Source organism: Chenopodium album, chromosome 15, assembly GCF_948465745.1.
Source record: "Chenopodium album chromosome 15, dcCheAlbu1.1, whole genome shotgun sequence".
In the NCBI taxonomy this organism is placed as follows: Eukaryota; Viridiplantae; Streptophyta; class Magnoliopsida; order Caryophyllales; family Amaranthaceae; genus Chenopodium; species Chenopodium album.
This window is the reverse complement of record NC_137848.1, coordinates 46,839,610-46,983,788: the sequence shown is the minus strand read 5'-3', so window position 1 is coordinate 46,983,788 and position 144,179 is coordinate 46,839,610. Positions and strand designations below refer to the sequence as shown.

The following is a 144,179-nucleotide window of genomic DNA, read 5'->3' as shown; positions in this document are numbered from 1 at the left end:
TTCAGATTAAAGGTGCTAACATTGTTTGAGTGGGTAGTTTTGGAAGAAGAAGGGTTGTCGTTCTTCTTTTCTTTCTAGCCACTGTTGGAAGTGTTAGTAGCTTTTTGCCTTGCAAGGTCATCTTCAATGTTGATTCCTATGTCATAGACCGCCTTGAAAGTACTCAAATTGCTTTGGTATTTGAGATGCTTAGAGTACTTTTCTTGGAGGTTCTTCATGAACATCCTTACAGATTCTTTTTCAGTGGGAACCTCAACCATTTTGGCAAAAGTTTCCCTTCACTTGTTAAAGAAGGAAGTGAATCTTTAATTCTCTTTTTGCTTTAACATATCAAGTTCCCTATGGTCGGTATCAACTTGAATGTTGCAATTGTATCGATCTATGAAAGCGTTTGTTATTGAATCCCAATAAGAGATCTTCTCTTTAACAAGGGAAAAGAACCATTGTTGACAAACGCTTTCTAAGGATAGTGAAAACAATGAATGGAAAGCCTTCCTATCAATCTCTTTAATGTTCATTATTGTTTCAAAAGCTCTTAAGAGAAAGTATGGATTGTCAGTTGGCTTGAATCTTGGGATATCATTGGCATTGAATTTCTGTGGAAGAAATCCCTAGTCCACCGAGACCCCTTGTGAGCTAATCCCCTGGAACCTATAGTCATTGAAAAACTTGCTCAAGCTTTCATCCATTTGCTCCATCGGTTGTTGTTACGAAGGTTCATTGACTTGAAAAGCAATGGTCTTCATCATCTCAGTTAAACTAGCAAGGTTTTGCCTAAGCTCATTGACTTCTTCCTGAGTTGCCATTTTCTTCTTAGCTTTTCTCTTTTGTCGAATTAGTTTATCAAAAAGTAAAACTTGGACGAAAGCGTTGTCTTTGATTAGTCGCCCTTCCTTTCTTGACTAAGAGCTGTAAATTAAACCATATTTGACTAAATGACTTGACTCAAATCGACTTTGACTTTTTGGATTTAAAGGTAAAAAAGCAAAAATAGGGTGTATATTTTTAGGGTTTAAGCAACATGGTTTTAATTTGGAGGATTAATATCCGTCTCACCCCCCTAAAAAAATGGCGGAAAACACACGCACACAAGACTCTCTAGACATGGTCATGGTGTACATAGTTATAAAGTGTGTGCTTAAGAAAGTGAGTGAAAGTGGCATGCTTTGACACTTGTGTAAGACCATGGGACTATGTGCTTAGACTCAAACAAGGACTAAATACAGCTTCTGCCATTAATAAATTGGTTAATTAGACTCAGCGTAAAGACTCAAGCAGAAAACTAGATCGTCGCCGAAGCAAAGGAACTGTCGCAAAAGGGTCCATCGCGGCGCGATGATAGTATTGCGTTGCGATGGACACCGTCGTGTCGCGCCACAGGTCCAACCTTCGCGTCATTACTGATGCGTCGGTCTGGGCCTGTTTCCAGTGTTCTACTTTAAAAGGACAAGCCTAAAGTCGTACTAAGTTAGTTTAGTCAATTTATTAAACTTTAATTGATAATTAATTAATTAATTAAGCAAAGTCCTGTATGGTCATTAATTGGTTTATTTAAACTTTTAAACAAGTATAACAAACGGTTAGTGTAAATATGCACAAGCAAAGATGCACAAGTAGTCAAGTAAGCACGATATGATGCAATGAGTTTGCAACCTAACCATGGCTCTAGTTCTCTAAAGTTCAAGGATAAGGGTAAGTCAAAGAGGGTCCTTTGTTATGAGTCCAGATGCATGGCGCAGAAGCCTTACCTTTGGGAGGGTTGGCGCGTATGGATGGGACCCCACAAGTTAAACTTGTTTCCATGGTTTGGTGAATTCACAAACTGGGGTGTACCCTTTGTTGCAATGAGTGTTCGATTGGGTAGATGGAGCGTGAATTCCCAGAGGGTTATAGCCATATGTTGAACACATATGGGTTTAAAAAAGTGAGAAAAACTCAATCAGGAAGTAAAACCAAGCAAACAGTACTAGAACCGGTCATGTAAGAACGCAGATTTCCGGCTCGATATTGAAAGAACTTGGCGAGAGGAAACAGGGACCATCGCGCGACGATAGCCCTGCGCACCGCGATGTTTCAATCGCGTCGCGACAGAGCCATCGCACTGCGATGGGCACTATTTTCTCAGCGCCAGTTCCTCCATGCCTCAGCAGCTCTCTTTGTTCTTAGAATTTTCCTGTTTTCGCAGCGTTTTTTCGATTCTAATTGTGAAAGATATTCCCCAAATTTACTACGTGTAAAAATACTATGTTTTTTACGCATTACGGATGGTCTATCCAATGCGGATATTTTTTATGCTTATGTCAATAATGTCAATCAAAATTACACACATAAATACTTAGAACGTTTCGAGTCTCATCCACTCATTCTAAATTATTGCCAAAATAAATTTTAGGAATTAAAATAGATATCCTCCCTAGTGGAGTCGCCAAAAACTATAGGGAATATTTCAAATATCCCACACTTGGGCCCCACTGTGATCATACACTTAAGAATGGTGGCGTCCATAGGGAAGGTAGCTAAGGCAAAAGAGTCGCCAACAAGTTTTAGGAACTTGTAAACCGTTCACAGGGTGAAGGTTACACCCCTTCACGATCCATGAGATCGCTAACTCCCTTGTGGTCCTGAACCATGACTGGATATTCGGGAATGAAGGTACAAATCCAACCTAAAAGAGATTGAACCTGCCCTAAAAATAGACATCTACTTTATTCTTCTCATATTCATTTTCACTTTCTGACTAACATACAATCAATATATTAATCTTAAACCTGTTTAATCTATGTTGGTTGAATATTAATGCACAAACAAATCTATTATCGGCGATCACTTGAATTAAAATCATATTAGCCTAAATAAAATTATTAATTATCTTATTAAGCGTGATTACAAGTACAAATTCCTTTTAAACCTGCAAGAGAGGGTGTGATCAAGCAATAACAATAATATATAATATCAAGCAACATAATAATAATTAACAACAATCATCATCATAATAATTTTCTCATCAAAGCATAATAATATTAGCAAGATCCTAGGCGTGATATTAACATGATTAATAACAAATCCTAGCATGTCACTAAACCTAAGAGATCAAAGCTTTAACCCTAACATGATACTAGCATGATAGAAGAAAATAGGAAACAACCTAAACATGATACTAGAAAGCAACAAATAACATCCTAACATGATACTAGCAATTAATATAACATAAACATGCTTTCTACAAAATATAGCAATAAAACTACTTACTTTTTTACCTTGTATCTCTTTCTATCAAAACAATACACACGTTAGTAACTTCAATGAAAATATTACATCAAAACAATTAATTTAAATAATTGAAATAAGGATTTGGGACCAAACCCTCAGAAATTATTAACCTTTCACGTTTAGGGCAAAGGCAACTTCGAGCTTGGCTAGGTGTGTCTAAGCTCGTGAATGCGGTATTGTATTTTGAAAAGGGAAGGCTTAGAAAGAGGGAGAAACAACAAGCTATTACTTAAGAGAGAGAAAAGAATTAGATGATTGTTGATGATTGAAAACGGGGAAAAAGACCCTATTTATAGAGAAAAAAGTCCCGAAACGATCAGAAAAAGATCGAATTCGATTTGGAGTAAAACTACTCCCATCGCGGCGCGACAGGGTCCATCGCGGCGCGATGGAGCTGTCGTTTCGCGATGGTGAATGCGTTGATTAAAGATTGTACGGAGCCTTAATCTAATTAAATTAGACTAATTAACGTCCGTACTTATCTTTTTAAAATCAGATTTAATCTTTTAAAACACTTGTTTTATTCCAAATAAAATTCTCTATTTTTCTAAAAGACATAATTATTAATCCTAATCCCAATAGAACTCAAAATACCTTTCTAGATTAATCTAGAAGATTAAAATCAATCCTAATGATTTTAGGAATATTAATTAATGAGCCCTCCACTTGATCATTGGGCCGTATATAAAACTCATTTTGAGCCCAATTTAGTATTTTGGCCATAACTTCCTCATTATTCATCGGAATTGGGCTTATAATGTATCGTTGGAAAACCCTTTCCGAGCCCAATCCAACTACAATATTATTGGACCCTTATCATGGACCAAACTAAACTGGACTTGAAATTTTCCATAAATAGAGTACGAAAAGAAATATTTTCAAAAACAAAAAGAAGTTTTTTTATTAAAATGACCGCATCACAAGACTTTTCACATTTCACCTTGTTCGATAATCAAATGACATGAAAGGTATTCATCACTGGGTTTGGTTTTTGGGGAGACATAATCAGGTTTCTACAGGTCTCAAATCCCTATTTCAATTATTTAAATTATTTGTTTGATTTAATATTTTGGTTCAAGTTACTAATGTGTGTATTGTTTTGATAGAAAGAGATACGAGGCAACAAAGTGAGTAATTCAATTGCTTTATTTCTTTAGAAAGCATGCTTAGATTATATTAATTCCTAGTATCATGTTAGGATGTTTTTTTATTGCTTTCTAGTATCATGATTAGGTTGCTTCCTATTTCTTCTATCATGTTAATATCATGTTTAGGGCTAAAGCTTTAATCTTTAATGCTTAGTGACATGCTAGGATTTGTTATTAATCTTGTTAGTATCATGCCTAGGATCTTGCTAATATTATTATGCTTTGATGAGATTGAGATTGTTGTTATGATGATTTGTTGTATCAATATTATTATTATGAGTTGTAGCATTAATATTCAACCAACATAGATTAAAGAGGTTTAGAGTTAACTTATTGATTATATGTTAGTCAGAAAGCGCACATAAATATGAGAAGAATAAAGTAGAGGCCTGTTTTTAGGGTATGTTCAATCTCTTTTAAGTTGGATTTGTACCTTCATCCAACATAGATTAAACAGGTTTAAGATTAATATATTGATTGTATGTTAGTCAGAAAGCGACAATGAATATGAGAAGAATAAAGTAGATGTCTATTTTTAGGGCAGGTTCAATCTCTTTTAGGTTGGATTTGTACCTTCATTCCCGAATATCCAGTCATGGTTCAGGACCACTAGGGAGTTAGCGTTCTCATGGATCGTGAAGGGGTGTAACCTTCACCCTGTGAACGGTTTACAAGTTCCTAAAACTTGTTGGCGACTCTTTTGCTCTAGCTTCCTTCCCTTTGGACACCATCATGCTTAAGTGTATGATCATAGTGGGGCTCAAGTATGGGATGCTTGATTTATATACATATATATATATATAGGGTTGGGATCCGGTGAGAACAGGTGCTTATGTGAGAACACTACTAATATATGAGAACAAATCTAGGCCTTAGGATCAAAAATCATCAATGACTCACATCAAACGCGCCTCTATAATGTCAAAATAGTAATAAAACCAAACTTTTCCCCTTATATTAAAAACTACTTACTGCTCATCAGAAGAAATTATGAGCTTCAATCCCAATTTCAATGAGATTGAAGGATTTTGAGCACAAATCCGTTCAATTTATGTCAGATTTCAGCAACAACAAGAATCAACAAGCTTCATTGAACAATAAATAATTAAGTGATGTTCTTAATTTTGGCTAGTAATTTTCAAATTTCATGCTCTTTATTTTCAGATTTTCGATAAAATTTTCAAATAGAATGATCTTAATTTAGTAAAGTTTTGAATTTGATGTTCTAACATTCAATTTTAGTGTTCTGAAATTTCGGATATGAATGCTCTTAATTTTGGTTATTCGAGTTGATATTCTAATTTTTCCTTGATTTTTGACTTTGAGTGTTCTCAATTTAGGGTTTTCGTTAACATTTTCATAGTGCATGTTAAACTTTGTTATGATTGAAGATTTGTCGTATGCTTTGTAATGAATGTGCATTCATTGAGGTTAGCATAATGGATTTTATATTGGTTATTGAATTGTTGGTGGAATATATGTATGTATACTATATAGATTGTAGAACACCCTATGAGGATTTGGGATCTAAATGACCCTTTTGCGATGTATGACTGCTACATATTAGCTCATTGTGTGATGTGTGTCTTTTATGTAGACGACCTCAAGACGTGTTGCTGACAGGAAGAACGAAAGTTTCAGAAGAATGTCACAAAGAGAGGCTTTGTTCCTGACTACTGTCAAGAAGGGTTCTAATTATCTCGTTGGACCTATTTTGTTGGATTTCTTTGTGTTTGTTGTCATTGGCTCATGTAAGCTTCTGTTTTGCTTTATTTCCTTTGTTCTAATTGTTGGTTGTTTATTCTTCAAAGCTATCCTTGCTTTGTAGGAAGAAGTTTACCTTTAATATTTTACACTTTTTATTGTTTGGTATGACAATAGACTTCTTGAAGCCATATATACAATACTTCAATACCACTGTCCTAGTGTTGTGACTATAGGTTAATCGCAGAGATTTGGGAATAGTTGAGGGCCTTGAGGATATTTGGGTTGTGATATGCAATTAAGCTAAGAAAGATGGTTTTGATTTCTGAAATTGTGTATATGAGAGTTTCTTATAAACTAGCTTCATTAATAGTTGCTCAACATATTTGGGGTGTGATTTGCATTTAAGCAAAGAAAGATGGTTTTGATTTCTGCAATTGCGAATATGAGAGTTTCCTATAAATTGGTCTCACTAACATGCTAATTGATAGCTAGGATATATTCCATTTTCAGGTGTACATTAAGGTTTTCCTTAATAATTAGTTAGAGTTTTGTTATTTAATTTACATGCTAATTGAGTGTAGTTTTCAGGTGTAAGCTCTTCAAGAACCAATTCCTAGGTCATATATCAAATGAGCCAAACAATTCTTTGCTCATTTATCAAATGAGCAAACAATTCATTGCTCATTTATCATATGCACAAACAATTCTTTGTTCATTTACCAAATGAGCAAACAATTCTTTGTTCATTCATCAAATGAGAAACAATTCTTTGTTCATTTTGTCAAAATGAGCAAAAAAATTTTTGTTCATTTATCAAACGAGCAAACAATTCTTTGTTCATTTATCAAACGAGCTAACAATTCTTTACTCATTTGATAAATGAGCAACAATTCTTTGTTCATTTTGTCAAATGAGTAAAATTTCATTGTCCATATACAAAAAGAGCAAACAATTCTTTGCTCATTTATCAGACGAGCAAACAACTCTTTGCTCTTTATCAAATGAGAAACAATCTTTGTTCATTTTATCAAATGAGCAAAAATTCTTTGTTGATTCATCAAATGAGCTGATTAAAAATTTATAACATAGAAATGATTTAAAACATATGATAAAACCTATTAGCTCGATTGGTAGAGCACATTGCAAATGCATAGGGGATGTAGGTTCAAATCCTACATAGGTTATCTCCATAAATAAAATTAATTAAAAAAAAAAATCAAATTTGTACTAAATTATATGAGCAAAAAAATGGTTTGAAATGATTTATAACTATATAAACTTTGTTACAATTAAACTCTCATACAAACTTGTGTCTCCATATTACATAAATGAACCTACGTGGGATTCGAACCCACATCTTTTGTGCATTTGCACAATGCTCTACCCTTAAGCTAATAGGCTAATATATTTAAAACATTCAAACACACTCAAAAATGAGCATTAATTTTTTACAAAATGAGCAAGAATCATTTGCTCATTTGACAATTGAGCATTAAATAATTTGCTCATTTGACAAAGGAGCATTGAATTTTTTTGCTCATTTGACAAAGGAGCAAATAGTTAGTTGCTCATTTGTCACTGAGCAAATACTTAGTTGCTAATTTAACAAATGAGCAAAAACTTAGTTGCTCATTTGTCAAATGAGCAAACATTTCTTTAATCATTCATTAAATCAACAAGCATTGCTTTGCTTATTTGTGAAATGAGCAACCATTAGTTTACTCATTTGTCAAATAAGCAAATAATTAGTTACTTATTTGTAAAATAAGCTAATATTTCTTTGATCATTTGGGAAATGAGCAATCAATTTTTTTACTCATTTAGCAAATAAACAAATAGTTAGTTGCTCATCATTTGTCAAATGAGCAAATACTTAGTTGCTCATTAGTCAAATGAGCAAATATTTAATTGCTCATTTTTCAAATGAGAAAACATTTCTTTAATTATTAATTAAATCAACAAGTATTTCTTTGCTCATTTGTGAAGTGAGTAATCAATTAATTGCTCACTTGACAAATGAGCAAATATTTCTTTACTCATTTGTCAAATGAGCAAATAATTCGTTGCTCATTTGCAAATGAGCAAATATTTCAAAAAAACGCAAGGTATAAAAGTCACCATAATAAAAAAAAAATCACCATAATATAACCACCACAAAAGTCACCACAAAAGATCCAATTTTGATTCAAATATAACCACCATTTATACATCATTTAAAGACTAACAAAGATCTAATTTCGTTTCAAACTACGTGTCTAATTTTGATTCAAATAAACACTACTAAACTACTTACAGGTTGATAAAATCATTCTTTCTCTACTTCCCTGAACCAAGAAAGCCAAATCAACACCACCAAGATTCAAATCAACACTATCAATTTTTTGCTCATTTAGCAAATGAGAAAATAGTTAGTTGCTCATTTGTCAAATGAGTAAATACTTAGTTACTAATTTAACAAATGAGCAAAAACTTAGATGTTCATTTATCAAATGAGCAAATAGTTAGTTGCTCATTGGTAAAATGAGCAAACATTTCTTTAATCATTCATTAAATCAACAAACATTTCTATGCATTGACGGTAATCTCTTATTGAAGATATAGCCGAAAATGATTCTTGATACAGAGGTCTCCTTATAAGGAAAACTATGCAATCTGAAGTTGCTATTTGACAAACTTAAAATTTGAATAAAAGTTACTGTTTGCCAAAATTCTAAAGAACAAAATAGTGCTTCGATTCTAAGTGTCATTTGACCACATAATCATATAACCTTTCAACCCATCATTACTTAGCTTCTTCTTTTCAATTAGAATAAGTTTACTACTCTATACACATGAGTTTGGGGCAATTACAAGCATAAACCAATATGACACAAAATTCATGGTAAACTCAACTAAGACAATACTAGGAATAAATGGATGAGAATTCAGATTAATAGCAACTAGCTTATTTATATTTGGCCATCACTATGAAGATGTTACATGTTCTGTGTCTGCAGCACTCATACAAATGAAAAATCAATTTCCCTTTTTCTTCTCTTAAATACTGATCATTTTGTTTTATAGGAATGGAATAAACCAACTATTTTTATGCATTATTATTATGCCTATTAACAGTCTCATCCTCTGAATATCGAAATCAATTTCACCTTCTTTCCTATTCACTATTAACCATTTTAACAACTCTACTTTTACGAATTCATACGCACTACATCTATTTAATTGCCAATGAATCTGTTTTAGCTAAATATTTATCAATAATGGTCTGCCAAAATACAAAAAGAGACTACTTTTAGTAATAAGAATCTCTTATGCATTGCAACACATTTAACATTCAGAGATAGAAAATTGATTCTTGGTGAATCTAACTCTATATCTCTCTTATTCTAAGATAAGAAGAATCTCATTAGCTTTCTACACTTTTCATGCCAAACTACTTACATGTTTTTTAAGTTCAAATTAAAACAAGGAAAAATTTAAAATTACTACCCAAAAATATATCCATTTTCAAAATAACCACCTGTTAAATTTTTTATTTTATTTTACCACCCCTTAAATTAAAAAAACTACTCAGATTACCACCCTTTTTAAAATTCTGGTGGATTTTTCTTATGGGGACCCCACCCAACAACTCTTAGTTGTGGCTGGAAGAAGATGATCAGTAGTAGTGATAATTCAGATAGCAAGTTCTTGGTTTTTTTAGTTGTTTTCTTTTTGTTTTAGATTGTCTTGTACTCAATAAACGGGTTTAGGTGGGAGGTGGAGTGAAGAAGAGCTGATTGTAATGCTTAGACATAACTGTTACTAGCCATTGGGTGGGTCCACATAACAGAAATCCACCAGAATTTTAAAATGGGTGGTAATCTGAGTAGTTTTTTAATTTAAGGGGTGGTAAAATAAAATAAAAAATTAAACGGGTGCTTATTTTAAAAATGGGTACATTATAAGCCAAATTCCAATGAATAATGAGGAAGTTATGGCAAAAATACTAAATTGGGCCCGACATGAGTTTTATATACGGCTCAATGATCAAGTGGAGGGCCCATTAGTTATTATTCCTGAAATCATTAGGATTAACTTTAATATACAAGAATATTCTAGAAGGTTCTTTTAAATGCTAGTGAAATTAGGATTAATAATTATTTTTTTTAGAAAATAAAGAATTTTATTTGGATTAAAACAAGTGTTTTAAAAGATTAAATTTGGTTTTAATTATGATAAATACGGAGTCTAATTACTTAATTATATGAGGAAAAGGATTCCGTACAGTGTTTTTATCTTTTCATCACCATCGCCAAACGACAGCTTCATCGCGCTGCGATGGACACTGTCGCACCGCGATGGAAGTAGTTTTACTCTGGATCGAATTCGATCATTTCGGGACTATTTTCTCTATAAATAAGGTCTTTATTCCCCATTTTTAAGATCATCAACAATCATCTTTCTCTTCTCTCTCTTAAGCAATAGCTTATTCTTTCTCCCTCATGTTTTTCTAGCCTAGCCTTTTTACAACACAATGCCGCATTAACAAGTTCTAGATACACCTAGCCAAGCTCGAAGTTGCCTTCGCCCTAGACGTGAAAGGTTGATAATTTATGAGGGTTTGGTCCCAAATCCCTATTTCAATTATTTAAATTAATTGTTTGATTTAATATTTTTTATTGAAGTTACTAACGTGTATATTGTTTTGATAGAAAGAGATACGAGGCAACAAAGTAAGTTGTTTTATTGCTACTTATCTTTAGAAAGCATGCTTAGATCTTATTTTAATTCCTAGTATCATGTTAGGATGTTATTTATTGCTTTCTAGTATCATGCTTTGGTTGCTTCCTATTTTCTTCTATCATGTTAGTATCATGTTAGGGCTAAAGCTTTGATTTTTATTGATTAGTGACATGCTAGGATTTGTCATTAATCATGTTAGTATCATGCTTAGGATCTTGCTATTATTATGCTTTGATGAGAATATTATTATAATGATGATGATTTGTTGTGTCAATATATTATTATGTTGCTTGTTATTATTGTTATTGCTTGATCACGCCCTCTCTTGCAGGTTTAAAGGGAATTCTTACTTGAAATCACGCTTAATAAGATAATTAATAATTTTATTTAGGCTAATGTGATTTTAATTCAAGTGGTCGCCAATAATAGATTTGTTTGTGCATTAATATTCAACCAACATAGATTAAACAGGTTTAGGGTTAATATATTGATTGTATGTTAGTCAGAAGCGCACATGAATATGAGAAGAATAAAGTAGAGGCCTATTGAGGGCAGGTTCAATCTCTTTTAGGATAGATTTGTACCTTCATCCCCGAATATCCAGTCATGGTTCCAGACCACTATGGAGTTAGCAATCTCATGGATCGTGAAGGGGTGTAACCTTCACCCTGTGAACGGTTTACAAGTTCCTAAAACTTGTTGGCGACTCTTTTTCTCTAGCTTCCTTCCCTTTGGATGCCACCATGCTTAAGTGTATGATTATAGTGGGGCTCAAGTGTGGGATGCTTGAAATAATTTCCTATAGTTTTTTGGCGACTCCGCTGGGGAGGATTTCTATTTTAATTCCTAAAATTTATTTTGGCAATAATTTAGAATGAGTGGATGAGACTCGAAATGTTCTAAGTATTCATGTGCGTAATTTTGATTGACATTATTGGCATAAGCATAAAAAGGTCCGCATTGGATAGACCATCCGTAATGCGTCAAAAACATAGACTTTTTACACGTAGGAAATTTGGGAAATATCTTTCACAACTAGAATGGAAAAAACGCTGCGAAAACTGGAAAATTCTAAGAACACAAGGAGCTGCTGAGGCATGTAGGAACTGGCGCTGAGAAAACAGTGCCCATCGCAGTGTGATGGCTCTATCGTGGTGCGATAGCAATATCGCGGCGCGACAGGGCTATCGTTTAGCGATGGTCCCTGTTGTCTCGCGCCAAGTTCTTCCAATACCGAGCCAGAACTCTGCCTTCTTTCACTAGTAGAAAAAATAAATTGGCAAGCGGTTCAAACCCCCCAATGGCAAGCGGTTTTGAACCGCTCCCTGTTGGGGGGCTTGCCAATAGCCATTGAAATGGCAAGCGGTTCAGAACCGCTTGCCAATTGTAAAGAAAGGGCAGCGGTTTTGGCGCCAAACCGCTGCCCATTAGGGGTATTAATTTTTTTTTTTTTTTTTTTTTTTTTTGGTTTTTTTCGATTAAATTGAGACATAATCAAACCATATGTAAAAATATTAATATTTTTATTAATTAATTGTTATAATATTACAATTTCTGATTTTCAATCACAAAAAAATAAATTAACAAAAAAATTAATAACAATTAAAATTTATGCTTTTCAACAACCAAAGACCATCAGCCACCACCCACACCACCAGTCACCACCACACACCACCAGATGACAGCCACCAGCCACCACCCCACACCACGACCCCCCACCCAAAATCAGATCCCCACCCACCGAAAAACCCCTCACCGAAACCACGACCCCACCCACCAAACCAGATCCCCACCTAAACCACGACCTCCACCCACGACCCTACCCAAACCACGACCCCCACCCACCACGACCACCACCAAAAATCAAATTAAAAAAAAAAAAAAACTAAAATCGAAATAAATGATAAAAACCACCGATCTAACCCACCATGACCATCTAAACCACCGATTTTGGCTTCAAATTATGGTTTTAAAGGTCAAATTCGACCATGAAAACTCTAGATCTAGAGTTTTCGTGGTCGAATTTGACCTAAAAAACTTGAACACCCACACGCATGCACGAACTTGCTCGAAATTTGCTCAAAATTTGCTCAAAATTATCCTCGAAATCTGCTCGAAATTATCCTCAAAATTACTGGTTATGCTCGAATTTGATGAGATCAGAAAGAACAAAAAAAGGAGAAAATGAAAGAAGAAAGGGGCGAATTAGAGGGAAGAGAAGAGGTGAGAGAGGGAAAACGTGAGTAGAAAGAGGAGAGAGAAAGAGAGCAGCCAAAATGAAAGAGGAGAGAGAGAGAGCAGAATAAAGAAAGAGGAGAGAGAGAAATAAAAGAAGGGGGGCGCGGATTTAGGGTTTTTTTAAATGGCAAGCGGTTTGGGGTTGAACCGCTTGCCAATATATCTAATGGCAAGCGGTTCAATCCCAAACCGCTTGTCATTATATATATTGGCAAGCGGTTCGCGCCAAAACCGCTTGCCATTTAATATTACAGGTTTTTTTAAAAAAATGGGTGAATGGCAAGCGAATTTTTTAAACCGCTTGCCATTTGGGGCTTCCCATCACTTATTTTCTACTAGTGTTTCTTTGACCGGTTCTAGTACTGTTTGCTCGATTTTACTTCCTGATTGAGTTTTTTCCCTCTTTTTAAAACCCAAATGTGTTTTACATATGGCTATGTCCCTTTGGAAATTCATGCTCCATCTACCCAATCGAACGCTCATTGCAACGACGGGTACATCCGAGTTTGTGAATTCACCAAACCATGGAAGCAAGTTTAACTTGCGGGGTCCCATCCATACACGCCAACCCTTCCAAAGGCAAGGCTTCCGCGCGATGCATCCGAACTCATAACCATTGACCCTCTTTGACTAACCTTTATCCTTGAATTTTAGAGAACTAAAGCCATGGTTAGGTTGCAAACTCATTGCATCATGTTGTGCTTACTTGACTACTTGTGCATCCTTTGTTTGAGCATATTTACACTAACCGTTTGTTTGACTTGTGCATAAGTCTAGATAAACTAATTAATGACTAAAGGACTTTGCTTAATTAATTAATAAACTAATTAATATGAATAATTAAGGCCTAATAAATTGACTAAACTGACTTAGTACGACTATAGGCTTGTCCTTTTAAAGTAGAACGTTGGAAATAGGCTCAGACCAACACTTCAGTAATGACGCGAAGGTTTGATATGTGGCGCGACACGCAAGTTTCCATCGCAACGCGATAGCAATATCACATCGCGATGATGCTGGCGCATCGCGGCAGTCCTATTGCTTGCACGATGGTCCGGTTTTCTGCTTGAGTCTTCACGCTGAGTCTAATTAACCAATTTATTAACAGCAGAAGCTGTATTTAGTCCTTGTTTGAGTCTAAACACATAGTCTAGTCCCATGGTCATGACACGAGTCTCGAACATATCACTTTCACTCACTTTTTAAGCACACACTTTGTACATACTCTTTTCACACCATAACCATGTCTCAGGTTAATGCATGAGTCGTTCTTTCCGTCATTTGAGATGGGGGTCCATTCTATTCCTAATTTTTCCACGTCTCTCCATCTACATCATCTTTCCACTCTCCCCATAATTTCACCATACATGCCACACCTCTCATATGCTATAATCTCTTCCCATATATTGCATGTTGAATTGAGTTCGAGTCAAATAATTAACAATAAATATCCATGACTTCCCTTTTTAAAGCACTTGGTCAAGGAGAGAAGGGCTCTTAATCAAAGACAACACCTTCGTTCAAGTACTACTCTTCGACAAACCCATCAGACACCAGAAAAAGTTCGTACTAATGGCTTCCCAACAAGAAGTTGATGAGTTGAAACAAAACATGAATAACCTAACTAAGATGATAAAAGCCCTCGTTCTTCAAGTTAACGATCCTAGCAAGCAACAACAGCTTGAGCGCATGGAACAAAGCCTTAAGAAAGTTTCCAACGATTATAAGTATCAAAGAATTAGCTCACAAGGGGTCTCGGTGGACAAGGAACTTCTTCCGCAGAAGTTCAATGCCAATGACATCCCTAAGTTCAAGCCAACAAATAACCCTTAATTCCATTTGAGAGCTTTCAAAACTATAATGAATATTAAGGGAATTGATAGGAAATCTTTCCACTCGTTGTTTTCTTTATCTCTAGAAACCGTTTGTCAACAATGGTTCTTTTCCCTAGACAAAGAGAAGATCTCCTCTTGGGACTCTATAACAAACGCTTTTATTGATAGATACAAGTGTAACATCCAAGTTGAAACTGACCATATGGAGCTTGAGATGTTAAAACATAAAGAAAAAAAAAAGGATTTACTTCCTTCTTCAACAAGTAGAGGAAAACTTCTGCTAGGATGGTAAAAATTCCTACTGAAAAGGAATATGTGAGGATGTTCATCAAGAACCTCCAGGACAAGTACCAAAGGCACCTGAAATATCAATGCAATTTAAACACTTTCAAAGCTGTCTATGACATAAGTATTGATATTGAAGACGATCTTGCAAAACAGAAAGCTACTAACCATAGTAACAACAGTGGCTGAAAAGGAAAGAAGAACGATAATCCTCCTTTTTCCGAAAACACCTACTCTAGTAACAATGTTAGTACCTTTGACCTTAACGAAGTCTTAGCCATGGATAACCAAAGACCTAAAAAGCATCTAAGGAAAGAGTTCACCCCTATTGAGATGAACTACGATACCGCTTTCAATCGACTCCATGCCAAAGGACTCATCACTCCTATTGGACCTCTTCAAGATCCAGCACCCGAAAACAGGTCACCCAACTGGGATTCTAACGCTCATTGCAAGTACCATCAAGGTAGAGGGCATACTACCGGGAGTTGTTGGAAGCTAAAGGTGGCCATCCAATATTTAATCGATAATAACAAGCTTCCCATACCTCCAGCTGGCAAGAAGGTCGAATGATGATAGAGCAAAAGACACATGACGAGCTTCAACGACAAGATTTTGTGACTTCTTTTCTTCTCTTTAATTTCCCCTTCCCCAATAAGTCTAGCATAGGCTCCTTTTGTCTTCCTTAGATTTATTCCATAGGTTTTTCTTTTTCTTTTAAAGCATTTCTTTTCTTGCATATGATCATTGCATTGCATCATAAAAAAAAATAAAAAATAAAATCCATGCCGAATTAAGCACAAGGTATACTTATAATTCGAGGCACCCTTGTAGCCATATCGTATCACCTTTACCCCTTTCGAATATACATTATTTTCTTGATAAAACACTTTGAGCCTCGTCTAACGATAGACCTTTCTTCTTTCAACCCACATCTACCTAACCTTGGGATGGGATAGTGTGCAACTTATGCAAGTTCTAAATACAAAAGCTTGAGTGATTTTACCTAGATTTCAAAAATTCAAAAAAAAAGCAAAATAACAATAAAAGTGTGCAAAAGGGCAAGTGTTCCAATGTCATTGATATAAACATGTCTTTGATATGAACACGTCTCAGATTGCGTCTTTTATCGAGTGCTCGGTACAGTGCCTGAGAAACATGAATGCCAAGTGAGTGATAGACCACATGACCGGGATTGCCCATGCTTATCAAAATAAGAAAAAAAAATGATTAGCAAAAAAGAGAGAGCAAAAATATAAACAAAAGAGAGTGCAAAAGTGAGAAACCTCAAGCATACAAATACAAAGATTCAAAATCAAGGTTGCACACCTTGGGAGCTTATCTAGGGTTTTGAGCCTTTATCCCCTTCTTCTTCGACCTTTATCCTAACCACGTTATAACCCTTATAAGACCTCTTTGAGGTATACACACACTTGTGCGAGGTTCGGCTAGAGCTATGTTCAGCCTGATTCCTAACAAATACGTAGGCAACCTCACATTGGGGTGCGACCGTAATAAAAATGCATTTACATTCATATTCATACATGATCATATCAAGGGATTTCCAATGCTCATCCCTATCCACTTAGAGCTAGACTTGGGGGCTTGATCCCTACATCATTAGCTTACCTAGCCTAAGAGACACCACTATTTGACACTTTTTAAAAATATGTTTTTCATACACTTAGCCTTTGCAGCCTAACTTTAGTGCCACTTTCACACACATCACAGATACGTGACCAAATAATCCTTCCTTTAGGAACCCTTTGTCATGAAATCTTAACACAACGTTGAAGCACACCTTGTCTTATCAAGATCACTCATTATCATAATCATCATTGCATCAAAAAGTATGAAGTACTTCGCCTCCGTGCCTAATTTACCCAAATACTTTCATCATCGAGTCATCAACTAGGATAGTCTAGGATGTTATAATCCTTGCACCATGAGATACAACATCAATTCATACATTTGACTAAGCTCATTCAACATGCACTCAAACACTCACTTTAATTTTATTTCGCGTCTTTCTTTTTCGAGAGAAAGTCGGTACCCTCCACAAAAATGACGGAAAATTTTTACTTTTCAGCATTTTGAGTCAAGCACATCACAATACAATGCACACACGAGTCATGCACATTGAGTCATGTCGTTTCATATCACATTGAGTTGAGTCTAACACATGTGTCAAAACACATTAAGTCACATGAGAGTCAAACACACTAAACCTTGAGTCAACCTCAAGTCAAATAAATCAGAATGTCAAACACAACAAACCTTAGGTCAACCCTAAGAAAAACATAAGCAAAGTCCTGTAGTCCAAAACATAGATGCAGGTACACTAAGTCCTTGACGGACAAGTGATCTTTACAAAGTTCTAAGGCAAAAGACCAAAACATAGATGCAGGTACACTAAGTCCTTGACGGACAAATGATCTTTCCAAAGTTCTAAGGCAAAAGACGCAAGTTTTTTCAAGACATGAGAAGCTATCACTTCCAAGGTGTGAAAATGAGAGAATTTGACAAGACGGATCAAGGCGTAGTGGTCTTCAACAATATCCCCTAAAGATATGGAAGATTTCACCTTAATTTGAGAAGACAGCTCAAGGCGTAGTGATCTTCGACAAGATTCCCTAGGATGAGAAAGTTGTCACCCGATTTGAGAAGATAGCTCAAGGCGAAGCAATCTTGGACGGCGTTCCCTAAGATGTGGAGGTTGTCGAACAAAATAACTTTGATTCAACAAAAATTGAGTATGTCCTGAGGCATGGACGACTCATACAGCAAGTTTCTCGAGGCGAAGAGACCCATAATTATCGGACAAGTTTTCCTAAGGCAAAGAAAAATTGTCGATAATGCACACTTCCCAAGGCATAAAAGTTGGCGATTGCATCCCAAGGCGTGGGTATTGAGTGGAATTTCACTTACGAGCTACTCAAGGCATAAGAGCTCACGACAGGACTCTCAAGGCGTAGAAACTGTTAAGCTATTAAGCTTTCCAAGGTGTGGCAAATCATCATTCAGAAGACTGCTCAAGACAAAAGAGTCTACGACATGTTGACCGAGGCGAGGAAATTTGTCATCATTCATTTGTGAGTTGCTCAAGGAGTAGAAGCTCATGATAAGAATTCCCAAGGCGTGGAAGACCGTCATTCGATGAATCTCTCAAGACGAGGTGGTTCGCGATAGAATTCCCAAGGCGTGGAAGATTGTCATCCAGTGGATCGCTCGAGGGGTAGTGGTTCACGATAGAATTCCCGAGACATGGAAGGACGTCACAGCAAAACTAAAGATGGCTACAAACATCGGTCTTCGCAATGTCCTGAAGTATAGAGGAGATTGTCTGTAGCGGCGAGGTATTGTCGTGGCAAGGTACTGCCAGACCACTGGAGATGACGAGGTACAGTCACCTTCGACGATGTTCCCGAGGTATTGTGGAAGATTGTCATAAACAGATGAAGATAGCGAGACACTGTTATCTTCAGATGGCGTTCACGAAGCACTGTGGAGGTCGTCACAACATCATGCAACAACAAAATTCGGTTACTCTAGAAACGTGTGCTCGACGGTGCAAGATACGCGTTTCTAAGTCTTTTATATGTTAAACTAACGCTATTTTGCAGGTATTGGCGTTACAAGAATGATTTAGGATCGCAGAACGTTCTGAATTACTCTCCATCCCTATCGCTACTTTGACTTTTATTTTCGAAACTTACGTTTCTCCAAACTCAGTCAAAGTGGAGGCTTCTGTAGACACCTGATTGTGTCTCCCCAAAAACCAAACCCAATGATGAATATCTTTCACGTCATTGATTATCGAACAAGATGAAAAGTGAAAAGTCTTGTGATGCGATCGTTTTAATAAAAATACTTCTTTTTGTGTTCAAAAATATTTCTTTTCATGGAAGATGTCCAGTCTAGTTTAGTTTGGTCCATAATCAAGGTTCAATAATTATGTAGTTGGATGGGACTTGAAAAAGCTTTCCAACGATACATTATAAGCCCAATTCCGATGAATAATGAGGAAGTTATGGTCAAAATACTAAATTAGGCCCGAAATGAGTTTTATATACGGTCCAATGATCAAGTGGAGGGCCCATTAGTTATTATTCCTGAAATCATTAGGATTAACTTTAATCCACTAGAATAGTCTAGAAGGTTCTTTTAAATTCTAGTGGAATTAGGATTAATAATTATTGTTTTTAGAAAATAAAGAATTTTATTTGGATTAAAACAAGTGTTTTAAAAGATTAAATCTGGTTTTAATTATGATAAATACGGAGTCTAATTACTTAATTAAATGAGGAAAAGGATTTCGTATAGCATTTTTTTATCTTTTCAGCACCATCGCCAAACGACGGCTTCATCGCATCGCGCCGCGATGGAAGTAGTTTTACTCCGGATCAAATTCGATCTTTTCTGATCGTTTCGGGACTATTTTCTCTATAAATAGTGTAATACCCCTCATGATTGCTTTAAAAGGAGTTCAATATACTACTCATACCAATAAGATGCATATTTCTTTTAGGGAGCTCATATGCTAAGATACTCCACAGTTAAGCGTGCTTGGCTGGGAGTAATCTTGGGATGGGTGACCTCCTGGGAAGTTTTTCCGGGGTGCGCATGAGTGAGGACAAAATGTGCCGAGCTCCAGCCAAGCATGCTTAACTGTGGAGTATCTTGGAAAATGAGCTCCCTAAAAGGAAGATGCACCTTATTGATATGAGTAGTATATCAAATCCCTTTAAAGCAATCATGAGGGGTATTACAAATAAGGTTTTATTCCCCATTTTTAAGATCACCAACAATCATCTTTCTCTTCTCTCTCTTAAGCAATAGCTTATTCTTTCTCCCTCATGCTTTTCTAGCCTAGCCTTTTTACAACACAATACCGCATTCACAAGTTCTAGACACACCTAGCCAAGCTCGAAGTTGCCTTCGCCCTAGACGTGAAAGGTTGATAATTTCTGAGGGCTTGGTCCCAAATCCCTATTTCAATTATTTAAATTAATTGTTTGATTTAATATTGTTTTGATAGAAAGAGATACGAGGCAACAAAGTAAGTTGTTTTATTGCTATTTATCTTTAGAAAGCATGCTTAGACCTTATTTTAATTCCTAATATCATGTTAGGATGTTATTTGTTGCTTTCTAGTATCATGCTTTGGTTGCTTCCTATTTTCTTCTATCATGTTAGTATCATGTTAAGGCTAAAACTTAGATTTTTATTGCTTAGTGACATGCTAGGATTTGTTATTAATCATGTTAGTATCATGCCTAGGATCTTGCTATTATTATGCTTTGATGAGAATATTATTATGATGATGATGATTTGTTGTGTCAATATATTATTATGTTGCTTGTTATTATTGTTATTGCTTGATCACGCCCTCTCTTGCAGGTTTAAAGGGAATTTGTACTTGAAATCACACTTAATAAGATAACTAATAATTTTATTTAGGCTAATGTGATTTTAATTCAAGTGATCGCCAATACTAGATTTGTTTGTGCATTAATATTCAACCAACATAGATTACAGGTTTAGGGTTAGTATATTGATTGTATGTTAGTCAGAAAACGCACATGAATATGAGAAGAATAAAGTAGAAGCCTATTTAGGGCAGGTTCAATCTCTTTTAGGTTGGATTTGTACCTTCATCCCCGAACATCCAGTCATGGTTCCAGACCACTATGGAGTTAGCGACCTCATGGATCGTGAAGGGGTGTAACCTTCACCCTGTGAACGGTTTACAAGTTCCTAAAACTTGTTGGCGACTCTTTTGCTCTAGCTTCCTTCCCTTTGGACGCCACCATGCTTAAGTGTATGATCACAGTAGGGCTCAAGTGTGGGATGTTTGAAATAATTCCCTACACCACCCCTCCATGCTGCTCTTGCAATTCTGCACTCCCTAAACAAATGTTTAAAATCCTCAGTCGATGCACCGCAAAGGTCACAGGACACATCTTGAATTGGGACCCCTCGACAGGGAAGTTTCGACTTCAATGCTAAACCGTTATGAAGTAACTTCCATAAGAATAGTTTCCATTTTGGTTGTAAGGGAAAGGACCAAAGAGTTTTCCAAAAAGGGTCAACTGGTTGAGGGGAGTGTTGTTGTATGAGCATTGTGTAACCCATCTTGACCGAATATTTGCCCGGGACAATGGGCGCCCACTTCCGCTTCATGTACATTAGGAGCTTCCATAGAAAGAATTGCAAAAGCGTCCGAGGATTGAAAATATTACTGTACTTTAGTAGGTTTACGGATACTGCCTTTCCTTGCCTAACTTTACCACCAAACATACCAAAACCATAAAACTAATAATAACAAGAATAAAATCATAAGTTTATTATATTATTTGCAACGATTTGACATAAAGTAGAGAGGAAAAATGTCTAATCGTTGCAAATAATATGTAACGGATGTAGTATATTATTACAAGGATTGCTTCTTATTGCATGTGACTATTTGAGTTAATTATTCAACGTCCATATGATGATGACCATGTATAACGACATATTGTTAGTATTTTATAGATCATGTACATATAATCATATATCAATATCTTATTGAATTTATTGTAAGACCCTGTTCACTTCACCTTATTTTTGCTGAACTGAAATTATTTTTACTGAAACAAAATTATATTCACTGAACTTAAATTATTTTTACTTAACTTAAATTAATTTTACTGAACTAAAATTATTTTTGCAATTCATAAAAAAAATACTTTCTCTCTCATATACATAAATGAAACAAATAATTTCCAACATTCTCCTCTTAACAATGAATCAAAAAACAATATTGTTCATATTACTATTCACCTACCCCACCTTCAATTTATCTTTTCTTAAAAATTAAAATACAATATATATCATTAAAATAATCAATAAAAGTAAAGTTTTGTCAAATAAATAATTTTCACAAATAATTTTCACAAATGGTTTGGTTTTCTAAATCATTCACATTTGTTCATGCCACTATTCATCATTCCATAATTTTTTTTATATTATTTTATTTCAATAGTAACACAAATAATTTTATTTATTCATTGTTAAAGATGCTCTTAGCTTAGTGGGAAGGGCTAACCTCAAATAAAACTTGAGATGTGTTTTCTTGATCTCTTTCCACTACTCGTAAATTTTTTTGCAACACCGAAGTAAGAAAAGTGTAAAATATATCAATATATAGTTAATTAATATAGTGAAGCCTATACTAAGACATTTATGTAGTGAGATTTCAATTTAAATCGTGATACAAGGAAATTAATTAGTGAAACACTTGTTACGAAAGTATTAAAATATCATCCATTAATGTGTTTTATACTCATGAACGTACAATCGTAGCAAAGGTAAGTACCACTGGCGGACCTAGGATGTGCTACCCCTGGGAGAGGGAAAAAAAAATATAGTGTTGATCAAAGAAACCTGTTATTATGCATAGGCGGTCTCTTTGATCAGCCAATAGGCCCATAGCATATTCACTGTACCCCGTAAGGCCCATACCACCAATTTTCTTTGCTTTCAATTTTATAGTAAAAGAGACCAGTTGTATCTAACAACCGGTCTCTTAGGTTGTCTTGTTTTTTTTTTTTTTTTCCTTCCAAACTTTTGCTTATGAACTTTCTACTTCTAATTTATGTGAGCAGAATTAATTATGCGTTCAAAAAAAAAAAAACAAATTCTTTTTTTTTTGAAATCTTTCATTTAATTTATGAAAAATCAAGTAATAAAATTTATGATTTTAAAATTATAAATAAACTAGTTTTGTGCCCCGTGTGATGCCCGGGGTTTTTATTTATTGAATTTTAAGATAAATTTTTAATCTTTATGTCAAATTATGACTAATAATAATATTGGTGGAAATGTTCGATTTAATACATTAGAAAAAATATAAAAAAAAACTAACAAAAAATAAATTAAATAAAATAAATGTTCAAAGCCTGTTGGGTTGACCCGAACCCAAAACTTTGGGTAAGGGTTGAACATTTCTTGACTCGTAACCTGAAGTGAACCAATCCGAGATGACTCATGACTCATGACCCGACCCTAATTGTCAGGTTTACACATTAACAAAACTCTATTAGATTGTGAAGTATATTATTTTAACCGATTAAAATATATAATAAATGGATGTTTTACGCTTTCAATTACTTCCTTCACTACAAAAAAATATTATGATATAAAAAATAAATTTATACGATAATTTTTTAGAATTATAATCTAATAATTTTTTGAATAAAATTATAATTCAACTTGTACATCTAAAATATTAGTATTTTATCGAAAATGAAACTCTAAACTAACAATTTTATCCTTGAATTTTAAACTAACTTTTTTTTATCTTATGAAGTCTATTTAAATCTATCTAACGTGGCACGACACTTGGCGAAAAATTAGAACGCCAAGTGTCGCTGTCTCGTGGCATGCCTAAAAGTTTTGCTTTATATATTACTTATATGATATACTCATACTTTAATTATTTTTTAATCACCATAGTAGATGATACCAATCATACTTTTTTTTTTTTCTTTTGAGTTCATTTGATGAAATTCATCCCAGTTTGTTGCTCTTTTATTTATTTATAATTTAGTTTTAAATGAGTAAAGCAATTAAGAAAAGTTATTAAGTTATTGTATATACTAGTATAAATTATCATATATAAAGTAGCTTTTAAACTTGTGAATGATGGATACCAAATACATAGAAAGGTAATTTATTGAGCATATAGAATACTTTTATTTTAATCATTGTATTATATTGATAACTAAAATATAAATTATTCCATATTTGCAAAATAAAAATTTAACTACTAAAATAAATGTTTAAAATTTAAAGGCTAATTAACGATAATATACCGTACGTGTTTTTCTCCCTTATTATTCAATTGCTCAATGCTACCCCTAATTAAAAATCCTGGATCCGCCACTGAAGGTAACAACCATACTTCTTGATCAACATTCAACAACCAAAACATACAATACTGAAACCTTATGCATCAATGCATGATATGTGATGATGTGATAATGTAAAGAGTAATGTTTTTACTGTTTATGGCAATCAAAAAAAAAAAAAAAAAGATACATATCTTTTTTTGGGTGAATGGGGAATGGGATTGTATAAGGAAAGTTACCATAAGAAAGTAGAAAATAAAAGCTCTGAAAGCAAATTATGGGTAGTTCCTCTTGGTTAATTAATATATACACAAAAGCCTTTGTTTTCCCCTCGAAAGATCGAAAATATAAGAAATACAAGCTCACTCGATCGGTAGCTAGAAGTGTTGTTGCATGTCCCAAAGATGAGCTAGCTAGGAGGATTGATTGCTGGAATTGGAAGACGTGGGGCCATCGGATTGCTTTGTGTTAAGGAAACGACCACCACTGCCTCTTTGTCTTCTCAACGCGTGTAGATGCCGCGATTCATGAAGATATGGCTGCATATTCACATTTTCCCTGGCCTTATTATTATTATGCCTATATGTTATGCTTGGACATGCTCAGATGATGGATAGAATGTATGGTAGCGCAGCTTATACCAAATCTAGCTAGTGAGTTATTTTGCATATTACTATTTACCAATGCATGCTAGGCCAATTGATTTTACTTTTATTATGTATTTAAAACTCATTTTGTGGTAAACTAAATTAGACCCTGTTCTATAACACTATTTCAGTTTTTTATATGTAGGAGGACTAAACAATGTATGTATTTCCCCTCATGATAAGGGTTTTTTAATGTTATCTCTTCTTCTTATCTTTACCTAGAAATAATAAGATGTTTATGCATGGCCACTCTTAAAACTTTCATGAAATACTTGTATGTAATATTATTGTCTATACCAAGGGTATCCTACATGAAATATTACTGCCTATACCTATGGATCAAATTAATGACTGAATAAAAAAAAATGGGAAATTCCCTGTTTCTCATGGTGAGAAACAAAATTTGTTTCTCATGGGGGCATTTTCGTGAATAAATCAACAACTTTTTCATTATTGTGGGCTTCACAGTTGAATAAAGTTGTTGGTTTATTTACGAAAATGTCATGTGAGAAACAGAATTTGTTTCTTACCATGAGAAACTGGGGCATCCTCTAAACAAATTAAACCAGGAGTCCCATCCTATCCATAACCTAATATTACTATCTAAATTCTAAATGAGTAAATGTGCAAAAAGAGTAATCACATTTTCGAAAAGAGCAATGATCCATGCTTGGATTTCTATGATTTCTATACTACTCGATTAACATTATTGACAATAAGAGGATATTAGTTTAGTCTTATTTAAAAATTTTAAATTATTTGAGGTTAAAACAATGTGACAACTAATTCATGACAAAACAGGTATATGCAATTGTCCTCGTTTTTATTCTTTTAATTTTCGATATTTCATGTGAAATTTAGTAGATGTCATTGAATTACGGAGTACAAATAAAGATGGGCGAAAGGGTTACGTACCTTCCTGGTTTTGACAGCCCTATTTTCTAGCTCGGCTTTAGCTCTGGATTGCCTTCGCCTCATAATGCCATGGTATTGCTTTGCATTTACATAAATGGGCTCATAATTTGCTGCTTCCCCGGGAAGAGGTACTCCGTTGGAATGCATTCCCTCATAGTAACCCTGCATTGTGATTATTGCTCAATAATGCTAATTATTGCTAGGCTTGGATAGGAGTTGTACACCAAGCGCAAACTAACTAGACTACCAAATAGATTCAGACATTTTATATCATCCTAATTAATGGTTAATTTGTATTATTAAGCTCAAGTTCTATGTTAAATTGTACTCGTAATACTTTAAGATCTTGACATTGTGCTTGGATGAAAAGATCAGAAAAAAAGAAATACACTGATGAAGTAAGAGAAAGTAATGTATGGACTGATCAATTCCTTTCCAATTCCCATATAAAACAAAATCTTTAACATTTTGTTTGGATAGAAGGAAATGGAAAGAAAAGAAAGGAAGGGGGGACAAACTCTCTTGTTTGGGTAAAGGAGTGGGGGTAGGAAGGGAAAGGAGAGGGAGGAATCCATTTTCCCTCTCTCTTTAATAAGCATAATCCCTCTTAATTTGGAGAGATTTGGAGGGAAAATGGAGCTCACCTCCCCCTCCCTTCTTCTCTCTTCCCTTCCTCTTCTATCCCTCCCCATCCTTTCCTTCCTTGTTTCCTATCCAAACAAAGCGTAAGGGAATATTGTTGAGCGTGAAATGGATGAATTACCTAAGAAGAAAGAATATAATTTGGAGTGACTCCTCAAGATTATTATGATATGTGTCATGACTCTCCTCGTGCTAATAGCCTAATAGAACAATTCAACTCACATATGTATAATATGAGGAGGTTTCATTATTTCTTACACATGTTATTACTCTTTATTATATTGTATTGATCAATGATAAACCTAATGCTAAATTCTTAACTATAAATTTGATTAAAGACTTGATTTTTAGGGGGAAAAAAAAAAACCCATAAAATGCTCTAATACCATGTAAAATTTACTAAAATCGGTTTGGGATACTTGAGGAGGAGGGCTTGAATTGCATCACAAATAAACTATTAGTCTATTACAAAACCAATTCACCAATGACATACGGAGTACTATATATCATAAAACCAAATGATCACTTATAAGATATAGAGTGATGTACTTTCACAGGTTAATTAGTTTATCAAGATCAGATTTTCAAATTATTATAACTTACATGTGCATATCAATGTTCCCTCCCCTAGTCCCCTCCTTTCCCTGTCTTTACTATTCAAATACACTACTCCGTACCATGGTTCCATGATCCATGTATTACATTGTTTCTAACTGACTATTCTTCTACTTGTCGTGAATATCACATAAATTTTGTGAATTTATAAGTAGAATCGATTATTTGTACATTCAACCTTGCTTTTGATTTATTTGCTCACTTTGAACATTCTTAATGAGCCAAAAAAATTGAGGTTGTAACGTACATGGTTATAATACTACTGGCTACACCATAAAATGTTTTGGAAGAGTACAAAAGGTTTTAATTTAACAATGTTAAAATCTTACTGCTTAATTATATATAATGTATAATTTTGTGAGAAACTATCTAATAAAGCCTAAATTTTGTGAGAAACTACCTATTAAAAAAATATTGTAAGAAACTATCTAATAAAAGATAAAATGTTGTAATATACTACCTTTGACCGAAATTCCACCGTTGACTTAATTTTAGGATGTTGATCCACCTTAGAACACTCCTAAAACCACCATGAGGGTTGGCTTTCAAGGTGTTAAGGTTATTTTCGGGTGGTTGGAGGATAATCTGAGTTGGTGATGGTAGATTAGTGCTTCAGGATAGTGGTTTTTAGGGTTAGAGGTGGTGGTTTTGGGGTTGAAAGGGGGTTTAGATGTGGTGGAGACGATATCAAGCAAGTTGTGTTAGTTTTGGGAATGAAAGCGGTGGTTTTGGGAGTGTTTTGAGGTCGATCAACGGTGAAAATTCGGTGTAAGTAGTATTTTACAACATTTTACCTTTTTCTTAGGTAGTTTTTAATAACATTTTACCTTTATTAGGTAGTTTATTACAATATTTTTTTTGTTAGGTAGTTTCTCGCAAAATATGGATTTTATTAGGTAGTTTTTGACAGAAAGCCCTATATAAAATGATGATGATATAGGCCTTGTTTGGCAATTGGCTGCTGGCTGTTGGCTGTCGGCTGATTTGATTGGCTGGTTTGACTGACTGTTTGTATTGGCTTTTTTGTTGGTTGTTTGACTTTTTATTAGTCTAAAAACATGTTTGGTAAAATTGGTTGTTGGATGTTATTAGTAACTTAGGTAGCCAAAAGGCCAAAAGCTACTCCAAGTAGCTTTTTCATTTTGGCTTAAAAGCCAGTTTTTCAGCTGGTTGAAAAAGCCATTTACCAAACACAAATTTTGGATGTTTGACCAAATGAAAAAGCCAAAAACCAATCAAAAAACTAATGAAAAACCATTTACCAAACAAGTCCATGGGTAAAGAAGTTATAACATAATTTTGTAACTGACGGAGAATTGCTAAATGTTTATAGTAATGCTTGTCCGTCTTCAAACACTTCTAGAGACGGTTTTGACTATTGATTGGCATTGAAAAAAAATTATAATGTTACCTACAAGTTGAATATATCAATGCAAGATAATTAAGATGTACATAGAGTGATAGAATACACATAAAGCATCCATACTTCAAGGACGACTCGAGCATTCGGCTTGGAATTGTGGTGTCCTGAATTTTGATGGGATTTGTGATAGGTTTTTTTTGGTGCTCCTTTTACTTTATTCTTGTCGAAAAAAAAAAAAGGTTGTGGGCCTTCATATATTTTAGGGGGTAAAAATATAACCTTTGGTTGGGCCTCTCTAACAACAAATTATGTATGAATTAGTTATAACTTTTGAGTTTTTTGTACAACTAGTTAGTTCTTTCACAATCAAAGGTTAAAAAAAAAGTTTTAATTAGGATATAAAGTTAATTGTTCATCCTACCCAGATAGTCTAACATTCTCCTCTCCATATGCTATACACATGAATATAGGAGGAAGTAAGTGAGTGGGTGTTGAATCGCGTTCACGTGTAGGATGAAAATTATAAGAAAGTGCGTGTAAGAGGGTACTATAAATATTGTACCTAACAATAAGATAATAGTGAATCATAACTATCATATTGTCTAAATTCGAATATATGAAAAATTTATTGAGGAAACTTGTGGCCTCTATTAGATTGGATTTTTGTTATTTCTATATATAATATGTTATATAAAAATTAAAAATTAAAAATTAAAAATAAAAATCAAAGGATAACCATGCACACCCTACATGTTTCATCCAATTATCTTTCACTAGTCAAAAAAATTTTAAATTGTAATTTGTTACAAACAAAAAATTTGTACACAATAAAAACAATTACTTACAGTATTATGTTGAGGAAGTCCTGTTTGATGAGAGATTGGCTTGTTGTAATCATGTATTATTTGATGATGATCCATTGGAAAAACACCATGCTGTTCTTGCTTCTGTTGCTCACCATATTTACCTACCAATGACATAATTAATCGAGCCATTTTTGTATTATTGTGCAACTCCGTTTTTAAACTAAACAAGTGTCTTTTACACTACATATTTTAATGATTGAACTAATTAATCATAAATTACTTCTCAAAACATATTCTTAAAATTGATAATTTTAACAAATAAAATTATGCAAGCAATTTTCGACAATATACATACATAATAGAAGAGCAATCTATCATCAAAATAAATAAATAAAACTAATAAAAATGAAAACGACACATTAATTAAAATGAAGGGATTATTATCAATCATTGAGATTACAATATGATTCAAATATGTATGATTGATTATGTGACACATTTTATATTTTTTTGGAGAGAAAGGATGTGACACACTGATTTGGATAAATATACGTACTTATAACAATACACATAAAAATAATTAATTAATTAAATAATATAAGAAAAATAACAAATATAAGCAATAAACTTACATAATCTTTGAATAATATACCTAAGGGCGACATGAGAAATTGTTGTTCTTCTTTGAGGTTGTTGTTGGAATCTTCAAGATAATTATAGTGATGATGATTTGAATTGCATTCTATTGAAAGATCAGAGGATGATGAAGGATCTTGCCAGAAATTATCTGACGACCAACAAATCACTTGAGGATGATGAGATTTTGTTGATGATTTGTTGCCAAAGTATTGTTGTTGAGACTTTTGATTCATTTCTTGCTAGTTCTAGTTGAGAAATAAAGTACCTGAAAATACAATAATATATGATAAACTACTTATTAGCTTGTTTGGCCTAGCTCGTAATGAAACTAATTAATTTATGTTCAATAATAAAGATAAGTCATGTTGCTTGTATAGTAATTAAAGGTAACGAGAAACAAAAATATAATTAGTAAGAAGAGTAATAATCATATAGAAATTAAGACGAATGGAATAATAGTTATAACAAACTTTTGATGTATCAACACCATTTGGAGTCCGAAGTAAAAAAATATACTTATAAGAAGCAAGTAGTAAATCTTGTAAAGTGGAAAGGAAAAACGAACCAAAGGGCAAAGTAATGTAAAAATATATACATCAAATTATGTAAAAGTTAAGATCGATATTAAAGTTTTTATTTGAATAAGAATTAGTTTTAATCGATATTTACTACTCCGCATCCTATATGGATGGAAGCCATTCTTCCTATTAGTACAAATAAAATAAAATAAAAAAGACAAATAACATGTACTATTGGGTAAAATCTAGACCCAAAAAATGGATACATAAAAGAAAATGAAAATCAAATCTTATGCTACAAAAAATAAATTAAATTCATGTAGCATGAAGATAAATTAAGATGCTTAATAGAGTATATAGAAAACCTACTATGAGCGGCGGCTTAAGAAGAACGATGAAACCTTAAGATTGTGTGTTGATGTTCCAAAGACCACATTGAAACCTTTACCTTAATTTAGGGAATAAACTTGATTTATTTTCACTATTTAAAACCTTTTGTTTTATATATTATTATTTATTGTATTTTTGGGGTGTTTGATTTCTAATTTAAGGTGGGGTGGGTTTAGTAAAGTATGGTCCCGGCTGTTTTGGGTATTGGTGTTGTGGCTAGGATGAGGAAATGACGTTCATCTTACGTTGGAGGAGTGAGACAATAATTAGTTGAATTTGTGGACTACAAATTATTTTAGGTTGCTTTTGTTTGTTGTATTAGATGCTAACAAAAACCTATTCATTCAAATTTTTGATAATTTATTTTCTATTTAGCTTTAACTTTTTTTTGGCATAATATTTCAAAAGAAAAAAGCAAGGTATGCATATATGTGAATTGTGTTGTAAGACCCCGTTCATTTCATCTTAATTTTACTGAACTGAATAACTCAAATTAATTTTACTGAGCTGAAATTATTTTTGTTGAACTGAAACTATTTTTAATTATATTTCTTTTTTTAAAGTTACTGTTTTTACTGAACTGAAATTAATTTTACTGGACTGAACTTATTTTTACTGAACTGAAATTATTTTACTAAACATTTTTTTTAAAAGGTGAAGTGAACAGGGCCTAAGTGAAAATCACATGAATTACGACAAGTAAAAATTAGTCCCAAATTGAAAAATTAGGGTATGTCTGGTAATTGAATAAAAAAGACCATACTCACTTCGTTTCTAAACATTTGTCTCATTTTGACTGACGCAATTATCAATATAAAACTTTGACCAATAATATCTATAACTACTAATAAGTATAAATTATTTTTGAAAAATTGATATATAGAGGATACAAAGTGAGACAATTTTTATAATTCTTATGTATAAAGCAACAATAATGGTATATGTATATATAAATAGTGCAAAAGTCTAATTAAAACATTTATTTTAAGTACTTAAAAACCAAATGGTATGTGCAATTAAATATGAAAGAATTGAAGGAAATACATTATTAATCTTTTAATACATACAATATATTAAAGTAAAAGAAAAGTAGCCCGTTTTCTGTGTGGTCGGCTGACACAAACTAAAACACTAAACGGGTAACCTCTGACCGATTGAGTAACCTCTAAACGACCGATTAACCTGTGAATAAATAACACCGGTCACACGGAGTGGTCAACCACATATGAAACTTTGTAAAAGAAAAGTTGATTCTATATTTGTAGTTGTATTTAGTTTTAACCGAGCTTGTTTGATGGATCGGATGTGGTTGGGAACTCACCTTGTGATTTTGAAATCACAAGTTTGAGCCTCCAGCAACGAGATGCTGATTTAGTAGGGCCCTTTATTTTATTTATGGTACAAATAGTACTAAGTTTATTATAATTATTATTTTGACCTACTGTGTTATTTGTTTGAGGTAACAACTTATTAGATTAAATATAATTATGGTACGGTGTTTATTTTTGGATCGTTATATGTGATTAATTGAAGGCCGAACCACCGAAAGAAATGTCCGTACATAGTCTTTATAAGCTCAAGTTTTCTTCACTGTTTTTGTGTTTTAGTTGTTTCACATGTCACACATTATTACATCAAATTAAACTTCATTAGTCATTACTAATCCCAAACGATAGTTATTAGCCACGAATTTTTTTAATGTTAATCACTGCTGTCATTTTATAATAAGACGTCTTGGATTGATATTTATATTGATTATGGGTTGAATCATAAATAAAAAATTTAAGAAGAATGTATGAACTTTTTTTTTATTTTTTTTTTAATACTAAATTGTGTTAATACGGTGCCTAAGCTACACTTGTAGGATGCATGATTTGTGAAGATTTTTATACGAACCAGATGTGCATTCAAGGTTATGTTTTGCTAATTAATAATGATTATTAATTATTAATATTAATTAAATAAGAAATAATTATTAAAGTGAACAAAAACTACCTTTAAATGCACCATATACTACATGATCAATTGACCATGCACTCGGGTGTATATAAGAATCTCTTGATGATTTATTTTTGTTAATGTGATTTTATGTAATCGTTTTGAAAACTCATATACTAGTAGTCATAGTATAATGAGTTGGTAACAATCACTCTTAGGTTTAATTGCTCCAATGCTGAAGTCCATTCTTTGATTAATTGATCAAATTACTACAACATTTTTAAACCGTCAATGAAAGTTTACTCCGTATTTAGAACTCTCTAATTATAACTATACATCGAGACGTAATTTTCTCCCAATCTTTAAGTAGTAGTTCCTATTCTTATTCGGGTTTCATGTCTCCTCCTTTTGTATAGGCTATATGACTTAATATTAGACCCATAGGCTCTGAGCTACATTTGAATTGGGCTCGTACCCTCAAAGTCAATGAATTTTATATGTCTTACATATTCTAAGAAATAATTTAAACTCTTAGTACAAACATATGCTTTATTTAATTGCTTCATATTTAGTAAACAACTTTTATATGTTTAGTATTGGAGATAGGTTTGAAGTACTGTTTATTATTGGTGAACAAAATACAACCTATCAAAAACATTCATGGAATTGAACTAGGTGTCTTTTTATCCTGTACTTAATTAATACGGAGTATTTCATAAATGTAGTAATATCTACTACCAACTACAATAGTAAATTGCAAGCATAAGAGTTTTAATTCTGAAAATTAGACACGATAATTCAACAATTTGGCCGACTAATTTTGTTCGTCGACCCAAATAAGATCGAGCTCCTCCATGGTACAATAGATGAGCCATTAAGAAAATATATTTTTGATTGGTATAATTAAATGTACACTCATGAGTATGTCCAAGTGTCAAAGTTATTCATCTAAAATAAACGAAAACGGATATTATATTGAAAATCTTGGTTGTAGTATAATTTTTAAAATTGTGTGTCATTTCATGATAGAGAGTAAATAGAAACATAATTACATAGCTTTCCATCAAGATAATTATTCTGAATATTGTTCTTTATTCAACTTATTTTGTAAACACCCATGAATCCAATTTAGAACTACAACAAGTTCAAATAAATAAACAAGTTATCATTTTGTACAAGTTTAAATAGGTCAATTTTTAACACAATAGAGTACCTTTAATTTCAATTCATTAAAAATTAGAAGTCCAAGTGTTAGTTTGATCAATATGACATTACTTTTTACTGTGAATGGTATATGATTCAATAATGGACTTCGCTCATTCTTTTCTAGAGCCAATTATTCTCTCAACACAGTGCAGTTGTAATAGATAATGGAGATATACTATCACGAATTCACGACTATCTATATCAGGGTCATGTTATGAGCACTTTTAAAAAAAACATTTGAGTATCTGTTAAAGTTTATGTAGTAGCCGAGGAAGAGAATGAGTGAAAAGAAATTAAAAGCCTACCAAATAAAATAGAGCCGGTATTAGAGAAAAGCATGTATCGATGTTAATTTGAGCTACATATTAATCTAAAATTATAATAAATTATACTCAAGTTTTGGTCAAATTGAGCTCAAGTAACTAACAACCACCCAAGGATTGGAGATTAGGGTTATTATCAACCCTAATGGCACTTTAGGGCAACCTCAAAAAATGTAAGTAGAATAAAGTAAATAGAAAATCAGCAAATCAAACTAGCAACGTGTCCATGCAAAAAATTAAAGTTTTAAATTAAAAATAAAAAAATAAAAACAAATTAGTACCTGCCATTGAGGGGCCCCCACGTGTAAGTCTCATGATGTGGCTGTTAATGGCAATGTCGTTGCAAAATTAGATCAACCAATAAAAAAGAATACACGTGTCCAAAAGTTCTGGAAAATTGGTGATACTTTAAAAAGTGACAAATAAAAATGAACCCCTAGAATTAACACACGTAGTTGTCGCACTTATGCTAATTTAGGGAACAGTGAGAAAAAGTGTACAAAAATAAAATAAAAAAAAGGGACACCTCATACTAACTTACAAAAGGGCTTTGGGAGATGGGGCACTTTGGTTTAATGATATCAATGAATCACCCACCCTTTCACATTCTTTTGCTTTTCTTATCCGAAAATGATGCTTCCATATTTAGACTTCATAATTCATTCATTTTGGTTTGTCATTATAATGTTCAATATATATTTGGATCAATTGGATGTACTTTGAGCATCATATGAAATAAAAATACACATTAATAATACATATTGAATATTTTTACTCTAAAGGATCGACTCAACCACTTTAAAAGAAGGATTTAAGTTGAATGAGATTTGAACTTGTGGTTTAATATCACGTTGGCTCTTAAGACTATGCCAAAAAACCAAGCCAATCAAATCTTTATTTGAAGGAAATAAAGCCCAAGATCGTTAGTATATATATTTGTACATTAATTTATTAATATATATATATATATATATATATATATATATATATATATATATATATATATATATATATATATATATGTGAACTCGATATGTTTTAATTTACTTCATTCACTTCAAATTTAAGCTATAGATTATTGTTTAAGGAATACATTAAAATGAGGACAATCAATTTAAACAACAAAATTATGAAGAAAAAAAAAGGATGAATTATTAATTTATATGAAGATTTAAGCAGTTTTTGGTACTCCTTCTATTTCTAATTAATCACAACATTTTCCTTTTAGGCCCGTTGACTTCACCTTACTTTTTACAGAATTGAAATTATTTTTGTTACTGATATTATTTTTAGTTTTTTACTGAACTGAAATAATATTTTTTAAGGTGAAGTGAACAAGGCATTACTACCATTTCTGATTAATTGCAACACTTCTTTATAAGACCCATAATTGTTTATTAAACTATCACTATGATTATGTCTCCCTCCCACTAACAATTATAGATACCCTACAGGCCAACTCTAGTTTTTTAATTATATTACTACCTCCGTTACATATTATTTGCAATGATTAAACATTTTTCCTCTTTACTTTATGTCAAATCATTACAAATAATATGTAAGGGAGGTAGTATATAACCGTCACTTTTTTTTTTTTTTTTGACAAAATATAACCCTCACTTTGTTTCTTACCCTATATTTTATTTTTTAAAAAATATGTGTCAAGTCTAAAGCTATAAGTGGAAAAAAAAAATGGTATAAAATAATCTCAATTTTAAACTATTCGCATTGAATAAATCCAGCTTTGAATTATTTTTAAATAATTTGAATTTTTAGGATCATTTGCTTCGTAAACAATCATTATAGACAATAATGATGGCGAGCAGAGTAATAAGGTTGTGGGTGGCGGTAGGGTGGTCGAAATTCTTGGTGGTTATAGTTAGGGGTGTGTTGGTATTGGCATATGTATAGTAAGCCTAGGAAAAGAAAATGAAAATCCCTGCAAGGTGAATACGTGTAGGATTTTAGGTGTAAGAGGAGTGGGAAAAACAATAAAACTAATCTAACAAACAACATTAGATTTCGTTTAGTCTGACGTAAAACAATTTTAATAAAATGGAAAAAGATTTTTTAGGGGAAACATGTTTTCGAGGAAAACCACAATTGCAAAAATGAGGATGGAAGACAGGATAAGAGGAAAGGAAATCGGAGGTAAAGAGGAGGGAGGGAAATGTAGTTTTCTAACTTTTGTGAAGGAAAAAATTTTAAGAGTGTTATTTTTGTGGGAAAATTATTTTCCAGCCCTTACAAACCAAACAAATTAAAGAAAAATGTGAAAATATAAGGAAAAATAGAAAAAAAATCATTTTCATTGAAATCATATTACATCGATCTTCTTCACTGACCTTGATGCAGTTTTAGATGAAATTTTATCTTCTTGTTTTTCTTTCCCTTCTGTTGTTTGGTGTTATATTAAACGGGGCGGTAATGTTGTGCCTCATAATTTAGCCCGTTTAACACCCTTTGGTGTAGAACAAGTTTGGGATAACCACGTCCCTTGTGAAATCTCTCCCTATATTTTGATGGACAAATTATCAATATAAGGCACCTACTACAATTTCTCAAAAAAAAAAAAATTACATCAAACTAAACAAAGTTAACAAACCTTTAAGGTTGAGACTTGAGAATCCTTTTGATTTTATTACCCTATTCCGAAACTCCAAACCAAACGCATCCTGTTTTGTGGATCAAATTCTATATTATGGGACACAAATCACAGTGGCCAGCCCATTACGTAAAATAAGGTCCACTAAGAGCAACTTCAATGGCAAGCTAATTTGACAATTAGCTTATCATGCCACATAAGCTTTTAAGCTAATTATCATTTTAGCTACTTTTTTCTCCAATGGCTAGCTATTAGCTTAGGCACTAGTTGTTGGATAGAAAATACATATAAAGAGCTTAATTGGTGCAATGAGCATTTTTATTTTGGCAAGTTTAATTCCCAAGCAAATTAGCTTTGCAAAGCTAATTTGCTTAGCCAAGCTAATTAAGTTTTCTAGCTCCAATGGTCAAGCTAATAGCTAGGGAATTATTGTAATTGCAAGCAAGTCCCTAGCTACAACCATTAGAGTTGCTCTAAGACAGTGAGATTTATAATCCCAATTTAAGTACTCATATAAATTAAGGTTCATAAAATGTGTAGGGCCTATTTTTATCAAACTGCCAACAATTGAATTAGTAATTGGGACTTAAACTCAAATAAATACGTACATTGTCCGGACCTACTTCCACATAATTTCCTTTGATTTCGTGGCCAACATAACAAAATCAACCCAATCTTCTATAATCTATCTATTAACTAATACTAAACAGAACATACTTACATCATTTTTGACACATGTCAAGCTATCATTAAAAATTTTCCCGCCAAAACAATATATAATGTCATCGTTAATTTTTTTTTTTTTTGAGTTTTTGTTATTTTACTTAGCGTATTTTTTAAAAGTACATTGTATAGTTATTTTTGGAAAAAACATGCATCATTAATGCAATATAATGTATACTACTTTTAAATATTTTCAACACAACTAATCAACAATAATTTTTTTCTCAATTGCATTTGTATATTTCATATGAATTGCCTCATTTTTTATATTATATCACAAATTAATTATGGGAAAAAATTGTTACTGTCGTGCGATGCACGGACACTAATCTAGTTAATACTAAAACAACAATTGCTGACATCATCCCTTTTTTCAAATTGTACACGTGTCAGCTTCTCCTTCAATTTTTTCCCGCCTAATTTTTTTTTTCTCTTCCAATTTTCATTACTTTTTCAGTTTTTATTTATTTATTTTTTAATTTTGAAAAGTTAATATTAACTACAACATACTTTTATACAATACATTATCTTAAGTTATATTATCTCCAAAAAAAAAAATTGTTACACATAGATAATCTTAAAGAGAGCAAATATTAACCATGTATTTATGAAATTACTCCTAATTACAAAGTCCACTAAATTTTGTTGTACACATAAATTTTCTTTTGATTATATTATTTTAATTTTTGCAGTTTTGTTTATGTTATACAAAAATTTTACATATTTTGAGTGATAATTTGACTTCAAAATGTACGCAATTATAAATTATTTTTATTATAATATCCGTGCATCGCACGAAAGCTAAGAGCATCTCCAATGGTAAGCCACAAGAGCTTGTTGCTTACCTTGATACATCAAAATTTTGAGCTAGTATGTTATTAAGCTACAAAGTGCTCCAATGGTGATAAATAGAATGTTGTAGCTTGAATAAATAAATAAATAAATAAATAAAATACTTTTAATTATACACATGTCATAATACAAGTGGATGAAATGTTCTTTGAAAAATCAAGCAACGTAGCTTGTTTGAGCAACGTTGCTTGATGTAGCTACATCAATATTGTCACTCCAATGGTAAGCTACATGCTTACAATTATATTTAATTTGCAAGCAGGTCCTTTTTGTAAACCATTGGAGATGCTCTAATCTAGTTTATTGAATGTAAATGGTACCACCATCTACCCAAGTCCTGAGAGAGTGAGGGATAGATCATGTGGTTAGAGCTTTCTTCTCGATTTCAGTCGATTCTGGGATCGATTCTCATCACCCATCCTTGTAGCTATCTAAAACATCAAAAATAAATAAAATTCTACCCAAGTCTTAACTTGACGAGTTATTTAGCTATTAGCTTTCAAGAAACCTTTAAGAAATTATAATAATTAGATTTATCATTGAAGTATAAATCAAGATGAATTTAATAAGGTTCCTTAAGACTACGAGTATATTTTTTCTCTTGATTATAAATTATCAAAATTAGTTGAAATGAAGTATATGAATAGCTATAAATTAAAATGTTGCAAGTAAAAAAAATAACGAATTATAAATCAATTGACATAATTAATGCTAAATTATTCTAAATATTTTCCTTTTTAGCTTCTTATTTAACATTCGCTTAATATATTACAATTTTAATTTAATTTTTTTCTGTAACCAATAATTGGAGTAAGATGAAGTTGATTCAATATACTCCATGTGCGTCATTACAAAAACCCCTTTAATAACAATGTGTTCTCAGTTTAGTCATGTCAAAAATAAATTAAATATTAATCATGAGATTCAATTTTGAAATTAATAAGCACCCATTATGATCCAAAACTAATCTATCTAAGCATTAGCAATGATTTAAAATTTACCCAACCCAATCAAAACCAATCTGAAAGTAAGGTCATCTTTACTTTGCCTTATTTTTACTAGAGTGAAACTATTTTGTTGAATTTAATTTATTTTTACTGAATTGAAATTAATTTTATTGAACTGAAGTTGTTTTTGGTGATTTTCTGTCAAATTTTTTCTTTGAAGTTAGTGATTATTATTGTGGAGTACTTTGTAAGGTTAATATTGTTTGTAATGAAATTTTTTTTTTAAGGTGAAGTGAAGATGGCATTGTGGATTACTATGTAAGGTTAGTATTGTTTGTAATGAAATTTGAACCTAATATGAACAACCTATTAATCCTCCATACCTTCTCTATTGTTACCACATATTTTCCTTAATGTTTTTTTTTTATAAAAAAAATTTTCTTCCCTATAAATCAGACCTTAGGGTTTGTTCTAAACTGAACTGAACTGAGCTAAAATGAACTGAATTGAACTAAATATTTTATGAGAGAAGGAAATTAAGAACTGAACTTAACTGATTGGAGTTGAATTAAAATGAATTAAAATTAAGCTGAAGAGAACAGGCCCTTGGTGTTGCTCAACGGCTGTCAAAGTAGAAAGCAGTTTGTGGCCATGATTTGAATACCTCAGCTCTCAATAAAACTTAACTAAATAACTACCCAATAGAGTAATAAAAATGGGAGTCAAAGGTACAATAACTAGAATCATCGAAGCCATGACATTACTGGTACAAGTACAATAATTTGCATCAACCGAATTTGTACTGTAACTCTCAATAAGTACAACAACAGTACAGAACTACTCTTCACGGGTCTCCAACCAACAGCGTGCCTATAATCTATAGATTATGCATATGGTAAATGAGTTTTGTCGCATAATGATGTTTCTAGTTCTATTAAATTATACTCCCTCCGTTTTTTTTTTTTTTTATTTTTTACATCACTTTGGATTGCACAAAGTTTTAGGGGAGTAATATAATATTATAAGTGGGTGAATAAATTATTATAATAAAAATAAGATGGGGACCATGAAAGAGAAAGTATGTGAGAGAGGATATATATTTTTATTATTTTAGTGGGGATCATAGAAGAGGGAGAAATGATAAAATAAGTTGAGTGGGGTTTAAAGTAAGAGAGAGAAATGATAAAATATAGTATAAAGTTGCCAAAAAAAAGAAGTAATGCAGTAAAAAAAAACACTCCAAAAAGGAAAGTGATGCAAATAAAAAAAAACGGAGGGAGTATTTATTAAACTAGCATTGTACTACATTTAACATAAATATTTGTTTTTGTTTTTAGTGTTCCACCGGTTCACCCTTTGTGCTAATTCGGATTCAAGGCTCAGTTTTGAATAATAAGGTTCCAGTCCCCACTAAATTCTTATTACAGGGGATTGAACACGATTATCCCTACCAATTGCAACTCCAATTACCATAACACCAACAGACAATTGGTATACAACAGTTGTATATGAATTGTTTTGATCCCATACTAGTCGCTTTCATGGAATTCACGCTAGCAAATAAGGAGGAATCAGGCACAAACATAACATTATTTATCAAATGTGACCTTTTAAAATGTTGGAATTTCACCCTGCTTAACTGAGTTAGGCAAGATTGTTGGATTTGGAGTGGCTTTATTGTTAGGCAACAGATGGAACTTGAGGGATGCCATCAAATGAGGGACATGCTTGGTTAGAAGTTGAAAAAGAAGTGCATAATTTTAAGTGAGAAGCAAACTACAGTTTGGTGAGAAGGGTAACAATTCCTCCACCCAACCTCCTCCCTCAACCACCTGTCTACGACCACTCCAACCATCTTCATTCTCGGTATGATAGACAACAGATCGTTAGCCCTAAATGATAGAAACTATGTGTGTGCGCGCGCGCGCGTGATACAAAAACACAAAGGAAAGATTCAAAGGGAAAGGAAAACAAACAAAAACATAAAGCAAAAGAATAGGAATCAAAAACTACTGCGGAGGAATTAGGCAATGGGAACGAAAGAATTAGATTTCAAAAAAAAAAAATCATTATTGAAAATGAGAAACGTACCAAGGCTATCAATTGTCAGTCTTTCACTGACCAAATACTAAACAAATTTTGTTAGCTCTAAATGTGATCAAAGATTTATCCTAATCAATGTAATCCTTCAAATTTTACAGTTTCCTTGCCACAAAGTTAGTGCTGCTATACATGGAATTGGCAGGAGAATAATCTTTAAACCACCTCTGAATCTGTTGATCTGTCTTCCAGTAAAGCTCTAGAGTCAGAAAATGGGGGCGGTGGAGGATCAACTGTCAATGTGCCCTCCAAAACATTCACAACCTCACTCATTGATGGCCTCATTCTTTCATCGACTTGCAAACACCAAAATGCAATTCTAAGAGCACGTTCTAGCTCGTCAAAGTCAACATCACCTTCAATTCTCTTATCCACAACTCTCCATCCATACCCGCTAACCCATTTGTTGTAAGACCACTCACAAATGTCTTCATGGACTTCTTGGCGCCCACATATGAGATACAGTACCATATTTCCAAAGTCTTCCACATCTTTCTCAGCAAAAGTGTCAATTCCATCTAGTCTCTGTAGGCCAAATTCTGTGACCTTAGCTTCCAAGTTTTCATCCAGAATCACGTTCTTACAAGTCAAATTCCCATGGCTTACAAAATCCCTACACTGAGTGTGCAAATACAATAAGGCTTTTGCCACACCGAGACAAATCAACATTCTATTTTTCCAAGTAAGCTTTTTGAATGATGCAGGACGATGCATGAAGTCTTCTAGTGAGCCGTTCTTTAGAAACTCGTACACCAAAAATCGGTGCCCTGGATCACAACAAAAACCCTCCACCTTCACCAAATGCTTATGATGAATGCTTCCAATTAATGAAACCATTGCTCTAAATTTCCTCTCTTCCATTTGTAATTCTAGCCGCCTGACTAGTGCAAGTTGGTTGTTTTGAAGCACGGCTTTATATGAGTGTGGCCCTAATTGATCCTTGAAGTTCCCAGTTAGCTCCTTGATTTCACCATATGTCCATCTGACCAAGCCAGCAGACAATAAAACATGAGAAGGCAAACTATTTTGCTTCCTGACATTTGCCACTCTTCTTTTGCAGACCCAAAATCCAACAGCTATCTGAAGCATACAAAACAGACAGAAGCTAACCAAAGCGGCATCAATTACAGAACGAATATGGCTTCTACTTGACTGGTTATTAGAGGGCAAGAAAGAGGGCGGCGGCAGAGAAGCAGCAGCAGGATAGTTAGGCTTGGCGGGTAAGGGATCCTGACATGTCTTGACAAAGGATATGGAACTCAGGGATGGATCTGAATAACCAGTAATATACCGTGTTTTCTTAATCCAACATTGTGCACTTCCGTCTTCCAAGTATGTCACAGCAGTGCAAAGTGGGTCTTTCTGACAAGAATTCCGGCAAAGGTCTAAACTGGTTACACTGACTGTATCGTTTGTCGGATAAATTCCATAAACTGAAGTGTGCATATGTTCCACCATACTAACGTTAGTGTCACATATCTGCTGATAGGGAGCCGAACACTTTGAGTTTGACTGCATTGTTGACCCAAATGAGCACTTGCATGTAGGGAGGCTATTATTGGCAAAGGAACAAATTCCATGATCACCACATGTTGCAAAAACATCACACTGATTCTCAACAGCTTGCCACACTGATCTCCATGATACTGAATCTTCATCCCACGAATACATTCGAAGATTTCCATCAACATCTAACCTAAGAAACCGGAATGTCACATTGTCATTGTGATCTACCGCGAATACAGACCAAAAAGCTTCAGATCTTTCATCAAGAAGTTGGAACGAACCATTTGAGCTAAGGGAAGCCCTAAGTGACCCATTTGAAGGGCTTCCACCTACCCAGTATACATTATCGGTTTCCCACCTCAACTGCAGCTGCCTCGAGTCATTCAAATATAAACTATAGTGACTGGAAAGCGAATTTCCACTCAGAGCACGAAGAGTTTTGTGGACAGACAAAAACTGGCCAGGCAAGAGTGTATCAGACGGTGTATCGAAACTTTGCCACACCAAATCCTTGTTTCCATCCAAAACAACCAAATTTCCATCATCCTGCAGGGAGGCAGAAGCAACAGGCTTCCCAACCGTGTTACTCTTCCATACAACTCCACCATTCGAAGGATCAAATAAAACTAATCCTTCCCTTTGAGTGAGTTGTAAATAGGATTGATTACTAACAGTGAGTTCTGCACCCGCAACCCAAACTACAGCCTTCTTATCAATAGGTATAGTGTCCGAATCGAACCGAATTCCTAAACTATACTGATTTACATGATCTGAATTATTGAAAAAACCCAAAGCAAAATCCCCATTTGGAGAAACCCACAATCTATTATCAGAAACAGACAGCTTTGAACCCAGAGAAATTTCTGACACAGCAACTGAAAACAGCAATGGCACAAGAAATAGGCAAAGCAATAATGCTGAACTACCCACAAAAATGCAACTATTGAGCATTTTACTATCTTAGATGGCACAAATTACTCTGAGATTTACAATGGATGTTGTACACTTAATTTGTACTTGGAGTAAAAGCTTTTCATTAACATAATGTTGAGCAAATTAAGATTGACAATATCCCAATCAAATCATATAACCTATGGTTTCAATGGCCATATTTTTCCAAAATAAATTAGGCAATAAGATGTACAATCAATAAGAAAAAACATACCAGCTAAAGAGGAAAAAGTTTGTACTGGTGAAGAATTTGTGTGCCTGAAAATGACATCTAAACCCAGAAATTTTCAACGGAGTAATTAATTACACAATGCCCACCAACTGTTTGTATAAATTCCTCAATGAGAAATGAAGCAAATTTAGAGCAAAAATTGATATACTGAAGCAAAAATCTAGGGTTTTTTCTCAGAATTTTTTCTGGGTTTTTGAAAATTTCATTTGTTGATGGGGTTTGGTATCTGGGGTTTTGGAAATTAATAATGTGGACCCAATAAAAATCAATTGAAAATACGAAAATCTGGGCAATTGGATTTATTTTCAAACCATACAAACTTGACCCAGATAAGAAATTACGATGAACTATTCAAAAATCCAAGAAAAAATGGCAAAGATTTTGTGGAGTGAATTTGAGAGGAGAGAGAAAAGGATGAAGGACGTCGACTTGCATTATTACTCAAGTGTAGTAAAGCAGAGTCTAGTAGAGTAGTAGTCTAGTACAGTTCTACTTTTTGATTTTTATTTTTGATTTTTTTCAAGTTTTAATTTAAAAAAGTAGGCGAGTTATCTTTTGAGGAGTCAGCTGTCAGCTTTGTAAAGTTGGACCCAGGAAGAAGACGAAGACCCACGAGGGATTTATGACTTTTGTTTTTTTGAAGAATGTTGCCTGTCTTTGAACTAGGCATGACCGAATAATTCATAATATGGCCGATATTATGTGGTAAAGATGGCACCGGGTCGGACTGTCTTAATTGTCTAAGAGGGCAAAAAATATGATCACGTCGATCAGGTTGAACTGATTTGTGGGTTGGTTGATCTGATTCAAAATTTGGAATTTCGAATTAGATTTATGTTTTGGATATTTCAAATTGGATATTTAGAAATTTTTACTTTGAATTTCGATTATTTTTTTGGATATTTGAAACATTAGATTATTTCATTTTAAAAATAAATTTATTGAGGTTAGAGTAGGGATGGCAATCAAGTCCGAATCTGACCCTACTCCGCGCCGATCCGAGGTAAAAAAATCCGCTCTAAGTACGAGAAAAAAATAATCCGAGTTCGACTCCATTAAAATAACCCGACTCCAAGTCGGAGGAGGGTCGGAGTCGAATTCGAGAAAAAAATCCGACTCCGACAAATGTCCGACTATGACGGATTATCCGACTCCGATAGATCGTGATTTTTGGTGTGGGTCATGGTGGCATTGGGTGTGGGTTGTAAAGGCCCAAATAGCCTAATTTCTCAAAGTATATTGAATAACGAAAAAAAACTCGGAGTCGAGTCGGATCGGAGTCGGAGGTCGGATATCGAAGTCGGAGTGGAGATCTTGGAGTCGGATGTCGGATTCGGAGTCGGATTTAGCCTCCAACTTCCTGTAGGATCGAAGGCGGGGATTTAGCATAATCCGCTCCGATTCCGACCCGTTGCCATCCCTAGGTTAGAGTATTAAGCAACTCCTTCATAAATTGTCGAATATGGATCTCAAACTAGTAGGATCCGAGAAAAGAGGTTTTGCACGACATTTACAAGAGCACAAGTCTTTGTTGTTTGTGACTTGAAATCAAGAAGAAGTGGAAAAGGGATGATTTTAATGCCCATATCTCTCTATATATAAATATAACTTATCTTGAGGCAATTCAAGCTAGAGAAGATAACTTGTTTTGATAGCTTTTAAACAGCTAGTTATATGCCCATTTATGATAAGAAATGAAAAGGCAATGATTGTTTTAAAGTTGACAAAATGTTTGCTCGAACTTTTTTTATTTCAGTTTCTAACTTTTTCTCCTGATTTGATTCCTATTTTTTGGGTATGCTCATGATGTCTACTAATGTTTCTCTCCGGCAATAATTTAGAATTTCTATAGGTTTTTTGTAGAAACCATTAGGTATACAGCAAATTGAGCGCATGAGAGGACATCATGCTTATTCATACCAAAAGATGTCACTCTATATTTGAAAAAAAAATTGTTAGAAGAAAAGATTGTTGTATTAATTTAAACTTACTCAGTCACACGGAGCGGTTGGGGTAGTCACTAGGGACCACATGGGTGACCATTTAGCTAGTCAAATTAACTCATGACCATAGATCTTGCTCAACCTTTCTTGTCGAGCTTATTGCTCTTTGACATTGCCTTTTTTTTTTTTTTTAGCCCAAAAATCTTTAACGTTTCTCATAACTTTATTGAGGGTGATAATTGTATGAAATGATTATCACTTAGTTTTAATCTACATAAATTCCACATAACTTATATAACCTTATCTTATTAGTCCTAAATTATTGACTCTTATCAAATCTAAACTTATCAATCTTTATTTTATAGAAAGTATTTATCTTATCATATCAACCCATATTATACCTTATATAAGGACAATAAAATGAAATAAACATAGACTAAAAATAATAAGTGAGACAAGTAGAGTTGGACATAGATCAAGTTAGTAGCATGCAGATCACTTAGCCCAACAAGAAATTAGCTTGACTTAGCATGAACTCATTGTAAGTCTAGCAAAAACCGTGCGGCGGCGATGGATTATGGATTGTGCATGACTAGTTTTTTCGAAGTTTGACACAAACACACTAGTTTAAACCACGAACATGACATGGAGTCCTTGACCTGTTTAGGAATAACACATAGATCTGCGTGACCCACCCTGGCCTTGCTCAGCTTTAGAGGCAAGTAGTACAATAAGATGGGCATACATATAAATAAGTTCCATTGTTGATCGTGTTCACACCCTTATGAACAATAATATAGTAGGTGTACTTAAAGGAGGCTATCTATAACCTTTTTCTTTCTTGAGTAGTTTCTTCCTAGAGACTTCTTTGTGAATGGCTTGCATGTTCATTTGAGAATATACCCCATATAATCGGTTGAGAAAAGTAGACAATATGAATAAAGTTCTCATTGAGTCATTGTGTGTACTTGTAATCTCGTATGCTAAATTTTTATTATGGATTTTAATATAAAGTAAAAGCCACTTTTTTTTATATCATCAAAACAAGAAAAATATATGCTTTAATTTCCTCTCTTTTTTAAAAAAAAAAAACTACTAATTGCATGTAAGTTGTACTTGTACCTTAATGAGATCGATTCTTAATGTTTAAGATCTACTTGTGCTTCATCATAAGTGATTTGTCCTCCACTGTCTGAGATTTTAAGAATATATCTACCATTAACGTATTATGGTGGTGGTGCTAATTAAGTGGAAAGGTTAATAGTAAATTAAGCTATTCTTATTAGATGATTTCAACAATATTTTATACTTTTACTTTCTCTTTTCTTTGTTTGTCCCATTATCTTTGTTTGAGGGAAGACCATGTATAACTCCGTTAGTGAATTATCCATTGCTATTCTCAAGCCCGAATAAAGGAGGAGGGTTACTATAGGCTAGTATAGTTAGTGTAAATCTTTGTCACATCTCTTGACATGAACCACAATAATTGAGAGTAGTACTAGGATGGATGACCTCCTGGAAAGTCCTCGTGTTGGTTTATGTAGTCAATCCCACTTATGGAATTTAGACGTTCAAGCAAGCAAGCAAGCGAAAGACCATGTATTGAATGTAATAACATAATCATGTTTGGTCTTCTACATTTCCTTTCAAAATGTTAATTTTGTTTTTGTATACAGTAATTCATACTTAAAGATATTTGTGTTCAAAGGTATTAAAAAAGGCAAAAGCTAACGAACGCCCAAGGGGCGTTGGATAAACTAGCTAAAAGTAGAAAAATTAAATTAAAATTAAATTAAAATTAACATTAATTACACTGATCGACGCGTGATTTTGTCATGCTTTCCCAAATTAATACCATTTTAATTAATATTTTAAATGCTTGATTGTGTATTGAATGCAACTTTTATGGACATGCCATCCATGACCAGAAAATTGTAAATCCCCAGCACTGATTTTGTTAGGTCAGCAAGAATTACGTGTATGACCAACATTAATTGTTTATATACATAAACTTAAGAGAAAACATCTAAGAATGATAGATAAATTAGGTTACGGAGTATATTACAAACTCTATGGCAATTACAAGGACCAGCTAAGTATTTTCTGACTTGAATTTCTGGCTTCTACCTCGGCTAGTTGGTTTGAACTCTGTCACTCTGTGTAATTGCACTGACCTTGGTTAGGTCGTATCTCTCCCAACTGCATCCCAAATTTTAGATGCTTATTCAAGGTCTTCTTTTGGAGCGCATGAGGGTTGCACAAAACCAAGAACTTGGTATGTAACATGCCCTATTATCAAGAAAAAACTGCCCATTTCAGACGTAAACAATTCAGGCCAGGGCCATAGCATAACTGACTACCACCTTACACTCCACAAGTAAATAAGGCTCTTGTAACATCCATGTTATCTACGTCAGTCACCTCTATACACTCCACCACCCACCCCCACCCCTGCGGCGATAACATTGGCATAATAACCAATATCTAACATTCAAATCAGTCATTGCATATGTTCACCTCTATGCACTCCACCCCACTCCCACCTCTGTGTTGACAAAATTGTCCTCAATAACCAATATCCAACATTCAAACCACATTTGTCACATGTGTTGATGTTGTTCTCATTCTTCTGAAACACATTTCGTGCCTCTGTCAGAATCAGACCTACTCATCTGCAAGCCGTATCCAGAACTTAAGTTTTTAACAGGTTTCCTTCCTTTCCTGGATTTGTTCATAAGGTAAATATACCGGTGCCGCATACCCACCAAAGGATGGTTTTCTAGCAGACGATCTTTCCTGAAAGCTTCTCTGAGAACCACTGTCTGTGTCTTGATCTTATTCGAAACATAAAATATCCCCGGATGATGAACAATTGCCTTCTTAAACCTCAGCCCAAAACCTAAATAGTCCCCTAATCTTAAGATATTTCTCATTTCAGTCTTTTTCGAAACCAATAGACTCAGAATCTCATGGAGCACAGCCACAGTCCATTTCTCAGCTTGATCGCTTTGAGGCGCTAAATGAAATGCATCCTCATAAGGTGAAATGTAAGGCAAACATTGCCACTCATCAACCCAATCCTTCACCTTCTTCTGCAAATCGAAACCTGGTGGAAAATTTAATGGAAATTTTACAATCCTCCCCTTTTTACGCCCCAAATCATCCTCACACTCCTTCCTCAAAATCATCGGCACCCCCAATTCCTTCCTCCATTTAATCAACTCCAATCCAACTTCAAAACCCCCCAAATTCTCACAATTATCACTACCCACATCACCAATTTCCCTACATTTTAACTTACACAACCTAAAATACTCGGGAAAATACGAAACAAAATCGAGAACATAATTATCAGGCAAACCCAGATCAAATTTCAAATCATCAATAACACTAACAGGAATTCTATTACTTCGAGCAATCATTAACAATCTCACTAACCTCTGAACAGCGGATTCTTTTTGCAACATTGAATCATGAATCTCCTGCTCTTCCTTGTGAAGGGTAAGAAATTGAGGGGTGAGTTTGACATTGGGAGGAGAAAGAGTGAAAAGAGAAGGGTATCTATGGAAGAAGTAGAGTGCAGTGGTGTGTGAAGGGAGATTTAAGCGAGACTTATGGAGGGAGGCAAGGGAGATAGGGAGAGAGTAAGAAGGGGAAGAAAGGAGAAGGTTTTTGAGGGAGCAACAATGGCGGAGGTTTTTCTCTCGCTCGACTGCAAAATCGAGGAATGGATCTCGAACCCATTTGATTCTGGCATCAATGAATGTCCTGTGAAGTGTGAATTGTGGGAGTAGATGATGGAGGAACGAGGAATTTGATTGTTTGATAATTTTGGAAAAGAGAGAATTGGAAAACATTTTTTTTGTACCAAGGGTTTTGTGAGGCATTTACGAGTACAGGATCAAAACCAGTGCATTACAATCTGGGCTAAAAGGACATGTTAACCCGAAACTAAATCTGAAGCAAGTGATAGAACCCACAAACATATTTTACTCAAAAACATTGTTGGCCTAATTTCTCCTAGCATATTCCTGTAAAAAAATTCTGCCATCTCCTGCCAAAACAAATGAAATAAATTGAAGTAACCATAAAGGTCCAAATTAGTTTGACACCAAATTAAGATCATCTTAGTAAGGAAAGAAATGAAATAAAAGTCATGGAAAGAGATTTGTAAATGACAGGATTTCACAACGAATTTGAAATCCTCTAAATTTGTAGCAATTTTCAATGTCAGTAAATTGAAGCAAATATAAATCCAAATTCTTGAATTTTCCAAACAAATGAATTAATCCAAATCCAGAATTTGAAATGAAATTCCTACTCCCAAACTGACCACAAGGTTTACTTCGAAGATGTTTGATTTAAACATTTATGTCATTATGTATTTATGTGTATAGTGTATTGCGAATAAATTTATTCAAATAATAAGAAAATCAAGAACAAATTATCAAATAAGCATTATACAATGTCTAAACTCAAATCAGTAAACGCAATTAAAAATTAACAAAACCAAAACATTGATATTAAAGGGCTGTATCAACAAAAGCTTACAGCACATTAGCAACAAAATATGAATTTCTAATTATCAAAGTAAACTCCAAAAATCATGTTAAATTGGTCGGGTAATTATTCAACAATCCGAACCCTAAGTTAACTATACTAACAATTAATCAAACTAACGAAAGTGTGGAACTGATTGTGAAATTGATATTCGATAATTTAGATGTATCAACTATCATACTCCGTACCTCAGAAGCAGCTTCAATGGAGGAGAGAAATGAAGAATTCAGAGTACGCTTCAATGGAGGAAAGAGAGGGGGGGGGGGGGGGGGGAACAGCTCGAGTCTGGAGGTGCCCATTCGGGTCTTATTTTGTCGGGTCTAGTTCATACTCGAATCATGCTACTCCCTCAATTTTATTTTATTTTTTTATTTTATTTTATTTTATTTTATTTTTGTCTTAAGGATTTATTTATAATTTGAGAGTAATGGTCTGTTCACATTTACTGAGCTGAATTGAATAGAGCTAAAATCTAATATATATATACATATATATATATATATATATATATATATACATATATATAAAGGGGAGTTTTTAGAGAGCCAAATAGTATTTAATTTTTTCAGCGCGCCACGTAGGATAATAAATTTTAGTGATAGCCAATTAATACGAGATTATTAATTTTTTTTAGAATTAAATAATTTAAATGACACGTAAGCAAAATTGGCGAATGAGATTTCTTAATTTAAATTAATTAAATATAAAATATTATCTTTTGATATTAGGAATTTTATCAAAATATATAACAAGTTTTAGCACAAATATATATATATATATATATATATATATATATATATATATATATATATATATATATATATATATATATATATATAATTATTTTAAAAAATTCAAATTACCTGTGCATCGCACGGGTTTCATCTAGTGAATATTTTATAAGGAAAATAGGAGGTGAAGTGAACTGAAATTAAGCTGAAGTGAACAGACCCTAAATTAAGATAAGAGAATTCCCTTAAAAAAAAAAAAAAAAAAAAAAAAGATAGAGAATTAGAGATTTTAATTTTTACATTAAGTAGTTTCACTTTGAAAAAAAAAAGGAAAAATGATAGTATAAACCTAACCCTTAGGGCTATGTATAAGAAGCTAAAGAAATATTGAGGATAAAGTAATACACCCTCCGTTTTTTTTATTTGCATCACTTTCCTTTTATAGATGTTTTTTTTATTTATTTGCATCATTTCTATATATAGTAACTTTACACCATTTTTTATTATTTCTCTCTCTTATGCCCCGTTCACTTCACCTTAATTTTGCAAAACTGAAATTATTTTTGCTGAACGGAAATTATTTTTACTGATTTTCTATTATAATTCTTTTTCAAGAAAACTGAATTTTACTGAATTGAACTTATTTTTACTGAACTGAAATTATTTTTACTGAACTAAAATTAATTTTATTGAATTGAACTTATTTTTACTGGACTGAAATTATTTTTACTTAATATTATTTTTTTTAAGGTGAAGTGAACGGGGCCTTACTTCAAACCCCACTCAAATAATTTATCATTTCTCTCTCTCATGGTTCCCACTACTCTCTCACACATACTTTCACTTTCATGGTCCTCACGTTACTTTTAACAAATTCACTCTCCTAAAACTCCGTGCAAACACAAGTGATGCAAATAAAAAAAATGGAGGGAGTATTAATTACACCGATATGCGCGTAATTTTGTCGTTAATTCCTAACTTAATTCCAATTTAGGAAGTATATTTAATGTTTATATATAACCCTAAGGGCTACATATATCATTACCCTTTTAAAAAAACACTTCCTCTGTTCTCGAAAGAAAATTATGTTTGTGATTTACACGGTTGGTAAAGAAAATAAGGTTATGAAAAGCAATGATTAGATGTCACATATATCAAGTATTAAGACATTAAATTTAACTTTGAAAATGAGAATAATTGCATTGAGAATAGGTAAAATAAGGTTATGTTTGGTCATTAGATTATGCAAATATTTTGATAAATGGCTATAGTTGCATCGGAAGTTACATGTATGAGAAAAATGTGCAAATAAAATATGATTTTAATCTAAGATATAATTGAAACGTAATCATTAAAGGAGAATGCCTAAAATGGAAAATGCCAACACCTTTCATACATGGGTACACACAGAGGTAGGTGCAACCAAGAGTAGTTTTTGTTTTGCTCATTTAATTTATTTTTATTTTTTATTTTATTTGCTCATTTTAATATTTTAAATTAAGCAAAAAAATATCAAATGAGCAGAAAATACCTTTGGGTGCACCTTGAACCCAGGGGCATATAAATTTTTCTCAAATTATTGGGTTTTCGTGCAGGAGGAGATGACGATCGACGATTGAAACCCTAGATTTGAAGCAGTGGTTGGTACAGCGGAGTTCCCTGCTGGTTTTGCGTGGTTGGGCACTCCGCCTGGCTGCGCGTCTGGCCGTGGCTGAGCAGGGTGCTCGTAGCAGGGCAGCAGCAGAGGATGGGTAGTGGCTCGTAGCAGAGCAGCAGTAGGGGAGGGGTGGTGACCTACGAGCAACAGCAAGGGAGGGGTGGTGGCTCATATCACTGCAGCTGCATGTTAGGTGGTGGCTGGTTAAGGGTGTCGTGAGGTTAGGGTGGTGGCTAGTTGGGTGTGGCGTAAGGTTAGGGTGGTGGGTTAGGGTGATAGAGGTTAGGGTTGTGATTTGTTGGGTAAATTAGGTGGTGGCGTGAGAAACAAAGAGATTGAACGGAAGAAAGAGGAGAGAGGGAAAGGGAGAAATAGGAGAGTTAAAGGAATAAATATAGTAGTATCATATTAGCCAATAACTCATATCATCCAGTTGATGTTTGATATTAGTCAACATTAGGGACATATTAGACATTAATAAAAATGTATTTGCCAACAAAAGAAATATATCATCAAACAAAAGCAACGAACATATCATCCCACAAAAGATACATATCAGCCAATAAAAGGATGAAATCAGCAAAGATACATATCAGCCAATAAAAGGATGAAATCAGCAAACAAAAGCAACAGGTAATATATATAGATATTAGCCAATAAAAAAAAATATATCAGCCAACTAAAGAAACATATAAGCCAAATGATGTCTGATATCAGTCAACAAAAGGAAAACAAAAAAACATATCAGCCGACAAAAGGAATATATTAGCTAACAAAAAAACCATATCAGCCAACAAATGAAACATATCAGCCAACACATAAAACATATCAGCCAACAAATAAAATATATCAGCCAAGCCAGTCACACGAAAATTTGCTTGTGGACCGCACGCAATAACTTCTCTAAATTTTTTAGGTAAACGTAACTCTCTTTCTTTCAGGAGTAAATGAAGTAGTCTAGAAAAAAGGAAAAATATAATTAATGCGACAATTGAAAGGAGAAAATAATGATTAAAAATTAGAATTATCATGCATGGAGAATTTGAATTAGTTGAAAATTGTTAAAAAAAAAATTGTATGGAAAAGTAACAAAGTATTTGTAATAAATATTAACACACTCCCCAAATAAAATAGAGGAACGTTGATGGAAACTCGAGTTTTCATACGAGGAAAACTTTTTAATCTTCTTAGGCCCCGTTCTTTAGAGCTGCTCTGCTGAAATCTACCCCGCTCTACTCTACTTTGCTTCAATCTGCTCTGCTTAAAAATAATAATTAATATTAAATTATTTTAATAATAATTAATATCTAATAATAGTATAATAATAATAATAATTAATATTTAATAATAGTAACAATAATAGTAATTATAATAATGATAATAATAATAATAATTGATTTTATAATAAAAATTAATATTTAAAGATAATAACTAATATTTAAAGATAATAATAATTATTAATTAATAAATAATAATAGTAATAATAATAAATAATATTTAATAATAATAATTAATATTTAATGATTATGATAATAATGCGATAATAATAATAATAGTGATAATATTAATAGTAATAATGATAACAATGATGATGATGATGATGATGATGATAATAATAATAATAATAATAATAATAATAATAATAATAATGAAATCTTTTCGGTTCGGCTTTACTCTGCTCTGCTGCAATCTGCTTTGCTCTGCCCAAAAGCTCAAAGAACGTGGCCTTAGTAAAAAAACAACAAGAACAAATAAGAACATATGAATAAGCTAATAATCGTGTCCAATGTCCATGTAATTCAAAATTTGGATCGAGTCAATTTTGATTCAATTTTTGAGTATTTTGACACTACTAAATTTATAATTTGTAATGATTAATACATGGATTGAATCTACAATCGCAAGTTCAATAACTAGAAAATTATGCAATAAGCTATGTTGTATATTAGAGCAAGTGCACGATTTTATTTCACAACAAGCTCTAACAAATGATATTTGAAAACGGAAAATGAAGAGCATGTAATCAATCAATCAATAACTATATACTAAAAGATACACCAGCAATGACACGTATCATCTCCTGGTGTGTCTTTAATTTTTTTTTTTTTAAAAAAAAAAAGAAATTAGATAATCTAAAAATATAGTAACTATTCCTTAAAAATCGATATGACATATCTTATTTTGTCAAGTTTTCTAAGAAAAAATTCTACATATATACACACAATATTATATTACTTTTTACAGACATATATATTCTTTTATATTATTCACATCATTTATATTAGATAGTATGATGTATATTTGGAAGCAATGTATTGTACAAATTATGAATTTAGACATATCTTTTCACACAATTTATTTGGGTGAAGACTTCTTAGAAAATACTTTGTATTTAACAAGTTGTGCTACTTTGCAACCATATTTCTTCTATAACAACTCAACAATATATTTTCATATTTATCGTATTTGTATGTGGTACGAAATATTTGCGAAAAATAACTAATTTTTTATTTTAGATAATCTAATTGAAATTGAACCGCTATATATCAGAATATTTTTAGTATTGCTAATATTTTCTCATTTTATGTATGAGGTGGCATGATACAATCAATTATTAACATTCTTTGTTATTACTATGAAATAATAATAGATTATAAATAATCAAAATTGAACCGCTATAAGTATATAATTTTCTCATTTTATGTATTTGGGTGGCATGATACAATCAATTGTTAACATTCTTTGCTATTCAAGTTTTAGTCGTATTTGCTTATGAAGACAGTTTTATGAGAATGACAAATGGATCGGAAACAAACATATACTACCTCCGTTTTTTTTTTTAAGTTGACACCTTTCTATTATCACACTTGCGAACACATGTTTTTAACTCTTAATATCTCTAATTATCAATATTGGAAAATTATAAAAAGTGAATAGTAATAAATATACATTGAGACGATTCAAACAAGATTCCACACGACTATATTTTACTATAGCTATAAATCACAAAAACAAGTCAAAGTGTAGTGTGTGAATAGTGTAAAAGTCAAACGGTGTCAACCTAAAAAAAATGGAGGTAGTATATCTTATGCATACAAATTTTAAAGATCTTATTTCTATATTGAAATAATAAAATCATTGAAAAGTAAAAAATTTCAATAGTCTTTTTTTCCATTTTTAACAAATTAAATTCAATGATCTATTTTGATTTATAAGTTACTTATCTATTTTCTTGAAAAATTAAATAGACAAAATTAGGTTAAATGAGACATGAAATAAAACTTATTTTATTTTCATATATTTTATTAATAATTGGCACCTAAACTAGTAATATGACTATATGAGGCATTTTTTGGAGCCGAAAACTAGCTAGTAGCCACTGAATTAATCTATCTCAATCATGCATGCATGCGACAAGTGATTGGTACAAACTCAGAATGTAGACATAATCACATTAGATTTTCACCAGAAAATAAAATAAAAATTAAAATATAGGGAGTAAAGCACATTAGATTTAAAATTAAAGCGACGACGACAAACTGCATACGTGCTTAAACAAATTTTTATTTATTTATTTATATAAAATTATATACAGTATAAACTATCATGTCTTCTAATTCTATTGGACAGACATAGTCACTTATTCAACAAAATTAAACAAAAGAACTTTTGGCTCTTAAAAAACTGTTGTTTGTACTAACCAAATTTTATTTTTATATATACATTCAATCAAACGGCTAGACCAATCTATTTAATTAACAGCTTGTTTGGATAGAAATTTTGGAAGGAGAGGGAGGGGAAGGAAGGGGAGGGGTGAAGAAAACAAAACCTCTCATTTAGATAACGAGAAAATGAAGGAAGAGAGAGTAAGGGAATCTACTTGTTCTTCAGATAATATGAATTGAAATTCTCAATTTTCCAAAATCAATAATTCACCTATCAAAATTTCAATAATAAAATTCTGGAAATATAAATTCTTACATATAAATTGTCCCTATCGATTTTCCAAAATGAAATTTTCAAAAAATTGATTTTTGAAAATAAAAACCAAAATTTCTGAAAATTGATTTTCGAAAATCAAAACAAAATTTTTCTGGTTTTAGAAAAAGAAGAACACATTTACGAAAAATTGATTTCTGTATATTAAAACCTTTTTTTTTTTTCTTCAGAAAATCGATTTTTGAAAAACCATAACTCAATTTTCTGAAACTTGATTGATGAAAATAAAAACCAAATTTCAAGAAAAAATCGATTTGTAAATCAGAACCAGAAATTTTGTATCTCAACATTTGAAATTTTTATTCTTAAAATTCAATTTCAAAAAACAAAATTTCTTAAAATTGAATATGGCGGTGGACATGGCGGCGGAAGATGACGAGCCTTGTGATGTAAACTTTGATGATTAATATTGATCACTAATAATATGTTGCTAGAAACTACAAAAAGTTACGGAGTAATACAGAGTATGGTAAGTAAACATTATGACATTATTTGTATATACTACCTTAATTTGTTTCTTTTTATTTGTCTAATTTGTTTATTTTTTCTGCATAATTTTCAATGCACTACTGAAACTTGAATAACTCAATATACTTATTACAAAAGAAATATAAAAATAATAAATTGACATGTATCCAACAAAATCCTACTATATTGACAATGTTTTGAAATAATGCACCCAACATATTTATATACTTTTTATCAACGTAAAGATGTTATAACCTAATAAATAATATTGTCTAAACCATTTTAAAATTTGTGTTTGAATAAAATCGATTATAAGAATTCCATATTTTGATTACTTCAAAACTTGGCTATCGGATTTCCACACCTAATTCATTCTCTTGTTAACAAACATATAAATTAGGAAATTTTCACTTTTGCTACCACTCAAACACCCCTATTTCACTTTTGCTACCCATCTAAACTTTTATTTTATTTTGCTACCTCCTAAAATCACATATCTTAAATTTTACTACCACTGAACACTTTCAGTTATTATTTTCGTTAGTAAGATCCAGCCACCCTCACTATCACCTTCCGGCCACCCCTCCCTCCTTAGCCACCCTAACTACCTCCCCGTCAGCCATCGGAAAAAAATTACATATTAAAAAACCTAACCACCAAAAAATTAAAAAAAAATTAAAACTTTTTTTAAAAAAAAAAAAAAAAAAAACCCAACACCCTCAATTGCCCAACCCTTCCCCGTCAGCCACCCTCCCCCCTGCCGACGGTCGGCTCTTAAAGTTTTAGTCGACGCCGGTGACCTCACCCCACTCTCTTTTCCCCCAAAAATCGGCACTTCGAACCCTAAACCACCAGCCTGAAACCACCCTAAACGGGTTTTAGGGTTTCGCTTATGGTGGTTTCGGTATGGTGGTTTAGGGTTAGGTGTGACTGAAAAGGGTAGGGGAAGGGGAGGGGGTCGAGTTCGGTGATGGGAATGGGGAGGGGGTCGAGTTCGGTGATGGGAATAGGGAGGATGACCGATTTCGGTGGGGCAAATGGGAGGGAGGTGGTTTTCCGGTTTGGAAGTGAAGGATTGTCGGGGTAGCAAGAGGGGGAAAAGGGAGGGGGAGTAGGCTGCGTAGGTGGGGAAAAGGGCATAGCAGGGTGAGGTCGCCGACACCGGTCGAAGCTTTTGGCACTGGCAGGGAGGAGGGGGGAGGGTGGCTAACGGGAAGGGCTGGGTAATTGAGGGTGGCTATTTTTTTTATAAATTTTTTGAATAAACTTAACGAAACTCTAACAGATTCCGTTAAGTGGTAGTGGAATTTAAGATATGTGATTTTAGGTGGTAGGAAAATAAGATAAAATTTTAGATAGATAGCAAAAGTGAAATAAGGGTGTTTAAGTTGTAGCAAAAGTGAAAATTTCCTATAAATTAATTAATCAAAAGATACCTACCAAATAATATGTAAACCTTAATATATAAATTTAAGTTTATGATTACTACCTTAAGAATGAAGAAAATGATATAATTAAACACTCAACGCATTTTTTATAAGGCTAACCACATTGTGTGGCTATCAGTAAACAAAATGGAGTAATTCCTATAACACTAATAAATTTAATAGGGTAACCCATATTACATTGATGTATTAGAGTAACCCCTATTATACCAACTGAGTAACCCATATGACACTAACAGAGTAACGACATGGTGGATAGGATGTGACCAGCCACATATTTATTTTCAAAAATTATTATCTTTATCATTTTCTCTTTCCTAATTTTCAAGATATTACAATAGTATATGGAGTATTATAGTGTTTCCTAAATTGGTTTTCAAAGCTAATCAATCAATTGTCAATAAGGTAAAATTTCTATAATTTGGTCGACACTCATACATTATTAATTATTTTAGAAAAAATTGTAAATAATCACCCCTTAAAACAACAAAACTTGATTTTACCACTTGGTTGAGGTAGCAGTTATTGTTTTGACTATTCAAAACATTATTAGAAAAAAGGGAGAGTGTTTGGCAAGGTGGCAGTTCAAGTAGCAATTAGCGATAGAGGTAGCGTTTATGTAGCTTTTTCTCAAACGTTAAAATAGTAGCGTAAGTAGTGGGTAGCGTTTGTCAAATTTTGGTTAATATTTAAACAATACATGTAAACTCATACTATCAACCGTTACTTTGACGGCTAACCTCTACTCACTATTAATTGTCAGCTACTCGTTATCATGACAGCTACCCCGACCCGCTACTCGATCGCTAAAAGCTACTCGTTACCTTTAGATTTCACCACCTCTTAACTAACAATTATTGATTTTAGGTGCTGAAATTTTGGATCTTTGGCTCCAATTAGAGGTCAAAATAACAAAAAAAAAGTACGGAAATACCTTATTTTGAGAGTTTCACGCAAATTGAGGTAATTATCAACACGCAAAACAAGACATTTTTCATTTTTTTTTTCCAATTTTGACCTTAAATTGATTAAAATGGACCAAAGTGACCCCAAACCTTAACAAATTAAGTTTTAGCACCATGCTTTTATTTTAAAAAATGGAACAAAATATTTAGAGGTGGTGAAATATAACTTTATTTAATTTTAAGGGTGATTATTTAAAATAATACTCCGTAAAACAAAAAAAGATGGTAAAATCAATTTGATGTTTTAAGTGGTTATTTACAATTTGTTTTTTATTTATTAATTGATTAAATCAAATTAAGTTTTTTTTTTTCTTTTTCTTTTTTAAATAAAATAAAGTGAAAGGGGGACGTTTTGAATAGTCTATAATTTGGACATCTATTGACTATATTCCTCCCTCCCTTCTTCACTTACATTCCATATAATTGTAATAATTTTACTAGTATTAAAATAAACTTTTCGTAATACTGCATCTGTCCTTTAATTAGATGTCTAGTTTCCCTTTAAAGGGTTCAAAATTAGAAGCCTATTTTCATTTTTAGTAAGTTATTTTTTTTACCAAATTATCCTTATTCTCCAAATTTATTTCCCAAAATGTCCCCAAATTGTTATCATTTCACTTTTGCTTTTGGCATTTAATGGTTGCACATAATATCTTGGTCCTTTTACTTTCATTTTTCTCCTTAAATTTTCATTCCCCTATTTGAACAATTACAATTCATGTGCAACATATTAAATGAATTTGATTAGTTCTTTTATTTTTTATAAACAAATGTAATTGATCCTTTTTATTCTTAAAGGATTGCTGACATGTACAAGCATTTAATGTCATTCTGTTTTGTTTTATACAAAGACAACAATAAATGTATTTTATTCATTTTGTACTTCCCAATCATGAGTTTTAAGGATACTCCAAGTTTTTTAATTCCCGTGTAAATATAGAAGTAGACATTTAATTAGAGGATGGAGGGAGTAGAAATTTACAAAATATGGAGTAAATAAAAGGATCACAATTAATAAAAAAAAAAGCGGAGAATGTAATACTAAAAAAATACTTGTAAAAAATAATTTTAAAATAATTTTAAATAAGCCCTTTTTTTTTTTTGAGAAAATTAAATAAGCCCTTATTCATAGGAAATGGTGAAACGAAGAGAAGAGAAAAAGAAAAGACGCGCTCTTCTCACTTTCCCCGTTTTTTTTTTTTTTTTTTTTTTTTTTTTTTTCACTCACAACTTTTTCATTTTCCTTCTTCTTCTACTGCTTCCCTCTTCTCTTTCTCTCTCTTCTTTCTTCTACTACTACTAGATCTCTCAACTCTTAACTCCTCTTCTTTCTCCCTCTACTTTCTCTCTCTACTTCTACTAGATCTCTCAACTCCCTTCTTCCTCTCTCTCTCTACTCATATGCGATCTCTCTCCTTGCTGCAGTAGCTTCCCAAAAACCATATTAATAAATAAAGGTAACTTTTTTGTCTTCCTTTGATTTTTCCCCCATTTTTTAAAAATCAAATTTATCATCCTTTGATCATTGGTTTTTCTACTTGGATAGTTTATTTCAGTTGTTTTCTTGTCTAATTTTTATTATACTTGACCAATTTTTTCTGGGTTTTATTTGAATTAATGGGTTTGATTTGTTCTTTGCTCTACTTGCATGTATTTGATTTTTTATTGTTTATTCTTGCTTTTTGTAATTTCTCCAATTAATTAATTTCTGTTAATTTAATTTTTTCTGTTTTTTTGGGTTGGATTAATTTATTAAAATATGATGTGGGGTTTTATGGTTTTCCTGTTTTTTCTCTAATCTTTTGACTTTGGTCCTGTTTTTGTGAAAATCAGAAGTTTCTGTTGCTTTTTGTGATGTTTGCTGAGTGTTTCAACTTTTTTTAGGGAAAATTAATTAGAACCCCATTTCATTTTTGGGCCAATAAGCTTTGTTTTATTGCATGTTCATCCGAATTTGAGTATTGAAGTATGCTTGTGTTTGTGACAAAAACCCTTAAATTTTATTTTTCCTGTTTTTGGTTGATAAACAGAATTAGGTATAGTGTTTTGGATTTGGTTTTGGTTTTAATTTTTAGGGCTTATGAATTTTTCTGATTATAGAATTTGGTCACATGCCCACGAATTCATCAATTTGAATGGTTGATGAATAGTAAAGTTTCAGTAGGATTTATTGCATGTGACCCACTGTCTGAAATGAGTGTAATTGATAAGAAGATGAGGTGAAACCCTAAACTAGAAAAGCTATTTGTTTTGCTGCAAAGTTTGCCTTTTGCTTTTTCTTTGAATGTTTTATGTTCATGATTGTGGATCAATTTGTTGATGCCTGCATACTTGGAGGGGGAAGAAGGGGGGCAGGGTTGCTTTTGATTGTTTATTAATATTTCGGGTTTTTGCGAAGTACTAATTATCCATCTGCTCTTGTTCTTACATGTATGTACATGACTTGTGAGACATTCTTTTGGGATAAAGTGCTCCTGAAATAATTCTTGGAATTCATTGTTTTGGTGATGTTTCATAATCTCCATATGGGGATAAAAATAGGCTCACTTGCTTGAAGCACTCGTCTTATACTTTTCCTCTTGTTTCCCTCCGTGCTTCCGAGTACAAGGGTGAAGGGTTTGATGTTTAATTATGGTTGTGGTTTATATTGTTGCAGATGGAGGTCTAGATAGTCATATCATGCGCTGTAAAGTTGGGTGATTGGAACCTGTTGAATTCTGGCCTGCATTTCCTTCTCTTTGTTAGTTGCCTTCTGTCAAAGACATGAATAACTTGACTGTTGAGACCGTAGATACATTTTCAAGCCTGCTTGAAGTTTCTGCAAATAATGATGTGGAAGCATTTAAACAGTTGATTGAAGATGATCCGTCTGGAATTGATGAGCCTGGGTTGTGGTATGTCCGTAAAAAAGGCTCGAAACAGATGGTCTATGAGCATAGAACTCCTTTGATGGTTGCTTCAATTTACGGCAGTATGGATGTTCTGAAATTGATTATTTCTCTCTCCATTACTGATGTTAACCGGTCATGTGGTGAGGATAAAAGCACTGCACTACACTGTGCTGCATCTGGTGGTTCTGTGAATGCTGTTGATGTTGTGAGGTTGCTTCTGGAGGCAGGTGCTGATCATAATGCACTAGATGCCAATGGACATCGACCTTTTGATGTTATTATGGTCTCACCGAGGCAAAATGATGTCAAAAGTGCTCTTGAAGAACTCCTAGCTGGTCATGGCTCTATTAGTGAGCGCATTTTGAGGCTGTCAAGCGCTACTTCTAATTCGAACTCACCACCACTCTCATCTTCACCAGTAAACGGATCTCCGTCATCTTACTCAGACTCACCACCTTCACCAATTAACTCAAAGTTTGATGATATCCAAGCTACATCTTACATATCTGAGAAGAAAGAATACCCCATTGATCCATCCATACCTGATATTAAGAACAGCATTTATGCAACTGATGAATTCCGTATGTATTCCTTCAAGATTCGCCCTTGTTCTCGTGCCTATTCTCATGATTGGACAGAATGCCCTTTTGTTCATCCAGGTGAAAATGCTAGGAGGAGAGATCCACGGAAGTACCATTACAGCTGTGTTCCTTGTCCTGATTTTAGAAAAGGAGCTTGTAGAAGAGGGGATATGTGTGAATATGCTCATGGGGTTTTTGAGTGTTGGCTCCATCCAGCTCAATATAGAACACGTCTCTGCAAGGATGGCCCAAGTTGCGCTAGAAGAGTTTGTTTCTTTGCTCATATACCTGAGGAACTGAGACCTCTTTATGTATCTACTGGTTCTGCTGTTCCCTCACCCCGCTCAAGCGCTTCTAGTTCTATGGATTTTGCTGCTGCTATGAACTTTATGCCAGGATCTCCCTCATCTCTTATGTCTCCTTCTGCTTTCACTCCACCAATGTCACCTTCGGCTGCTAATGGAATTTCTCATTCTTCCTTGGCTTGGCCACAGCCAAATGTTCCATCTTTGCGTCTTCCAGGAAGCAATCTTCAGTCCAGTAGGTTAAGGTCATCTCTTAATGCAAGAGATATTGCAGCTGAAGAGTTTGATAATATGCTGCAAGATTATGACTTGCAACAACAGCAACAGCTCCTGAGTGAATTTTCTTGCCTTTCTATGACCCCTAATTCTTTAAACCGCTCTAACCGCTCAAAAACTCTGAACCCTTCTAACCTGGATGATCTTTTTTCTGCTGAGAGCTTGTCTCCGCGGTACAATGATCAAGGACTGGGTTCATGTCTTTACTCGCCTACTCATAAATCTGCTGTTTTCAACCAGTTTCAACAACAGCAGCAAAGCATGCTCTCTCCAATCAACACAAATTTCTCCCCTAAGGGTGTAGCTGACCATCCATTTTTGTCAGGAAGAATGTCTCCTCGGAGTGTGGAACCCATCTCCCCAATGAGTGCTCGGGCTTCTATGCTTGCTCAACGGGAGCAACAGCTTCATCAGTTCCGCAGTCTTAGCTCTCGGGATCTTGGAACCAGCTTGGGCGCCATTGTGGGTTCTCCTGTTCATTCTTGGTCAAGATGGGGTTCCTCCAACGGTAAGCCAGACTGGGGTACAAACACAGAGGAATTGGGTAAACTTAGGAGATCTTCGTCCTTTGAGCTTGGCAACAATGGTGAAGAGCCTGATCTTTCTTGGGTTCAGTCACTTGTCAAAGAATCACCTACTGACATTAAAGAGAAGGTTGGAGGTTCCGTTTCATCAGTGGTTGACAGTTCTTATTCGAATGCACAAGCTGAAGTAGTGGATATGGCAGAAAGATATTAATTAATGAATAATATTACTTGTCCTTTGCTTTCTGGATTTTGATTGGTAGCAACGAGGCAAGATATAGGTAACAGAAAGAATGGAGCAAGGTAAGCAGATAGAAGTATGCTATTTTTTTTCTATTTTGTTAGTTGAATGATATTCATTCTGACTATTCTTGCTAATGTAGTTAGAAAGGGTAAAATCTTGTTGCACCATGTTTCTTATGAACCAGGGTGCTTCTCGGCCATTATTTTGAAAGGCTTGGCCTTGGCCTAGTCGATTTTGCTTTGTATGCTTAGCAATATGTTTCATTAAAGAAACTATATATCTCATGTATCTTCCATCTCGTTTCCATTGAATTCATTGCCTCACTCTGTAAACCATTAACATGGTGCTATTTTTGTACATCTTCAATGCAATTGATTTCTTTCCTATTGGCAGATTAAAATTTTCTTTTGTTTATACTTCGGTATAATTTGGTTATATTGTGAAATAATTGTCTTCTCTCATATTTCTTTTGGTCAAACAATTTCTAATCCGGATTAAATTACAAAATCTCATTAGCTTGGTTAATCTAATCTTTCAACCGTTAGTAACATGAAGTATTATATTGTATAGAATTTATCATATCTGGTTAGTCACGTCTTCTTGGATGAAATTGGATTTGTTACATGTTGGATGTTGTACGGTGTGTTTATATCTAATTTTTTCGAGGAGGTTCCATACGTGATCAAATAGATAAACTTCGAGATAGGTGGTGCCTTTTGTTGTTGCCTTTGTATAATCACTTTGGTAATGGATAGCATAGTTAAATGTTGAGAATTTATTGAGGTGATAGTTGTTCACTATTGAGTTAGAATTATTCTACTACTATCTTACCTTGTACCTTTATAAAAAGGGATATGAAAAAAAGAAGGGTAGAAAAACCTTGGCTCTAAATCGTTCTCTAGTGTCATTACTTCATTCCTTTTGTGAAAAGAAACCACTAATTTTATAGTATCATTGCATCTATTTCAACTCTTTTACTTTCGGTGCTGGAATGTTTTTCTCATGGCAATTTTCTTTGTTTATTTTAATTTCAATATTTGGATAAAACGAACCTTTTTTTTTTTTTTTTTTTTTTTTTTTTTTTTTTTTTGACATGTACCAACATTTTACTGTCTTCCATTTTTCTACCATTTCCCAAAGTAATATATCCTCTTTTCTACTACGTAATTTTTTATTGACACTTTTTTTTATCTCACAAGTTTAACAAGTGATATTTAAGGATTTAAACATTTCCTAAAATGGTATTAATGGGAGTGCATGTCAAAATTACGTGTCGATTGATGTTGTTAATGTTCATTTTAATTTGATGATTTTACTTTTAGTTATCTTTTGCCTATTTAGGACGTTCGTTAACTTTTGCCTATTTGTAATCATCAATAAATGAAATTATAAAAAACCGATATTATGAAAATATAAATTGAGACGAACAAGATTCAACATAATTGTTTTTTTTTTTATCGTAAAGATACATCACTAAAGCTAGTCAAAGTAAATTTTTTGAAAAATGTTAAAAGTCAAAGTGTGTCAAATAAAAACAATTAAAATAATACTCCCTCCATCCTCTTTTGTTTGTCACTTTTAAAGGAAAAAATCACGGGAATTAAGGTGAAGTAATGAAATTATAAAATCCAATTAATAAAATAATAAAAGTGCATGGGAAAGGGACATTTTCAATTAAAAAATAATTAAAGTACATGGAAAAGATAAATTGATAGATTCAAGAGTGTAAAACATTAAATTAGTCAAAAGTTGACACAATTTTAAGACAAATGTTAGGGTAAAATAGGAAGAGGACTTAATAAGGACATAAAAATGAGGGTATAAAAGTCATTTTATGTATTTTAATAATTATGAAAATGTAAAATGTGACAAAATAGGATATCTAAAATGACAAAAGTGACAATCAAATAAGGACGGACTTCGTATGATTTTTATGTTAGAAGGCCATCATTCTCGTTCTCTTAAGAAGTTATCCGTTTTACGTAGTATAAACATACTGTAGCATAAGCATATTGTACCTAGGCTCCTAGCTTTGCACTCTAGGTTATATTATGCTCATTTGGTCATTTCTAATTGAGTGAAGAAATTAGCCTGCATGAGCTACACACCGATTTAGAATGGATTTTACATAATTTTAAAATAGAGCACCCAAAAATATTATGATTACTACGTATATCATTTTCGTAGGGGGAAAAAACCCCAACATTTTATGGTAGATGGAAGGTTTGGGCTATGCTTAACATACCAAATACTGTAACTCATTTTTTTTTAATTGATAAAAGCAAAAAAATACATCTCAATACATTTTGTGTAATTAAATCAATTGCTTGACAATAACAGTAAATATTTGATCGCAGTTAATCTTTTACGTTGGCAGCAATGCAGGCACAATGGTCAGTGGTGCTTTGTTTACGAACTGTTGTGTAATTGAAACAACTCCACAACTGTTCGTTGAAACATTGTTATAGATGTATGTGGAGAGTGAAAAAATCTATACAACGAACGCCACGTTTGCTGCTACAATACAATTACCAGTAGTCTCCACATGAACACTTTCCATCTTCAAACCTATGGAATCTGTTATTGTCTCTCACAATAATTATTCTTCCGGTGCACTTTGACATAAACTTGATTGCAGTGTGACAATCACCACATACACGCAAATTTTTCATAATCCGGATAGGCCTGTCAGCTGGGAAGCTAATCAATGCATAAGCAATCGCTAACCTCTCACTGTGATACCTAATTGTTTGTTTTTTGGTATCATCATCCACTTGTTGCAGCACAAAATTAGTGTCAGCTATATAGCCAGCTTGCTCCAATTCGTCCCCTATTTCTTCCAGTTTCTGATATATCTCCTGGGATTTCGGATGGCATCTGTCCCCTGCAGCAAATGTGTGAACCTTGTTACCTTCCTCAAGCCAGCTTAAACCTGTTTCCTTCTTAATCCCTCTATCCCTTAACATCAGCCTAACTTTGGCTGCGTCTTGGAGTCTCCCAGCTGCTGCATAGGCATTACATAGCAGTACAAATAGGCCAGAACCCACATTTCCTAACTCAAAAACCTTGTCTGCAGCATATGCTGCTAATTCAGTGTTGCCGTGTAGTCGGCAGCCAGTCAATAAAGCACCCCAAACAGACTCAGTTGGTTCAATGGGCATCTCCTTGATAACTGAAAGCGCCTCCTGCAACTTTCCAGCACGGCCTAGCAAATCCACTAAGGTGGCGTAATGCTGATGCCCTGGTTCAATGCCATACTTTTTCATCTGATGAAAGTAAAACTGGCCCTCCTTAACCAATCCTGCATGACTACAAGCATAAAGCAAAGACAAGAAGGTGATAAAGTTCGGCTTTGTTCCTTCACTTTCCATACAACGAAACAAATCCAACACCTTCGAAGAATGAGCGTGTTGAGCACAAGCAATCAACATAGAATTCCATAATCCAACGTTCTTTGTCTTCACCTCATCGAATACACGATGTGCGCCTTCTATGATCCCGCACTTCGAGTACAACGAGATCAAACCACTCCCAACAAACCCCGACGAATCATAACTCTTCTTCAAGCACAAGCCATGAATTTGCTTCCCTAGTTCCAAAAGGGTTGAATTACCACAAACATGAACCGCACTTGAGAACGTAAAATCATTAACATCAACACCCTCAACTACAGCATCCTTAAACAACCTAAGTGCCTCCTCATTTTCACCCAACTGAGCATACCCAAAAATCATTCCAGTCCAAGAAACTACATTTCTCTCAGGCATTTTATCAAACACCTTCCGTCCATCCCAAATTTCTCCACATTTCGCATACATATCCACCATAGAACTCCCCACAAACACATCCTCCTCATACCCAGTCTTGATCACAACCCCATGAACCAATCTCCCCACATCAACCCTCCCCAAAATCGCGCACGACTTCATCGCACTCGGGTACGTATGATCATCAGGCCGAAACCCAGCTCCAATCATCCTGCAAAAGAGCTCAAGAGCAACACAAGGAAGCTCATTCTGAGCAAAGAAGATATAACAGAGCTCCAGGTAGTAGAAACCTTAAAAGGGGCTTCATCAAAAATTTGGCGGGAAAAGGCGGGAAATTGCGTTTTTGAATAAAAATTGATCAAATGGTGGGAAACAAGAGGGATGGATTGGAAGCCTAATTTGAGAATGTGGGCATGGATTTGGAGACCTTTCGGAAGCGCCCGAGAGCGGGTGAAGGAGAGAAGGAGGTCGCAGAGATGGCGGTAGTGTTGCTCAAAGTTTTTGGCTAAAAATGGTGGTGAAGAGGAAGGTGGAGAGAGAGGTTTGAGCATTACTAGCTAAGTTCTCAAATGAATTTGGTAAAATTTTTGGTACTACGTATTACTAGTTGAAGTAGTATTTCTTGTAGTATGCTAATTTTTTTTTCAATTTTGTTATTTTATTATTTGCTCGGTTCTTTTTTAGACCAATTTCTTTTATCACGCTTATTAATGCAAAACTTTAACTATCAATAACTTTAACTCTCCATAAATAAAAATTATAAAAAGTTATATATTATGATATTACTTATTGAGACGAATTCAAAAACATTCAACATAAATATGTTTTTTCTTACATATTATTCTCAAAAGACGGTCAAAGGAGAGGTGGTGAATAGTGTAAAAGTCAAAGCGGGTCAAGTAAAAAAGAACGCAGGAAGTAAATTAATTTTTCTATATTTTGGGTTAGGTTAATCTAATCTATTATAGTAACGGGCCGTTTGGTTGGGGGTATTCAACAAAGGGAATGAGAATCAATTACCATGAATCCCTTTGTTGATGTTTGATAGACAAAATCAATCATTCCCTTTTACCCTTCTCATTACCCCATTTTCATCTATCTTCATTCCCCACCCCCTCCCCCCCCCCCCCCCCCCTCCAAGGGAATCACTCAAACCCCCAAATTCCTCTTCACCCAATTACCTTGACCAAATTTCTAACTACCTTGACCACTCTTGAAAACACCAACTGACCACCGACACCACCGCCTAGCCACCATCCAGCCACCCTGACACCACCAGAACCACCGCCTAACCACCATCCAGCCACTAAAACTACCAATTGACCACCGACACCACCGCCTAGCCACCATCCAACCACCCTGACACCACCAGAACCACCGCCTAGCCACCATAAAATTGCCGACGCCCCTGCCGCCACCATCCAGCCACCATCAAAACCACCATTCTCCACCGAAACCACCCAAATCCACACGGAAAAAAAACCCATCTTCCCCAAATTACCCAACTTCATTCGAATTAACCCTCACACACCACGTTCACCACTCATTACCCACGAAATCACCACACCCACCATGAAAACCACTACAAAAACCACCCAAAAACCTTAACCATCTCAACAAAAAAAAAAAAACCCATAAACAACCCCGAAACACCCAAAAAACAACATATGACACTCTATTAACAAACAACCTACTAGATCTATCAAAAAATCACTTAAAAAAGAGAGAGAAGAGGGACAACATCGACAATTAGAAGGAAAAGGGGCGGCGGCGCGGTGGACGAGGGAGGGTGGCGGTGTTGCAAGAAAAAGGGAGTAGGTCGCCGGTAGGGAGGGGTGGGGACTGACGAAGGGGGTGGGGGAGCTCGGCGCCGCTGGGGGGAGGGGGGTTGGAGTTGGTTGTTGGCAGTGAATTGGTACTTCCATCTTCATTCCCTTTCCCCTTTGTGAACAAACAACCTATAATAAATAAGGGAGTTGCTTTCTATTCTCCCTCTCTCCTTTTCTCTTAGTCATTCCCTTTCCCCTTTGTGAACCAAACGGCCCCTAAATATGATGTGGGGTTTTATGGTTTTTCTTGTTTATTTTCTCTAAGCTTTTGACTTTGGTCTGGTTTTGTGAAAATTAGAAGTTTGTGTTGCTTTTTGTGATGTTTGCAGAGTAATGAAGTATGTTGTGTTTGCGACAAATTCCCTAGCTTAAACTTTATAATTCCGTTTTTTTGTTGACAAACAGAATTAGGTATAGTGTGTTGGATTTGGTTTCGATTTTAATTTTTCGGGTGTATGAATTTTTCTGAATATAGAATTTGGTTTTGAATGTTTTTTTTATGTTCATGATTATAGATCAATATCTTGATGTCTGCATATTTGGAGGGGAGGAAGGGAGGCAGGATTGCTTTTGATGGTTGATTAATTTTTCGGGTTTTCGGATTGTACTAATTAGAAGCTGTTCTTTGTTTCGAATACTCCTTACTTAATTTTTGGGTTAAGAAAATGAGATTTTTTTTAAAAAAAAATATAGAAAATGAGATTATTTTAGCCTACCTGGAAGTATGATACCAAGTTGAATTTTAAGCGGTAAATGCTAAAGAACGTCCCGGGAGTATGGGATGAGATACTAAAAGTAAATAATTAACCTTTTGTGAACTAGTACAAGTACTATTTTGTGAACTATTTTAAGGGATTATTTGTAGGGATCGGAAAGGGATCACTACGACATCTATTATGTCACACACAAGACAATCAACTCAAATTCAATCCAATCAAACCAAATTCTCACACAACCAAACTAACACAACCAAGACAATAATTAAGCAATAGCAAAAGTATAATAATACCAACAATAATTGGAAGAAACAACAATCATCAACACACAAAGATTATACGTGGAAAACCCCTTCGATGTGAAGGATAAAACCATGGGACTAGTTAAGGAATTCACCCTAGCTTCTCTTAATGATAATTGGGGGTAAAATAAACCCGAATCTGTCTACACACGGTTTAACAACCCACCAACAATAACAAACAATAAGAGATCGAAATTAAGAGAGTAAAAGTAGAATTCACCCAAAAGACAACAGTTCTGTCCGAAGACAATTCTGACCAAACCAGACTTCAAAACGACGATCCAATTGTCCAAAATGAAGCCTTTGGTGTCAGGAGTAAGCTGTCAAAATTGAGCACGATCCAATGCTGAGAACTTCGACAACAACCAGTTTTGTAGAGGTTGCCCAAAAAAATCCGAAGTTGGAAGCTCTTCACAAGAAACCTCACTCTTTCTCTATTTTGTGTGTATGATATGCTCAGCTACAAGCTGCCTTACTTGGTCACTTGTTAGCCGCAAGATATCCCATCTAAATGTTCTAAGAGAAGCCACAATAGTTATGCCAAATATGGATCAAAAGTAAGACTTAACAAGTCCATGAAAATAGGCCATAATACATGAATCCAAAAGTAATATATGGGTATTGCAAATTGCGCTGGAACCACATACATTATTCATCGTACCGGGCGTTCGTTAACAAATCCTTTTAAAATTTCTAAATTCTAGGGAAGTATGGAGTACGGGGAGTACTTTGAACTCTGAACAAATAGTTGCTCCGTATTATATTATAGCCACCGGAGACCGGACTAACATTTTCTTCTTTCTTCAACCTTCCCCATCTTCCAATCTCCAGAACTTTCCCTCGCTGCTTTCAAATTCAGCACTATCAGCATAATTAGGGTTCCAAATTCTAACCTTTGATTTCTGCCACCTGCTTATCAATGGAAGACGAACCAGTTTTATGGCAATCAGAATCCAATTCAATGACCTCTTCAATGGTTGGTCGAGTAATGAACACGCTGCTTACCTCTCGACCGAAGAAACTTGAAGACGCCATTGTTAAACTCGGCGAAGCTCCAAAATCAACCTTTGCTGGTAACATTAATAGAATTTATTTATTTATTTCGTTTTTTTTCTGGAATTTTGTATGAATTTTGATGATTTGGTTGTTATTTTGTGTTTTCAGTTACACTAGATGAATCTCTGCGTGTTTTGAACAAGTATGTGAGAGACGCTGTTGATGAAGAAAAGCCATTAGACGAAGTTCTTATTCCTATGATTGAAAATGTAATGTATTTTATATCTTCAGAGTTTAATATTTGCATTTTAATTCTCTTTTTGATTATTCTTGAATTGATTGAAAATTGTGATTCGTGTTATGGACTCGGACAATGAAATTGGTGTCATATGGATGGTAGAAAGTAATGTGATTACTATAGTTGTGAAAATAAAGAATGCTCTAGCAAATTTAATTCAGATTGTATTGTGTGATTATTAAGCTGATGATGGCCTAGTGACTGTCCTGCTAAGGGTTGTGTTTGGCGACTTTAGGAGTGGTTTGGAAAAGAACGGGAATGTTGCAGAGAAGAGGCTAAGCAGTTTTATAGTGAAAGTGATTGATAATTGTTGTGAGATGGAGGTGTTTTGTGTCTGTATCTGTCAAATTTTGAATGCTATGTGAGAGAAGAATATTGGTATTATTGAGTTAGAAGGTTATTAGGGTGAGGCTTGTGTAAGTTGTTACGGAGTTGATCCTCACACAGAATTGTAAGTGCTGGGATTTCGATTGACGGACTTTCTCTATAGTTTACTTTACTAATGAAATGCTCACTTGGTTTGTAAGGAAGTGATTCTTCTGGTGGCCTGGTGCATTATTAATGACATATTCATTCTGCATTTCCGATTGATATGTTGGCAGTCCTTAGGTAGGCTACTCATTTTTTATTCGGTTAGTTGCAATTTGCTGAGTCTGTGATCAATAACTGACCTCGGATGAACTATGGTTTGTTGGTTCTGGTTGAGTGTATGTTTCGTACTTTTGTGTTTGTTCTAGTAACAAACTTGTTCCAAAAATTTAATCTTTTACACATATGTTGTGGGCTTTGGAAATGATTCTTTGATTTATCTTTACCCTATTTCACGTGCAGCTGTTGAGGTGCAAGGAGTCGAAGCATCCCAATCAGACAATGATTCTCTTGTACTGGCTATTTCAAGATGAAGCTCTTTTTTTGCCACTTGCTAAGGATCTTGTCAATATTATATCAAGGAGGGAAGATCGATATATTACACTTGGCTGGTGCAAGGTTGTACGCTCGCTTGTAATGTATGATACAAAAATGACAATCTTTTCAAAGAATGGTTAGTCTTTTTTACATAAAAAAAGTGTTATTAGTTTATGCCAGCTTACCGAGTGAATTGAATCATTAAATTTATACTTTTTATAGTAGAGAGGTTGAGCTGTATGATAACTTACTTTTGATGACAATAGCGCTGCATTTCCTAGATCCTTTATCTATTATGTGCTAATTGAAATGTTAATAGTACATTTACTCCTTCCTTTCCATAATAATTGACACATTTTGACTTATTTCACTATTCATATTCCAACTTTAACTATAGCTTTGGAGTTATGTATGAAAATCAATTTGTTGAGACATTTAGGCTACATTCCCCAATTTGTCATTTTTCTCTGCCTTTATGTCATTCTCACGGGGGGGGGGGGGGGGGGAGCTGATGCATTCTTGTCCCATCAAAGAACTATTTTTAGGTGTGACTTTGTATCTTTTCATAACTGTCTTTATGGTGTTTAATGTAATTTTCTACTGGCTATAATTCGGGTTAATAAAAAGCTGGATAGTGGACTTAGGCTTAATATGAAGAGTATTAGCCTTTTTGACTTAGGCTTAATATGATATAGATGAGCTCGAGCTGAACCGAGATTTATGTTGGCTCGTTTAGGTATTTTGTTTTTCAAGCTTAGTTCACAAGTAGCTCGTTTAATTCGAGATAGAGCTTGAGCCAAGCTACAATAATATATACAAGCTTTTAATAATTGAGTAAGATCAAATTTAAACGGGCATTTATAATCAAATTTAAACGGGCTTACTTTTTATAGGTTAGCTAATTGGAAAATTAATACCACATCCGTTTCACAATAGAGCATTGTTTTGACTTTTGTATTATTTTGTGAAACCGATGATAATTGAAATGTAATTTATGCGCTTAAAATCCTTCTCTTCCTTCTTACTATAGAAAAGTTTCTTAAAATGAGAAGGATTTTATTTACAACTATTTTTTACTAATTGTGCAAATTTTTTTAAAAAAATTAACAACTTGTAAGTCAATTTTGTACATTTAATGTAAAAAAAAAAAATAAAAAGTGCATAATCTGTGAAAAAAACTTTGCACATGTATCCATCTCATCCTTTCTAATAAACTTCTCATTAGTGTAGTTAAAGTTAATGAATGAATATTGCAAAACTCAAAACGTTGCATCTATTGTGAATTGGAGGTATTATGTAGTTGAAGTTGTATTTTGCTTAACTTTAATTAATTTATTTATTTATGTTCTCCATCCCAGGTTTCAAATCTAACCATCAAGCTTTATTGAAGATCCTTTCATCGAGTATTGGACATCTTTCAGTAATGGTGAAAAACGGTAGGTATGTTGTTCACCATTGCATATTGTGGATTAAATGTACTGCTGGTGTCATAATTTACATATCAGTTTTCATTTGATGAATGGAAAGTCTGTATCTGTCCGGCACAGATTGGTGTAGCCTTCGGATTTCTCCTATTTAACTACTACAGTTTTCTATATGCATCTGCCCAGCGTATTAAAAAGCGTGCCTTAGGCGCAAGGCGATGAGGGGTATGCGCTTAACTTGGTCTAGACGAGGCGTTTTTGGTTAAGCGAACAAAAAGCGCACGAGGTGCACCAAAAGCACACAAAGCACATATGAGGCGCACCTGAACCAAACTTCAGCCAAATTTTTTTAACTGGCCATATAGTGCGCCTCACTTCAAAGAGGCACACCTAGGAGCTGCAGAACCCCTCTCGCTTTAGTGCGCCTTGAGCTTTTTTATACTTTGCATCTGCCTCATTTTATATGTGGACTGCTAAGAGCTTTCAAAGTTAAGGGATGCCACTTAACTTCCCTTGCTCACTGAAGTTCCATTAGACTGTAGTCCTTCGAATTTGATGGCGTTAGCTGTTTTAATCTTAAGTAAAACAATAGTGTATTTATGTATACATATTGTGTCACTTAACTATACCACCTTTAGTGTGTTGCAGGATGGTTTTGAACTGCCAACTCGGCTTTCAGCAGCTGCTGCAGATTGTATATTAGTTCTCACTGAAGCGTTGACCCAAAAACTATTGGAGTCTGGCAATTTAAATGAAAAAGGAGCATTTAAACCTAATAAGCCAATCAGCATTTTTGAAGAGAAGCAGGTGGAACAAAATAATATGTCTTTTGAAGCCTCCATCAGCATTGATGGAAGGTTGTTGCTCTGGCAGAATTTGGATCAACTCATTGTTCTTGTTCAGAAACTTCAGTCAGTATGTTTACAACTCAGCCTTGTATTCTTCTTACGAAATTTGTTTCTGTTTGAAGAAAGTGTTATACTGCAATCGACAATTTGTGCCATCTGTTGCTACAAGTAATTATTTCCAAAAAAAAAAAGAAAAAAAAAAGTGATAAACAGAGATGAAATTTGTGACTGAACATGGCATCTGCAAAAATGTCATTATTTTCAAATACAATTGAGTAACGTTAGTGTTAATAAAATTTGGATGGTGAGGTTTGCAGTCTGACTTAAGTAACTAGTCTCTCTTTTATATTCTTGAAGTAAAATCACTCAATGGTTATTTAAGCTTAAAGCTGCCAACCATGATATAATCTTTTGAAGAAAAATTAAATGTGCAGCTTTAGGATTGTATAACTGCACTATGGTATTAGTTTGAGCTGTGGTTAGGAAGACCTACCTTAGGTAATAGATAATTGTTTGGATATATAAGGTGCTGTGATTTAAAATTAGACTGCTTTGTACTGCTGTAGAGATTGGTTGTTGATGTTAGCTCAGTTGTACTTTGAGTCTGAATGTACTAGGTGATGATGGTGGTGGCTAGCTGCTATCATGTCAAAAAGCACTATTTTTTAAGGACTATGTGAAGTGTGGACTCCTTTATGCTACTTGTGTCTTAAATTCATTGAAAATTAAAGTATCATGGGGAAAATATTCTCCAGTTATAGGAAAGGAGTGCTGGTATTACACCCCAAATGCACACAGCACACCCCATGTACACTTTTCTCCCTGGACTTCTGGAGTACTGCAAACAGTTGTTAATTATTAGACCTTTGAACCTAATATTTCATCATCCACTATTTGGGATTCCCTTAAACTTAAAGAAATCATTAAACTGGTTGGAGCCAAAGCAAGCTTGTATCTGATTATTGCTTGCTCCTCCTATCCTTTGGATCACTATTTCCATCATTTATGCCTCCTCCTATGTGGTTGGTTGTGAAACTGTCTCAAAATTGGTACTATCAGTTTTATTTCTACTTCTTAAAGAGAAAACCATAGGCAATAGATTTCAATGATCTAGGAGCATTGAAATGATCTTGTAAGATTATAAAAAAAGATCTGGTTGTTTAGTAGGAGGGTTTGCTTACTAATTAGGTCTGAGTCTTATTCTCTTGTGTGAGAAACACATAGTTAGGGTGTTATAAATTCCCCTAGTATACGACATTCCCATTGCAGCCATAGATTCATACTTAAACTTTGTGAATGGCCTATTTGGTATCGTTTGTAAGTATGTAGCATAATGTTTCTCTCCTGGGTTTTTGTCATAATTTTTTGTTCAAAGCCCAATTTAGTTTGGTCTTTTTTTGGGTCATTTTTGGCCAGGTAAAAGCTTGCTAGGTTTAACATTTTGCTACAAGCCCCCTCCCCTCCCTTAAATCTCACCGGATAATTTTGGTTAAGAAACTTATCGTAGAAGTGTAATTGTATTAGTAATATTGGGTGCTAATCTTGTGACGCAGTACAATTCAAGTGTCAAAAGGCCTCATATCTTTTGTTCATTCCTTGCCAACATATCTTATATGGCTATCTATGATGCCTCTTTGTAAAAGGAATGGGGCATCCACAGAGAAGAGGGAGGTTGGGAATATGCCAGGGTGGAAAAGGGAGGATAGTGGGTTCTTTGACTATTTATGATGATGTGAGTTGTTGTGATAGATTCAAGCTCATAGTCGAGATTTATCAAAGAAGTAAGAAGAGTTAGGAAGAATGATCGAGTGTTTTATTACAAGGCAAAAGATTTCTTATAACGGAAGCTTTAGGCTGCCACTCTCCAAATAGTGATTTGAGGTCACAACTCTTATAGGAATAAACTGATAATCTTCCTGCCTAATCCGTTCTCATATCTCTCTATATATGTACATGTTTACAATCCCTAATATGATGAGCTTTTGTCTTATGTGCACGTGGCATCTCTTGGTTCATTGCATATTTTCCCTTATTTATACCACATTTTATGACTACTAACAATACTAAGGTAGTGATCGGTAGCTTGTGGGTACCAGTTGTACCACACTCCAAGTTAGTGGCTTCAGGTAACAAGACTCCTAAAACTCTCTCACCAATTGCCTGCCTAATCCTTTCTCATCTCTCTCTACTTATGTGAATGGTTTCAAGCCCTAGGATGATTCTAGAATGAGCTTTTGTCTCATGTGCACAAGTGGCATCTCTTGGCTAATTGCATATTTTCCCTTATTTATAATACATTTGATGACTACTAACATTACTAAACTACCCATAATACCCCTCCCCTAAGTTGGTTCATAACAGTTGTGAAATACAATCTTAGCATGCAGCATATAGGTATCGTCGTTCTGACATTAGATTGTGGGATTCACCTTTTATTGAACATTATTGTGGTCATACATTCAAAATGACTTTTTATAAATACAAGTCTACAATTTCGTTTATTACTGCAGTCCTTTAGTCCAATATTCGTGTTGATAGATATTTGTGATGTGATGCCTTTTGTTGATGCAATGCTGTTTATTTATATGTGCAGTGGAGCCAAAAGAGTCGGACATTACATGCGAAAGGATTAGGGCAAGTTCTTAAGTGGTTGCAGCAGATAGAGAGTAATAGCACTCGACTTGAGGGTCATGAGTCAGGTCTGGTGTACCATCTCTGCTTTCAAACCCTTTGCATTATTTTTTTTTTTACTACATATTTTGTATTTGCTTTTTTTTTTTTTTTTTTTTTGTATCTGATTCTAAGTCTGTTAAATGTAAACAGGCTCTCAATTTGAAACAACTGGAGTACTACTTCTCTCCTCTTGTTGGAAACATTACAGTATGCTATCTCTTCTAGAAGACATTCAGTTTTACCAACGTGTCAATGAGTTAGTAGAACAGTATTTATCTGGAATCGAGGTTTGTTTATTGTTTCTTGACTTTCTTTATTTTGCTGCAAATCAAAGGTTATGCTGATATGACTGTTCAAGCTGAACTTAGTATTCTGAAATCGTCACTAATCTAAACGAGTAGGAAGATTTGCTTGGTTTTAATAGCTCAATTAGTGTATGGTTGTGTGATGGGTTCTTTAATTGATAATTGAGATCATTCAATCAAAGGTCAGTTTTGGATTTGTAAAGTTTTTTAATTTGTATTGATGTCGTCAAGCTCTTCATGAACTTACATATATCCAAGTCTTTACTTTTGGCAATGAAATTATTGTTATTTACAAATTTGCCAATATTGGACACGGCTAATCTAGGTCGTAGATCTCTTCTAATCCTTCCTGGATTTATTCTCATATGTAAGTGTACTCACTTAATCACGTAGACTTATTCTCGTTGGATCCTCTCAAATACATTGCGGATACTATAAATACATCAAAACTAGATGAAAAATCATCAAAGTCCTATAGAGGTGTAGAGATGACAAGGGTGAGAAAGAATTATCATTAGTATAACTCAAAATAAGTAATTTTATGAAGGAGCTATAACCAAGTAACCAACAACATCCTACACTCAAAATTAATTTTAATTTGAATCCAACCTAATTTTAACACACACTATTTGTAAAATTATATCCCCTCTTTCCTAATATATGATACGGTGATACCCATTAAGCCATCAAAACCATCAATACCCAAATCAAAACTTCAACAATCACAAAAGAAAATTAAGTACCTAGTTAAGGTAGTATAATATAAATTATGTTGGTCAAAAATTACAAATGCTCTGTTTTCATGACGCTTTAGTTAGTGATTTGTGTCAAAACTTTGCTAAGAACTGAGATCAAAACAGAGTATCACTCGCAACACAGAAGATGAATATAGCAACTGATGATATGATGTATTGATAATCAGAGTAACCAACAATACAACTCTCCTTCTTTCGAGAGGAAGGAAATCTCTCCCAAATCTTCTCACTACAAATTTCTGGATAAACATCTCCTATTACAAGTCCCCTATTTATAATCAGATGCCAGCAGCTTCTACAGCTAAGAAGGAATAACAAACTAATCCCAAAATTACCACATTACCCCAAACCCACTAACAAACTTCATAACCGAATTCCACCTCAGCATCAAGTTGCTGGAGAATTCTTTTTAGCCTTCCTGCGAGCATAAGTGATTATGGGCCTAGGCTGACTCCTTGCAAAGTTTTACCAGAAGATTTTAATTACAAATATTAGGATGACATAAAGTTGGATAAATTTAGAGATCAAGACTTACAAGGTCAAAGTTCTGCAAAATTGGATTAGCTATAGTTGTTTTGAACACTCTAGGTAAATTGTAAGAACATTATAGATACATTCAAAGTCCAATAAAGATATGTAGATACATTGGAAATATGTTATAGATACATCAATTTCTTTTTCTTTAAAATGGACCTAGGAAAATAACTAATATTAGCAAGAATTCCTAACAGAGGAGAGAGTATGAAAATGGGTGGAGAGAGAAAGGATATAGGGAGAGTTCTAGTTTTTTAGAAAAAAATTAGTCATGTAAATTAATCATTGGATTTATGGTAGTTAGGTAAAGGATGAGAGAGAGGGAGTTAAATAGATAAATTCAAAATGATATGTCATTATGTCGTAATTGGATTGATCTCCTTGCCACATATCTTGTCCATATATTATATGTAGTGGGTCTGTGGGTGTAACATAATTGGAGAGTGTGTGCGCGTTTGTTCACGTGCGTGAAGTTCTTTTGGCAATAACGCATGTGTTTTGTTCTCATACAATTCATAATTCATGTACAATAATAGTGCCTATTGCAACAAATACCTTTTCGAAAATTACACAAAATTTTGCATCGATTTCATTAAAGGAAATCATACATTGCCTTCACCGTAGAATATGACATTATATTTCCTTGTGGGTAAATCACATAATTTTGTGGCCTTTCTTGCATTTCACGAATGTAGTACCATACTGTATAGTCTAAATTGTTATTTGAAATGTTAAATTGTGGATTTCTCCTATTTATTAACGTAGTTGCAAATCTAAGTATACAAACGTAAAAAATACAATAATTTCTTCTGTACTCATAAATTCCTAGAAAGAGTTTGAGTAAGCTTATAAGATATCATAATCCAAATTATATAAAAAATTGTTACCAAAATTTAATAACATACTCCCTCTATTTTTTTTTTTTTTTAAATGCATTAGTTTGACCAACATATTTGACAAGCCGTAATTTTGGCCAATAATATTTATAATTGTCTATTAGTAAAAATTGTAACAAAATTAACCCATAAAAATATACATTGTGACTAATCTAATGATGTATTATATAATAACATTTATTTATTTTATAATAGTAAAAATATAAAGTCAAACATTGTATATGACTAGTGCAAAAGTCAAAGTGATGCATTTTAAAAAATCGGAGGGAGTATCTAGTTTTTACCCATACAAAGATTACAAAATTTAATTTGAGTGTTTGTCAAATATGGTTAATGTTTAATCAAGTGGTTTAAATATTTTATTTCAATGGGATAGTTAATTTGGTATCTTCATTAACTTTCATGAAATAATTTATAACCGAGAAACAAAATGAATGATTAGCCAATTAAACTAACGTTGCAAAGTCTTTATATAGGAAGAATATAATTGTTTTGCTAAAATTTTGAGAAATATAATAAGGGGCCGTTTGGTTAGGGGTATTCATCAAAGGGAATGTGAATCAACTTACCCGATTCCCTTTGTTGTTGTTTGTTAGACACTTTTTTCATTCCCTTTTCCCTCTCCATTACCCCAAATCCTTCCAACTTGATTCCCCACCCCCTAGACTTTTCCATTCCCTTTCCTTAGCCACCCCTCCACCACCACACCCACACTAGCCACCACCCAACTGTCACCAAGTTGCACCTCCACCGCCATCGTCTCCCCTTCCCCGACCATCGCCGCCGACCGGTAAGCGGTCCCCTCCCCTAAAAACCTTCCCCCACCGCACAAGTAGCTCATTTCTTTAACTTTCTAGCCACCACCTTACCATCCCACCGCCCAGCGACCACCCAGCTACCCTCGCAGCACCTCACCTTCCTCTCGTCGCCCTTCTTCGCCGCCCAAAAACCCCTCCCCTCCCCTCGAAAACCTTCCCCTACCTCGAAAACCCTAGAAATCTCGATCTCCTCCTCCCTGTAAAAACCGTCGGCCACCCTCGAGGGCGGTGGGAGAACTGGCAGCTATGCGGGGAGAGGGAATTGTTTCTAGGATTTTTGCGGGTTGGGGAAGGTTTTACGGGCGAGGGGAGAGCTGTGCAAGGGCGGAGAGCGGCGGAGGGGCAAGGGAGCGGCAGCGAAGGGTTGCGAGTGGTTGGGGATATGCGGCGAGTGGTAGGGTGGCTGGAAAAGGTGGGAAGTGAAGAAATTAGGTGGTTGTGTGGTGGTTGTGGGTTGGTGATAGTGTTTCCCTTTGTTTTTAAAACAAACAACATAGAAAATTTTGGGTAATTTCACTCCATTCTCTTTCTTTCCCTTTGTTCATTTCATTCCGTTTACCCTGTGTAAACCAAACGGCCCCTAATCGATTTTAATATATCCTCCGTTCTTTAATTATTGAAGCATAGGAGTTGCCGAGTTGGGCACAAGTTTTTTGGTAGTGGAAAAAACCTTGAGAGAGTGGTAAAAGTACAAAATTGTCCATGTGATTGTATACATAACTAAAAAATCAAGTGTTGAAAAGTAAGGTTATATTGGAATGTGCATTGTGAACATAAATATTTCTTTTCCTAAAATGGATATGGTGCAATATTTGTAAAACTTTCTTAAAAGACAAGTGGTGCAATGTTAAAATAATGGAGGAAGTAATAACTATTGAAATTACATTACTACTGAAGTAATATTAAAATTGTAAGCTTAAAACTTACATACATTTTTCGATTTAAAGATATTTATTTGCTTCCATATCAATAATTGCAATCATCATTTTTATTTTTGAATTATGTCTATTATTTGGAACTTTGAAAGAATTCACCTTGAATAAATCTTGAATCTTTTTTTTTTCCAACATTAACATTGGGTCATGAAGGGTATTGTGGCCGTTTTAGGAAGACACCATCACCTCACCCTTGGCTTATATAAATATATAATAGAGATGTTTGTATATACGAAGTATGTGTGTGTGGATTTTACCTCAAGAAATTGTCAATTAAATAAAATACCCTGTTTCTTAAAGCATCCACTTTCCTATAAAATAAAACTTGTAATTGATAACATCTCAACTTATTATCATATAAATATCTTAGCGTACATAATTTTTTGAACTCTTATGGGACGGAGGGAGTGCTTGGTAATGTAAATCAGAGAACCATTAATTAGTCAAAATAAAAATGACAAGGTCAACACTTGTATGCAAGGTTAAAATGACAAGTCTGAGCATCACAAGAGAACATAGTATATACACTCTTTCTCCTGTAAACGGTGCACCCTCTTCCTTAAGCTGCATGCATGTTGTGCGCATGCAATTAACATATAATGACTTCATGATCTGCACAATGTCATTATCCTGTTTCTGCGTGTCAGTCTCTCACTGTATACAGAACCAGGATGTAGAATATACAGTAAATCTGCTTGGAGAAAATATCCTCTTTAACTCTTATCATGCTTCAGTTAGCCCTTCTAGGCTTTGTCCTACCTGTAGTAATATTAGGCTGTTTGACATGATTTATGCAGTTTTATTCAGAGGATAATCTGAAGGATCATGTGGAAAACAAAGATAGCTGTGTAGAGACAATGAAGTTTTTCTTAAATTGTTTGGCCCTTTTATTGGGTCGTTTGGACCAAAAATTTCTGGAAAGTACAACATCTTTGTATGGACAACGGATTTCTCGTGCTCTTTTATCACTGGTAAGATGTATTCTTGTAAACCCTATATTTGTGAGAGGTATGTTAAATTGTTGTTTCAATTCCTATATCCTTTCCCTTTTCGCTTTTCCTCTATCTTAGAATACCTCCTTTTTCTGAAGTTTTTTTTTCATAAAGTTCTTAACACTATTACGGGGCGTTTGCGTAACACGGGGTGGAGGGAATGGAATTAAGAAAGGGATAGGAAAGGAAAGAAAAGAAAAACCCTTTGATAGAGTTGTTTGATAGTGTTTGGCCATTCACCTTTCTTTCTTTTCTCATCATTGCACTACACCCTTTTCGTCTATTCTTATGGTGATGCCTTGCTTTGCCACTGCCGCCTTCGGCGTCCCCGTCGCTGCCTCCTGGCCACCCCTTTTTCTCCTTCTTTTTTGTTGTTTTATAACCACCATTAAAGCTCAAATTTGAGGTTTTAATGCTTAAATTCGTCCATGAAAATATGGTCAAATTTAGTCGTCCAAAGCCACAAATGACGATTAAAGAAAGGTAATTTCCTATTTTTAATCTCTTCCCCCTTTTTTTTTTCCAAAATTTTAGGGTTGTGGGTTTGGGTGCTGGTTGGGCCTCTTCGGTGGAAGGGGGAGGTTTTTCCAGTGGGTGGGTGGGGGTGGATGGGTAGGTTGTTTTGAGAGAGTGGGATGTGATTATGGGTGGTTGGGAAGGGTGGCTATAGAGTTGCAAGGTGGTTGGGGGTGTGGTTTTATGGAGGTTTATTTTATTATGAGTGGCTTCTAGGTACTAATAGTGGTTGTGAGGGTGACGCTGTGATGGTGGCGGTGGCAGAGCGGAGCTGGTGAAGGTGGTTGTGGTGGTGGTGGTTAGACGGTTGTGGTTGGTATTGTGCTAGTAGGGAAGTGGTGTTGGGTGTGGTGGTATGTGCTTGGTGTGCTGTAGTATGGGTGACTTCAGAAATGGAATGGAAATACTATGGGGGTGGGCAGGATTAAGTGACACAATAGCTTCTACAATTTTAGGACAATTGTATTTGGTGCTTAAAATTTTATGTTAGTGGGGTATATTAGAGGTTTGATAGTAAACTTAAAATATTATGATAGTTGGTTTAATAGATTATTTGATACTTTCTCTGCTCCAATTTAGATGACAAGCCCCTTACTTTATTCCTTTTTTGACAAGCCGCTTTTACTAACTCACCCCCCATTATATATCACCTTTATACGCATTATCTCTGACTTCATCTACTTTTTTCTTATGTCTGCCTACCTTTTTACTGTTTCTCTCTCTCTCTCTCTCTCTCTCTCTCTCTACCGAATGTTTTCTTACATCCACTCACCACACCATCACCCTCTTTCCAATATGCCTTATTTTTAAATAGTTTGTGTTTAGAACTTTCGATGATGGAGGTAGTAAATGTTTGGTATGATGTAATAGGTATTAGGCATTATAAGACATCACTCAATCTTCTCTTTCCTCTTCTTTCACCCTTTCAATAGGCCCTTTATTGTTCTCATCACTTAAGGCTCCATGATTCCCAACTTATTTTTGCCAAACTTTTTATTTATTTATTTTGCTTTGCTTAACCTTTTTTTTTTTCTTACTCAAGTGATCTTTTTTTTAAAAATTAAACTTTTGCTTAACTTTGTTTATTTTTAGCCTAACCGAGGTTTTTTTTGGTCGAGCTTAGACTTATTTTTGCCAAACTAAACTTATTATTGCTTGATTAACTTACTCTTTATGAGGTTTTTTTTTTTTTTTTTTTTTTTTTGGTCCTACCCACTATTTGTTTTGAGGTGTTTTTATCTTGATTTACCCACTTTTTGTTTTGAAGGGTTTTCTTTACCTCGTTTGGAGGTTTTCTTTTATTCTACCCATTTTACTAAGTTCCATTTTACCATGCTACTTAATATACTTCCTCCGTTTCTATTTACTTGACCCATAGCCTTTGGCACAATATTTAAGGAGAGGAGAGAGAAATAGTATTTGATGTACATGGTTCACCTTATTACCCTCAAAAGTTGTCCCCCACATGCACTTTATGAGGGTATTTAGATAATTTGTTTATCAAAAGCTTACCAATTATAGTATGGGTCAAGTAATATGACATTTCCATTTTAGGAATGTTAGTCATGGAAATAGAAACGGAGGAAGTATATATTTTCTACTAAGTGCAAATTTAATTTTCAACATACTTTTTTCTAATTTTTTGGAAAAACGAAAATTTATTTACATTATGCACAAAAAAATATGCACATTGAATTTCAGTTAAATGTTTTTTAACATCAAGTTCAAAATATATGCACATTTATTACAAAATATTTGCACATAAAATCCTTCTCATTGTAAGAAACTTCTCATTATATATATAATGACATGTTTATAGATTCGTGCTAGAAATTTCGTTTTAGTTGCTGGAGGGAGTCAAGTGAATATGTAAACTTTGAGTTTTTGGAAAGTGACTAGGATAATTGTGTAGTCATAATATACCTTTAAGGATCATGGGAAATTTTGTTGGACAACTTGTAGACCAGTGATGTATTTGGGTCGGAATGTTGGGCTGCTAGGAGATATCAAATTAAGATGTGAGTAGCAAAAATGGATATGGTGAGATAAATGTGTGGAACACTTTAAGGGATAATATTAGGAATGTAAATATTTGGAGGAAAGTTAGAGTACTGGACAGTGAGGATAAAATAACGAAGAACCGATTGCGTTGGTTTGGGCAGAAGATGCACTGGTAAGGAAAGTAGGGAGTTGGGATCTTAGAAGATGCCAAGGGAGATCAAAGGTGACTTGGATGGAGAGGGAGTTGGGAATGATATAATGAAATTGGGCTAAAAGGGCATGGAGGGTGATGATCTTCGCTGAAGCCTACAAGATATTAATTCTTTGTTCATTTAGCTAACCCCAGTATTGGGATCATGGCTCTGATATTGTTTGTAACGCTAATAAATTTATGTTACCATGACATTGGCATGAGATTTTTCATACTTAACTACATTATCATTACAACCACTTGCTACCGAATAGGTTTCTAATGGCTCTAAGAGTAAAACTAGTGTGTTGCTAGTTGATCCACATATATGACTACTGCGAATTCTGGATGATCTTGTTTTGTTTTTAATCCCATTAATTTGTCTGGTTGTGGCTTTTGAAAATTGAAATTGGAAGTTTTGGGTAAATTATGGCACTTTGCAAGTCTTCACTCTCACCGTGCTCTCTATTCTCTAGTGTTTTTAAATTAGTTGTTGAAATTCTCTGCTTCTTGAAGCTTCACTGTGCAGATGAAGATGTGGTAAATGTTGCAGTTTGCATCTTTAGGTTTGTTATCCTTAAGATTGCTGGAAGTAGTTTCAATGATCCAATAGATTGCAAGGAGCTCTTAATGCCACTGCTGGGCCTTCTGGATGAGCGCGATGGTGCTTCCAGAGCTGTCACTGCTCTCATTGCTGATTTTTGCTCAATGTAATAATATCTTCTACTTAGTTTTATTTGTATCATCATTCTATTACATTGTCTATTTCCAACTTTACCACCACATCTATGTTGTAAAGTGTTGTGTGTTGATTTTACAGAACTTCAGATGATTGGTGCCTTAATGAAGTCCTTAAACGGTTAGCTTCTGGAAGCATATCTCAGAGGAGTAACGCTGCTGATGTCATCTCCGAACTCATCCGCTTGTCATCAAACTCGACAAAAGTGACCGCCAGTTCATTCTGGTATGCCAATATATTTTATTAGTGATGCATTTTTTATATATTTTTTATGGATATTTATGCATTTATTTTGGTTAAACGCAATTTCTGTTTTAGGCCAGACATAGCAAACCAACTGTTGGATTGCCTCAGAGATGAAGATGAATTAATACGCTCCAAGGCTATAAATTTGCTTCCACTTATAGGTTGGTGTCAGATCATGAACTCCTAGTTTTCTTAGTTGAATTTGAAGGGTTCTTTTGCACAACATGATGAAACTTTCCAGGAGATTCTTGCAAAAATAAACTTTTTCATTAAATGCCAATTTTGTCATACTACCTCCGTTTTTTTTTTTTTTTTTTTTTTTTTTTTTTTTTTTTTTTGTTTCATTGAATTACTTTAGATATGCAGGTATTATATCATATGTAAAATTTGAGTGGTTGTAAGAAATAGGTGGATAAAGTAAGAGTGATGGAGTAAATATGTGGCTAGAGAGCAAGTGGGGTAGGAGATGGATAAAAAAGTGGATAAAAGGTTGCCATAAACGAACTAAGTAAAACCCTGAACGACAGATGAGATCAGAGATGTACAATATGCTCTAGAATGTGTATCCTCTTTAAAAATCTAGTGCTGATGCAGCTGGTCTATGGTATAGATTTTTTTTTATTTTTTATTTTTTTTTTATAAATAATTTCATTAAGGTGCTTCATATTTGGTAAAGGTTTCTTGACTTTTGCCTAACTTGCCTTCAGCTTTGGTTGGATTTTGGTCTGTTGTATTATTCTGGACCCTACTGAGATTGTTGTTATTGTTCAAAAACTGGATCCTTGGTTAACTCTGTTCCTTTTGCAGATCCATCTTTAGTGTTGCCCGCACTAGTCCGCATTATTTCTACGACTGATGGGACTATGAAATCAGCTGCAATCAATGCATTTGCCCAAGTTCTTAGGCTTTACAACACAAAGTTTGAGGTTATCAGGATGGTGCTCGACTCTTTAAGGTAATTTAGAATTGAGACAGTCACAGGATGTTTATTTGTGACTCTAGATTATGTTGAAAGCAGTGTTCAAATTATATGCAGCTAAATAGTGTGACATTCTGATTGATTTATCGATGAACCTTGAAATGGTGATATCGTTTTATCACTTGCTATTGGTTGTATTGTAATGGTTAATGTGTATGCTTTAATTGTGTCTCATACCTGGAAAATTTTCCCTTTTTCAGCGACCTCCACAATAATAATTACAATCATCAAGAGGGTTCTGGAGGCGTGAAGGAAGGTATTCCTGCTGTTTTCGTAATTCATCTGCTGGCAAATTTATAAAAATAGCATTTTGAACACATAAATTGTAAAAATTGTGTGATCATGTAATGAACTGTCTTAGGAGAGGGGTATTGTGGGTAGTTTAGTATGTTAGTGGTCATCAAATGTTGTACTAAGGGAAAATATGCAATGAATCAAGTGATGCCACCTGTGCACATGAGACAAATGCTCAGTCTAGAATCATCCTAGGGATGGAGAATGTAAATACAAAAATAGAAGAGAGATATTGAGAGGGTAGCCAGAAATTTGGATTGTGAAAGCTTAGAGAGTTATGGCCTCAAGCATTGTTGGAGAGTGATAGCCTCAATCAATCAATCAATCAATCAAAGCCTTAATCCCAAAAGTGGGGTCGGCTAACATGAACCAAGTTTGATTATTCCGTGTAGTCATCAACATAAATCTTTCTCCTCCATCCCTTACGATCCAAAACTTCATCCTCACGTAAATCCATGCACTTCATATCCTTCCTCACTCCTTCCAACCAAGTCATCTTTGGTCTCCCTCTTCCTCGTTTAATCCCTCCATGGTCCCACTCTTCCACTCTTCGCACCGGTGCACCCTCGGGTCTCCGTCTTACATGTCCAAACCAACGCAGACGATTTTCCCTTAGTTTATCTACAATGCCCGCCACACCTACTTTCTTGCGAATAACCTCATTTCTGATTCTATCTCTTAAAGTGTTTCCACACATCCACCTTAACATGCGCATTTCCGTAACCTCCATCTTTTTAATATGCTCTTTCTTAGAAGCCCAACATTCTGTACCATAGAGCAACACTGGTCGTATGGCAGTCCTGTAGAATTTTCCCTTCAACTTCATCTTTGGAGAGTGATAGCCTAAAGCTAATTAAACCTATCATTTTGTAACCATTTTGTGGGGGTGTGGTATGAAAACCTAGTGCTAAATACAGAGACCCCAACTACAAATTAGGAATGTTATTTAGATCTGGCGCTGTTTCCTACTGACCAGATTTAACTAGCTTATCTGCAAGCAGCTCACTTACTGTTATATCCTAAATTTTGTTCCACTATGATCATACCTTAATGCCTAGTTTCTAACCCTCGATGAATAACTTTTTTTGTTTGGTCCTGTTTAAATACTGTTCAAAAATTTTCCTTTTGACGTTCACACATTTGTCAATCTTGCAGAATCATCAAAATATGACCCTGATGAAGTATTCAGGCTAATTCCAGAGTGGTCAAAAGCCGTAAGTTTTCACCGATAGTGGAGATCCTATTTACAAAAAAATCGTGCTTAGTTGTCTGAAAAAACTTAACAGCTCACAATGTATAAACAGATTGTCTTAGTTTCCATGTTTATTACCATAACAGACTGCTCCCCCCCCCCCCCCCCCTCTCTTCCTTCACTGGAATAACAAACAACCTTGAGTGGTGGCTGTATGGCTTGTTGCTGATTCATCACAGGGAAGTAGACGATGGAGCCGTGGTGGTTTGAGTGGCGGCAGCTATAATTTTGGGGCTTTTGATTGGTTTTAATCTGCTATGATTTCTTAATTAGTTGATTGGGTTCGTGAATAAGCTTTCTTGATTGACCATCATGTTGTTTCCTGATGGAGGAGGATGTGCACAGTTTTGCTGTGGTTGCGAAGTTGAGGGTTGGTTTTTGTGGAAGGTATGTGGGGTGGTAGCGCTGTTTTTTGTTTTTAACAAAAAAATAAAATTGTTGGGTTGTGGTGTGCTTCCGGCAGCAATGGAGAGGTGGTCATGTGGGAAGTGATGGTGGATGGACAGTTGTAGTGAGGAAAATCACTCAATTAGTGAATTAGGGTAGAAGGAAGGGTTTTATTTATTTATTTTTGAAGGAAAGATATATTAAAAAATAACAAATTAGATTTATAAAAAAAAAAAAAAAAAAAAAGAGAAAAAAAAAAGAAAAAAAAAAGGTGCTCATAGTTAAATTGTAATTGGGAATCCAATGAGAAGAACCCCGATAGTTGGGATTACTCTTGTTAATCTTTCCTACTACCTCCGTTAATTATTAAGTGCAACTTTGAAATATTTTATATCTCACAAATAATACCCCAAAGTTGCACATAATAATTAACGGAGGTAGTATATTAAATTGCCAACAAATTCAAAGAATTTCTCATTCATTATATTTCTTAATTTTTGTTTTCTTTTGGCGGAAGATAATTTGTTCTATGCATGTGTATATAATGTACTTCATATAATTGTTTGAGACATCAATTGAAAACCTTTTCTGTTTTCTTTGTTTTTTATTTTTAATTCTTTTATGGAGACAGGTTCAAGATTGGAACTTGTTGGTAGGGCCACTTGTAGAAAAGATGCTTTCTGAGCCAACAAATGCAATTCTTGTTAGATTCTTAAGTTGTGTAAGTGAGCATCTGGCAGACGCTGCAGACCTTGTCCTTGGGCGAATTCTTGTACAAGTGCAGAAACAAGAAGAGTAAGTACTCCATTCTGTCTTCATCCTCAATTCCTCATTTTAAGGATTACTTTCTGTGGCTACTGTTGGTTGTTTGCTAAAACTCAAACAGCATCAATATGAATGCTATTATCTTTTAACACTCTTGTAGATACCACCATAACCTGACAGATTAATTAAAAAATAGCTTAGTAAGTGTACACTGCTTTCAGTGCTATCCTACCACATCTTCTGGTAATTTTATTAGGGCTGATTGAAAAATCAATTATTGATGCTGGATGTACTCTATTGGTGATATGTTTTCTTTTGCTGAAATTCTACAAGAGGTGATGTTGTGGATCACAATATCTTATATGAATTCCACCTGGTTGGTCTTTGACTGGGTTTGTTAAGCCTAGAGGTAAAATGGGAGATGAAGGAATTTTTGAATGTCTATAAATACATATTGTACATGTAAAGGTATATTCCAAACTTGTGATATGCAATATTTGCACATCACCAGGGACAATTAAACTTGTATAGAAATATTGTAGCCAAAAAATTTCTTGTATGAAATGTATCTGCAGGCTCCATCTAGAGTCAATACACAAGCATTTATCTGTTGATATATTTTTTTTATTTCCCCAAAGGTGGGGTGGGGAAAAATTCATCTGTAATTGTGTTCTGTTTTGAAAATGTTTTCCATCCATCGAATCAATAGAATCTTAATAGCAAATGTTTCGTAATAGCTTCAATTTTGTGGTTTTGTGAACATATTTTATGATTCACCACTGCTGTACAATGATGGACTCATTAGTTCTGCAAGACTGTTTTATTAAATATTCATAAGGTGGTATGTTTTAGGAAAATGTTGGACATAGCCGTTAGGGATCTGTCTAATTGATAGACATTTTCCCACAGTAGAGATAGCAAACATTTATTACACCTAATGATTCTTGATTTTATCAATAAATACCTTAAGAAATATGTTTCTGATGCTTAAATCCTCAACGACTATGTTTAACAACCCATATCTTTATAATGTTTAAGTGTGTTCTGTTCTCAATGTTTGATACTTTTGAATGGTTGCCAGAAAGTGACATTATTGTTTGGTGCATTCTGGGATCTGTTGTCTTTTTTTTAGGTTGATTCTCTAAAAGTGTTCGATGCTGATAAATTTGATTTTGCTCCCCAACAGGATGATTGGATCAATACATGCTACAGTAGATAAAAAGACCTGTAAGAATGATGCCTCAGATAGAGTGGAAAACATGCTGTTTGATCGCCTCTGCCCATTACTTATAATTAAAGTGCTTCCTCTGCGGGTTTTCGATGACTTCAACTGTATTACTATGTATGGTCAGGCTTTAAAACAATGTGTTGCAAATGGTAAGTTTTCTATTCTTTGTTTTCTAGACAACAAGAAAAGGCAATTAGAGTTTAATTAAGTGGACAAAGGTGGTTAGGGTTGTTTTCGATTCTGCTTTAGGATCTGATTGTGGTTATGTACCTACAAATGGGAGTATGAAGGCAGGGACAGTGATCTATGGGTTTATTTTTCCCTCTTTCTTTTGTAATTTCTTGTATACTTATATTTTAGGCTTTAGGAAAGTATTGCCAAAAAATATTGCACTCGTGGGAAATTGGTTCTGGTTTTTTCTCGTGATTCTCAGTCCTTTTTTCATTGATTTATCAAGAGCAAATACGGGTTGCACCAATATAGATGGGTTGCAAAAGTGGCTACTAGAGTGACACATCTTTGTCCTAGGTGTTCATTTATTCTCCACTTTAGTGAGGTTCAAGGTAAGGGATGACCGTCATATCCTTTTTTCGGGGTGTTGTTTGGAGAGGAGACCTCTGAATGATAGGGAGTTAGAGGAGCTCACTCTTCGACCTAGAGTTGTTGGATTTTCAGTTTGGTGAATTGGATGATGTGTGGACAAGTGATTTACGGAGACGTTCTCTTGCAATTTTTTTTCTCAATTATTTGAACCAACCCCCTCCTTTTCCAGTTTTGTCAGTATCAAACTTCTTTTAAAAAGCCAGGGTGCCTCTTAAGGCGAGTGCTTTTGTGGCAACTTTGGCATTAGGGAGATTAACACTAATGACTTGCTTTGTTGTGCTAATAGTGAGTCTTAGGCTACGCTCTTTTACCTTATTTTAGGAACTTAATACCTGTTATAAGGCCACAAAAATTTTAGACTAGACTTTATCTTCTTATTTACGCTTACATATTGCCAAATGTTTGGAATTTCCTACTATTATGAAAATTAGGTATTTTGAAATAACCCATTGCGAGAATTCTGACAAGACCCTACTTCATAGTGTTTTTGCTTATATATTAATAGACAAATACGGTCAAAGTTTTGTCAATTCAGGAGAAATTATCAAACCAGATTAGACAGATGAGGAATTGTGGGTTTGTGGCTTTAGAGAAGGGTCAAAACTCAGAACTCCTGGGTCTTTTCACACATATCTTTGGCTTTTGAATTGTTGTGGGGAAAAGTCACTTGTTTGTCCTCTTTTGCTTGTACTCCTTTATCTGTGCTGTTAATGTAAAAAAAAATTCTTAAAAATATAATTAAGTTCTGTTCTGCTATAAGCTTTATGTTTCTGTTTGGCCTGACATTAACAGTTATGGGTCCATACATATTTTGTGAGGGTTGATAGGAATTAGATTGTTTATGGCCATATCTCCACTTAGATAATTGCTGTACAATACTGTGGAAAGCGTTTTGTCCTTTAGATGCTGTTTAGGTTGTCCTAACTTTAAAGACATCCATGATGCTCCCATCTGGCTGAGCTAGGTTTTCCTTCTAGGTGCCAACTCCAGTGAAGATTCTGAATCTATTAGGAAGGGTCAGTAAGGCCTTGGGTGGCATTTCTTTTGTGATTGAACTGCAAACAAAAAGCAACTAGAATTACTAGGTAGGGTGTAGATTTGTCATTTGTACCATAAAAGCCACTAATAGCTCTGGACATATTGATTTCCTGGCCTTGAATAGAAATGACGCTGAGCTGCTGAAGCATGTAGTGTCATTAAAATATGAATGTGTTTTGAGGTGTTCAATAGATTTGGGATCATTGCTTATCTGCAATGTGGTCTATTTTATAAACGTGACTCTCTCTGCTTATTTGTATTTGGCTACATTTATCGTGTGAAGAGGTGAAAATCCTCAAAGAGATGAAGAAATAAGAGGGGTTTTGAATTTGATATTTGATTTTGTGACAACACCACTCTTTTTACTTGGATTTGTAATATTGTAATAATACAGTTAATTTTTTGTTTGAATTCTGTTTACTGGCATTTGTAAATTATTAAGTCCATATCTTGCTTCGAGTTGACATGACCAACATTTGTGGGGTACCAGGTACGGATAATATTGATGTCTTTGATTATGAATGTGTTGCCACTTTCCTCTTTAACAGGTCAGTCAAAGATCAGTACTGCTTTGCTATTGCTCATGGCTCTCTCTTTCCAATATTTAGGAATCGCTGCTTTTTAATTTAACATTTATTATTTTTCTGTCAGGGCTTTTAGTCAGTCTGAATATGAAGATGTGAGAAAACTTGCTGCTGAACTCTGCGGTCGCATTCATCCCCAAGTATGTAAAATTTCATATGCTTACCTTATTTCATTTTATTGTTTATTTTCTTAAAAAAAGAATAAAAAAATACAAGAGATGCCTTCACCCTACTACCCTAGTTGCTGGCCCCCTGCTGAACTCTGGTACCCTCTGCTTTGTATATCTCCAGATTCTCTTTCCTGTCGCTCTTTCTTATTTGCAACGCACTGCTGAAAGTAAGGATGCCATGCGGATGAAATCTTGTCTGTTTGCTGTTTGCACCTCACTGTCGGTAAATATCTCTCAACCTTTCTATCTTTTGTGCATTTTATGTACTAATCATCTTTGAGGCTTTTATTGCCTTTCAATGTTTCTCTTAATGCTCTATTTAGTTTTGCTGTATGTATAGCTACTGAAATAGGAAGTATACTTAGCCTTCAGTTCACTTGTGCATCTTATGTGTACCTTATCATTTTGTCGTAATGTATGACCAAATCCCCCTAACACTACTCTTTGATTCACTTTTTTTGGGTGGGGTTGATGATGGGGTAGAAACTGTAATAAATGTTTCCTTCCTGCCTTGGTATGCTTTTAATTTGAGCTAACTGTTCATCTTGCTTATTTGGTAGATTAGAGGGTGGGACTCAGCTTCTCATCCCGACATAACCAAGATTATAAGAACACTGCAAGCTGTTCTATTGTGGCCTTCTGTGGATGGGGATGAAGGTAGGCACTTTCTTCCTTATGTTTCTACATGCTTAGATGTGAGTTTAAGATTCCAACCTTTCTGTAGTTTTCAAAGTACAACATGGGTGCATCGACTGTCTATCCCTAATTATATGCGCGGAATTGCAAGCTCCGAAAACAGTGAGAGGCTCAGCTGAGAAGTCTGATACCCAGAACGGTAATTAAGATTAATAAAAACTTTGGGATGAAGATCATTTTGACCCTTTGAATGTCAGCCTTATTGGCTTTTGTGCTTTTGCAGCCTTAATAATCCAAACTTCTGGAGCTCTTATCTCTGGAAGCTCTGTCCTTTCGTTTGTCATTGATAATTTGACTAAGGATAATTATGAAGCTGGTCTCCGCTACAAACTAGTTGAAGATACTGCACATGGGACTTGCATATCCATCTCATTTCGTTTGTGCATGGCTAATGTCCTCATTAGTGCTTGCCAAAAAATGCCAGAATCTGTCAAAAACACTTTTGCACGAAAGACCCTTCCATGTCTCATTTCTTCAACTCAGGTTTGCTTTTTTGTTTGATGTCATAGTTGATCCTCTTCTCAATTTATTTGTTGAACTTATATTGTGAGGAAGTGGTAAAACTATCTTCTCCGGTACAAATTATTACAGGACATAGAGAATGCAGAGATCAGAGCTGCTTGTGTTCAGGTCCTGTTTTCTGCTGCATGTCATTTAAAATTGGGAATTGTTCCTTATGCACATGATCTTCTCAAAATTTCACTCAGTTCTCTTAGAAAAGAAGCTGAACAGGTAACTAGTCTATTTCTTCTCAAGGATATTTGAAGATGGTTCACTTTATTTTGTAATCAGCAATGTACAAAGAACTTATTCTCTGGTCATTTGTCTCAGAACAAACATTATAATAACCGCAGATTATCCTCGGATAAAAAAAAAAAAAAAAAAAAAAAAAGTGTGAGTGTGAGAGCAACAAATATTAATTTTCTTCCATGTCCTTGTTTAGTGTCTACTGCAATTGAGTTTATGCTGTTGCCTGCTCATTTCTACTCGCCCGCATCACTTCTTAACCTCTTTAGAGTACATAAGTATATATGTATCCTGATAGAAATTCTTCTTGCATTCTTTTTTTTTTTTTTTTTCCGAAAGAGGTATATGGGATGGATTGCCTGAAAGCCCATAAAAAAATTCAGCAAATGATGAACATTGTAGAATGGGCACTTGCTAGTCAAATGAAAAAAAAAAACTCCTACAGTATTTTGTAATGACTAGAATTTAATTACATGAATTCAGTTTTTTACTTGTTCGTTAAGAACTCTTATGCTTGTGTGATTTGATTCTCAGGAAAAAATGGCAGGAGCCAAGCTGATGGCATCCCTTATGGCCAGTGATGATGCGGTGATTGAAAGAATTTCAGGGAAATTACTTGAGGCAAGATCCATTTTGCTACATGTATCTACTTCTGATCCATCACCCCAGTTGAGACAAGTATGCCAGAAACTTCTTGTATGCTTGACTTCTCAATAGAAAAATTTCTTGCTATGGAATATTTTTGCCTTTGCAATACACCTGTAAATATCTTTTATGTATGAAGTTAAGGTTATTGTAACTTTTGCCCTCTTCAGTGTAGACATGTAGTATCTCACTGAAATGACTGGTAGGATGTATAAGCAAATCTGTGAAAAGCTTATTCACGGAGACGTAAACCCTGTAATTTTACAAGTTTTTGGCTTTGGAGGTGTCTGCCACCTATGCCTCCACCAGTTGATGATCACTGCAGGTTCTCTACTTATCCCTGAGACCCTGACCATATAATTCTAACCCTCCTTCCCTTTACTGTTCATATAGGCTATTTAACCCTGAAAAGAAGAAAAAGGGAAAGGGACTAATACACACAAAGCTTACTGCTATCATTAGGCCTTCTTGGACACTCACCACGGAATCCCACCACTGCCTTAGCCGCAACCTTCAAACCTTGTCAAAAACTAGGTTGTCAGTGGTCATTGTGGGTTGCATTTCAGATTACCCTTTAATCAATGGCTATATTCCCTGCATCCTCATCTGGGTAAAGACTTGATACTTAATAAAGGCGTAATATGCTGCCTAAAGAACAATTGCTGGTGTCATGATAAATCATTGAAGTTTGATTAGCTGCACCATATCAGCATGGCAATTTTGCATGCGACTTTGAGGATATAGAGAGGCAGACAAAACAAGGTTATGTTTTGTTATTGTTTTTAGGAAAAATACACTTTAATAATCCCAACTATTGCCAATTTACTTCTAATAATCCCAATTAAAGTTTATTTTTTTTTTAATAATTTTAACTATGAGGTCAGTTTGCCTCCAATAGTCCCAACAAGTCAACAATGGGTCAATGACTTGTTATAACAGGTAACCATAACACGTGTCAACACGTGATTGGTCCAAAATGAAAAAAATAATAAAAACATAAAAATAAAAACAAAAACAAAAACAAAAACCCAAAACCAAACAGTCAGCCACCCTAACCCCCACCGCGTGCCAACCCTAACCTCCATCAGAAACCGACTGACCACTCCCATTAACCTCCAATATTGACCGCCCAGCCCGCTGCCACCCATCTAACCCACCCCTGGCCTCTGAAACCACCAACCTAGCCTACGCCAACCCCGAAAACCACCAACTTAACCCACAACAACCCTTGAAACCTCACCCTCTACTTGAATCTGCCGCCATAACTGCCCCTCCTCCCTTTTCCCACCGCCGAAATGGACGATTTCGAGAGTGGGGAAAGGGATGAGGGGCGTTTTTGGTGGTGGAGGAAGGGGCGCTGTTTTTTTTTTGTTTGAATTGATTTTCCGGCGAAAGGGGGGGGGGGGGGGGAAGGGAAGGGAGGAGATTGATCTGAGGGGTTGGGGTGGATCGGGTGTGTGTGTTTTGGGGGTTGGGAGGGCCGGCTGGTTATTTTCAGGGGGTTAGGGAGGTGGCCGGCTGGTTCTGATTGGCCATGGGTGGCTGGGAATCTACCGGGATCGATTTCTGTTTTTTTTTTTTTTTTAAAATTAAGCCAATCATGTTTTGAAGGATTTTTATTTTATTTTTTTATATTTTAAAATTAAGCCAATCATGTGCTGACATGTGGCGTTTAAAAAACAAAAAAAAAAAAAAAAAAAAATACCCTTTCAGCAGGTAACCGGTTTTTGGGACTATTGGAGACTGACCCCATAATTAGAATTATTAAAAAATAAACCTTAGTTGAGATTATTAGAAGTAAATCGGCAATAGTTGGGATTATTTAAGTGTATTTTTCCGGTTTTTTTTTTAAGAACAATACAAAAGAGTTCGGTTGGTGATGATTTGAGCTCAATCTTGGTGTATCTTGGCTGTAGCTTGCACCAACTCACGCTCAAGCTTGAATTTGTCGAACTAAAAATTCTAAGCTCAGTTTGGCTCTTAATTTACATCCGATGGGAAGTTTTGAATCAGGTGTGCTTGTTCTGACTGATGCAATAGTGAAAATTGCGCTCTACTATTAACTTACTATTCATATTTGGATGGGTTGGATCAACCAGCTATAGAATTCAGTTCCTTGTTCTCAGATATATTGATTTTGTACTGTTTTTTTTTTTTGTGCATATTAAGAGTCTGTTCACATTTACTGAATTGAACTGAACTGAATGATTGGAGCTGAACTGAACTGAGCTGAGCTGAAATGAATATTTTATGAGAGAAGGAAATTAGAAACTGAACTGAACTGAATAGGCCCTAAATTCTACGAATTATCGATATACTACCTCCGTTTTATATTATTTACTACTCTGAGTATTATTTGTGAGATATAAGTATTCCAAACTTACAAATAATATGAAGCTGATGTAGTAATTTTTATAACCATAATACTCCCAAATTACTGTGTATGAAGAAGAAGAAACAAAGATAATTTAGTGCTCAGCTCGAGGCTTCTTTTTGGTTTGGAATCGTTTATAGGTATAAAAATATGCTAATGTTTAATACTAAGTACATACTTTGTAGTAAGTAGTGAATAAAAGTATTGTGTACCAAATATTGATAGAGTAATGGGTTCGGTTAACCAAAGATGTCACTAACATTAACTCCTTCGATCCCTATTTTGTGAGTAAGAGTAAATTTTTTAAACTTTTAACGTATGAACTCCCTGCGTTTCTAAAAGTTCTTTCTATTTTGTATTATTTTTACCTTAAATTACTTTAGTAGCATATTAGTAAAAAATAAAAAACAAAAAAAGTATTAATATTCTCATTAAGATGAATCAGATAAGACCTAACATAACGATATATTACTTGTATGTTTTATACCTCGAGAGTAATATAGAAGATTGTTTGCCAAGATTTCAAATAGGAAGAACTCTTAGGAATGAAGGTATGTATAATTTTGTTGGATTCGTTTTAGTCTGTTTTAGAATCAGACTTTTATAAATTTTGCATAAACAAAATTTGAAATATTTATATTTGCAGATGTACTTTGAGACTGTTTCTAAAGTAAAATTTTGCCAAACAATGCACTAAAAGTGTATTTTACAAAATAAATATAGTTACGTATCGTTTCTGAATCCATGTGGATCTTGCCACAATCTAGGATGATGTAAGTGTATTGGATAGTAATAAGATTAAAATGGAGCTAAGCCAAAATAGCAAGGGGGAGTCTCAAGGACAAAGGACGAGCCGAGGAGTATCGAACGCCATGAACTCGGAAACCTTGGCTAAGTGGTTGGAACCACCTACTCTACTTGTGAGTACTCTTTTATGTCAAAATAATACTAGTAGAGTAATAGTATAACAGGCTAGTAGCAACATTTTATGAATGGAGCAAGTTTGAGTAACCACTACTGTTGTTCTAGCTGCCCCATTACCTAACTTGCCACCATCAAACATAAAAACTAACCCATTAACAAATATCAAATATATATTTCTCCATTGTACTCGAAGTCCATAAGCAATTTAGTCACATATCTCATCTTCATCTATCATACAATTTCCGAGGTTTATATTATATCCATAATCCATCCCAAGAAGAACAGAAGAAAATGTCGCACCACGAATCATCAACCATCCACATCCAAGACCCAAAGTCGGAGCCAAGAGGAAAGTTTGGGGCCATGAAAGCTGTCAAAGTTATGGGATCAGGAGGGGGAGCTGTGAATAGAGGACTCGCTGTTTTCGACTTCATTCTAAGGCTGGCTGCTTTAGCTGCTGCTCTTGGTGCTGCTATTGCAATGGGAACCAGTGACCAAACTCTTAATTTCTTCACTCAATTCTTCCAGTTTCATGCTAGATATGACGATCTCCCAGCTTTCTCGTAAGTGCATTCTAGTGTACTCGCATATAATACACCCATTCCACAACATTTATAGTCTTGAGTATACTATTTGAGGATGTCCGAAATAGTTACTTCTGCTGTATAGTGTATAATAATAATGTATGGTGAAAACTGCAGATTTTTTGTGGCTGCAAATGCAGTGGCAAGTGCATACCTAGTACTCTCCCTGCCATTTTCCATTGTCAGCATTGTGAGACCACAGGCTTCAGGGGTGAGGATGCTACTCATCATCTTCGACACGGTAAATATTTAAACCATTCCATTTAAACAAGTTCCTTGGTGAAGTAACAAAATTACATATTTAATTCATTGCCATAGTATATATAGATACATTCAAGCGAAATTGAAGCATAACACCTGACACCCTGTATAATGTTTCTGTTTCAGATAGCAGTAGCACTGATATCCGCAGGTGCAGGAGCTGCAGCAGCCATAGTGTACTTGGCACACAAGGGTAACAACAAGATCAACTGGGGGGCTATCTGCCAACAATTTGGCAGCTTCTGTGAGCGCGTTAGTGGAGCTGTTGTTGCTTCATTCATTGCTGCTTTCCTCTTCATCGTACTCGTGTTGATCTCTGCTGCCTCCCTCAGAAGAAACTAAGTATATTGCTTATGAATTTCATCTGTGTGACAAATTAAATGTATTTATCATATCTTAGCTTGCTAATACCGCCTTTTCTTTCTTTTCTTAACAGTCGATTTGGACTTGTATACATTTGTAAGTCTATGAATTTGAGTTTGAAATGGATTTAATTTGAATTTGTATGAAGTGCAGATTCCTATTTTACTTGCAAGTTCTTTGTCAAACACGAGTATTGCACTATTAAAGTCTAAACTAGCATGGCAAAAGGTTCTTGTAACAAGTGACATAGAAAAGACGAAAATTTAGTCTAAACTTTTGCACTACTATCATATTGACTTCCCTAATGAAACTCATATGGACTGCGTATACATACCGCATACACTTATTCCCATGTAGTTTGTGATAACCAAGTTAATATTGATTTAATAGCAAGCTAAGGGATCGACTTGTCACAACTCTTGTCCCACGCCCACTAAGGCAGCAGCAACGTCAATTGGGCACTAGGCAACCATTCGGGCCAAGGGAGATGCCCATGGGTGCTAGGAAGCACCTTCCCCCTAAAGAGCTTTATTTTGATTTGGTGCACTTTTCCTAGTGAACACCCAATTGACAATAACACAATAATGGGTCATTTGGGGGACCAAATGAAACCCAAATGAGTCCAAACTTTGGGGTCCACCGCTTTTGGGCCCAATGAAGACAATAGTGCAGCCGGATTTTTGAGGAAAAGTCCGGAACATTCCAGAACGTGCTAGGAGTCTCGGGATGCGTTCGGAAGCTTCTAGAACTTTCTAGGAAACTCTTGTACATTCTTGTAGGCCTAGAGTATTATTAAATACTCCGGAATGTTTTACATAAGAGATGTAACTCAGAATTGTATAGAAGTCTCTAGAATAACCTTGTTCTAGGACCCTCCATTTGAGGAGGTTAGAATATTCTAGAATAGAACTCTCTAGGTACTTTGGAGGCCTTTAAATAGGGACCTTCCCCTCATTTGTAAACCATCCAAGCATTTTGTAAAAATTCTCTCTCTCAAGCAATACTAGTTCTCTTAACTTACTCTCTTATATTCTTACTTACTTTCCCACTTACTTAAGCTTCCGTTGCCTTACTTGCTAGGAGCAATACTCGGGGTTAAGCCTTGACTAGCAACCTTTGGAAAGGAAGTAAGTAGGCGCACGTGCACAAGACTAGGGGAGTTAGTGCGCACGTGACAACGTGGTATCAGAGCAGCAACGATTGATTAGGTCGACTTTTTGTCAGCTTAGCTAGCATCATAGTATACGAAGGAGAAGTAAGTGTCGGGACAATGGGAAACAAGAAACAGGAGGCTAGCGCATCACAAGTGCTCGAAGGTGGGGAGACTGAGGTCGTGCCTCTGCTCTCCAGAAGCTTGAGAAGCTAGTGCATAAGGCGGACGAGAAGACAACCAAGCTCGAACTAGCCATGGGTGGCTTGTCTGATGCAATCGGCAAGGTGGGGCTTGATGTGTCCTCACTCAAGGATCAAGTGGTTGATTTAGACAACCGACTTGAGGAGTTGGGCTTGGATCGCACGATGGAGGCTCACACCCTCGCTAATCAAGCTGTGAAAAGGTGATGAGCGAGCTAGCCAAAATGCGTGAGGAGTTGTCAGGGGAACTCCTCGCTTTAAAGAAGGAGAACAAGGTCCTCAAGGAGGAACTCGCTCTGTTCCGTAAGGCCTGCGGTAATTGGGGGAGTTACCATTCAGGCGGGGTCTAAGATGGAGGTCCCTAAGCCTCAAACATACCATGGGAAGAGAGATGCTCGGAAAATTGACAACTTCCTATGGGGCGTTGAAAAGTACTTCGATGCTATGCGCTTGGAAAGCGATGCTTCCAATATCAACACTGTCACCATGTACCTCGGAGAAGATGCCATACTCTGGTGGAGGTGTCGGGAGTTGGACATCAAGAAGGGGACTTGTTCCATCAGCACTTGGGACGAGTTCAAGAAGGATTTCAAGCGAAAATTCTATCCAGAGAATGCCAAGAAGCTCTCAATGATGAAGTTGCGTGATCTCAAGCACAACGACACCATCAAAGAGTACATCAAGCAATTTTCTATGTTGATGCTTGAGATCGATGATCTTTCGGAAGAGAATCAACTCATCTATTTCATTGGAGGGCTGCAACGATGGGCTCAGCAGGAAGTAGAACGGAGAAATGTGTAGGCACTTGCTGAGGTCATAGCCGTCGCCGAATCCTTGTTGGAGTTCAAGGATTCAAAGAAGGATGGTAGAAGTGGTGGCAACAAGGAGAAAGGTGGGGGAGAAAAACCCACAGACCGAAGCAGCAGCGATAGCAATCGGTTCGAGAAGAAGGACAAGGATAAGGGCAAGGGCCAGTCATCCGCTTCTTTGTCGGATAAGAGCAAGCATCGAGACTGCTTCTTATGCGGAGGACCGCATTGGGCTAGGGAATGCCCAGGAAGACAAAGGCTCAATGCCATTATCTCTACGGGTGGCGAGTCGACGGACGACGAAGCGCAGATGAGATCATTGCGCATCATGGGGAGCGTAAAGATTACGTTCGAGACCGAGGGGTGCAACGATGTGGTCAAGGTAAGCACACTACCCCGTCCGAAGGGAAAACTAATGTTTGTGGAAGTATTAATGAATGGCAAGGCTTCTAGGACACTTGTTGACACGGGTACCTCACACAACTTCATCGCCAAGGAGGAGACGAGCAAGCTGGGTGTGGAGTACGCTAAGGAGCCAGGCACGTTGAAGACCGTTAATGCTTCACCCGTGCCTATCCTTGGCATACCTCGAAAGGTGCCACTTAGTTTGGGAGAATGGAGCGGCACCGTAGATCTCACCGCCCGTCAACATGGACGAATTCTCGCTGGTGTTGGGTCTAGAGTTCATGGATTCGGTGAGACCTTTTTCATTTGAAAGGGACGGGTTTATGACTATCGTGAAGGATCAAGGAGCGTGGTCCGTTCCCATAACCCGAGAAGAGGTCGAGGCTAAAATGATCTCGGCCATTCAGCCAGAAAAAGGGGTAAAGAAGGGTCAAGAAACATGCCTGGCCGTCTTAGTCGAAGATGATCCTTGTGGGGGCGAGGTTCCGTTAGAAATTTCCCAAGTGTTCGAGGAGTTCAATGATGTCATGCCTCCGGAATTACCCAAAAGATTTCCCCCTCGAAGGGAAGTTGATCATGAGATAGAGCTGGAACCAGGAGCTATGCCTCCAGCCATGGCACCATATCGGATGGCACCACCGGAACTTGAGGAGCTAAGGAAGCAACTTAAGGAGTTGCTAGAAGCGCAGTTTATCAGGCCATCCAAAGCACTGTTTGGAGCACCTGTGCTATTTCAGCGTTAGCACGATGGAAGTCTTCGCATGTGTATCGACTATCGGGCTCTCAACAAGGTAACCATGAATAACAAGTATCCGATCCCGTTAGTCGCAGATCTTTTTTATCGACTCGGCAAAGCCAGGTACTTCTCCAAACTAGAATTACGCTCGGGGTATTGGCAGGTGCGCATCGCTGAGGGAAATGAGCCTAAGATGGCATGCATCACCAGGTATGGGTCTTATGAGTTTTTGGTGATGCCTTTCGGTCTCACCAATGCCCCAGCGACTTTCTGTACGTTGATGAATAAAATTTCCCGGCTATTCCTAGACGATTTTGTAGTTGTCTATCTCGACGATATCATCGTGTATAGCAACAATTTGCAGGACCATGTGCAGCATTTGAAGAAGGTGTTCCAGGTCCTTCGGGAGAACGAGCTATTCGTGAAAAAGGAGAAGTGCTCGTTCGGACAAGAGGAGGTGTCATTCTTAGGGCACCGAATCAAAGCCGGAAAAATCATGATGGGACACGATAAGGTGAGTTCCATCAAGGAGTGGGGCGAGCCCAAGAACGTGTCGGAGCTATGTTCTTTCCTTGGGCTTGCAAATTACTACAGGCGGTTCATTAAGATCTACTCAGCAAGGGCAGCACCACTAACCGATCTTTTGAATAAGAAGGTACAATAGTGTTGGAGCGACAAGTGTCAAGCAGCCTTTGATGATTTGAAACAAGCAGTCACCGAGGAACCTGTCTTGGCCTTGCCAGACTACTCAAAGCCTTTCGAGCTACACTCGAATGCCTCCGACTTTGATATCGGAGGAGCTCTCATGCAAGAGGGGCATCCGATTGCCTATGAGTCACGTAAGTTGAATGACACCGAGAAGAGGTATCTGGTGCATGATAAGGAGATGACGGCGAACATTCATTGCTTGCGCATATGGAGACATTATTTGCTTGGGAATCGGTTTACCATCATGACCGACAATGTGGCGACAAGTTATTTTCAAAATCAGAAGAAACTTAGTCCCAAGCAAGCTCGATGGCAAGACTTTCTGGCCGAGTTCGACTATACCATGGAGTATAAGCCGGGCAAGGTCAATGTGGTTGCTGATGCTCTTAGCCGCAAGGCAATACTTGCTAGCACAAGTAGTGTTTCTAGCAACGTCCTTGGACGGATCAAGGATGGTTTGGAGCATGATTCCATGGCCAAGGGGCTCGTAGACTTGGCCAAGGAAGGGAGGACCCGACGGTTTTGGGTAGAAGATGGGGTACTTTTCACCGTTGGAAGGCGCATTTATGTGCCTAAGTGGGACAACCTTAGGCGCGATGTGATGAAGGAGTGTCATTACTCCTTGTGGGCGGGACACCCTGGCATTCAGCGCACCATGGCACTCTTGGAGGAGATCTACTATTGGCCTCATATGAGGGACGACATTGAGGCCTATGTCAAGACTTGTCTTGTGTGCCAACAAGACAAGGTGGAGCAGCGTGTGCCGGTGAGACTATTACAGCCATTGCCAATACCAGAAAGGCCTTGGGAAAGCGTCTCGATGGATTTCATATCGGCCTCGCCCAAATCAGAAGGGTGTGGCTCAACCATGGTGGTCGTCGATCGCTATTCCAAGTATGGCACTTTCATTCCGGCAAAAAATAATTGCACCGCGGAGCAAGTTGCCAAACTATTCTTCAAGCATGTGGTGAAGTATTGGGGCTTGCCACGGAGCATCATCAGTGATAGGGACCCAAGGTTCACAGCCAAGTTTTGGACGGAGTTATTCAAGCTCCTTGGGTCGGGACTTCATTTCTCAATAAGATTTCACCCACAATCAGACGGCCAAACAGAGAGGGTGAATGCCTTGTTAGAATTGTATTTTAGGCACTATGTGGGTGCCAATCAGCGAGATTGGGCAAAGTTCATGGATATAGCCCAATTCTCCTTCAATTTGCAGCGGTCCGAGGCAACGCAACAAAGCTCTTTTGAAATAGTCATGGGACAACAACCCTTGACACCACAAGCCGTTGCTTCAGGATACACAGGTAGCAGCCCCGCTGCTTATAAGCTTGCAAAAGGGTGGCACGAGCAACTCGACATCACCAACGCCTACCTAGACAAAGCCGCCAAAAATATGAAGAAGTGGGCGGACAAGCACAGACGCCCATTGGAGTTCGCAGAGGGCGACTTAGTCATGGTTAAGTTGCTGCCCCAACAATTCAAGGTTTTCCGCAAAGTGTACAAGAGGCTTGTGCGGAAGTATGAAGGCCTTTTCCCGGTCATTAGAAAGGTCGAGAAGGTTAGTTACAAGCTTGAGCTACCACCCAAGCTAAAAATCCACTCGGTGTTCCATGTAAGTATGCTCAAACCCTACCGTGAAGACAAAGAAGATCCATCTAGGGGCGAGTCACACCATGCACCAACAGCGGTAGTGACCTCGTTTGATCGGGACATCGAGGTCATTGAGGCCAAGAGGGCCATTAGAAAAAGGGGTGTGCCAAGCTAATACGAGTATCTTGTCCGATGGAAGGGACTCCTGGACAGCGAGGCAACATGGGAAAAGGAGGAGGACCTTTGGCAATTCCGAGACAAGATATCCGAGTTCGAGGGTCGGCCTTGACGAGGACGTCATGACTTGGGTGGGGGAGCATGTCACGACTCATGTCCCACGCCCACCAAGGCAACAACAACGTCAATTGGGCACTAGGAAACCATTCGGGCTAAGGGAGATGCTCATGGGTGCTAGAAAGCACCTTCCCCCTAAAGAGCTTTATTTTGATTTTGTGCTGTTTTCCTATTGAACACCCAATTGACAATAACACAATAATGGGTCATTTGGGGGACCAAATGAAACCCAAATGAGCCCTAACTTAGGGGCCCATCGTTTTTGGGCCCAATGAAAACAATGGTGCAGCCGGATTTTCGAGGAAAAGTCCGGAACATTCTAGAATGTGCTAGGAGTCTCGGGATGCGTCCGAAAGCTTCTAGAACTTTCTAGGAAACTCTTGTACATTCTTGTAGGCCTAGAGTATTATAGAATACTCCGAAATGTTGTACATTAGAGATGTAACTCAGAATTGTATAGAAGTCTCTAGAATAACCTTGTTCTAGGACCCTCCATTTGAGAAGGTTAGAATGTTCTAGAATAGAACTCTCTAGGTACTTGGGAGGCCTATAAATAGGGACCTTCCCTTCATTTGTAAACCATCCAAGCATTTTGTAAACACTCTCTCTCTCAAGCAACACAAGTTCTCTTAACTTAATCTCTTGTGTTCTTACTAACTTTCCCACTTACTTAAGCTTCCGTTGCCTTACTTGCTAGGAGCAATACTCGGAGTTAAGCCTTGACTAGCAACTTTTGGGAAGGAAGTTAGTAGACGCGCGTGCACAATACTAGGGGAGTTAGTCCGCACGTGACAGACTGGTGACTTGAAGGTCACAAGTTTGATTCTCACCGGAAGCATTAGCTTGGGTGGCTGTGCATTAAAAATCCTCCCACACAACACAAGTGGATATTACTCCATTTGTTTCAGAATACTTGTAACAATTTGAATGACACATATAAATACACATGGTTTTTTTTTTTTTTTTTTTTTTTTTTTTTTTTTTTTTTTTTGAAGAAATATAAATTCACATGTTTAATCATTAATATATGCAATTTTGTATCAGTAAAAAATATTTAAAAATATATATTGAGACTAACAACATATAAAACAATACTATCATTTGAATTTATATAACTAACTAGTATATAAAAATTCAAATGATAGTATTGTTTTATATGTTGTTAGTCTCAATATATATATATATATATATATATATATATATATATATATATATATATATATATATATATATTTGAAAGAAGCATATACTAGTTTTATTAATTATACATAATTGAAGTTGTTATTCTAAAAAAAAGTTAAAAAATAAAAAAAAATTATTATATAATCAAAGTTAACGTCTGAATAGTGAAATAGTTAAAATGTTGCAAATATATTTATACGGGGTTTTAATATACTCCTTTATAGTACTATATAGTCAAATGTTGATTTTGGATATTAAAAAACTCTTAATTATAAAACTTGAGTAAAGGATATATACATTTAACTATGTAACCGCATAATCTTTTAATAACTAAAGGTCTGTTCTCTTCAGATTATTTTCAGTTCACTTCAATTTTTAATTTTCTTCTCTCATAAAATATTCAGTTCTATTCAGCTCCAATAAGTTCAGTTCAGCTCAATTCAGTCAATCAGAATAGGCCCTAATAAGACATGTATCATGTATGAGTACTTGTAGGCTAGTCATAATTGCTTGAAAAATAAAATAAAATTATGTAGCTTTCTATCCAATTGTTAGATGCAGAAAATCCGTGTTGACTGAATCATCATTTTCTAACACAACACTTGTACTTTCATAAGTTGGCTAATTATACGGCAATCGAATATTCAAGAAAAGGACTCTTATGTATCTGATTTTATAGCTTAATTTGGATGAATAAGCTAACAACTTTCAATTTACACTTTTGTTAAACTCATTTATAAAAAAATAAAAAATAAAATAAATCCCCTACGGATACTTAAGGGAAATTAAAGTCCTACCCTTAAAATAAAGACAGTATCGTAGGATAGGCCTAGGTGTTAATTGAGTAGAGCAGCTCATGAGCAATTCGAATTTGACTTAGTCAACGCTCGGTCAAAACTCGACTCGACTTAGCTCGACTCGATATGTACTGTTAACGAGCACAAGTTAAGCAACGTCTGACTCAACTCGATAAGCTCGTGAGCAACTCGATAATATATTTTATTATTAATATAAAATTTACAAATAAAGTTACCATGTTTAAACAAGTTTGACACTTAACAAGTGTTAATTTTTAATATCAAAAGAATATATATATATATATAATAATAAAAAAAAACAATATAAAGGGAATAAAAGTAAATAAAGGCATACAAATATAGAAGGGTAAAAAATATAACGAGCAGATCATGAGCTACTCGACTCGACTCGAAACTTTAACGAGCACGAGGGCGAGGGCGAGTCAAGCAAGTCGAGCAGATTTTATTAGCTCGAAACTTTAGCGAATACGAGTTGAGTACATGTAAAAAGTTTTTGAGTCGAGTCGAGTACCCCTCAACTCGTGATCGACTCGCTCGATAACCACCCTAGATAGACCATAGGCCAAGGACAATAAAGCCCATGACCCAACGCCTTGGTATGTATAAGCCCAAAACTCCATGACTCAAGTTCGAAAAGGCAACTCCATTTTGGTGCCAAAATATATTCTTCAAAGTTCAATGCATAGTTTTGAGGATTTTGTTATTTGTCTTGATTTTATTTTCCAGATATGTATCTAAATAAGTTTCTTTATTCATTCTTAGAGATATGTACATTGCATTGCGTACAAAAAACACGACAATTAATATAATACGAAAGGATGAACAAACTTATACAAGTAATTTAGAAATTAAAATAGTTTGTTGTTAGATTTGAACTACTAAAGATTTAAGATTTAAACAGTACAAGCAAAAAAATACAAATTACATATCATCTTTTACTCTAACAAAGTCACCTTTGTTGTTTTATGTCATAATATATGCAACAACATTGTGATAGTAGTCATATATTTAGGGTAAAACTCCAATATCCTTTTCTTTACCTTTTTTCTTTTTAATATATGTAGATGATATATAAATTTTAAAATTATAGGGAAAAATATACTGCGTTTATACAACGTGAAGAGCATAACCACAATTAAATTTGGGGATTGAAATCTTCAAGAGAAATAGAACCAAAAATTTAGCGCTTGTAAGAATTGTTCAAACTAAGCTAGATATATGAAAGAACATTGGTGTTTTAAAATTTATAATGATTTTTTTTTTTTTCAGGAAATATAATGATTTTTTTTTTTTTTTTTTTTTTTTTTTTATCTTTTGAAGAAAATTTATAATAATCTCTTAATATATCATGAAATAAAAAACTAAAAAACACTAGTCAAATTATGTTATTTCCCTTATTACTGGAAGTGACCAATTAAGGATCTGTTCACATTTATTGAATTGAGCTGAACTGATTGGAGATGAACTGAACTAATTGGAGCTTAACTAAATTGAATATTTTTTGAGAGAAGGAAATTAAGAACCGAATTAAATTGAACTAATTAGAGCTTAATTAAGTGAATTAAAATTAAGCTGAAGTGAACAGGCCTTAAGTGCACTAGTCACATCTAGATTAAACCAAGTATACCACGTAATAAGTTTATGAGAGTATATTACTTAATATGTCAATTTATAAAAGGAATAGAAATCTTATTTGTTAATTATCAAATTGTGACTTGTCGTAAAGTACTGGTGGAGTATTTCTTCATAGCTGTGATTTTCATTGGAAAATTTCTTTCCATTGCTTATATGAAATATGACTCTTCACATTGTAGATGGGGGATGAATGGAAATTTTCTTTGCGTAATATGTCTATCATTTAATTGGCCCTTACTAATAATTAAACAATAACATCCATGAGACTAGGAACGCATTGAGGAAAAAAAATGAATAAAATACTTTATCAAAACAATAATAAATCAATAATAGCACCCTCTCAAACAAAATTTATATAAATAAATAAATAAAAAGGATAGGGATCTTTCTAGTACACCCCCACAAAGCTGAAATAGGGTGTTTCATCCATTTATCTGATTTTTACTTATTTGAACTTATTTTAGTTGAACAATGATTATAACTTATTTGAATTTATCTTTCCAAAACTATCTCATCTGAACTCATCTAAGTTTATTAATCCGTATCTAAAGTTAATTGTTTTAAGGTGAACACAACTAGGTTAAGGATCTAAAAATAACTTTTTACTCATTTATTGAACTTAATTAGTCTAATTAGAACTTATATAAGGGTTTAATTTAATTCACAACTATAACAATTAACAAGTTTAGGTAATTTAAGACAAATTTTGTTGAAAATAACACACTAATTTCATAGACATTTGCTTCAATTCACTATTAGTTAACTACTTGACTAGTATAAATATAAATATATGGACTGACCCTTGGTTAGGTAATTCAAGGCACTTGTGAAAGAGGGTACTCTTTGGAGAGTTGGCAATGGAGATAGTATAAATATATGGACTGACCCTTGGTTAGCCGATGATGAAGGTCGGTTTGTTACTAGTACCCTTTCGACAGAGCTTACGAAGGTTAGTGATTTAATTAATTTTGAGTGCATGGCCTGGGATTATGAAATTCTGCAAGCACATTTTAATGAGCGTGATTTGAAATGCATACTTGCCATTCCCCTAAGTGCTAGAATCCCAAATGATGAATTAATGTGGGCTTTCTCAAAAAATGGCTTGTATAATGTTAAGACAGCCTAGATGTTGGGTAAGGGTTGCGATCTTGACGATTTACATCGTGCTTGGGTCGAGTTATGGAAGATGAATGTAATTCCGAAAGCTCGCAACTTCTTGTGGCGCCTTTGCACTAATACATTACCTGTTCGTAGCCTCTTGAAATACCGCTACCTCACTGAGTTTTATTTGTGCCCTTGGTGTGATAGTGAGCCTGAGACATGGCAGCATACCTTCTTTGGTTGCTGTAGAGTCAAGGACCTCTGGTTTAAGCTGGATTGTGAAGAGATGAGGAAGGATGTGGACTCCCTGTCCCCATGTGACCTCATTGAAAGCTGGAAGGCTTTAGAGAATGAGGTTAGAGTCCGTGGCATCTATTTGATGTAGGGCTTATGGCAAGACAGGAACATGAAAGTGTTTCAAAGGAAGGATGCTCCAATTGATCTCCTTGTGGCTCGTGTTCTGCGTTGGACTGAAGAAAGCACCAAGATTGCTAAGGCAACCAAGCGAGCTGCTGCTGTTAACTCTTGCTCAAGCCCGAAGAAATGGTTTCCTCCCCTTCCTGGAACTATAAAAATTAACGCTGATGCTTCTGTGACTGAAGAAGGTTGGGTGGGCTTAGGTGTTGTTGCGAGAGATGACAGGGGGGATGTCCTTTTCGCAGCCACGAGAAGAGTACACGCTTGGTGGCCTGTTGAAATAGCTGAAGCTAAAGCTATTGTGTGGGCAATTAATCTGGGCTTGAAGTATGGTTACAGCTCTGTAATCATAGAATCAGATTGCCAAGTTGTGGTCTCTAGACTAGCAAAGGGTGTCACTTACAACACTGATCCGGATTCGGTTTTAAGTGACGCAATGGCACAGAGCACAGTCTATGGCAGAATTTAGTGGAGCCATGTGAGGCGAGATGGAAATGTAGTAGCACACAACCTTGCTAAGTTTATTCCAGCTGATTTTGAGCAAATTTGGGACAATTATGTTCCACCAAATGTAACCCCGTATGTACTTATGGATACTTTGGCTATTTAATATATAAGTTTGCTCCTCGTCAAAAAAAAAAAAAAAAAAAAAAAAAAAAAAAACTTGACTAGTACCCTTAATTCATTTCTTGAAGTTCTTCTTGCTTCTGTTCTATACCTTTCGTGAAATTCTTCAAGCTTTCACTTTAGGCCTTTTACTACATATGTTCCATTGCTCCTACACACATAGTTTTAGTTCCAATTTTGGTACAAATGAGATTGATATCATTCACAAATTTGTTCACAATCTGTGGCACACAATCATTGATGGTTTGAGTGACTTGAATGAGGTTATTGACAAATTATGTGGAATTACATACCATGTGTTTCTGGAAACAGAATACTCCTAGGGGTTAGGGTAATAATATCAAGATGTCCTAGAGCTTGTCCGATTGTTCAAGTGTCATTCAGCTCTGCCTAGCAAAGGGATGTCTGAGAGCTCCGCTTGCACGTTCGAGAGCTCGGCCTGCAAAACAAGGAAGGTTAACTGTCCCAGGGGTGTGACCCGGGAAAGCCCCTCCGGTGCTTAAGTCAGCAAGGGAATTCTCTAGAGAGAGAAAATAGAGAGAGAGTGTATACTTTAGAGGGAGAAAGTAGAGAGAGAAAGAAAGAGAATTAGGAAAAAGTTTCTACTCATTAATAATTGGAGAGCTATTTATAGTTGTACCTTCAGGTGGTAGTCTTGTACTTGAGTAGACAGATTAGGGGTAAATCCGTACTTTATGATGATTAATAATGGGTTGAACCATGGAGGGGTATTTTCGTCATTTTGAGTACATTGGGCTTAGGACATAGACTGGGCCCAAACACCATGTATGCATAAATTAGGTTCGTTACTGATAAGCAAAAACCTAATAAAGGTATCAATTATATGAGATAAGTAAAAATGTGCATAACATGTTACTAATTGAGGTATTAATCGTGAATAGCTAAGGTTACTAACAAGATTGTTAATAAATTGATGAAGTTACCATTAAAGTTCACCATCATGTAGAGTTACATACAATGCATTGACACAGGTATAATTTAGGTTATTGATAAAGTGATAAGCAATAAGATAATTATTGATTTAATTCAAATATAATTAGTTTAAATGCATATATCAAGAATCTGATTGAAGTATTGACTATGAATTGTTGAGATTACTGATAATATTTTTATTGAATCAATGGGATTACGAATAAAGTTCATACAAATCAGTTTAGGGTCTGTTCTGATTTACTGAACTCAAGTGAATTAAACTGAACTGAAGTGAGCTAAACTGATTGAAATTGAGCTGAACTAAACTGAATAGAGTTGAAATAAATTATAAGAGAAGGAAATTAGAAAATGAGCTCAACTAAACTAATTAAAGCTTAGCTGAATTGAAATTAAAGTGAAGTGAACAGACCCTTAGTATGTGTCGCATCACATTAAAAATATAGTTGTTTATCTATAGCCTCGAAGACTCAAAGATAAAGTTATTCTCTTTTACCTAGTCTTGTAAAAGATTTCGTACAACCAAATAGTTGGAATCTTTTTCCTCTATAATTTCCAAAATGACAAAAAAGCCAATTATAGAACAACTCAACTCTAATAAAATCAAAATCCCAAAACAAATCCTTCCCTATAAAACCCTTTAGCCCACCTAATTTCCCACATTGCTGAAACCCAAAATAGAGAGTTAAAGACCAAATTCAAAAAGTTTGGAAAATAAAAAACCCAAAAAAATAAAAAATTCCAAAAAAAAAACCCAAAATTTGTAGCCGACCAAATAATATCAATCGGAATCCAATAAATTTTGCAATCCAAATTCAACCCATAAAAATTCTCTCTCCTATCTTCCCAACTGGCAGAATCATACCCAGAAAAAGACGACGACGAAGAAGACGAAGACGACGATTTATACATGATTTGGAGTATAACAACAATTATATTCCGCCATTTTTAAACAACCCACAAAATTTTGCTGAGTTTTTTTTGTTGTTGTTTGTATAAAAGATCATACAAAAATGTTGCAAGTATTTTTCGCGGTTGCATTTTCAGCTGTGCCATTGACGCTATACATCCCACCGGTGCGAAGCCTCAATCTTTTCGTCGACACCATCGAAGAGGCGGTTCGTCAAACGGGGAGTTATGCGGTAAGAGCTTACCCTCGAATTCACAGAGCGTTTCAACGCCTTTTTACTCTTCTTTTAAGGCGTCTTCGAGCCTGAGCCATGACACGACATAACACTACACGACACGGTTAATGATGTAGACGGGACTTGATCCCAGGTCCTGGATACCACCACACCCCGAGACTTTGACCAACTAACTAAATTAGTTAGCATCCACACCAACTGTAAATATTATCTAATTCTAGCTTATGATTTTTGACCCTTTTTTTTTTTTTTTTTTATTTTTTATTTTGAGTTACCCAATTTTGGGGAGTTGTTTGGATTCATGGATCGTGGGTTTTGCATTTTAATTTGATGGATTGAAATTTGGTGGAGAGAAATTAGATGTTGGTAAAGGGGTGTTGAGATTCTCTCTTGTATAATCATACATTCTTTGTAAATTCTCCCCTTCTTTTTTTAATTTAATTTTTTTTTAATTTTTATTATCCTAAATTATTGAATATGGAGCTGACTTGAATCATAAGCTTTTTTTTTTAACTTTTTGTAAATGAATATGACTTATATTGGCTATATACAATATTTTTTGTTTTTTTTACAATGTTTTTTTTTAATGTGATATACTGTGCTTGTTGGGTGCATTTTTTTTTTCTCAAATTTGTCGGTAAAAACAAGATTTGATCTTATATCTTATTCACGAAAATTAAATCTTGTTAATCTACATTACTAGTTTTATGGTTTCTATTATTCCCGCACTCCCACTAAAATTGTGGACAAAGTTGATTGGATCATATAAAGTAAATTAGTTTTTACTATTAAAAAAAGCTAGTTTTTCTTTCACTAACCTGAATATTTAATGTGCACGTTGAAATTATTTTTTACGAGTAACAGTTTTACCAAGTTTTAAGATTGTATTATTTGTGGAAAAAGTTTAGTGTGTACAAATATGAAGTATATTTTGTATTACTTCGTAGGTGATTAGATGGATTGGTTGATTAGGGCTTCATGTTTAGTCTAAGTTGTGCATAAGGAGAAAATAATGGACATTAATCTGTTTGAAATTTATTGTTATATTGTTGTAATTAATGAGTTTTAAAGCTAATAGTGGTGCTTGGTATTAATTTGACCTAATCAAATCAAATCGCTAATTGTTCTTGTATAGCTGTAGATTACATTTTATACCATTTCCATTTACAATAGTAATTGAAACTTCAATGCTTTCCCTTTCAAATAGAGAAACTTCAAAACTATTTATGATGTGCACTTCTTGTTCTAGTTTATTTAATGGGATGTACTTTGTCAAGTGAACTTGTAAACAACCATTCAGACAAGTCAATTGAACAAGTTAGCAACTAATCATCTAATAAGTCAAGTGAAGAAGTCAAGGAAAAGAATAATTACAAAGTTCGAGCCATAAGAGGATTTAGTAAAAACGTATAAACTATAAACACAACTAAATACTACACACTTTTGTTAATTTCGAGAATTGACACATTTCTTTGTCTTAACAAAACAAACTTCAAAACCCATGTTATTGTTGTGATGTTGTCTGGTTAATTGTCTCACCTAAAAACAAAGTTAGCTTTCATCTTAACCCCTAGAGAAACGTTAACTACCAACTAAGCTAATTTAACTAAAATTTGCCAAACTTGGCAAACCTATCCATTTTTTAAGATTATAATTATGTAAAAGTGTGATTAATAGTTTGGTACCGAATTGACACTCGGCACTTGCTCATCAAACGAGTGCAAAATCAAAATCAAATTGAAAAGTAAAAAAAATGTGGAAAATTTGCTTGAGACAAAGCAATTTTGGTGGTGGACTGGTGGGTCAATGATTTGGTCTCATGAATAAACCTTCACCTGTAGTTTTATTTCTTGGACGAATCAGAAGTAGCCATCTTGTGGAACATTTTTCTAAGGTTTCTTTACCATTGTCTTCCCTGTGTTGAGTCATTTATGGTACGGAGTATTTTTTTTTTTTTTTTTTTTTTTTTTTTTTTTTTTTTTTTTTTTTGTGTGTGTAGAAATTGTGAGTTTTTTGGTTCTAAATTTTTTTTAAAAGAAAACTTCTATTTTAAGATAATATAAGACCCTTTTCTCATTAGATTATTTTCAGTTCAATTCAGCTCCTAATTTCCTTCTCTCATAAAATATTCACTTCAGTTTAGTTCATTCCATCTCTAATAAGTTTAGTTCAGCTCATTTCAGTCAATGAGAACGAGCCCTAAAACCTAACAAATTCAAATTAAGTGCTTATTTGTTAAGATTAGATAAGAGATAATTATAAGTACCAATAAAATTTAATAAACTCTAATAATTTTAAGTCAAATAATAAGCTCTAAATAAGATTTACACATAATAAGTATATATGACATAAAAAAAAAATGGATTACTACCTTAATGAATTCCTGTAAAAATAGTATTTGTATCATTAGAGATTTAGAGGCATTAATTGATTTATATATTAATAGAGTAAGAACAACACAAATACGGAGTACATAATAATGCATTATTGCAGCCTTAATCTTAATTTTACTTGCATGTCTTTTAATTATCTTCACGTGAATGTAACATGCACCTACGTATTACAAATGTGTCGAGATGTGGTACTTATGCAACGAAATTGTTGATCTATATATTAAAGGATGACATGCATGTTATCAATCCTTATTATATAAATGGGAGTTGTTACAAGTCATACAATTAACAATATTAAAGTTTGAGATGGGGATGAGTGGTTGACAACACTTTTTGTAACACCATCCTTTTGGTAGTCACTACTTGGGTCGTCTTTAGTGTAGGAACTTTGTTTAATTTGTTCAACAATGAAAGATAAGATTGTGTATTTGTGTTTGTAGACCAAAAATATCTGGATTTTGCATGGCCTACTACATGATAAAATATACGAAGTACCATACTCATCATTATTAAAGTTCGTATATAGTATAAAACTATAAAAGAATTGGAAGTTGGAGGAATTGTTGATTAATAAAGTAATAAGGGGACATGACCCATACTTGTGGATAAGATGCTGAGTAGTGTTATGGTTGCACTTCATGTACTCACTAGTCACTAGTAGATTTAGCAAAAATGGCCCCAAGTAAATTGATTGAAATTACACTTGAAAATTTGCAAATTAAAATTGAATGACTTGATATGGCCTTGAATTGATTCAGCTCCATACGCTGTACTCTCTCTCAAATGGTTGAGTAAGTTAATCAAAATAGTTACCCAACCAAAATATTTTGGTTGGGTAGAGATGCATGTTACATTCACGTGCATTAAATATGAGAGAACATTGCAACTAGCTTTTAACCCCAACCGGTTTAAATATTTAAATATTAGACAAATAATAAATAGATCAGTCCCAATCACCACCAGTTCCCCTACCTCACGACGGTCGCCTGCCACCACTGCATCGACAACCACCACCGACAAGCAGGCTGCCAGCAGCAGGGGCTGGCTGCATTGCCCTCTCCCCCCTTACTTGTGTGAGAGCGTGTTTTGTAAACAAAAAAATCATCATTCTTTAATTTAATTAATTAATTTTCTGATTTTTTTTTATTACTGTTAATTTCATGTTTAATTATGATTATTTGAGCTTTGAATATGTTTATGTTGAGATATAATTATAAGTTTTAGATTTTAGCTTCATTAATAAGCCATAATTTATTAAACCCTAGGTTATTAATTTGATGTATTTTTGTCTAGGGATGTGTATTATTATAAAGTACTCCGTAGTGTTGAAATTGAGTTTTGGTCTTATAAACTATTTTATATTTATATGAACTCCAACTCTATTTAATTTATTTGAATTTATTAGCCCTTATCTTATCTTATCTTATATGCACTATTAGACCTAAAATAAAAGCCCTTATTAGTAAGAGTATACGAGTTATCTATTGGATGTAGTGCTTGAAATTACGGTTGTTAGTTGAAGACAACACTTTCTTATTTTTAGTTTTATCAACCTTATTTTTGCTTATTTGATCGAATCTAAACTTATTTTTTCTAATCTGATCTGAACATTTTTTTTTTTTTTTTTGTATGATTTGATTATTTGACCTCATATGTATGCTATTTTATATGGAAAAAATATATCAAATGATCAGGTCTTAGTTTATTAGACTTGTATTAATGTGTAGTCTATTATTACATAATAATTTCTTTAGTTATATTTAACGATAATAAACACACATAAAACAATAAATTAAAGTACTTTAAGATTTTATTTATTCTGACCCGATTTAAACTTATACTTTTTATCAGATATGAAATAAGTAATAAGGTTTTGAAACAAAGTGAACTAAACATCCTACTAATTTTAATTTTAATTGCGTTTATTAAGTTATGGTGTTAATGGACTAGTGGGGAGTGGTAATTGACTAGCGGGGAGTTACATACCTAATTGTATGTAGTAGTGGTAGTGTAGTTATTTATTTGTAAAATTATTAGCTTCATTAATTTGAATTTATGTTACTATTTAAGGCCAGTTGTAATCACTTTATACATATTCTTTCGGGTGAAAACAATAGGACCTTCGGGCTGAAGACTGGACTCGGACCAAGTGATGACTAGGCCGAGGATTTCCTGCACAGCAAACACACGTAAACTGGTCTCGGGGGTCGTGTCGAGGAAGGCCCCTCCGATGCCGAAGTCAGTACGGTGGTTTAGAGAGAAAAATGCAAGAGTATTAATTGCTTGAGGCTTTAAGTGAATGAATGTAGAGAGAGAAGAATGAATGTGTTTATACCTTGACATAAGGGGAGAAAATGGACCTTGGGTCAAGTGGGCTTGCCACGTTGACTGGGCCTTTGACTGACTTGGCATGGATTGGAGAGTTGAAATTTGACCTTGGGCTTTATAATTGAACCATTTATGGACTGACCCAATTGGAGTAAATTGGACCTAAACAACTTGCCCCCCTAGACCCGATTTGGAAGCATGACGGGTCGAGTTCTGACTTGCAAAAAATGGAGGGAAGTAAATGGTTTAATTAAAAATTTAAATTGAACAGTTATTGGTGATTAATTGCTATTTGGAGAGTAATTAGGTAAGTATGAAGGATTAGTGGGCAGTTAATTTGGAGGGAGTGTGTTTAACGGTTACTTAATGGGGAGTTGATGGGATTTTAGTGGCGCAGACTCCCAGAATTCCGTTTTCGGGAATATTTAGGCCACTCTTCTACTCTCTCTCCTCATTTCTTCACCAATTCAAAATCAAACTTGCGCAAACCCGCACTTCCGATTTCCAATTCTTCGCTCTTTCTCTGAGATTTGTGCTCCGAAACCAAAATTCGTTACTACGAACTTGTAGATCGGCAAATTTCGCTTCAGATAGAGGTAATTTTTCCCGAATTGTTTTCGGTTTTAGTTGATTTCTGGGTTACCCCTGCTTTTTTGATCTTTCCCTTTTTTCGTTTTCTTCGATATTCCGGTGACCAGAATGGCTAGAGGCCAGAGACAACGACCAAGAGAAGCGGAAGGTGGTGAAGAAGAGGTTCCTCGGCCTCATACTCAGCGTGTTGGGCCATTAAACATGATGCCCCCTTTAAGCGGGCAAAACCCTCGTCCTAGGGAGAGGAGATAGGCTCCAGCCGAAGGAATAAGGGCAGTGCCGCTGTCTTCGGTGCCTCTCCGAGGAGCGGGAGAGGCTAGTACCTCTGGCTGAGGTGAACTCTTAGCTTCAGGGCCTTGGGATCTGCCTTCTGGAGCCGAAGAGTGGGATGACGTGACTCAGAACTATGGGTTGATGACGTCTGAACCTATGCCTGGTGGGTTAATAATGGCTCGGCTTACCGTTTTGCCGAGCAAGTTGAGCTCTTCTACGCCATCCTAGAAGAAGATGGGTACTGGTGCCGAATGCCCATAACTGAAGATCGAATTCATCGTCCTCCTCTGGTTATGTGGGGGTGTACACTCGGCAGCCGCAGTACGGGCTTCGGTTTCCTCTGCACCCTTTTGTGGTAAAGGTGCTGAACAAGTACCAGATCTCTTTGTGTCAGCTGACCCCAGTCAGCATCCGAAGGGTCATGACATACCTCTGGGTGTGCCTTTTTTATGCCCTTGAGCCGAACCTGCACTGCTTCAAAAAGTTGCACAAGCTTGTGCCGAACCTTCAAAGTGACCATAGCGATCATGGCTCTTAGTGGTGGCGGATTGAGAGCGTAACATACCATTTCATTATGTGGCCGAATGATACTTCGAACAAGGATTGGCGAGGCCAATGGATCTGGGTGAGGGCGCCCTCTAATGTTGATCACCCAAATTACTTCGGCGTCTCCCGATACTTGAGAAAACCTGATCCGAAGATGGATGATTTGGGTCCCGAAGAGGATGGGGCTGTCACGGATCCCAACTATATTCAGCTGAAGCTCTTCGGCAAGAAGAGGAACCCTGGAGGGACGGGCCGAATGCTCTACATGCCTGAAACTTGGCTGTCCGACTTCCACTACGTTTTCCAGGAGCATATGCTTGTTGTCGTCGGCCTCAGCCGAAAGTACCAAGGCCGTAAGTGAAAGGAATGGTGTCCTTCGAACAAGTGTATTATTCCGATAGAGGGTTCAGAATTATTAGAAAACTAATTATTCAGTGAGGTCAAGTGATCGGAATGCCTGGGTGGAGGCCGCTTCTAATCAGCAATATTAATGTATAATTAATATTATAGCTTAATCTTGACTGAACCCTTCGGGTCACACCCAAGCAACTAACGAATCGATGCGATGAATTAATTCGGAAGGAATTATGAGTCGCCCGAGTATTGTGAACAAAAACATCGGATTCCGATCTTAGAGCATCGGAACCGAATCTTAAAAGTCAAGCCAAAATTTAGGAATTGGCGAGACGGGAAAATGCTTCAAGTAATAAGTAAAAACCCTAGCCGCTCGAAAGGCTAGGGAAGCGCGCCAAATAGAAGTGCGCCACGTGACAGCGCCATGTGGCAGCCACCAAGTGGCAGCGTGCCACGTGGTAGCCACCATGGTGGCGGCGTGCTAAGGTGGCGACGTGCCACGTTGGCAGCCACCAAGTGGCAACGCGCCACGTGGCAGCGTGCCACGTTGGCAATGCCATGTGGCAGCGTGCCACGTTGGCAATGCCATGTGGCAGCGGGCCACGGACCCGGGTGGCGGGTCATGGACGCGGGCCAAAAGGTGGCGGCCCAACCGAACCCAACTTGGGGCTCAAGATTGGCTGCCACATGGTTAGATCACAATGCATGTGAGTTTCCTTGGGGAGCAAGTGAGGAAGTGGTCCTCACCTAACCATGTGACACTTGTTTCTTTGTTATTCCTTGGTTTATTTAACTAAGGATTGAATTCAACATTCTTTCTATGTGGGATCTTTTTGTGAAAAAGTCCCACATTGAAAGATGAGTGGAATTCACAAGGAAGCACTCCTTATAAATAGCCAAGGCATACCTTAGGAGTGTTCACTTGAGTAAGGTGTTGAAAAAGGCATCTCCATTGAGAAAACCTTTAAACATATATAATTACTCGGGTTTAGGTCGGGCTTAGCTAACCCCTAAGCATTGGACCATTTTCGGGGTCGAGTTACGGGTGGACTTCCGTTGGAGGTTCTCGTGCGAGCGAGACTTAGAGCTTTCGAAGTAAGAGCTCTTTTAGTAAGCGAAGCACGCGCCAAAGGTATTAATCTCTTTCTTAATCTTGTTGTTTAAGTTAATTATGCTTTATGATTATATTTATTGTGAGTGTGGTCTTGGCTCGGGTTTTCTTTTGCGGTGAGTCGGACTCATCGAAACCCAAAAGCAGTATCGGAGCCTTGCTCATTTATTTTTATAATCATATTTTTCAAGGTGTTTTTATGGCTTAATTTTCTGGTTTTAAGTTGCTAATTAGATTAGTAGCTCAGTTTTATTAATTTTAAGCTCGTATTAAAGTTGTCTTCAGCCCAGAACCTAGATTTTCGCCCAAAAATAGTGAATTTTGGGTGGAAAAGGTGTTCTGGAAAATTTAAATAAGGATTGAATTCAACATTCTTTCTATGTGGGATCTTTTTGTGAAAAAGTCCCACATTGAAAGATGAGTGGAATTCACAAGGAAGCACTCCTTATAAATAGCCAAGGCATACCTTAGGAGTGTTCACTTGAGTAAGGTGTTGAAAAAGGCATCTCCATTGAGAAAACCTTTAAACATATATAATTACTCGGGTTTAGGTCGGGCTTAGCTAACCCCTAAGCATTGGACCATTTTCGGGGTCGAGTTACGGGTGGACTTCCGTTGGAGGTTCTCGTGCGAGCGAGACTTAGAGCTTTCGAAGTAAGAGCTCTTTTAGTAAGCGAAGCACGCGCCAAAGGTATTAATCTCTTTCTTAATCTTGTTGTTTAAGTTAATTATGCTTTATGATTATATTTATTGTGAGTGTGGTCTTGGCTCGGGTTTTCTTTTGCGGTGAGTCGGACTCATCGAAACCCAAAAGCAGTATCGGAGCCTTGCTCATTTATTTTTATAATCATATTTTTCAAGGTGTTTTTATGGCTTAATTTTCTGGTTTTAAGTTGCTAATTAGATTAGTAGCTCAGTTTTATTAATTTTAAGCTCGTATTAAAGTTGTCTTCAGCCCAGAACCTAGATTTTCGCCCAAAAATAGTGAATTTTGGGTGGAAAAGGTGTTCTGGAAAGGGTTTTACCCATTTAGGACTGTGTTTTTAGCCAAAAAACGACCAGAAATGCCTTTTTTGAGGGATTTTTCGTTTTGACGAAAAATTTTAAGTCTTTCTAACCTTGAATGTTAATGGCATATTTATGGTGGTTATGTATTTGGTTCTTTCCATAATGTTTTTGCATTTTAAACCTCTTTAAGCATGGTTACTTGGTAGTAATTGGTGCTTGAAAGATTGGTTTATATTTTCACATAATTGCAAATTCATTGAATTAAGTGTGAAAAATTTGTTCTTTGAGGCTTCTAAGTACTAATGATCCAATCTTTAATTGTTTTAAGTGGTTGGAACTTTGAGTTGCTAAATTCCATGAAGTTTTGGTTGAACTTTTGATTTAATCATGTATTAAGTTGATTAGAATCATAAAGTTTGAATCTTGTGATAGAAATTTGATTTATCTTCATGTTGGAAGATATAATTTTTCAAGGGTCACAAGTTGGAATCTTTATTTGAATATTTGTGTTCATAATTCCAACCCCCCCTTTATTTTGTCAAAATCTGATGATTAATTTAAATTAATTAAATTAATAGTGAGTTATTACCCTTGTTCATTTTGTTGCACCAAGTTAAACCAATTTTATTAAAGAGTGGTTCTTGGAAATAATTTTGGTTATGTGCACCTTGATGAATTTTTATTTAAGTTGGACTTGTAATAATTTTTCATTTTTGGCTCATTTTATTAATTCTAAAATTAATTTGGAATTAATTATTTAGTCACGCAAAATTTAGGTTAAAAACCCGGGGATATTGCACCCAGAAATAGAGGGCAAAGCATCCCTTGGCGAGCCGGGCTGCATAGCAGCCCACATGTGGCTGCCAAGGGGCTTCCTCGAGGAGGTGCGGCCCTGTGCGTGGCTCGGCTATTGTGGTGCTAGGCAAATATTTGGGTTTACCGGCTTAATTAATTGGATTAATTAAGATGGATGCGGAATTTAGTGGGAGTTTCAATTATTAATTGCGCTAAATTACATAATCAATTAAACAACTTTGACTAGTTTTAATTAGACATGTTAATTTGATTAACGACCTAAATTAGTTACTAGTTTACATGTGTTTTATGCATTGTTACTTGTTTTATCGTTGTAAAATGCATGGGCCATTCACAAATAGTGAATGGATAAATGGAATGTATATTCTCTCACAGGTTTTATAAAATGACAACTAGTGGGGCCCGATTATGATAGAAAATACGGACTGCGATCCGTGATGTATTTTTGTAAATTTAAATACGGTTTGGGAACCGTTGAGTATTTTTGTACCTTAATATTTAGATTAGTCCTAATCGTAGATACTAGTATTTTCATAATTATGGTCATGTCTTGAAGACGGAGTTTCTTGGAAGACGAAGCCATGAAGTTGCAAAAGCCGTCCCTTGAAAACTTGAAGACTCAAGGGGTCATGCTAGTTGCCAAATGCATCTTTATTTATGTTTTCGATATATATTTTTATGATTATATATATGTGTGATTTATATGTTAGATGCATGTTTAGGATTTCGAATGTTGGGATGATTAATTAAGTTCACTTAAATAAACCAACATAGAAACCCTAGGTTCCTAAAATATTGAGTAAAACTTGCCATTCCAAAACAACACTTATTGACCTATTGAGAGTAGCGATGGGCTACGCCAAAGCGAGGCATCACTATTACTCCCTAGGATACGTTAGGCATACCGGGTATGCAAGTTGGTTTTGGTTATACTCAACAATATGAGTGATGGAGTCCTAATATGCCGTGACAAAGTGGATAAGTTGTTGAAAGAGCATTAGATGCGACGATTTATCCAACCAAGAGTGGCTTGGAGCCATTAGCAAAGAGTTTCTTACCTTAGAAGATTGAGTGTAAAGACAAGCCAAAGCATGCTTAACCACTCTTTGTTTCTTTGGATCTAGGAATCGCCTTATTCTCGCCAAATGGGAACAAATTTAATGCGTGGATAAGACGTTTAATAAGATTGAAAGTTTGCATGAATTCTTTTAAACTTCAAACTTATTATGTTATATTCTTGATAAATGGTTATACTTTGCACTTATATTTGTAGAATTCCAAATCAAACTATATTATTTTCCATGATTGGTGAAGGAAATTTTTTAGAATGGTTCTCAAAGAAAGGAAAGGCAATTCTAAAATACAATTCTCATAAATGACTTTTATAAGTCCGAAAGGACGGTTGGACATCATGTATTCAAAATACTAGGTAGTTTTGATAAACATGAAGAATTGAGTTGGAAACTCAAAATTATCAATGCTTGACAACCAACATATCTTTTCGCTTTATACGCTAGTGAGTACGACTCATTGATGCATTAATTCAAGTACGAATTAAAGGAAAAGATCATTAGATGCTTAATTATGCCTAACAAAGTATAAAAGTCAAAGACTCTTAAAGAAATGATTCTGAAAGATTATGAGATAAAGTATGATAAGAATTATAGGAAACGAGGAACAAAGAAAAGGAATAAGATTCCATTTCTGCTAAAGAGTTCATGTTATTCTAATTAACTTAGCAAGTTATTATCTTCACAAGTATCAGATACTACTTGAGTATTACACTTTGAAAGTGACCTCAAACTATTGAAGATAAGCTAAGTTATTAACTTACAAGCTTAGAATGAAGCATGAAGAGCTACATCAGTTGTAAGGTCGTATGCTTTGTTTAAAGACCTTTTAAGCTAAGGCTGGAACAAATAAATAGTTATTGTATTCCATAATCAGCAAACAATCCGTTAACACACGTGTAGACTCACGAAGAATTTGAAAGAATATAGCTATATTCATCAAATGTGAACAAACTTGACCTTGAATAGTTCAAGAGTTCAATGAAGTAAAAATCGACTTGGCAAGATATCATAACGTCTAGATTAGATCGAGCGATGTTTGCTTGAGCCAAGCGTGACCATCACAAAGTTATGAAATTAAAATTTTCATAAATAAATCCACAAAGAACATAGTGTGTCTTTACGGAAACCTCGATGCCATTTAAAAATGACTCGAACAATGATGGATCACATCCCTTCCTATAAAGTTCTTAAAGATTTTCACAAATGACTAATGTTACACTAAACAAAATGTCGGAGCTAAGAAAGGACACCATATTCAGTTATGGATAGAATTAACTTCTAAACGTCTTTTCAAGTATATGTCTAAAACTCTTAGCCTCAGTGGGAGCTCACTAGCTCAGTAGGAGCTAAGTGACTCAGTGGGAGCTCACCGGCTTAGCAAGAGATAGGTGGTTCGGTGGGAGCTTAATGGATAAGGTAGCTTAAGCGAGAGTTAACTGTTTGTTTCATAACGAAATTTTACCCAAAGACAATATACATGTCTCTTTGTAAGCATTCAAGTGAGACTACGGGCATTACCTCCACAACCTAAATGAGAAAATAATGTTTGTTGCTCTAAGTGGTGTCTTTCTGGAAAGTAACACATTTCCAAAACGACAAGTGGGAGGAAAATGAACTCGATGACCATTAAGATTAGAAACAAACTAGAACTGAGAATCTCAGAAGACCTTAAAAGGGATTCGTAAGAATACTTGATCAAGAATACTTAAAAGGAATTTACAAGTGCCTTAAAAGAGAATTCATTACTCGTAAAACTTCTAAAAAGTTGGAGTAAGATCAAGATAATCAAAGGGCTTTGGAAGCGCCTTGAAACTCAGTGTTTGATGCAATAACCCCGTATAGGTATAGAATTCACCAAAGTTTTGGATTGAATCCTATCAATTTTCTATAAAGTTAGAAATAAACCTAAGACTTACAAGCATACTATTTACTATTAGATAGTAAGGGACTAATGCCTTGTAAGATAGCTACGACAAATCCAAATTCCAAATAATGGTTAGAGGCCATAAGATCTGAAATAGACTCCATGTTTGAAAATCATGTTTAAAACTTGATTAATTTGCATGAAGGGTAAAAGACCCATCGATCGCAAATAAGGAGAAAACTAATAAATGTGGAAATGTATATGCATACATAGCTAGATTGGTTGAAAAGGATATAATTAAATTCACGGAGTTGATTTTAATAAAAACCTATTCACCAATCGGAATGCTCAAGTCTTTTCGTAGTTATTCTAGCTAAATTGCATATATGAAATATGGAAAAAATAGATACCAAAACCGCCTTCCTAAAATAGGATTTTGGAAGTGACTATGAATATAGTCTAAGGGTTTTGAAAATCTAAATAATGCTAGATTTGAAAACTAGCTCAAGAAATCCATTATGGGATTGAAGGAAGCATTGCATAAAGGAATTGGAACGTGTTTTCTCATAAAGTTAATAAATGGATTGACTTATGAAGAAGCATAGAAATTCTTATGAATAAGAAGTTTAGTGGGAGCAAGAGTCAATCTTGTAGGGTCCAACAAGAAGTTTATGAACTCTGTTGTAAATTAACTATCAAATGCTAAATCCTTAGATTTGAAAGTATTTTTCGACAATGGACTAAGAAAAAGACGATACTTAGTACATATTGGGTATTAAGATCTATTGTATAGACTTAATAAAATGTTTGAACGTGTAAAGGAATTTACCATGTTAAACATGAATTGAAGGACTTTGAAAGACTTTCGACCCGTATGTATAAAACTAAGTAAATGTTTGAACTAAGTATGAGTTAGGCTAAATACTAAGTCAAACAAGAAAGACTCTAGTAGAGACTTTCAACCATATCACATAGCAAACAGTTTAGCAAGACTCAGTGAAACTAGATGAGCTAAAATGTAACGTGGGTGGAAAAAGATTGAGAATCATTCTACAATTAAATCCATCATGTACGCTACAATATGGTATCATCACACGACTTACTTGCTTAGAGCATGTGAAGTATTGTAGGGAATATTTCAAGCATTATGATAACCCCAAACTTGAACCCCACTGTGATCATACACTAAAGTACGGTGGCGTTCCAAAGGGAAAGACAAAGAGCAAAAAGAGTCGCCAACAAGTTTTAGGAACTTGTAAACCCAAAAGACAATCCAAAAGGACCATCAACTACTCCATAAGGTCTTGAACCAAATAGGGTCCGGGGATGAGGGTACGAATCCAATCTACAAAAGAATGGACCCGCCCTATAAAATAGGCCTCTACTTTGTTCTGCTCATATTCATGTGCGCTTTTCGAATAACATACAAACATTATATTAAACCTACCCTGTTTAATCTATGTTGGTTGAGATTAATGCACAAATAAGACTATTATTGGCGATCACTTGAGTTAAAATCATATTAGCCTAAACCAAATTATTAATTATCTTATTAAGCGTGATTCCAAGTACAAATTCCCTTTAACAATCATAAAAGGTGTAATCAAGCAATAACAATAAAACATAAATAATATCAAGCAACATAAGCATCATAATAATAAATAATGATAATAACATGATAAGACATAATAAAGCTTGATAATAATAGCAAGATCCTAGGCATGATACTAACAAGGTTAATAACAAACCCTAGCATGTCACTAAACAATAAAGATCAAAGCTTTAAACCTAACATGGTACTAACATGATATTATGGCATTAGAAAAGATTAAAGGCACCCTAAACATGATACTAGAAAGCATAAAATAACATCCTAACATGATACTAGGAATATTAAACAATAATAAGCATGCAATCTACATTGTGAAAGAAATAGGGAGTAAGCTAATCTACTTACTTTGAAGCCTCGTACCTCTTTCTTGCACGTCTAGGGCGAAGGCAACTTCGAACTTGGCTAAGATACTCTAAGTCTTGTGAATGCGGAATTGTATTTGAAAAAAGCTAGTTTAGAAAGAGAGGGAGAAAGAAAGCATATATTGCTCAAGAGAGAATAGCGAGAATTACGAAAGAGAGTTGATGAGAATTGATGTTTTTTTTGTAGATGATTTTGAAAACAGAGATTCGGACGCTATTTATAATGAAAATAATCCGGAAAAACATAGAATTTGATAAGGAATAAAACTCCACGTTGTCGCCAGGAATTGACTCTGTCGCGACGCGACAATGTCTGTCGCATGGCGACATGGTCTGTCGCGCGGCGACAGGGTCTGTCGCGCGGTGACAGGGTGTGTCGCGCGGCGACAGACTTGTCGTTTGGCGACAGCCTGTATTAGCGCGTTTTTCTTCACACGGAATCCGATCTTTAATCAACTTGATCTACGGAATCCGTACAGAAGATAAAATACGTATTTAAGACAATAAAACCATATTTTATCCCAAATAAAAATCTTTTAAAGATAATTAATTATTAAATCTAACAATATTAGAATTAAAAGGAACTTTCTAGAAACTTCTAGAAAACTATAATTAATCCTAATAATCTTAGGAATAATAATCAATATTGGGCCCTCCTCTAGATCATTGGACCGTATTAAAAATAAATAACTGGGCCCAGTTTAGTATTTTGGCCATAACTTCCTCAATATTCATCGGAATTGGGCTTATAATATATCGTTGGAAAGGTCTCTTCGAGCCCCATCCATCTACACCATTATTGGACGCTTATCATGGACCAATAAACTAAAATGGACATTTTCAAATAAATAAGGCCGTTTTCAAAAACAGAGAGAAAAGAATTTAATTAAAACTAAACCCCAACACTTGGCTTTCGAATCACTTTCACCTAGTTCGATTATGGTTCGACGTGAAAGGTATTCATCACTGGGTTTGGTTTTGGGGAGACACAAATGGGTGTCTACAAGTATGTATATAGTACCAATCAATCAGTCGGACTCGGGATCGAGAAACACTTCTGGACATAATAAGGATGACGAATAAATTTTACCTTATAGTTCATGAATAGACATTAAGTGACATAGGAAAAAGGTTATACACTAAAAGCGCACTTGTCCGGAAGAACAAGAGGGAGATTGAAAGGAATAGTGTCCTTCGAACAAGTGTATTATTCCGATAGAGGGTTCGGAATTATTAGAAAGCTAATTATTCAATAAGGTCAAGTGATCGGAATGCCTGGATGGAGGCCGCTTCCGATCAGTAATATTACAACTTAATCTTGACTGAACCCTTCGGGTTATACCCAAACAACTAACGAACCTATGCGATAAATTAATTCGGAAGGAATTTATGAGTCGCCTGAGTATTGTGAACAAAGACATCGGATTCCGAGCTTAGAGCGTTGGAATCGAATCTTAAAAGTCGAGCCAAAATTTAGGAATTGGTGAGACGGGAAAATGCTTCAAGTAACAAGTAAAAACCCTAGCCGCGCGAAAGGCTAGGGAAGCGCGTAATAGAAGTGCGCCACATGGCGCATGTGGCAGCACACCAAGTGGCAGCGCGCCACGTGGCAGCCACCATGGTGGCGGCGCGCCAAGGTGGCGACGTGCCACGTTGGCAGCCACTAAGTGGCAACGTGCCACGTTGGCAATGCCATGTAGCAGCGGGCCGCGGACCCGGATGGCGGGTCATAGACGTGGGCCAAAAGGTGGTGGCCCAACCGAACCCAACTTGGGGCTTAAGGTTGGGTGCCACATGGTTAGATCACAATGCATGTGAGTTGCCTTAGGGAGCAAGTGAGGAAGTGGTCCTCACCTAACCATGTGACACTTGTTACTTTGTTTTTCCTTGGTTTATTTAACTAAGGATTGAATTCAACATTCTTTCTATGTGGGATCTTTTTGTGAAAAAGTCCCACATTAAAAGATTAGTGGAATTCACAAAGAAGCACTCCTTATAAATAGCCAAGGCATACCTTGGGATTATTCACTTGAGTAAGGTGTTGAAAAAGGCATCTCCATTGAGAAAGCCTTTGAACACATATAATTATTGGGGTTTAGATCGGGCTTAGCTAACCCCTAAGCATAGGACCATTTTCGGGGTCGAGTTGCGGGTGGACTTCCGTTGGAGGTTCTCGTGCGAACGAGACTTAGAGCTTTCGAAGTTAGAGCTCTTTTAGTGAGCGAAGCACGCGCCAAAGGTATTAATCTCTTTCTTAATCTTGTTGTTTAAGTTAATTATGCTTTATGATTATATTTATTGTGAGTGTGGTCTTGGCTTGGGTTTTCTTCCGCGGTGAGTCGGACTCATCGAAACCCAACAGTAAGAAGTTTCGGCTGGGGCCGAGGACTTTACTTATTGTTATTTCTCTGTTGTTTGCGCTTTTAGCATTTATTTATTTTTTGCTGATTCGTCTGATTTTTGTTTTTCAGAGCTGCACGAAGGCAACGCCGGGGTTGACTACGGGCGCTTAGGGATTAATGTCGGCCGAGTTGTGACGAACAACAAACTTGAGATCACCCTGTTGAAGGATCGTCCCCTCTCCTTACACTCAAAAAGATTCATAATAGTCAGTGTTGCTGACTATCATAAGTAGAGGCGTTGGTGGAAGAAGAGGGACCCTTTCTTTTAACTAACTCCCGAAGTGGAAGAAGCTGTTGCTATTGCTGCTGAAGTCTCCCTAGTAGCCGAGGATTTTGAGAGCGAAGCTGGGACTTCGACCGCTGCAGAGGAGGCAATAGAGGTTGTTGAAGAAGAGGATATGTTGAAGACCTCGGTGAGCTTTGCAGACTTAGCATTTTTTTTTTTTGAAAAAAAAAAAACTCGTCTCATTCTCTCTTGCCCTCCTGTCCTCTTCTGATGCAGGACGAGGAAGAAGAGGAGAGAGAAGATTCTGACGAGGAGATACTTTCGGACGAGAAAGGGCTAATGTTGTACCGAAAGAGAACGGCGATCAATCCTGGGCAGTTCCAAGATGCCCCTGTGCCGAAGAGGCCTCGGACCGAGGATGATATTCCAGATCCGTAGGTGAAAATTCCTCCCAATCCTAAGGCTGCTGCCGAAGGAGGTGATGCTGAGAAAACTCCTCCCTGAACTGAAGAACATGGGGAGGAGGAAGTAGTACAACCGACTCCTGAGCAAACTGCTAAAGCTCAGGAGGGAGCAGAGGTGGTGCCCTCCCCTCGGCTCGATGCCGACTCTTTTTCAGCTGAGATTCAGCATGAAGTTGAGAAGCTGAGATCTTTGGCCGAAGGAGGTGACCAAGATGAAGATGTGGAGATTCTGCCCCAGCCTCCACAAATTTTCGCCGGAAAGGAACTTCAAGAAGCTGAAGAGGAGAGAAAGGCTGCTGAACAGCGCAAGACTAACATGCCTTCTTCCTCGGCAGCTGGTTCCTTCGGGACTTTCCACTCCTCTGAGATGGGGTTTGGCTCTGTCCCGACCGTCCCATTACCTCAGCGCGCCCGAATCGCACTTGACGAGTGGTGCCCACATGCCTACGCCTACTTCGACGACCCTGCCAACGTTTTTGAGTTGGACAAGCTGAGGTTTTGGATTTATGGAGCTGCTGCTGGTGCTTCCGAGGTTTCTAACAGGGTGCCTGACCCTTTCCTCAACAGCCAAAGGCTGCTGATGCAGATAACCTTCTCACCTTTCAGTTTTCCAACTTGGTGATTGTTTTGATTATTTTTTTATTGATTTTTTTTGCTGAACGCTCTTCTCCTGCCTTGTAGATGTCACATAACTACTTCGTGGTTGTGGCTATTCGTGACGAGCTGGAAGAGGCTGAGAAGAAGAAGGCTGAAGCTGAGATGACAGTTGTCGATGCTGAAGGGAAGCAAAAGAGGGTGTCTGAGGCCTTCAGCACCTTCTTCCAAGAAATAGAAGAGCACATCCTTCCTACAATCGATCAGGACAAAGCTCTGATCAACGAGTATGGGGCCGTTGACATCCCCAGCTTCCGCGCCTGAGTAGAGCACAAGATTGATGAGGAGGCCAAGGCTCGAATGGCTGCTCGCGAAGAGGAATTTCGGCAGAGGGAGAAAGATCTGGTTGATGAGGTTCAGCGTCTTGGCAAAGATGTTAAGGATAGAGATACAAAACTTGCCAACGCCGAGATTGCAGCTGAGACCAAGGACCAGAAGCTGCAAGACCTGGACACTCAGATACAATAAAAGGAGACTGAAATGTCTCAACTCAAAACTGAGGTGGACCTCGTCCGGAACCAGCTTCAGAATCAGGGTGCCAAGGCTTCTAGAGTTCAAGCTAAGCTCGAGAGGCCAAGAAGCCTATCCTCGTCAAGATCTACACCCAGGAACAATACGATCAGGGCTATGACATTGGGTACAAGGTGGCTCGACACCTTGCTTTCCATGTTTATCCCAAGATTGATTGGGACAAGGCTGAAGAGTGGTCAATAACTGATGATGACTACTATTTGAGGACTGCTCATCCTACTGAGAGTAAGTTTCTGGTTCGTTGGAACGCTAAGGTGGCCAAGGCCATTGCTGAGGCTGAAGAAGAGGAGAGGCTTTCTGCTGAAGCCAAGAAGAGAGATGCCAAGAAGGCTCCAACTCAAACTACATCATCCTCAGCTAGCACTGGAGGTTCCACTGGTCCCAGCTCAGCTCATCCAGATCTTCTTGAAGCATAGGAACTCGGGTAGTCGTCCTTAGAATCTTGTGGGTCAACATGCGCTTAACTTCTAACTTGCCGCACTCTGATTTCTTTTTTTGCCTTGGATGTTTTTGCTTCAGCATGCCTTAATGTACAAACTCTTTCAACTTTGTTTTTGTTTCAAGTAGTTGTACGTAATTCAGCAGCTGTGATTTTCCGCTTGTGGGCGGCTGCCGATGTTAGTATTTGTGCTTGAAGACTTGTTTGATGTAGCTCGGTCTCCGAGCATAATTTTTATGATATGCACTGCTTTCTCTTCACTTTGTTGCCTTGTTTTAGTAGAGTAGCTATTTGCCTTTTCTGATTTTTCGAAAATTTTGCAAAATTTTTCTAAGTATGAAACTTCGGCTTGAAAGTCTTTGCCGAAGATAACTAGAGTGCTCCTTACCCCCCAGAAATCTGAAGTTATTGTCTTCGGATTTCTAAGGTGATTGCTTATCCTCTTTGATTCAGACGAAGCATTTAACTTAACAGAGTTTTTGATGCTTTATGCTATTTTTCTCTTTGCTTTCTGTCTATCCGAGAGAATGGATATCTGAGCCAACTTAAGGCAATGTCTCAGATAATAACCATCTGGGGTACAAGGCTTAGTTAAGGCAATACCCCAGACTTGTCCATGGACTCATTGCCTTTGGGAACGGATCTATCCGAAGTATACTTTGGCTGGAAGACCAATGTTCCGCTTCAGGCGAGTTTAGCGGCAATTCGAAACATAATTCCTCTAGGGCGATGTTTCGAACAGTGCCGAGGGAAAACCCTTAAAGAGAAATGGAAGACAGAAAAATGAAAGAATAAAATTTTGTAAGTATTTGAAGAAATGGTGGCTCGGAGGCCTTTTCATTAATAATTAGAAATGCACTTACATAGATTGTTCTGCCCTGAAGGGTTTACACATGATATTTCTAAAGTACATCAGCATTCTAATGGTTTTTCAACTCAGTTCCATCCAACTGCCGAAGACGGTATGTTCCAGGTTGAAGTTCGTCATAGATTTCATAAAGTCCCTCCCAAGTGGCTGAGAGTTTCCCATGAATTCGGCTTTTCTGCACAGCTGCAGCATTCCGAAAGACGAGGTCTCCAATTTTGAGAGGCCTCGCATGAACCCTTCGGTTGTAGAACATGCTGATTCTTTGTTTGTATGCAGTCGTTCTATCTTGGGCTAAGTCTCTGACCTCATCTAGGAAATCGAGGGATTCCTTCATGAGTTATTCGTTTTCAGCCGAGAAGTGGTGCACTCGTAGACTTTCAGCACTGATTTCTACCGGAAGGACAGTTTCGGCTTCATAAACTAGTTTAAAAGGTGAATGACTCGTAGCCTTGTCCGAAGTGACCAGAGAGTTCCAGGGAGTTCCTCCAGCCATTTGGACTTTTGATCTTCAACCCTTTTCTTGAGAGCATTAAGGATTTGTTTATTTGCAGCTTCGGCTTGGCCGTTACTTTGCGGATGACACACTGCTGAGTACGCCAATTTAATGCCGAACTGATCAGTATATCGCTTCAACGCCAAGTTAGCAAATTGTCTTCCATGATCAAAGACAAAAACCTTCGGGATGCCGAAGCGAGTGATAATATTCTTCCAGATGAACTTCCTGATAGTTTGCTCTGTAATGTTCGAGGCTGCTTCGGCCTCGATCCATTTGCTGAAATAGTCAATGTCGACTATCAACCATTTTTTCTGGTATGGAGGATCCGGGAAAGGACCCAAGATATCCAGCCTCCATTGAGCAAATGGAAGCGGATTCAAGATCGGCTGAAGGTCTCGGGTTGACTGATGGATGACTAGCGCGAATTTTTGACATTTATCGCATTTTCTGACCAGCTCCTTGGCATCCGAGATCATGGTGGGCCAGTAATACCCCGCCCTTAATGCTTTATGGGCTAAACTTCTTCCCCCAATATGGTTCCCGCAAATGCCGAGGTGAATTTCCCGAAGGATGTAGTCAGCATCTGTTGGTCCTACGCACTTCAGTAGTGGGGCTGAGAAGGATTTTTTCAGAAGCTCCCCTCTGAAGACGATGAACCTTAAGCTGGTTCGCTTCAGCTTGGAGGCTAAGTTTCTGTTTTCGGGAATTTCACCCCGAAGTTCGTAAGCTAGGATGGGGTCCATCCAGCTCGGCTCATGGTTAACGCAGCACAATTTAGGTGCTTCGTCGACACTTCTTTCTCGGCGCACCTCCATGTTTACAGATCGGTTCAGCTCAGTTAGAGTCGAACTAGCAAATTTGGAGTGTGCGTCGGCTTGTGCGTTCTGAGCCCTTGGGATTAGTTCGGCTTCAAAGGTTCTCAGCTTCGCAATGATGGTTTTGATCTTTGCGAGGTAAGCTATCATCAAGGGCTCCTTGGCCTCGTACTCACCTCGGATCTGATTTGCGACAAGCTGAGAGTTTGTTTTTAGGCAACCATGTTCGGCTTCCAATGAGATGCACAGTTCTAGGCTAGCAATTGTTGCCTCATACTCGGCTTCGTTGTTCGAAGCTTTGAAAATTTTAATGCATACTCGAACGATTTGCCTTCGGGAGAGGTTATTACTACCCCTGCCCCTGAACAATTTACGGTGGAGGATCCATCCGTAAAAACGGTCCAGATTTTCTTTTCTTCATCTAGCGTCTCTTGGTACGAGTATTCGGCCAGGAAGTCCGCTAGAGCTTGAGCCTTGATGGCTGCTCTCGGCTTGTAGCTGATGTTGAACTCAATAAGCTCGAAAGCCCACTTGGCTAGCCTACTAGATTTTTTTAACTTTGCCGAGGATATTTTCCAGCGGCTAATCAGCTAAGACCACTATTTGATGGTAGTCAAAATAGGGTCTCAGATTTCGAGTGGCTACCACTACTGTATATGCAACTTTTTCGAGTAGGGGGTAGTGAGTCTTGGCATCCATCAGAGTGTGGCTGACAAAGTAGATCGGCTTCTGGATTTTTTCTTCTTCCCTCAGCAGCACCGCACTTATAGTGGCTGGGCTGACTGCCACGTACAAGTACATAGTCTCTCCATCGGCTGGGCGAGCTAGCGTTAGGAATTGAGCCAGGTGCTCTCGGAGCTGCTTGAAGGCCTCATTTTGCTCATCTTCCCAGATGAGCTCTTTTGTTTTTGGTAGTTTTAGGGCTTTGAAGAAAGGCAGCCCTTTGTTCGAAGCTCTTGAGATAAACCTTGATAAGGCGGCCATTCTTCCGGTGAGCCGCTGAACATCCCTCTTTGTTTTTGGCTTGGGAAGATCGAGCGCTGCTTGCACCTTTGCGGGATTGGCGTCAATCCTTCTTTTGCTGACCATGAAGCCAAGGAATTTTCCTGACTTTACGCTAAAGACACACTTATTCGGATTCAGCTTCATTGGTGCTTTGTTAAGGTGGCGAAGGTTTCGGCTAGGTCCGTGACATGGTCTTTATCTTCCTTGCTTTTGACGATAGAATCGTCAACGTAGACTTCCATGTTACGACCTTTTTGCTCGGTGAAAACCTGATCCACCAGCCTTTGATATGTTGCCCCCACATTTTTCAATCCGAAGGGCATCATTTTGTAATTGTACACCCCGGCGTTCGTAACGAATGCCATTTTTGCTCAGTCGTCGGGGTGCATGAAGATCTGATGATACCCCGAGAATGTGTCCATGAAACTAAGCAGAGCATGCCCACTTGTCGAGTCGACTAGCTGATCGATCCTCGACAAGGGGTAGAAGTCCTTCGGACAAACCCTATTTAGGTCCGTGAAGTCAATGCACATTCTCCAGGTGTCATTTGCCTTCTGAACCATCACCACATTAGCCAGCCATTCTGGATACTGGCAGGGTTCGATGAAGCCTGCATCTAGCAGCTTTTTGACCTCGGCTGCGATGTCTCGGATCTTGCTTGCGGAGTAATTCCGCTTCTTTTGCTTAACAGGTCGACACATGGGGTCGATGTTAAGCCTATGAGAGATGAGGTTCGGGTCAATCCCGGGCATGTCTGTTGCCGAGAAAGCGAACACATCTTTGTTGTCCCGAAGGAGTTGGATGAGCTCCACCCGGACATTCGGATCGAGGTCCAGTCCAATGGTGACGCATTTTTCAGGGTCTCCTTTGGCCAACTGTATTCATTCATTCTACTGATCCAGCTCCATTGCTTTGGGGTCGGATTCTTCGAAATCGGGCCTGCGGTCAATATCAGCAGGTGTCCCGGACTTTTTCTTCGTCTGACCTTCTAAGTCTTTCGCTCAGATGATTGGCCAGATTTTTCTTTCCCCGAAGATTTGTCTTTTGACGGGGTGTCTTAGGCTGAAGCACTTAGGCCTTTCGGCTTCTTCGCACTTCGCTCCATTTCTTTTTCTTTTTCTTCCTTATCCTCGTCGTCCTTAGAACGACTTATGGACGACCTGAGGTAATTGCATCGAGCAGGTTCCTTTTGGCTGCCTTGAATTCTTTCGGGGTAGCCGGCGTCTGAAACGTAAATCATCGGCTGATGATACGTGGAAACTACCCCTTGGATGTCGTGAATCATAGGTCTCCCCATGATCATGTTGTACACTAATGGGACGTCTATAACCAAAAACTCAGCCATCACTTCATGGCTGCTTCATCGCGCCTGATGGTGACAGGAAGAGTTATTTTCCCATCGGGATAAGATGAAGACCCGTTGAATCCAGATACCGGGTAGGGTACCGGAGTGAGATGTTTGGTCTTCAGCTTTAGCTGGTTATAGGCCGAACGGAACAAAATGTTCGCGTCGCTGCCACCTTTGTTGACGAGTGTTCGCCAAACGTTGTGGTTAGCTATCGTTGTGATTATAACTAGTGGATCCTGATAGGGGAATGTCACCCCCGGCAGTCTTCGACTGTGAACGTCATGTTCGGCACCGAAGACTGGGGCTGTTGGATGTCAGCGTTGTTCACCTGATGGGTTAGCGCCCCCAAGTGACGTTTTCGCTCTCTCTAAGAATTAAATCCCCCGAAAATGATGAGGATTAGCGGATAATTTTCCTTTTCCGGCGCTTTGTTATTTTTCCGGGGAAAGTCAATTTCCTGTCGAGGGTCTTTCTCGGCTTTCTTAGCTTTCTTTTCCTCGCGGTGGTCCGCGAGGTATTTTTTCAAGTAACCTTTCCGGACCATATCCTCGATCTGATCCCTCAGCTGGATACAGTCCTTGTAGGGTTTTATAGGTACTACGCAGCGGAAATAACATGAATCATATTCATACAGTACCTAATCCAAGGATCTAATGCATAACACATAAAGCACAAATAATCGTACCTTTGAAGCGTGATTCCACGTGCGATCGAGCAAGAACAAAGGGAGATAAAGAACCTCAAGCGTGATTCCTCTACTTGGTCCACGGGCACAAGTTAAGACCTCCACTAATGCTAGTTAGTTGCAATTGAAACCTTCAATTGACCTTCTATGGAGAAGAGCGAGCAACGAACCACCATTAACCACCACGAACACCACACGCGCCACCTAGGGTGGCCGGCCGTACGGACGAGGGGAGGAGAGAGATAGCCGTGAGTTAGAGAGAGGATTAGGGTTTTGGGATTGGTTGCCTTGATGTCAAAATTCACAGTGTGTGAATTATGACTACTCCTTGCAAACCCTAGGCATGAATCTTATTTATAGATCTCATCTCTAAATAAGAGCCCATGTCAAAAGCCCAAAACCTAATTCCAATCTAACTATGCTAGCTCAATCCAATTCATGATTAGTTAATTGCTCATGAGGCCCATTAATGGGCCTCTTACTTGCTTAACCCAATACCCTTGTGTGTGACCAATATAGGATCCATTCTAAAGGGCTTTGGGCTATTTGACTAGCCCAAAGATCATCTCTCATAGTCTAGCAACAGAGGATGACGCCCCAATAGAATGAACTTATTATCTCCATAACAGTGATCCTTGATATATCTAGTAATTGCACTTATCGAAGACATAATTCCTTCAATCTCCCACTTGTCTGAGACAAGTGCGCAATATTCAAATTCCTTAAGTCATTTTGTGTCGATTTGATAATATGATTGCATCTTATGCGATCTATATTAATCTACAAATCGTTTCTTGAAATCTGAGTTAGAATTACAAAACAAATGGTTACTATATAACACATTTGAGCACGGCCATGCATTTTCTGAATTCTCCCTCTTCAAGAGGCCAAAACATGACACATTCCTAAATAAATAGGAAGACTCTATCCAATCTTGTGGCAACCAAAGCTCCCACTCAACTTCTGAAATAACCAGGAAACACCCTTTATAATCTCCAGTTACGGGAAGACGTTTGAATGTACCACAGTTATATCATCCATTGAATGAAACCAATGTTCCACTCATGTCAAAGGAATCCACTAATATATCCGGAAGTTCTATACTTCAAAGTAGGTCTTATAGTTCGATCCTGCATCATTCATGCATATCCATGTGATTGACCGAGCATTATCACTATGCTCCTATAGCCCATGAAACCGAGCTATCCAATCAATCTTACATGCTAGTCCATTCATTGAAATCATTTATGTCCACTTTAATGATTTCGAACTAGGAACTTAAATAATATGTGGATTTTGTTCACCTGTGGGGTTTCATACACCAGGTCTCTATCTAATAGATAACCTGATGAGCCCATCAATCCATAATTATTTTTGGACATTTTATTTAATATTGAAACCACAATTAAATAAGATTGAAACTTTGTTTCAATTGATAAACATAATTCTGCAAGCTAATGTATTTACTTTTGTAATATGCTTTCTCAAAACATACACAACTAAAATTACATAACTTGCTTCAATCCAAAAAACCTTAGTATGACTCTCATACCTTGGTCATGGAAGGGGTTTAGTAAGTAGAGTTCATGAGACATTCTCATAAACATGAACTTTGCAATTTCTAAATCTTATAATCACTTTCATCTCCATACACTAAGAATTTTCCTTCGTCTTTCGCAAGGAATGAACTTAGGAATTTCTAATTTGTATTCCAACGTTACATTGGATTTCGATTGAAATCTATCATCACTTGTTCTTTAAAACACGCGAATCAAATGGACGAGTATAGTCCATGGCATGTGCATGATGCATCCTTTGCGAATTGCATAAGGATCATCACTCAAAGTCTTAATTTCATCAACCTTTCTCAAGGTAATGAATCATTAAGCAACGTGCCATGTCACATGGGATTGAAACTCTTTTCAATATAATGTTGAAACTTATAAGAATCTTATCAATATAAGCTTCTTAACCAAAACTCAAACTTCCTTCGAGACCTATCTATATAGATCTTGAATCCCAAATGTGCTCATCTTCTTCTCCAAAGTTTTCATACAAAATTCATTAACCATTACTTGACTATTCAAGCAACAATTAATCGCTCTTTGTACTAGACCAAGAAGACTTCATAGCTCCCACTAAAACATCTTGTACACACAAGACCTTTTCTTCATTTTACAAGAACATCAAACGATTTGATTAACTCGCAAAATTAAGAACATTAACTCCCTGATGCTAACTACAATCCATTATGGATCTTCTATGCATCCCTAGGATTATTGGATCTCCAAACTTTTAATTGTATCATATACAAATCTTATTTCATGAACAATTTCAAGAAAGCGTTTAGATATCCATCTACCAAATCTCATAAGGTAGAAATCACTAAAATATCTTTAATAGATCTTTGCAACATGTAAAGGTTTCATCGTAATCATAGTCATACTATGAATTAGTTGAATCCTTTAACAAGCCTTTGCTTTAGTTAGAAAACATTTTTCTTTCTTGTCTGCTTTGCTTACAATGGGTTTCACCCAATTTAGGCAAATTATTCAAGTGTCATACACTTGCTTACAGACTTAGAATCTATTTTAGATTTCATGGTTTTTAAACCACTTGGAGTCATAACACGTCAAATCATCTTTATTACTTGCATAATCATCATGTTCCAAAATAAATATTTTAGAACTCTTAGTCAATATGAAATCATATTTTTTTGACTAAGTTTTACATATGCTAGTCATCCTTGTGGGTTTTACGCAACAATTGAAACTCATACAACAACTTTGTTTAGTTTTCAATGAGAAACGACAATAGAGGATGTGCACTTGGAATGTACTACCTTCGACACATGGTTATTAATCCCATTACACATAATGATACCACGCGTTGTCATTTGTAACATGAGGTGAATCATGCTCATATTGTTGCTGTTATTCGATAACTTCTCAAATTTCTTCGAGATTTTCGAAATCACTTTTCTTGAACTCTTTCAAGGCTCTCGAACTTTTCGAGATTCTTATACTCCCACTTGCCTTTTGAGGAGGCATATTTAGCATAGGGTGAACCAACCAAGGTTTTGAACCATGTTTGTTTGTTGCTTTTCTCGAACTCTTTTGAGATTTACACTACTCCCACTTGACCTTTTGGAACAATTTCCATAAGGGCACCTACTTGAGCAACAAACATTTTGTGCTAAGTATGGTTTGTGTAGTAGTACCCCGTGCTCTATATAGGAATCGAACGTGCATCAAACGGTTTAATACATGTTTTATTCCTTGCTTTGTAGAAAAACATTATAAGAACTTTTCTTAACCATATCACATATGAAGCGTTTGCTACATTCAGATTTGACCTATGTAATTTGTTGTTTAGTTTTGTAGCTTATCTTAAAAGTATATCCCTTGAACAATGGTTGGAAGATAGGTAATTTACATCCATTATCAAAATATATCTCATATAGATTGATAGCTTCCTTCATAAACACTTCACAAGGTTTTCTTTCGGAGTTTGTTGTAAAACGATTTCACAACTCTTGGATGTTTATCAAGGTCTTGGCTTAAATTCGCATTATTACGATCATATTGCAATATTTTGAATGTGTTGCCAAGTACATGTCTTGACTTAAATTTTCACAATTACAATCATATTGTAGTGTAATCATTATCTTGTCAAGTTGATACTGAACTTCATACTGAACATTTTGAACATTTCAAAATTTTCACCCTTATGTTTCAACTAAGCACAAGTAGTGATCATATCACAAATGAAGTTTCATTGTCGTCTCTAGCCTTTGAACCTTTGGTTTTCTTACATCGATATGTATTCGACCTTGAGTTCTCATCATCATTTCTCTAGATGGTGACTTAGTCAAAATTTCAAATTAGAATGATAATTACATATATCAATGGATTCATAATCCAATGATATTGAAAGTCCATCCCTTTGGATCTTCCGCATGCAATTTTCATTCTCATTCGAATTAATTGACATGTTAGAGACAACTTATATATATAGAAATGGTTTAACTATTTCTATCATATAGAACTTTTAAACCTATTTAGCAATTCAAAACACATTATGACTCAATGAAGCATAGAATAACATTTATTCCACGTTTTTGAATCTTCGATGCTTAGTCATTACTAACATTGAATGGTGTTTTGATAATGGCAAGAATGAATAACATTTATTAAATTCTAGCCAATACTAAGGTAAGGTGAAATATAGATTCTACTTGTAAGTTGCAACTTTTGCTTCCAAACTTGTAGATTCTACTTGTGAAGTTGCAACATTTGCTTCTAAACTTGTAGATTTATTTCTCCTTTAGCAATAACTTCTTCCTTTAGTTCAATCACATTGTGCAATGAATGATCTAAACAAGACATTATATGTCCAAGAAGTAGCAATATGCTAAATCAATTTCTATAATATAATTCTTAAATTGGAACATTTCCATTCTTTTACCTTCCAACTATATGAGGTAGTATCTAATCAATTGGAATTGGTCCATTTAATTTGAAACATTTGTTGTTCACAACAACTTTTAGCATGTAAGTAGTTTTAGGTTTGAGAAGTAGCAACTTGTTTGCATTTCTTGGCCTATAACTTCTTAATGCAATCCTCATATATTTCTAAACCCTTCCATTTGAGCCACTTAGAACATTTCTCTTAGGTTCAAAATGATACCTTGCTCAACTACTTTAAGCACTTTTCATGATTTTGCTAAGTCTATTCTATCATTATTTATATTTGAGTTTAATCAAGTATTAAACTCTATATAAAATAGATGAAGAATATTGTCATTTGATCAACTTTTGATCATAGATATTTCCAATCACTTTCTTATATTCAATCATATTGAAGATAAGAGATTTTATTGGATTTCTATACTTGTCTTTTGGAGGATTGTACCTCTCATCTCATTATGTCCCTTGAAACATTTTTCAAAATGAAGA

At 35.7% G+C, this 144,179-nt stretch overlaps 5 protein-coding genes and 2 pseudogenes across 8 annotated transcripts; 3 read left to right on the top strand and 4 right to left on the bottom strand.

Annotated features, from left to right (window-relative positions):
* Positions 1-24,236: 24,236 nt before the first annotated feature.
* Positions 24,237-30,743, bottom strand: LOC145582367 (nuclear transcription factor Y subunit A-4-like). 2 transcript variants are annotated; one of them, XR_014099868.1, is made up of 5 exons: positions 30,611-30,743; positions 29,717-29,988; positions 29,124-29,245; positions 25,659-25,820; positions 24,237-24,635 (listed from the first exon to the last, which is right to left on the bottom strand). XR_014099868.1 is itself a non-coding variant. In XM_081639368.1 (5 exons), the coding sequence occupies exons 2-5, from the start codon at positions 29,954-29,956 to the stop codon at positions 24,510-24,512; spliced, it is 630 nt and encodes a 209-aa protein (XP_081495494.1). In that variant the 5' UTR covers positions 29,957-29,988; positions 30,611-30,743; the 3' UTR covers positions 24,237-24,509. The 2 variants fall into 2 exon arrangements, 1 of the variants encoding a protein (XP_081495494.1); XM_081639368.1 differs by having other exon boundaries at positions 29,737-29,988.
* Positions 30,744-41,138: 10,395 nt separating this feature from the next.
* Positions 41,139-44,527, bottom strand: LOC145582366 (G-type lectin S-receptor-like serine/threonine-protein kinase SD3-1). Its single transcript, XM_081639367.1, has one exon. The coding sequence runs from the start codon at positions 43,780-43,782 to the stop codon at positions 41,482-41,484; it is 2,301 nt and encodes a 766-aa protein (XP_081495493.1). The 5' UTR covers positions 43,783-44,527; the 3' UTR covers positions 41,139-41,481.
* A 3,442-nt stretch (positions 44,528-47,969) lies between these two features.
* On the bottom strand, positions 47,970-50,793 carry LOC145582365 (protein WHAT'S THIS FACTOR 9, mitochondrial-like). The gene is made up of 2 exons (XM_081639366.1): positions 50,706-50,793; positions 47,970-50,011 (listed from the first exon to the last, which is right to left on the bottom strand). The coding sequence occupies exon 2, from the start codon at positions 49,842-49,844 to the stop codon at positions 48,579-48,581; it is 1,266 nt and encodes a 421-aa protein (XP_081495492.1). The 5' UTR covers positions 49,845-50,011; positions 50,706-50,793; the 3' UTR covers positions 47,970-48,578.
* Positions 50,794-61,018: 10,225 nt separating this feature from the next.
* LOC145583220 (zinc finger CCCH domain-containing protein 30 pseudogene) lies at positions 61,019-64,914 on the top strand (annotated as a pseudogene). Its single transcript, XR_014100087.1, has 2 exons — positions 61,019-61,239; positions 62,439-64,914. The product of XR_014100087.1 is annotated as a zinc finger CCCH domain-containing protein 30 pseudogene (transcript).
* Positions 64,915-66,983: 2,069 nt separating this feature from the next.
* On the bottom strand, positions 66,984-68,921 carry LOC145581299 (putative pentatricopeptide repeat-containing protein At5g52630 pseudogene; annotated as a pseudogene).
* Positions 68,922-71,884: 2,963 nt separating this feature from the next.
* LOC145583218 (uncharacterized) lies at positions 71,885-97,021 on the top strand. Of its 2 annotated transcripts, XM_081640403.1 has the most exons (24): positions 71,885-72,290; positions 72,382-72,482; positions 73,343-73,553; positions 74,776-74,857; positions 75,480-75,756; positions 78,283-78,388; positions 78,513-78,649; positions 83,403-83,576; positions 86,821-87,014; positions 87,125-87,268; positions 87,362-87,450; positions 88,097-88,244; positions 88,469-88,524; positions 89,718-89,776; positions 90,833-90,996; positions 92,153-92,343; positions 94,326-94,383; positions 94,487-94,559; positions 94,711-94,812; positions 95,150-95,246; positions 95,314-95,424; positions 95,509-95,768; positions 95,877-96,017; positions 96,567-97,021. In XM_081640403.1, the coding sequence occupies exons 1-24, from the start codon at positions 72,137-72,139 to the stop codon at positions 96,747-96,749; spliced, it is 3,312 nt and encodes a 1,103-aa protein (XP_081496529.1). In that variant the 5' UTR covers positions 71,885-72,136; the 3' UTR covers positions 96,750-97,021. The 2 variants fall into 2 exon arrangements, with proteins under 2 accessions (XP_081496529.1, XP_081496530.1); XM_081640404.1 differs by lacking the exons at positions 71,885-72,290; positions 72,382-72,482 and having other exon boundaries at positions 73,493-73,553; positions 74,776-74,853.
* Positions 97,022-100,231: 3,210 nt separating this feature from the next.
* LOC145582364 (casparian strip membrane protein 2-like) lies at positions 100,232-101,162 on the top strand. The gene is made up of 3 exons (XM_081639364.1): positions 100,232-100,538; positions 100,677-100,800; positions 100,947-101,162. The coding sequence occupies exons 1-3, from the start codon at positions 100,267-100,269 to the stop codon at positions 101,160-101,162; spliced, it is 612 nt and encodes a 203-aa protein (XP_081495490.1). The 5' UTR covers positions 100,232-100,266.
* The last annotated feature ends 43,017 nt before the right edge of the window (positions 101,163-144,179 follow it).

Coding starts and splice junctions, on each gene's coding strand:
- LOC145582367 (XM_081639368.1), bottom strand. CDS start 29,956: ATGAATCAAAAGTCTCAACAACAATACTTTGGCAACAAATCATCAACA. Junction 25,821..29,123: donor GACTTCCTCAACATAATACT/GTAAGTAATTGT, acceptor ATCACAATGCAG/GGTTACTATGAGGGAATGCA. Junction 24,636..25,658: donor GGGCTGTCAAAACCAGGAAG/GTACGTAACCCT, acceptor GTGAATATGCAG/CCATATCTTCATGAATCGCG.
- LOC145582366 (XM_081639367.1), bottom strand. CDS start 43,782: ATGCTCAATAGTTGCATTTTTGTGGGTAGTTCAGCATTATTGCTTTGC.
- LOC145582365 (XM_081639366.1), bottom strand. CDS start 49,844: ATGCCTCACAAAACCCTTGGTACAAAAAAAATGTTTTCCAATTCTCTC.
- LOC145583218 (XM_081640403.1), top strand. CDS start 72,137: ATGGAAGACGAACCAGTTTTATGGCAATCAGAATCCAATTCAATGACC. Junction 72,291..72,381: donor TCCAAAATCAACCTTTGCTG/GTAACATTAATA, acceptor TTGTGTTTTCAG/TTACACTAGATGAATCTCTG. Junction 94,560..94,710: donor GCGGTCGCATTCATCCCCAA/GTATGTAAAATT, acceptor GTATATCTCCAG/ATTCTCTTTCCTGTCGCTCT.
- LOC145582364 (XM_081639364.1), top strand. CDS start 100,267: ATGTCGCACCACGAATCATCAACCATCCACATCCAAGACCCAAAGTCG. Junction 100,539..100,676: donor GACGATCTCCCAGCTTTCTC/GTAAGTGCATTC, acceptor TGAAAACTGCAG/ATTTTTTGTGGCTGCAAATG. Junction 100,801..100,946: donor TACTCATCATCTTCGACACG/GTAAATATTTAA, acceptor TTTCTGTTTCAG/ATAGCAGTAGCACTGATATC.